General features: G+C 48.8%; 2 long non-coding RNA genes across 9 annotated transcripts; one reads left to right on the top strand and one right to left on the bottom strand.

The window, feature by feature from the left end:
• Window positions 1-80,963: 80,963 nt before the first annotated feature.
• LOC144306345 (uncharacterized) lies at window positions 80,964-94,502 on the bottom strand. 4 transcript variants are annotated; one of them, XR_013373416.1, is made up of 4 exons: window positions 94,431-94,501; window positions 90,784-90,998; window positions 82,606-82,824; window positions 80,964-81,196 (listed from the first exon to the last, which is right to left on the bottom strand). It is a non-coding gene; the product is annotated as an uncharacterized LOC144306345 (long non-coding RNA). The 4 variants fall into 4 exon arrangements; XR_013373422.1 differs by having other exon boundaries at window positions 94,310-94,495; XR_013373424.1 differs by lacking the exon at window positions 90,784-90,998 and having other exon boundaries at window positions 94,431-94,502.
• Window positions 94,503-108,675: 14,173 nt separating this feature from the next.
• LOC144306329 (uncharacterized) lies at window positions 108,676-135,245 on the top strand. Of its 5 annotated transcripts, none has more exons than XR_013373401.1 (4): window positions 108,676-108,829; window positions 129,626-129,717; window positions 130,394-130,497; window positions 134,799-135,245. It is a non-coding gene; the product is annotated as an uncharacterized LOC144306329 (long non-coding RNA). The 5 variants fall into 5 exon arrangements; XR_013373399.1 differs by lacking the exon at window positions 108,676-108,829 and adding an exon at window positions 129,307-129,444; XR_013373402.1 differs by lacking the exon at window positions 108,676-108,829 and adding an exon at window positions 129,307-129,444 and having other exon boundaries at window positions 129,917-130,497.
• The last annotated feature ends 8,125 nt before the right edge of the window (window positions 135,246-143,370 follow it).

Genomic DNA, 143,370 nt, shown 5'->3' with positions numbered 1-143,370 from the left:
GCCACAGCCTCGCTGTGACCAGAGCAGCTCAAACCCCCTCCTTGGAAGCGTGAAAGTGGTCCTTGGTCAGAGTGCCCAGATTTCTCTCCGCTGAGAGCCTTTCTTCAGTATCACATTACTCTGGTAGAGTAGAAACTCTTGTCCTAATTCTGGAAATCACATGTAAGGGAAGTGAGGTTTTGACCTCTAGTCACACAGGAGTCAAACGTCGGTCATGAGAGCAAATCCTCATCCCTCATGCAGTCAGTGAACCCTTGATAATCATGCTGAAGGAATCCCTCTCATTAACGTAGCGACCTCTCCTATTTCCCAGGTGGAAGCTGAGACCCAGAGGGAGAGACAGAGAGGAGTCCAGGGTCCTGCTGCCCCCCCCCCTTTTTTTAAGGTTTTATTTATTTATTCATGAGAGACACAGAGAGAGGCAGAGACACTCGGTACCAGAGGGAGACGCAGGCTTCCCGTGGGGAGCCCGATGCGGGACTCGATCCTGGGACCCCGAGGTCATGACCTGAGCCAAAGGCAGATGCTCAACCACTGAGCCACCCTGGAGTCCCACTGTCCACTGTCTTTATCCTCAGTAGCTCCCTTGTAAATGGAATTCAATGGAAAGAAAGATGTCTACATCCTCAGGGGTCAGGGGAAAGGGGTCCCTCTTCCTCTGGCCTGTTGGTGTGGAACACTAAAACGGGGGTTTACCGAGCGGTGACCCGAACCGAGACAAGTGCTCACAAGGTGATGTTGGTCCGGTTAGGGGTGAGCTTCTCGTTGTCAAATACATCCCCGTCCCCACCTCTGTCCCTCCCAATCAGCGGTAACTTCCTGGAGGCTGGGGCTGCATACCTGGCCTTCCTCCTGCCAGGGAGACTGGCAGCTGCTGCTGGGGATGAGTGCAGGCTGGTGGGGACGGCACAGGCCCTGGGTGACACTCAGAGGCACTGGCCACTGGTGAGCTGGCCCAGGATTCAGGGCTGGGAGCCAGGCAGGAAGAGATAAGGCTTGCCCCGGTGACAGGACCTCCCACATGCTGTTTATGTGCCCAGCCCCCTGCCGTCTGGGTCCTGTCCCCATGCCTGGCCTCCATCCTGGGAAGCCAAGCTGTGTCACACCCTTCACTTTGATGCATTCCAGGCCCAAGTGTTTGGGCAGAAGTGGGAGATGGAGGGAAGGCTCAGCCCTGCTGCAGGATCTGAGAACCCGGAGAGCCTCAGCAGGGAACAGGCCCACGCTTCTCCAAGCCCACAGATGTCTTGGAAACTAATCCTGGGGGGCTCATTAGAGGCTGTACCCCTGGGGCTTGAGGGGTGGGGCCAGGCTCCCCAGCTCTGCACCCCCCACCCAGGGGAACGCAGTTAGGGAGCAGGATGGGCTGTTCCTGTTCTCCCCAGTGTCCCCGGTGGCCACAGCTCTCTGCTGATTGACAGCATTTCACATCCCTAAAAATTACATTTTTTTATCTAAAAAGAAACACCCTGGAATGTTACCAACAGTAAACGTCTTTGGGTGCTGAGTCTATGGATGATTTCTCTATCTCTAATTTTCTCTTCTTTACTCTGAACCTTTTCTCCACTGAGCCTATATTACTTTATAACAATAATATTTGAACAAAGTTCTTTTATTTTATTTATTTTTTTATTTTCTTCTGCCCAGAAGGCAAGATATGACTTCCACGGGGCAGGTTGTCTCCTTGAGCGAAGATGACCGTTGTAGCCACCACAAACCCACATCCCTAAACGCATCTGCTTTGTGCTCTATCTCTGCTTCTTCTCCCTGGGGTGGGGGGTGGGCGATGAAGGGGAGGGGGGATGTGTTCTCTTGAGCCAGGGGGCTTCACATACTTTATTTCAGTTAATAATCAAAAATAAAGCAAGAAAGAAGAGGCCAATGAAAGGGAAGAGGAGAATTCCTTGATCCCGAGTCTCTAGCCCCCACCAGCAATTCAGAAATCCCTGCCTGGTGTTGGTTCTACCGCCGTATTGCTTTCATCCCCCGCCATGCACGGTCACTGCCATTCCACTTCACCACTGTCCCCAGAGCCTCCCCTGGACACCCCTGTGCCTGTCGTCTGTCCTCCCCTCCTACAGCTTGTATTGGTCAGAATGCTCATGTATGTGGCGACACTGGAGCTGGGAATTCCAATCTCTGAGTTCCTCTTTTTTTTTTCTTTCTCCATTATGTCCAGTGACATTAGGAGCAACCGGCCAATCTCATTACCTTCACTCGTTTGCCAAAACCTTTCCAAAGTATCATATACCCGGCCACCCAGCCCTGTGCTCCTCCTAAGTGGTTCATGAGGAATATTCAAGGCTGCGGTGTTGCGTTCCTCTGCTGCCAGGTCAAGCTATGGACTGCCAGTCCTCTCTTTACTCCTGGAAATATTCTTGTCCTTAAATCTAATCAGATTGAGAGTCCATTCCAGAAACGCCGGAAAAAACTCAGAAAGCTCATCCTTAAAATTCTGTTCCTCTAGGACCACTCTTGGTACCAAAATCTGTATTAGTCAGTGTTCTTTAGAGCCAGTCTTTCTCTCTCTATCTCTCTATCTCTCTAACATTCTATCTCTCTATCTCTGTATGTGTTTATCTATTTATCAAGAGTTTATTATGAGGAATTGGTTCATGTGATTATGGAGTCCCAAGACCTCGGCTGGCATGCGGGAGACCCAGGAGGCTGCTGGTTAGTTCCAGTCCAAGTCCAACTAGCCTGACACCTAGGTGAGCTGATGTTAAGTCCCAGGCCAAGAGCAGGGGAAGACTCATGTCCCAGCCCAAGTAACACAGAGGCTAAGTTCCCTTCTTCAGCATCTTTGCTCTCTTCAGGTCTTCAATGATTGGATGAGGCCCACCCGCAGTAGAGACAACAATCGGCTTTACTCAGTCAACTGATTTCCCTCACTCTTTTGTGAAGTTGTCTATTCATTAAAAAGCATCTTTAGGGGTGCCTGGGTGGCTCAGTTGGGTGAGCATTTGCCTTTGGCTCAGGTCATGATCTCAGGGTCCTGGGATCCAGTCCCACATTGGGCTCTCTGCTCAGCGAGGAGCCTGCTTCTCCCTCTCCCCCTGCCTGCTCCGCCTGCTTGTGCTCTCTCTCTGGCAAATAAAGAAGAAGAAGAAAAAAAGAAAAGCATCTTTATTCTACATGTTTGATAATGAGAGGGTTTCTCAGGACATCTATTTGCCTAATTGGAGCAGAGGTCACCCAGGTATAACGTGTGTGTGTGTGTGTGTGTACACATTCATATATGAAATTTATAAATTTAATTGCATTAGTAAATTTTATATACTCAAAATGTGTCCTTGCATGATAATTATGATATTCAGGATAGAGTTTATCTCTGCAAACCAGAAAAGGAAATGGGATTTGAGAGGGAAACACAAGCTTCAAGTTTATCTGTAATATTTTATTTCTTAGAAAAATGTTAAGATTGTATCAAGCTGGTGGTTGTGAAACAGGTGTCTATCATATTATCTCACTATTTTATGGTATGTGGAAACTATTTTATAAGCAGGAAAAGGAAGGAATGAAGGAGCTAAGAAAGGTATAAGAATGGAAGGTGCCAGGTCATTCCTAGAGTGATGGCCAAAATCAAGGCCATGGAGCCTGTCGGGCGGGTCACCTGCCATCACCGGGTCGCTGGAGCCTAGGGTCCCCCTTTGCCACCGCTGTCCCTAGAGGCCCCACGTGGGCTCCAATACTGTGGCCACCCACTGCCGGAATAGAGTCTCTACAGCTCCGGATCTTTGAGTCACTACCTCCCAATTCCGTCCAGGCACATCCTTGGTTATGTACCTCACTCGAGGAGCAAGGGGACGGTGGGGGTGAGAAAAGAGGTATCTGCACCTTTGCCTTCTGTACTGAGGGGCTGTCCCTGTCTCATAAAGTGGAGAGTTTCTCAAGCACAAGAAGGGGGTGAAGGTTCAAATACCACAAAAATTAAGAGTCCAGTGCCAGCCATGCCTCGGAGGATTGAGCTTTCTCGGCACGATCGTGGGCCAGACCCTGGGTTGGGTCCTGTGCCCCCTTCCTTACCTCCATCCTGCTTCCCACCACCCGCTCCGCTCCAGGGCTCCTTACCCCAGTCTCAATGGACAACAAACCGTTGGACTCGCTCCATGTCACAGGGGAAGGCAGAGGCAAAGCAAAGATCAAGATTCTGGTCTCTTTGATTCCAAGTTCTTGTTTCTGACATTTTCAGGCAAAATTAAGAGAGACACTTTCCTTATAAGCTTCCGCCTCCTCCCTGTTGTTTTATCACTCTCAACAGATACGGCTCTTTCTTGTGTGTGCTTTATCCTCGCCGTGAGGGAAAGGTCAAAGGAAAGCCGATCTACAGCAAAATGATTCGATGGAGAATTTGATTTTGATAAAGTGGCAACAGACAGCCCCAGATCTTGCGTCGGCTACAGACCCACGGAGAGGCAGGCGTCTCCCGGAGCCAGCTGCGCGGTGGGTTTGCAGGAGCTGTGACAGTGAGGGGAAATGTCTTATTTGAGACGTCAGGGGCTCTTCAGATTCATTATGGGCAAACATCTGCCTCACCAAGCTACAGATAAGAAAGACTAAAGATCTCGAGTAGAAATATGAAGCCGAGTGGGGCCAGGGTGCAGATGTGCCGAAACAGAACGTGTTTTGGTGCTTTCGATGTGGATTGTATGCTGAGCACTGAGCCTTCTTCGAACCATCTGGCTGACCGTGTGTGCAAAACCCAGAAATTGGTCACATTTTCTCAAAATTAAAATTCAATAAGAGGCATCTTTCATTTCAATCTCCTGCCTTTGTGTTGCAAACACAATACCCTGGTGACAAATGCAGGTGAATTGAATTTTGTTTTTCCCCGTAATAGTCGCATCTAGCAGCAAACTAATGTATTAGTTATCAGAGACAAAAAAAATAAGCATAATGCCTGAATCTGAACTTGAAATTGCGTAACTGCAGCAAAATGGCTTTCGATTGAATAGAACATTTGTTTTCCTTTTCCTTTTTCCTTCTTCTTTTTGTTAAATCTCCATTTGTCTGCCATGATCATAGTTTATTGGAGGGTTGCTCTCGAGCTTTATATGAAAGGGCTCTCACTGAATTTCACAGGGCTGCCACCCTCAGCTCTTGCACACCCACCCAAAGCCATTAGCATTTGCTCCCCCACGCCTGGACTCCAGGACATACCCTTTTTCCAATCCATTTTGTAATGCACATATTTAGAGCCTGTGTGAACACTTAGGGGCACGGGGGCTTTTGTTCAGCGAATGGGGGCACAGTGATGAAAATAGATATCATCTGAGCAACTTTCTGAGTGCCTGGAGCTTTATGTATATCATATCTGATCCTCACATCATCTGAGGAAGAGAGGGACTATTTCTATTTAACTGGTTATGAAGCAACAGCTCAAAGAGGACGATGGACTGGTTGGAAGGGTGAGAGCAAGAGCAAGAGCAACATTAACCCTGGGATTGGGAGGGAGTGCAAGGCGGGTGGTGGTGCTCTTTAGTGTGTGGTCAGTGGGGTTTGCTGCCTGGGCAAGAACAAGGGGTCGGTATGGGAATCTTTGGAGAGAAATATTTGAAAGTCAAGCGGGAACATCAGTTACACAGTTGCTGAATATCATGGTGGAAGAGTTCGGAGAAAGAGAAATGTTAATGTTCATTAACATTGGGCTGCCTGGGAATCAGGGTCCTTCAGTACGTCACTGCTCAGCGGCTGGCTGGCAAAAGGCTGAGCCCAGATTACCACCTCAGCTCTGCCCCGTGCCTTGCTCCCCACTGCTGAGCCTGGGCCCAGGGTGACGTTCAGATCCCATCAGCCATGCTGGGACCTTTAGGATGCAGGATAACTATGGGTTTTTTAACTGAATTATAAATTCATTTATAATTTATTTTTTAATTGATTAATTAGTTAATTAATTAATTTAAATATTCTGTTTATTTATTCATGAGAGACACAGAGAGAGGCAGAGACACAGGCAGAGGGAGGGGCAGGCTCCATGCAGGGAGCCCGATGTGGGACTCGATCCTAGGACTCCAGGATCACACCCTGGGCTGAAGGTGGCGCTAAACCACTGAGCCACCCGGGCTGCCCTCATTTATAATTTATAAAGGCTAAATTCATCAAAGCAACTTACACACTTGTATGCCTCATTTTGTCCCCAGCTAAAGGCTGTAGAAGACAAGGAGTGGGAACTCCCCTGTGAGAGGCGGTCTCTGCCCCTTGCCTTAAATCAGAATTATTAAGAATCACCATCACATTGCACCCCCTAGAACTCTCCGATTCTTCTCAGTGTTCCCACAAACCTTCCCATTCTTCTGCCCATTGAATGGGACTCAGAAATTTGGTGCTCACAATGCTGTTTCATCCCCTCTCCATTGAATTCTGTCCAGACCAGCTCAATTTGGAAAACATTTATAAAAATGTACGTGTGTCCAGACTGATTGGGAGAAATGAGAGTGTATGCTTTATTTCCTAAAACCAAGATCAAGGCCTACGATCTGCCCAAGAACCTAATTTTGAGGTGTGATTTTAATTATATGAAAAGCCAAAGAAAGCCACATTAGATCATTTGCAGCTAGACATTAAAGAAATTACCTTTAAGGAAATCAGTGACATTTTGAGCGTGGCAGTAAATGTGGATTTTGGTCCTATCTGTGGTTTCTGGTTATCCTCAGTGTATGTTGTGGCCCATGAATGGTCATGGAACTCATTCTTAGGGGAGAGATGAGGTGTCCTACTGCGAGACAGTATAGGGGAATGGAATTAGGAGTGAAAAGAAGCTCAATCCTGAGTGTACAGCACTCAAAAAAGACCCATTTATTAAAAATATTTTCTGCAAAAGGCTCTGTTTAGGAAGTAGGAATAATAAGGTTACTAGTTGTTCACTAGCCATTCTCAGGCATAGCAGTGGACTGCTAACCAGCTCATCAGCAATTCTAATAGAATGCAGTCATTGGAGGGGCAGGGCAGCATGAGGGCCTGGAGGCGGGCGACCCCACCATTGACCCGGAGGATTGAGACAGACTTCCTGGGAGAGGTGTCATCTGAGCTGGGCCCAGGGTGCCAGAGTTTGGGTGTGAGGAGAGGTGGGTATGGAGGGAAAGGCTCACAGGCAGAGGGGATGGCAGGAAAAAAGGTCTGGAGATGGGAACCCAGGGCCACGTCATGGGAAGAGTGAGGAACACACTTTGACCACATGGGGTGGAGGCTCATGATCACCAAGACTGGAAAGGAAGCATGGGACCAAGTCAAGGGAACTTGTGGGTGTTTGGCCAGGTGGAGGCTGGAATTTATTCTTTAGGTGATGGAAAATGGAAGAGGCTCCTGGAGCAGGAGGAGAAATGGTGTGGTCAGAGCTGCCCTCCAGGGATCTTGGTCTGAGTGCTGCGTGTGGCATTCTAGGCCACCATCCAGCCCAGGGAACATTTGCCTGCATAAAGGTGACAGGGAATCCTAAGCATGTGGATGCATATAAACGTGTAAAAAAAAAAAAAAACCCTCAGATTTACACTTAGTAGTAACAATACTGGTCCCCCCAACACCTTCTCTGGCGTCCTTGCCCTGTCTTCAAAGTGAATAACTTGTCAGTTTGTCAAAAGAATCCAGCCATATCATCTTTGCGTGTGGCTATTGTCTTTAAAACAAAAGCCAGGTTTTACTGTGGGATGTCGGGTCCCTACCTGGCCTCTCCTCCCCGAGCTCAGGGCTCTCACCAAACCGTGCTGGCTGTCCCACAACACCTGACGTCCCTCCGTCCCCATCTCTACTTGCTCTGTCAGGGGCTTTTTGCTCTCAATTCTCTGCATGTCCAACTAAGGCCTCCCTCATTCTTCTATGCAACCTGCCCTGTGTTGCATTTGCTCAGCAGCCTCACAGCTCTGGAGTCAGGAACCTTATTTCTCATCGTGAACTGCCCGAGATCAGGACAATGACTGTGTAAGCAAATGACAGCCTTACCTCCAGCCCCAGAAGTGGTGGCTTCCCCAACAGGAGTCATACCTTCGCCCAGGCCATCACAAGAATATCCCAGACCTCTGGCTTCTCCTGAGACCACCGTGCAACTGGGCATGGGCTGGGCTGGTCTCTGGGGCTTTTCAGTTGAGTCTCTAGGAACAAGGGGTTTCAAAGAAACTTACTTTGAAGGATTGAGAAAATAGACAATTCTTGGCCAGTTCTAGTTGCGAAGGTGACCGTTGGTCAGATCTTTCAGGGGAAGGGTTTCATAAACATCAAGGATCTGGGTACTTGGACAACGTGTCTATGCAGGTAGAGGAAGCCAGCCAAGAGAGGTGAGTGAATCCAATGAAATACTAATCAAGCTCCAACCTCAGTTCCAGATCCTTCACTAAAAAGTCTTGGTAACCAGAGATGGAGCAGCCCAGCCAGCTGTCTTCTTAGAAACACAGCCTCACAGAAGTCCTTGGTTTGTTTGCGTCTTCATACCATGGGTGGCATATACCTTCCTAGCTGCTGTGCCTCGATACCTCCTTGCAACCATACATTGCACCACTGAGTCCTGAGTCTGCCCTGGACACAAGGTCCTTCCTGAGGACTGAAATATGATTCCATCGCCACCCCATAGGGCCCATAGGGCCGGGGATGGTGGCCACTGAGTGTCCCCGATGCCCAGGAAGGGAACGGAGGTTCAGATAGCAGACAGGCAACAGTTAAAAGCCCAATGCCCACTATGCCTACAAAGATTGAGCTCTTCTGCAAGATCCTTCTATAGCCAGATCAGACCCCGACCTGGAGCCTTTCTACATAAATATGCTTCCTTCATCTGCCCCGATCCCCACTACCACCTTGCAACCACTTTGAAAGGATGATGTCTTTATGCCCATTTACAGAGCAAGCAACTTGCCCCAGATTCCATGGTTAGTAAATGACAGAGCTGTCATTCAACCCTGAATCTGTCAGAATTCAAGTCCAGGCGCATGACAAGAAGGCTGCCTGTAGAGGCTGGGGGACCTGGGTCTCCTTCCTTGTCCTGTCCTCATAAATTACATGACCTTGCATGAGCTCCTTAACCCTCCCCCAGCCTTAGTCCTCAAATTCCAAAGGCGAATGGATTCCAGAGCCTTGCTCACAGCATTGTGGGTAGTCGGTGGGGACTCAGGCATTGCCCATGCTCAGCACACAGTAGGACCTCAAGGCAGCTGGTCTGCTATTATTACTGTTTTCATTTTAACAAGATTGTCCAAACTCTCACCCCTGGGCCTTGCTTAGATTCTGGGGTATAGGAGGAGCGGATTCCAATTTCTCCTCTTATCATGAGAAGATACCCGTGATATTGATTTTTTTTGATTCCTCATGAGCAGAGATGCGACACTGGCAACTCATTACCCACCATGCACTGCTGCCCAGTCAGCTGCTGGTGACTTCCAGGCCTCCCGGCTGGCTCAAGGCAGGTAGGTAACCACGGAAGCATCATCTGTGGAGTCTCCTCCGCTGTGCTTCCCAAAGGCTCCCGAGCATGGGAAGGCTCACATGCTCTGCCAAATTCCTACTAGATGATGAGTTAGGAGCCAGTTTCCACCAAAGATTGGGACACAGCTTCTAGTGCATATCTCTGGATTTTCTTTGTCTTCAGTGGCTAATGAATGCCACTCTGTGTACACAAATCATGTTTCATCCACATTTAACACTTGGGAAAATGAATTATTTTTTCTCTTGCTAAACGTGAACTGGGAAGATTTGATCAAAAAGACAGGATCCCACCAGAGGGTCTGTAACCATCTGGATGGACAAGCTTTCTCATCAGACTCCTTTTCTTCGAGGCACTTGACACTATCCCAGAGCCTTCTCCAGGAAGATGGTAGAGTTGACCTAATCCACACAGATGTCAACAGCATGGGGAATTGTAGGGTTGGAATCAGAAAGAGCAGGATTCCTTTGGACTTAATTATCTTAATTGATGTGTGGCTTTGGCAAATCATTACGTTCCTCTTCTGGAAATGGGGAGAATGATGCCTCCATCACAGGGCATTCACACATGCATAAATATTAGCTACACGGTGGTTGAACTGTTAATTGTTACCCCAGAAAAAATACTTCACTTAGTGTTTTCTATGGTGATAAGATATACTTGCTATAACTTTTGAGTGGCATTTTTAAAGCTCATTGGCATTAAGTACATCCACATTGTTGTGCAACCATTACCACCAGAACTTTCCCATCTTCCCAGACTATAACTCTGAATCCCTGAAACCTGAACTCCCCTCTTGGCGCCTGGTAACTGCTATTCTATTTTCCATCCTATAAATTGGAATCTTCTAGGTACCTTTTGTAAGTGGCATCATACAATCTTTGTCCTTCTGTTCCTGGGTCATTTCACTTAGGTTAATGTCCTCGCGGTTCATCTACGCTGTAGCACAGGTCAGAATGTCCTTCCTTCCTAGGGTTAAGTAATACTCCATGGTATGCTTACACCACATTTTGTTTATCTGTTTATCCATCAATGGATGTTTGGGTTGTTTCCACCTTTTGGCTATTGTGGATAATGCTGCTGTAAGTGGGTGTACAAATATCTGTTTGAGTCCCTGCTTTCAGTTACTTTGGGTATATACGGGGGAGTGGAGCTGCCGAATCCTAGGATAATTCTGTGTTTAATTTTTTGAGGAGCCACCATACGGTTTTCCATGGTGGCTGCACCAGTTTGCATTCCCAGCAGTAGTGCACAAGGGTTCCAATTTCTCCACATCCTAGCCAGCATTCATTCTTTTCTTTCTTTCTTTTTTTAATAGTAGCCATCCTAACGGATCCGAAGTAGTATCTCTTTGTAGTTTTGATTTGCATCTCCCTAATGATCAGTGTTGGTGAGCATCTTTTCAAGTGCTGATTGACCATTTGTATGTTTTCTTTGGAGAAGTGTCTGTTCAAATAGCCTCACTGGATCTCACAAAAGAGAGTATGTTCCCTCCACATAGCAGTCACAGATAGTAGTGTTTCCTGCTCCTGACATGTCATTGGCCCATTGATTTATTAAACAAATTCTTCTTGAGTGTTTGCTCTGCGACAGACCCTGAGTAGAGTGTTGGGAATACTGACTGGGGGATGATGTGGTGCCTATCCTCAGGGAGACCCAGGATGGTGGGGAAAGCAGGCAGGGAGAGTAAGTTCTATGAGGAAGATGTACGTGGTTCCAAAGGGCACATCTGATTGCCTTGAGTGTTCAGATCACCCAGGGGGAGATGCGGAGGCTGGATCTTAAAGCGTGAGGATAGTGAAAGAGAATAAGGTGGAGCAGGCAACTCCAGGCAGAAGAAGAGCATTTGCAAAAGGCTGGAGGCAAGGAAAACACATTTTACCACGAGAACTCATGCCCAGAGATGTACAGCAACTTTCCCACACGAGTGAATGTCATTGTTTGGCCTGAACTCAATACTCCTGAGACTTGGCTCCAAGTTGCGTTGAACACAGTGTGGATTTCTATGCCAGGAATACTCATTAGGAGAGTCACGTTCCCTGCCCAGTTGTACCTCCTCCGGCAGGATGGGCTTAGGCTTCCTGTTGTGGAGAGGCCCCTCAGCACAGGCCCCCAACCCATCCTGGAGATGCCAAAGTGAAGTGCTGTGTGCTCAGGTGTGCCTGTTACTGAAAGCCATGTGATGGGGCCATAGAGGCTCATGGGCTGCCTCCACACACAACCTTGCTCTGCATGGTGGCATCAAACTGTGAAATGGATTCCTCACAAGGTGTGGTTAAAGATGTGCTCGTCTCAGAAACCTGACTCTGGGGAAAGAAAGCCCAGACCAGATCCAGATGAGTGCCTCTGTCTATCCACTTCCAACTCCTAGGATCCTAATAGTCTGGGCAATTAAACAACAGAGTAGAGCTTCTGAGCACAGGCACGCACCTGATGGTAGAACTGAAATTTCGTGCTTTCTCAGGCACTGCTCTGGGCACAGGGTCAAGGGGAAATGGATGGCGGAGGATGCCATCCACCTGAGGGCACCTCGTATGGCACCAGCGGACTGGGCTTTGCAGCCTCCTGATAAGCCCAGGCATGCCTTGACCTAATCCAGGAATGGGTTCTTGAAAACCTGGTACAACCTAGACTTTGTATGTCCATGGGAGACTCTGTGATGTACCACCCAGAATTCCCTGCCCCAGGGAATTTCCTCAGCTGAAGAGACATCTCTTCCCAAGGTCTCGCCCTCTCTCTAGGATGGCCCGCCTCCTGTGGCTGACTGCTGTGGAGGTCTAAGGGACTGGCCCCCTCACCCAACTCAGGACAGCTCTGGAGGATCCTTCTATCTTTGGAATTTCTTGTGGAGTTGGCTGGGTCTCCCATGGAGACCTCTAGAAGGAGGGTGTGGGGACAGCATGCTGCCCTTCACTCCCGATGGCTGGTCTCCTGGAAGCAGCAGGAGCTCTGGTCACTGACATCTAAAAGCAAATGGCTATGGCACTTTCCTCTTCAGGCGACCTTTTTGATGACCTTGCCAATCTCTTTGTAATTCCCTTTTTGGAAACCTCCAAACCTCCTTTGCCTCTTCCCATTGTCTTTCTCTCTTGCTTGAGTCTAGCAGAGTCTTACTCCTCCTTTCCCTCAACCTCTAACTTAAGATGATGTGTGAGCCCACCCCGTGCCACCCCACCACCCCACCCAGTGCTGATCAGTGGTGCTCTCAGAAGCGGGGTTCCTGCTGTGTGGTTTTGGAACTCCATGACTCTTTTCTGCAAGTTTCCTCATCTTTGAAATGAATAATAGAAAAAAAGTGAACGTTCCATTTGATCCAAACACATTTACTCTTTTATTAAAAAGTCAATTCATTTTTATCAACCACCTACTATACGCCAGGCACTTTACCATTTCACTTGTGGCTTTTAAAGGAATTGGAAGTGGTTTATACCTGTCTGTTTATCTGGCTGTTTTATTTGTTGATGTCAACCCCAGATGTACTCAGACGCATCCCCCTTTCCGCTCGGTCAGACCATGGGAGTTGCAGCTGGAAAAACTTGGCTCGAGTTCCACTTTTGCCATTTGCTACCCGGTAACTTCGGGAAAGGTGCTTCAACTGTCTTTATATTATTCTTCAGATGCCACACGAGAATAATAATAATTAGCTATCCCCTAGGAAAGGAGTCAAATAATGAAATAAGGCTTGTGAAATTGCCTAATGAAATGCTGGACACCAGATAGATACTTGGTAAATGTTAAGAAGTACTAGTTTTAGTCCTTGTTATCCAGTTTTTTTTTTTAAGATTTTATTTATTTATCCATGAGAGACAGAGAGAGAGAGAGGCAGAGACACAGGCAGAGGGAGAAGCAGGATCCATGCAGGGAGCCCGATGTGGAACTCGATCCCAGGTCTCCAGGATCACGCCCTGGGCTGAAGACGGGCACTAAACCACTGAGCCACCCAGGTTGCCCTATTCCTTGTTATCCAGTTTTCTGTGACTCCCAGACCCAGGGCAACCAATGAGCCAACTTCCAGATGCCATGGCTCCTCGGGGACCTTTTAGCTCCTTGAGGTCACAGAGCTACATGGAAGGTGTCACCATGGGCAGAGAGTCTGGGAAACACAGCTCTGGGTGGAAGCTCTTGCTGCATAGATCATCCCACCAACTGGGACAGAAATCACTTGACTTCTTCTCACTGGAAGTTGTGAACACCATTCTCCTCCTTACCCACGTGTATTAGCTTCCACTTGCTGCTGTAACAACTTACCACAATCTCAGTGGCTTAAAACCACGCAAGTTTGTTATCTGACTGTTCCGGGGGTCAGTGGTCTGACATGGATCTCAGCGGGCTAACATCGTGGTGTGGGCGGACCTGTGTCCTTGTGAAGGCTCCAGGGGAGGGTCTCTTTCCTTGCCTCTTCCAGCTCCCCAGACAGCCCCCACTCTTTCACACATGGCTCCTTCCTCTGTTTCAAGCCAGCGGCTTTGGGCTGAGTCCTCATGCTGCCACCATCTATGAGGTTCTGTTTTCTGCTCCCTTGTGATTACACTGAACCCACTTCAAAGATACGAATTTAATCACATCTGCAGGATCTCTTTTGATCTGTAAAGTGTCATACTCACAGGTTTCGAGGACTGGGATGTGGACCTCTTTGGGAGACTTACGACACCAAGGGAGGAGGCAGGCTCAGAGAGGGCAGAGGTTTGACCACGTCCACACAGCAGCTGGTGGAAGTGTCAGAACTTGATGCTTGACTTTGATCTGGGGTGTGAGGTAGTAGAGGCGGGGAGCCACGGAATCAGAGAGGAAGACAATGCCGAACGGCCCAGCACACTCATTTCTAGAATAGAAGGTTGTGGCGTTCACTTCATTGGTAGAGACAAAAGAGGGAATAAGAGAAGAAGATGAAATGAGAACTCGAAAGGCAAATAAACCCACATTGCTTCCAGGTGTTCTGTTGAATGGAAGCTCAGTTTCCTTGGTCTTAGATCTGTGGACAAAATCCATTATCTGATAAGTCAGATTGAGCCCCAGGTCCCCACTCGGGTTCACCTGCAGGCCCCAGAGCCCAGGAGTGAGATGCCCCAGTGATACAACTAAGGAATGTCAAACCCACTGGCTTTGCCGGCTCCACCTGCCCCCAGGCCCGCCTGCTGTACTCAAATGCAGCTCAACTGGTGGCCAGACAGACAGTCGCTTTTTGAGTTCTGACTTTCTCCTACAGAGCCCCACTTTCTACACCCCACATTTTCTCTTCTCCTCAACTGTAGAGAAGCCACGAGCGTTTATCCTTGGGTCCCTCCATGTCATGGGGTTGAGACACTCACCGAAACGTGGCAGGTGTGGTTTAATTCCCAGCTCCTCCTGTGGGACCTTGGCAGGATTCCTACCCTCCCCGAGCTGGCTTGGTGTCCTCTTTTATAAAATGGCATTGATGGTAACTACCTTATATGGTTAACATGAAAGTGAATAAGGGGGATTCAATTAAAGAAGGCAGCACAGGGCGAGGTACGGGGTAGGCTGCCGTGAGTGTTGGTTCTCTAGGAGCATCTGAGCAGCTAGGAATAGACGGCCAAGGGGCCAGGTTGGACGACGCCGAGGCCTGTGCCACGTCGAGCACAGATGTGTGCACCTGCCCAGGATGGCCCCGTGCACAAGGCAGCTACGTTGCTTTATATCACAAGCTCTGCTCACCCTAAAACTCTCTGTGGATCCCCAGGGCAGCAAAGCTGTTCAGGGGCCTCTTAGAGAAAAGAGCAGGGCGGGCGCAGTATGGTGGCGTGAGCTTGACGGCACTGCACACCCTTTTCTCCTCTGCAGGGTCTTAGCACGTATCAGCGTCTCAGCCTCTCTGAAGCCCCACTGCCACAAATAAAGTGTGGCTGAGCCCTTTTCAAAGACTTCTGACCTCAGGGACTTTTTTCTATACTGCGCTGGTATTCGGAGGCTCTCGGAGCACAGGTTGGGGACACTGGGGCAGGCGTGCCACTGTCACAGCATCCTTGCTGGGCTGCAGGTGCCTTTTCCTGCAAAGGCTGAGGCAACACATCTTAGGACACGTTGAACAATGCGCACCTATATAAAAACCCATTCTCTGTGGCCCTGGCTTTTCCCTTTCTGTAAGTAGATAAAAATAGCACATGTTGCACAAAAATAGAATGTCTGATGTGTCGGGCTGACTGGCCGGCTCCCTCTCTGCTGGTGTTCTCTCGCCGGGTGTTGGGGGGCTGTGCTCATGGCCTCGGGCAGCTCTCGGAGCCTCCTTGTCCCGGCTTCTTTGTGTCTGGGTTTTGGGGTTCCTTTCCTCCTGGCTGGTTGCAGAGGGGGCACAGATGTTGGGGCTCTTCAATTCCCAGCTGACCTTGACGGTAAAATCTCCCTCAGGCCCCCCTTGCCCAGGAAGAGGGAGGAGAGAGACGAGTGCACCCGGAGCTGCCTGCCCCACCAGCACATACTCCCCACTTACCTCCAAAGGCTCAGGGGCAGGGCAGCTGGTTCGTCCCCACGTCCCATGCACGGATGCCCCTGCCCCCCCTGCCGTCCCTCTACCAGGCCCGCCTTTTCTCCCCTGCAGTGGTGCATCCCTGCCGTATCACATCACAGATGAAGATCCAACCCTCCCTCTATCCTGAAGTCTCCCCTCCTGCTCCTGCTGACCGTCTCCACCACCATGTGGTTCACTCCCTGTGGTCGCGAGTGTGGGGCAGGATGTTACCCTCCTACCAGGCTGCACACTTTTTCTAAGGCAGTGTCTTTAGAGGACCGACTGGGGCCCAGGGATTTACATCAGTGTTTTGTCCTCAAACTGCTCTGGAGGAGGGGAAGATGACTGTCCTCATTTTATTAATGAGGAACCTGGGTTTGGAGACATTGCGGGACACGTCCAAGGTAGTGATATTTCAGGGATGTCACGGCCTGAGTTGGATGCTCGATCTAACAGCAAGCTTCGTATCATCAGCTCCTCTTTTATAAAATATAGAACTGCCAAAAATCCTATCACTGGGTTTCCAAAATCTGTCCCTTTGCAGTAAGGAAAATTCATGTCCCATGTAAATGTGGTTGCCAGCTTCACTGCAATTGCTGTAGGTGCAGGAGAAATGTAACAGCACCCCATGTGGCCTGAGATCCTTGTGAGGTTATCCTTTAAATATTGGGGTTTTGTTATGCTAATTGATACCTGTGCAACCAACCTGCTCCGCTCAGATTCCTCTAACTGGAGGGACTTTCTGATCAGAAGCCTTCGCACTCCTAGAGAAGCGGGGCAGCCTGTGCCTGTTGGAGGGAGGATCGTACCAGCAGCACCAAGGGGTCCTTCCAAGCAAACCAGGGTTTGGAAAGCCACCGTCAGCTCACCGGGGGTGTTCTGAGACGTAAGTAGGCCTCAGGCCACACCCCACACTGGTCCCGGTGGGGCGTGAGCCGACCCTGAGCTCTGCATCAGAACTGGTTGCACACGGCTCGGCAGGCTTTGAAGGCAGCTGGAGTGGGCAGTCACCTCTGGCTGGGGAGGACCCAGGTGTGGCCACCTTGCCCAGGAGGGCAGTAGAGCCATGTGGGGAGGCTCACCCTGGGGTCCTCGATGGGCCCGGGAGACCCAGGGCAAATTAGCGTAGGGGCTGTTTCCAAGACTTACGGGGATTCTAGAGCCGGGGCAACTTCTTAGCTCCTGAGGCACTTTTGAAATTCCAAAACTCTAGGGCTGGGACACCTTTGCCCCAGTGTCCATGCACTATGGGAAGGAGGTTGTAAAAGAGTCAAGGCAACCTTTGCAAATACATTAAGCATCTGCTATTCACCAGGCTCTGCAAACGCGTGGTGTCAGGTGACAGATTGGTCCCTATGACGCTGGATCTGTTCGAAGTCTGGCCGACACAAAGCTCTAAGGGCTCACAGCGACAGGGAAAGGAGAGACAAAAGTCCCTTCCAGGTCTCAGAAGACCCGTGAGACCCTGGTCCCTCCCGCTGCCCTGGGGCTTTCCGTAACCTCATGAAGCGGTGCCCCCCCCTTCTGTTCCTTCTTCCCTGCTCCTCCCGAGGACCCTGTTCCTCATCTCGGATTCACTTGCAAAGGAAGTCCTGGGTTCCAACCCCCCGTCTCTTGCTCACAAACCATGTGTCCTGGAAGCAAGTACTTAACCTCTCTGACTTCCTTTATTTTCATGTGAAATGCTATTTATTTTTGGTTGTCATACAGAGAAAACTTTTATTTGCAGCAAATCAGGAGGTTATGAAGAATGGCTCCCTAAGCTGTGACTCTGAGAAAGAGGGGAAGGGAGGGAGAGAGAGACACAGAGAGAGAGAGAGAGAGAGAGACAGAGAGAGAAAATGGATTCCTTTTGTTTAGGGTGAAGAATATTTAAATAGGGAAGCCTTGGGGGCGCCTGGATGGCTCAGCCCTTGAGCTTCTGCCTGTGACACAGGGTGTGATCTCAGATTCCTGGGATCTCGCATGGGGAGGGCTCCCTGCATGGAGCCTGCTTCTCCCTCTGCCTGTGTCTCTGCCTCTCTCTGTGTCTCTCATGAATAAATAAAATCTGTAAAAAAAAAAAAAAAATAGGGAAGCCTTATCATCCTATACAGAGGCAGGCATGGGGTTGCTCGTGCACCTTACGGACCCTGCCATACATACGTGTGGTATGTGAATGAGGCTGAGGCTCCTCCTTGGGTGGAGACTTCAGTAGTATAATGCGGTGAAGGTAATTGTAGGTCGTTCTAGGGGTCACTCGATGGGCCTGTGTGCAGAAGCGAGTCGGGCTTAGCTCAAAGGTCCTGGTGAGATTTTGTCAGGGATTCCCATCCCTGGGGGTGGGGTGCGGTGGGTGGGGAGTCAGGGGGTGGTTTCAGGTATCCTTGGCCTGAGTTGAAAAGAAGGCAGGCGAAGAAGAGCTTAGGGGAAAATATAAGACCAGGGTGAGCAGTAGAAGCAGGTGGGCATCGAGGCCGGGTGGTGGGACCTCGCAGGCAGCGAATCCCTCCTCTGGCTTTATTCGGCTCCTCATCCTTGGGGTGGGGGGGGTGGAGGTCTGTCTCCTGCGGCTGCGTCCTGCTGGCCGCGGGCATAGGGATGTAGTTGTAGGGACCGATGGGGGCAGATTTCTCCCGCAGCTGGTTTTGGACACGTCTGGGGATAACCAGGTTTAAGCCCGAGCTGTTCACATCCTGGTGTTCCTGCCGTGTCTGGTTCACGCGTTGGGGTACAACTTGGACCAAACAGGTGTGTGAGGTCTGACCAGGAGTAAGAGCCGTCTTTGGGGTATTTCCCTCTGCTAGGGTCCTACTGGCATTTGCTAGGAGATTCAGTTTCCAAGGATGCTTTAGTGTGTTTGTGGCTTTTTGTATCTCTTGGGTAAAGGTGACCAGGACTAACATCAAGAAGGCGTTCATTTTAAAATCAGACCAAGGGGAGAAGGGGCTGGAACGTTATCTGTCTCACCATGTGCTGACAGTAAGCAGTGGCCTTAGTTCCTGAACAGCCACAGAGAGGATGATCTTTAGATTTGAGAACCGTTATTTAATGAGGCCCTACTTCCCTCGTGTCTCTGCAACCGAAGTTTCCAGGCAGCGAGTGGCTCCCAGGACTGCTGGTTCTGGGGCGGGAGGGTCCCCTCCTGGGCCTCTGGCGCATGGGCCTCGACTCCGGCCCCGTGGATCCAAGGCCTGACCGTGTCCATGGGTTTGGGGGAGCGCCTCTTCTCCAGCCCCCAAGCATCCCGAGGCTCCTGCAGCCATCCCTGGTGCAAGCTTCCCGTGACCCGGGAGCTGTCGCTCGGCCGTGCGTCCGGGAAGCACTTTTACAGCGGTCTCAGGGCCACGGCTCTGGAAGGGTGAGGCCAACCGCCAGCTGCCCTAACGAGCTCCGTGGTGCAGGGCCCCGCGGCGCCACCTCGTCCCTCAGCTGCCGCCGCAGGAGGGGCTGTGGCCACTGCGGCCCGGGCTTCCAGGCGCGGGGACAGGGCCGCGGGTTCAGCCCTCGGGCTGTCCCCTGCTAAAGCCCTGAGCTGCCGCGTGTCATGGTCTCTGCACAGGGCCTGGCCCCGGGAGGCCCCGGGGAAGCAGCCGGTCGGCAACCGTTGGTCTCAGGAGGGTCACTTTTCACTACGAGCCTTATTAAGGCGGAGCCGAGCGCGCATCCGGGTGCCCGGTGCACAGGGTAGGAGCAATGGGGCGGCCCCGGACGAGCACCACACGACACCGTAGGGCGATCTCATCTGCAGTCACTGGGCCAGACAGCGTTAGCACGCGGCAGGGCAAACCTGTGTGCATGTGTGTGCGTGTGCATGAGCATGTGCATGTGTGTGCATGTGTGTATGTGTGCACGTGTGATGGGAGAGCTTGAGAGGAGCTCTTTAATATTCTTTGGCAGGCAGATCTGTGTCCAGGTGTGATGGAACTCCCTCTGACCATTTGTCACCTACATCTTTTTACGTGCACCTGTAGGGGAGCCATCATCACGAGAAGGGCCCTAACTGGGAGCGCTGCCCTGAGATAATTGCTGTCCCTTTGGATTGAGCATCACTGGCATCCTTCCTGCCACCTCTCAAGACCCCAGGGGGGAGGGCAGGGGAACGCCTCTGTGACTGGCCCAGAGCGCAACTCCGGTCCTCTGGATTCCTCTTCCCCAAGCTCTAGAACATTCTCTGGGAACCAGGAATCTTGCTCCTTGGCTTTCAGATGCACCATCGGCTTGTTTGTACCAGAGCCCCAGAGCTGGCGTCTTCTACGCAGAGGAGCTTAGAGGTGCCTGCACGACAATGTCATTAGTGGGAAGTAAAGATGCTGCTGCCCTGGTCCAAGCTAGGGGCCTTCCCTGCAGGTTCTAAACAGAAGGCCCAGAGGAGGAAAACTAGAGCCTTTCCTGACGGCCGCAGATGCTGGTCGGTACACATAAAGCCCTGGGAAGGAACAAGACCATCCGACAGGAGCGCTGGAAAATTGCCCAGATATCCATGCCTGGCCGAGTAGACCCAGATTCTGTGAGAAGGATTGAGCCAGCTTCTTGAAGATTCTAAAGCACTCTGCTTATTTTCAACAGGGTCTGAACTTCTTTGCTTTGCAGCTACGGAGCCAGCTGTGCCCGGCGTCCCCTCCCAGGCCCAGACCGGGAACCCCCGGGGAGTCCTGTGCTGTGACGGTGGCTGCTCCCGGCCCCCGACGCATGACCTACGCGTGGCCCGGTGCCTCTCAGCGCTGGGTGGTGTCTATCTGTGCTCTTTACCACCGGACCCTCAGCCCTTAGACAAGGTCTCAGCACGTGAGGCTCTCAGGAAATACTCGCTGCGTAGATGAACATCCATAAAGGCAAGTCGTCCGGGGCTACGCAGCCAGTGGAATGGATGGGCCCGCCATCGTCGGAGAAGGTTCAGTGTCCGTGGCTTCAGAGTAGCCCAAGGGGAGAGCGCGACGTTGGGATATAACTCACAAAAGGTGTTCAAGGAATGAGTCTCAGGCAGGGTACGCGTAGCAGCAACCACTTTTGGTTGCGAGTGCTTGGTCTTGGAGGTGATCCAGGAAGCACCAGGAGGTAGGAGGAGAAGTGACACAGGGTGGGAAGGAGGACAATCCAGGGTCCGTGAAGATCCAGCAGGCTCTGAGCACGGGGACCTCACTCCCCTGGGGTCTCTGGGAGACCTGGGGCTTGTCCCATCCCGGGCGAGGAGCTCAAGTACCGATCTACCAATCCCCACCCACCGTGGGTGGAGAGCTGCACCCAGGGGTGCCGGCCCCAGTGCCCTGGGCTGCCCGGAGCAGAGAGCCACATTCCTGCAGCGTGAGAGCTCCGCTAGCGTGTCTGAGGTGGCGAGCGCTGACGGGGCTGCGGGTGGCCTCGGCAGGTAACTGCCATGCTCTCTCCCTCCTCCTTTTAAGAAGTTAAGAAACTGAGGCTCAAAGAAGCGGAGGCAACTTTCTGATAAGCAGCCGTGCAGGGGTGGATTTTTGCTGATACGTGGCCAAGCTGGGATTCACATGCAGGTTCGCGCGACGGCGGAGCAGGGCGCACAGCCCTCCTGGGGTCCTTTCCCCAAGGACAGCGCGGGCGCCAGGGTCCCTGCCGCAGTGTCCTCTTGGCAGTCTGCTAGGATATTACCGCACTGCTATCTTCCATTATAATAATATTCTCTCTTCTTCTGTTCAGAGCGGGTAACTTTGCCTCATTATTATTTCAGTGGGCTGAGCTGTAGTGAAACATAGCCTTTAATTTGTTTATTTACCATTCCTGGTCTGCACTTGCTGATAGAGTATAACTGATTAATTAACTAATTGTAGCCTGCCGTGGCTCATGCTGATCATGACAGTATTTTAGATCCCGATGGGAACTTGGGCAGAGGCAGGTGGTCCTGGACATGGGTCACGGGGCTCTGGCCTGAGTGCAAAGTGGGGCGAGGGCCAGGCTGGCTCCACTAGCCCTGCCTTGCCAAGTTCTGAGGCCACCCAGGCCGGGCTGGGGCAAGGAACAGGCCGGCAACCCAGAATCCACCATGCTTCTCTGTCCAGTCCTTTTGGTGGTTTCTGGGCGACATGGCATTGGCTTTGGATGTCTTTGTCTTTCTGCTAAATTGGTCCAGAAGGTCCGGAGCAATGGTTGCAAACATGGGACATGTCAGAAATGGTCCTGGTTCTGATGGGCTTGGCTGGCTCAGGGAGCAGTTCCAGGGAACCTCGTCCACTCATCCCAGTGGCCAGTCTTGCCAAGTCAAGTGCCCCATAGCTAGAGCTCAGGCATGTTCCTCTTGTTTAAGATCCAGCCTCTGCCTTCCTCCTGGGCTTGGTCTCAAAGGATGATGGGCTTCCTCTTGTTCTGTGGCTACATGTTAGCATTAGATCCGTTGTCTTAGAATTTAGGTTTTGCCCACTAGGGCCTCCATCATTGGCTTTTTCTCATATCACCATGGCAGTAACCAATTTTCCTTCGTCCTAAAATCAGAAAATAAAATTTTCTTTAAATTTGTCTTTTGTCCTCTGCTTCTAAGTTCACACATTTCAAAAAATGCCTATTTTATGCCAGACTGTGTTCCAGGTCCTGGGACGCAGATGTGGTGCCTGTGTTCATGGGGCTTATTCTCTGCCTGGGCACCCTGCTTTGTTTTGACTTCCTCTGCAATCTCCCTACATTGCCCTGCCAGCCCTGGCTGGATTTTTTTTTTTTTCCTTTCCTGTTTGTTTGAAGTGCCTCCTCTGTGTTACCTCCTTCGATCCCCACCCTGAGTCTGCAAGAAGGAATTCCTATTTGACTGTGTGGGAGATGGAGGCTCCAGGAGGTGACATGACATCTGCAAAGCTAGGAGGTGCCAAGGTTAGTGCTTGAACCAGGCATTGCCCTTGAAGCCCAGAGCGCAGCCAGCTCAGCTCAGCCGCTTGGGGCCAGCCATCTCCCTCTCTTGGGCCCTGCTCCTTGCTGGTGAAGTTGCTGTGGACCAGTGGGCTGTGCTGAGCCATTTCTCTCAAGCTTGGGGAAAAAAAGAAGCTCTTGTAAAACTGCATTTTGTGAGCCTGTAATTATCTTTGCCTTAGGAAGGAGGATAATGCCAAAGAAGATAGATTTTTCTAGGGCATAGGTTCCCCGTTGACCTGGCCCCAGCTCCTCAGCATGTCCTGCCTGTTAGGATATATACGAGGCCAGTTTGAGACTCAAGCCCAGCCCTGCAGGGACGCTGGCTTCTCCCGGTGGAGAGTTTCTCTGCAGATACTGGGCCCATAACTCTGTAATAAATACTTGTTTAAGAAGGAATCAAAATGAATGAGTAAACTGTATTCAGAATTTGGTTTTTGTCTCTTTTGCTACCTGGGTGGCCTGGGGCAAGTCATTTCACTTCCTTGAGTCTGAGATCTGTCAGCTATCGAATGGAATTTATAATGTACACAGGGTTGTTATGGAGATTAAGTGAAACAATATAGAAACTGAGTGTAGGGACGCCTGGGTGGCTCAGCGGTTGAGCATCTATCTGCCTTTGACTGGGGGCGTGATCCCGGGGTCCTGGGATCGAGTCCCGCATTGGGCTCCCTGCAGGGAGCCTGCTTCTCCTTTTGCCTGTGTCTCTGCTTCTCTGTGTCTCTCATGAATAAGTAAATAAAATCTTAAAAGAAAAGGAAAAGAAAAGAAACTGAGTGTAGCTCAGTTTTTGCTATGAAGTAGGTGCTTCCCCGAAGTCGGCCGCCCTCAGTAGGGTTCAGGCAAAATGGACACTCCCTCAGATTAGTTTCCTGCTCACCAGTCCACGGGCACCTTATCCCCTTTATTTAACCCTTCAAGCAATGGAGAGATGCAGCTTCAAAGAGACATTCCCACCATCCCAGCAATTCCAGAAACGTGTGTCTTGTTTAGTCTCAGCCTTCTAATCCACAGAATGGGGACACGGGTCCTTCATCTAGAGAGTCCCACGGGCAGCGTGGAAGCCTTGGGCCCACTTCTTTCGACTCTGGCAAGAATTTGTTTCCAGTGTGCAGGGCAGTAAGAGGATAGCAATTAGTAGGGATTAATTGTAATTACCTGTTATCTGGGAGCTCTGACCTAAAGCCTTTCTGTTCAGACAACGGTGTTAGCGATGCTCAGCTAGGCAAAAACCCACCATCTGCTTCTTGGGTTTCTGGGACAGAGCCTGGGGGAGGGGCCCTGCTCCCTCAGCCTCCCAAATGGACTTGGATTTCTTGTTACCTTCTTTCACCTTGTGGAAACTCCAAGGTGGCTCAAGGACCAATTAATTTGTCTTCTGCTTTTTGGGTGAAGAGGAGGGAGGCATTTCTTGCAAAGCATCTGTGGGCAGGGACTCATGCGGGGCCGCAGTAGGTCCTAAGAAAATGTTAAGGATTTTTTTTTTTTTTTTTCCCCTGGTACTGGAGAAAAGGTAGCTGATTTGCTTTGAGGCCAATCAAAAGGAAAGGGAAATATCTGTGGACTAGAATCACTTGAAAGCATCCACTTGTCTTTTAAGCAGCAAAGATTTAGAGATAGTCAGTGGTGGAGAGATACTATGGCAGGAGCAGAGGGGCTGTGGGGAACTAAAGAAACCCGAGGTCCGGTGAAGGTCATCTCGGACGTGACGTGGAAAGGCCGACGTGGACTGAGGAAGGCCTGGAAGCCAAATGGGTCCTTGGGTCGCGTGTTGGGAGGTTGCTCTCTGGAGGCAGCGTGGATTCTGATAGAAAGATATAACCATATAAGGGCAGAAAGAGGTTGTCCAGGCCTCAGGGGCACGAAGGGTGGTCTGGCCACGGGGACAGGCGGGGGAACAGGCTCACTCAGGGAGAGGCTGGCCGAAGTCCCCTGGCCCCGGTTCTGCCTTGTCACGTGGCCCTTGGGCCACCTGGGGCTAGTTGCCGTCCCTCTGAAGGCCCCAGTGGCCTGTACTGAAACCTTAGCCTCATGTCTGGTTGAAGACATGAGATGGAGAATGATTAAGAAGAGATAGGCCCTGGCTTCACAAATGGAAACTTCCCTCTCTCTCTTTTTCCTGACTTCTTGAAAATCAATCCCATGTGGCCAGTGGCCTCCGGGTAGAAAATAAGGGAAGCCGGTGACCCACCGTTGGGACTGGCCAGTGTTGTCCTCGTCCTCCCCCCAGAGGACCCCCTGGGCGTCCGCATCCCAAGGTGACAGCGTGAGACTGTGGGACACCAGCCACATCCCCGCCACCCTGCCAGGAAAATGAGCCAAATGGGCGTCGTCTCCCTGTAGTCTTTAAACTGAGATCGGACGTCCTGCCCCAGGGTCAGCTACAAGCTGCGGCTGCGTCTGTCGCAAACATCTTCCTGTAGACGAGGAGAAGTCCTCTGGAAAACCGACTGCGGAGGCAGCGGAGCGGTCCCCAAAGAGGCCCCATCCTCACCCTGGGACCCTGGGACGTGGCGAGGGGGACTTGAGGTTGTAGGTGGCAGTACGGTGGCGAGTCGCTGTCCGGAGCTGCGGGAGGTGGCGCTGGATCGCCTCGGTGGCCCGTGTAGTCACCGGCGTCCCTCAGGGCAGCAGGCGGGTCAGAGGCAGCGGCGTAGCCGCCTGAGGAGGCCTGACCCACTTCTGCTGGCTGCGAAGATGAAAGAAGGGAGCCGGGAGCCCAGGGATGTGTGTGGCTTCTAGAAGCTGGAAAAGGTAAAGAAACAGATCCTCCCCTGGAGCCTCCAGAAAGGAACACAGGCCCCCCGCCCCCCACCCGGCGAGACCCGGGTTAGACTCTACTCGGCGGAAGAGTGAGATGACAGATGTGTGTTGTTTGAAACTAGAAGATTTGTGACCACGTGCGGAAGCGGCAACAGAAGACTAGGATCACCCCCACCTCTAGAATGTTCCTCCCTGAAACCGACGGGGCCTGTCACTCATTCATTCGGGCGTTCATTCACTCCGGCCTGCACACACTTACTCCCATATGCCTGCACTTTCCTGATTTTGGTAAATGGATGTGAATAGTAGAAACTATTTCCTTGAGTCTTTTTGAAGATTAAATTAAACAAGTAAAAGACTTAGCACGCGGACAGGCGTGTGCGACAGCCGTAAACTTTTGTGGTCTCTGTTATTGTTCTTTCTCCTGTTCTTCAGTCACATGATGTATTGGGGGCAACGGGCTGAGCTCAGGCCCTGAATCCTGAGTGGGAGAAGGGGTTGGGCAAGGGTGGAAGGGGGTGGCCCCATTGCCTCCCTCCCACCCCGACTTCCGCCACCTGTCCCTGCAAGACAGGCTACTAAATGTGCTCCTTCAGGCAGGCTCAGGGCCGCCCTTGCCTGCGATTAGGGTTCTGTTTATTAGGGAGTTGGGAGATTGGATTTTAGCAGGAAATTACCCACAGTTGCTGAAGGCTTTGGAAACAAAGGAAGGAAGTCAAAGAGAAAAAGGAAATAATCATGGGGGAGTACCATAGGCACCGTACCTCGCATCTGTGCTCTTCCATGTACCCACCCCACCACCCCACAATGTCCCTATGCTTATCCTCATTTCACTTTGATCAAACAGAGACCCAAGAGTGCATCACTTCTAGGAGGCAAAGACAAAAGTGAACCGCTGGACCCTGGATTCCAAGTCTATGCTGTATCCATCATCCGCTGCCTCCTCTTCAGTCTGGAGGGGGTGGCGGGGCCGCAGACCAGAACGCAGCAGACTGAGAACTCCACTTCTCATCATGAGTTTGCTCTTTGGCTTGACTGGGGAATGAGGTGTCTCCCCCAGCAGAACCCTGGCGGTTTTGTCTGGTTTTTCCAGCACATCCCTTTCAGCTCTACGGGAACAGTGTTGCCTTCAGCCCTTACACCATCCTGGGCCCCAGGCAAGTGTTGCCAAAAGGAGGCATCATGTGCAGAGCCGATGCAAGCAAAGCAGTTGACGTTGGAGCAGATTTTCAAAAAAAATATCCTTCTTCATCTCTGGCCCTTGAGAAACTACGTGTCTTGCCAATCTTCCCTTTGCTGCAGGGGACTGTCCTCAGCACTGCCTAGCACAACCCATGTCCTCTCGCCAAAATGTTTCTGGCATCACTGATGCCCATTGAGCTTTTCTGCTCACACTTTAAGAACTTTTGGCTTCCTGGGTGCCCACTGGACAGCTAACCCCATCCTGTGCAAGTAAACTGTCATGGAAAAACCCTTGAGGGGGCTGAGATGTAGGCAAGGAGTCCTCCCTGGAAAGTCCATCTGTCTGAGCCAAAACCTGTCACCAGTTGACCTACCTGAAATTGAGGCCCATTAATAATAAGACAAACAATGGGCCAACACATAAAAGGGAGCCTTTAGTTATCACTTGGAAATAATTAGTCCAGTAAAAATGAGCTCAGTGATGAGGCTCAGTATCTGAAGCAAAATCTCTTAGAAACAGTTCGTGTTTAGGGGCACCGGGGTGGCTCGGCTGGTTAAGAGTAGACTCTTGATTTCAACTCAGGTCATGATCTTGGGGTAGTGGGATCGAGCCCCCAGGCAGCCTCTAGACTCAGGGCAGCGTTGGCCTGAGATCCTCTCCCTCTGCCCCTCCCCCTGCTCATGCTCTGTCTCTCTCTCTTTCAAATAAATAAATAAATAAAACATTTAAAAACCCAACCAAACCAACAGTTGTGCTTATAGATGCCTACGGGTGACTGACGGCAGGGGAAAGCCACCATGTGTCCTCAGGACCACATATGAAGGCACAGCAAGGGCCTGACACCCTCTCCCTTCCCAACTCACTGCAGGAAGGCTGACCCGTAGCACTGAACCCAAAGCCCTGGGAGAGACCTGTGACTTAACAACTGCAGGAACTCTCATCCAGAGGCTTCCCGGGCACGGGCTTCAGGCAGTTCAATCATAAGACAGAGTGGCATCCTGAACTGATGTCTCTAACCGGCCTTTGTTCACAGCCACAGGATGACAGTGATGATTAGACAAGATGTGTCGCGCCCCCCTGTGGAAGTGCAGATAGTCTTCCCGTGCCCTCCCCCTCCATCACCTGCCTGTCCACATCCCTCCATGAGGACAGTTAGGAGTTCTGTGGTTTTTCTCGGCTCTTTCTCTGCGTGTTTACTTCTCGTGTGGCTGAAATAGAATTCTAAGGAACAGGATGGACAAAATAAAGTTGACTGGACTAAGTACTTGCTACGACTGAGGCATTGTGCTAAGGGTTTTGTAGCCATTTGATGGTTTCCTTAAGGCGATGCTCTTGTATCATATTTACAGATAGAAAATTAAGTCTTGTGGAGATGACCCTGCTGGAGTCCAGGCAGCTGGTAAATCCAGAGCCAGGATTCAACCCCGATCAGTTTGACTGTGAAGCAAATCCATGTCATTTTCACTGTAGAAATGAGAAACCTCCAATAATCCACATTTTTACCCTTATAAATCTTAGAAAATGGATGTTTCCTATTATGCCCCAAAGGCAATACAAAATCCTGCTGTGCTTTACAAGCCCTTAGATGAATACTAAATTGCATTTGATTAAAACTTTGTTCAAAGAACCTGTTGCCACGTCCCAACATGGAAAGCCGGAATTCCTTGCTCGTAATAGCTGTGCCTTCTCACCAAATAAGAACATTTAAGGGAGAAGAGAATTAAGGTCCCGGGCGTTACAGACAAAAGAGTTTTTCTCTATCATGAGTGCAGTGATTACGCGGTTAAGAAGGACTCACAGACTGTGTTTTGAGAACCACCTGGGAGGTAGTGCTGACCGTCCCTGATGACGGATGACGGTTGACTTCTGGTCTTCTGCGCTTTCCTTCATCTCCAAGTTTCCATTTCCCGTCTGGTGGGGTGGGAGTAGAATGGAGGAGGAACATCATTCTTGCTTCATTTTTGCCTTTTACGTACCTGCTCCCTCTATGGATGGGAGGGGAGGTGGCCCAGGGTCCGTGAGTCATGGTGACGGCAGAGCGTGCCCTACCCGCTGCTGGCCCCCCTCCCACACTGGGCTTCCTGCCCGATAAGGAGGAGGCCTGAGTTAATCTGCCGTGAGTCCAAGTCTTCTCTTGCTTCTGTTCCAACCACTGCCATTGCCCTCCTGTCTCAGGAAGGGACAGTGAAGGGGTTATATGCTCGCCCATCACTTCCTTTTCTCAACCCAAATCCCCCGGGGGGTATTTTGCTCAATGTATAGATGAGGCAACTGATGCTCTGGAAACTCAAATAACTCATCAAAAACCAGGAAGCCTGCGAGCAGTGGGGCTAAGCCTTAAGTCCGGGCATCTCCTACCCTGCCAGAAGCTGGCGTTGGCAAAGGCTATAGTTCCCGGCACCGAGTACCCCTGAGGGGACTCTGCTTGATGGGAGGGCATCAGTGGCACGTCCTGGCGCTGCCTATGACCACCTCTGACTTCCGTATCTGCAGGAGAAGGAAGCTGTTATTAGTATCACTCAGAATTTTACTTTTTTTTTTTTTTTTTAAAAAGAGAGTTCTTTCCCTCCAACTTTATAAATAAGGCAAAGAGCATTGAATGATTGAATGTTAACAAAATAAACCCCTCAGAAATAAATGAACATTTCATATTGCGCTTCATTTCAGTTTCATGAGCTCCAAAATAGCACTTCAAGTGATTAATGTTTTCTTCATTAAGCGTAACTAAACCCAAGTAAAACCTCGCTCTTTCCTCGAAAATGTCTTCTTAGGAGATTGAAGGTAGTTCATTTCTAAAAGTAACCCTTTCAGGGGCACCCGGGTGGCTCAGTCGGGTTAGGGATCTGACTCTTGATCTCAGCTCAGGTCTTGACCTCAGAGTCGTGAGTTCAAGGCTGGGTGAAGAAGCTGCTTTAGAAAAAAATAAATAAAAATGAAAGTAACCCTTTGAAATCTGATGTAGGCAGCTTTAGGTTGTGGGGAAAGTGAGGGCTTTGGTGTCGAGTGGTCCTGGGCTTGGGTCTCAGTGCTGTGACTTTCTGTGTGTTTCTAAAAGAATGAGCCTTGGTTTCACATGAGAATATGAGGATATTAATGATCATAAAGAATTGTCCACCTCTAAATGTCAGTTGTGTGGAGGTTGGGAAACTCAAGTGGGAATTGGCCCTAAGTCTCCATATAATAAAAGCAGTTATCATGCTGCAAAGACCATGAGAAGAGGCTGCCTAGATGTGACATTGAGAAGAGCACAGTGAAAAGAAGCCTGAAAATCCCTGGAGAGAGCCAGAGGAGCCCCATCACCCTACCCCCAAACTGAGCTCACCCCCTAGCTCCCAACGAGCGGATCTCTTACGGAGAAATGCCCAGCTGAACCCAGCCCAGGCTACAAAACCCTGAGCAAAATTAACATCTTTTTGTTTGTTTTAGGCCCCTGCACTTTGGAATGGTTCACTATATATCCATAGCTAACTGAAATGTTAGAATTGGTTAGAGAACCTATATCCTCTCAGCCAGCATCAGATCAGCAGGGGATGCTGTGGTGCCTCTTTAGGAGGCACCTGGGAGCCTTGGTGGCTGACAGTCGGTGGCTGAGTGCCTCTCCAGAGTTTGCCTTCCCCCCGCAGGCAGTCGCCTCACCTGAACTCACACTTCCTTCCCCGGGGCAGCCCCCATTAGATGACCCGGTGCGCAGGGGAAGAAGGTCCTGGCGCCTTTGCCTTACAGCAGAACAGCAATGAAGGGTCATCCCAGGTCTAGAGGTCCCCAGGGCCACTGCTTAGACCACGCCTGTCACACGCATTCCTGTCAGCTCCAGCTTCCTTCACCCCCTCCCTCCAGACCTTAGCCTTGAGGACACCGCCCAAGAACCTCCTGCATGCCAATCCCAGTCTGAGAACTTGGCCTGGAACACCTCCCTTCCTCCCATCTAGAAGTTTTTGTCTTAAGACCTTCAGGACACAGGGTAATTTGGCCCCGAGCGCTATCCTTGGATGTGGGCTCAAGCCACGGGCTCCTGGTCTCTCTGAAGGCTCCGGTGCCTCGACAATAAAGAAAGAAGCAAAAAGCCTTACCCTGAACCCAAAGAGAGATTCAAAAGTTTAACTGTAACTCTGGGAAACTTATAAATAGCGAAGAAACACAGGGAAACATATTAATCTTTACCAGAAATGCGAGAAGTGCAAATTAAATCCACCTTGAGATACCATTTTACACTGACTAAATTAGCAGGACAAAGTAAAAATAAATTCAAATACACATTGCTGGTGACATTATGGTGAATATTGGGTCCTCTTAATCTGCCAATTTAAACAGAAATCTCTTAACACCGGGAGAAGGCAATATGGCAACACACACAGTCAAAGCTATAAATGTGTCTCTGCCCTCTGGCCTGTTAATATGGATGCATCTGCACGAATTTGTTTAAGAGAAGATTTGGGATTTAAACTCTGAGCTCCTAAATCTTACGGGGCTGAAAACACACTTGTGAGTAAACAAATACGCAGTGGCTAGCCAGCTAGCCTGCAGAGCTGGGGTGCTGGGGGCAACGGGGCCTATATTACAGGAGAAAAAGAGGGCCAGTGAACCTTTGCAATGTCCCTCCAAGCTGGCTACCAACATCCATATCGCCTGGGGCGTTACTCACGGGGGCAATCCTGAGCCTGACCCCAAATCTTGAGAAGCAGAGTCGATGTGAGCTGGGCCTGGGGATATATTTTAAGTAAATTCTCCAGGTATCCCTATGCCCCCCAAGTGGCCATCCTACCTGGAGACAGTTCCTGCATGCCTTTTTGAGGAGGATAGAACTAGGAGGGATATTATCTTTTTCCCGTTTGCTGTAGTAATTTTGTTATTATATTTTCATAATCTTTAGGTGAAAAAAATTGATAATTTTTCCTTGAGTACTCCAGAGAAAAGTCATTTCAATTATAGGTGTCTTAAACTTCCCCTATTAAGGTGAGCGGCCAGGCCTCACCCACGCAGGTAGATTAAGTATCAATAGAGAAAAGTCTTATGCTAAGAAAAGGTCATTCTTATCATGATTAATCGTTCTGGTAGTAGATATTTAGGATATATTTAAGAGTTGCCCATTATTAGCCATTCCTAGGTCCCCCCAGGCTCTGCGTCAAGTGCATTTCTGGTTCCCGGCTGGGGAAGGTGGGACGGCTGCAGGTAGCTGGAGGTCTGTCCCTGGGGTTAGGGACCGCTGTTCTGAAGGCCGAGGCTGGAAACTTCTGCAGCGAGGAAGCCCGCGTGCGAGGCAGGCCCACGTGGGAGCGAATGTGACCGCGTCACCCCCTCCCGCACACGCCTGCAATAGCTGTTGGAGCCGCAGACGTGTTTCTGCCTCAAAGCCTGTTTCGGTGACTGTTTGACTCACGGTTGCTAACCCAGGGACTCCGCAATCTATTAGAGAACAGGCCTCTCCGGCTGCGTGGGCCGGAGCTCTAGGTGGGAAGGGGGCTGGGGGGAGACTCCCAAGGTGAGCCCTCCGTGCCGCTCTGGGTCCGCCTCAGTTCCAGGGCAGTTGTTGGTTGGAAGGAGCGAGAGAAGATCAGAATGCGGGCACACGTGTGCGTGCCTGCCCACGCACGAGCACACACACACACACACACACACACACACACTCCACGCAAGAGCCTCCCAACAGCAAAGACCGAATCCAGTGCGGAAATATTACGAGGTTGCAGAAGGCCAGCATCGAGGGCACTGAAGTCAGATGCGGGAGGCAGACACTTCCCCTTCTGCCTCTGTTGCGTCTGAAGAAGATGAAACAAAAATCGGTCCTTGTTTTCGTGTCACCCGGGGCCAGGTCACAGGGGAGCCCGATGGCTACGTGGACCTTGAGTTCCAATGAAGTCATGCAAACGTGGAGTTCAGAGCAGTGTCAGAGGCTTTGGTTTTCCTAACAAAAGAAGTAGTGGTTATAAAAGGACACTCTGATTAAGATTCCTAAGATTGAGATCTCTCCGAGCGGATTAAGATAAGGACATGCAATAGACGGCAAAGGGCACTCGACTCCATCTCGGGCTTTATTTTCTTTAAATCTTGCCTTGTTTGTGTGAGCGTGTAAGCACTGCATCAAGGGCTGCTAGTTAAGATTGCTCTGATTAAACGTCATAAAACTCACAATTGTACTTTCCTATTAATATATTTGATTAAAAGAGTTCTCACGATTACTTTCAGAATTTCTGGTAAAATATCCATCTTGTAGTTTATTTATTTGTTGGTTAGTTTAAAGATTTTGTTTATTGATTCATGGGAGACAGGGAGAGGCAGAGACACAGGCAGAGGGAGGAGCAGGCTCCACGCAGGGAGCCCGATGTGGGACTCGATCCCTGGACCAGATGCTCAACCACTGGGCCACCCAGGGTCCCCCATCTTGTAATTTAGACTATGGATCTCATAGGCAAGACCCTGCTGCTCCTCTGGAAACCCCAAACTAGAATGGCAGCGACCATGTTAGAGTAGGGCTGAACTCTGTGAGTCACTTAGCTCTGTGTACACACACGTTTGGAAAGGAAAGGAAGGAAGGGAAAACCTCCTTCTTCTCAGAGGATTCAATATGATTTATAAATATAGATTGCTATGATACAGAATCCTGAAAAAAATTCTAACTGAATATTAACATCTGTTACAACTAGGGGGATATGAGGATCATTGATCGAATTTGTGTCTGTGCTTAGGTATACATTTGAAATATTTTCTTATGAAAAACACAGAGCAGAGAAATTATCTGGGCCAAGAAATACATAATGATATGGTTGTAGGAGTGTGTGTGTGTGTGTGTGTGTGTACAAGCATGTATCTCACAGGTAGTAGGCAAAGGGTGCACATACTGTTTTACAGGGATCAGCAAACTTTTTTGTAAAGAGCCAGTTAGGGACTCTTGGGTGGCTCAGTGGCTGGGCATCTGCCTTCAGCTCAGGGTGTGATCCCGGGATCCTGGATCGAGTCCCCATTGGGCTCCCTGCATGGAGCCTGCTTCTCCCTCTGCCTGTGTCTCTGCCCCTCTCTCTCTCTCTCTCTGTGTCTCTAATGAATAAATAAATAAAATCTTAAAAAAAAAAAGTAAAGGGCCACCTGCTAAATATTTTCAGGGTGGCAGGCCATACAGTGGTCTCTGTTTTATCTACACAACTCTGCCGTTATAGCAGAAAAGCATGATGACTGGATGTGACTGTGTTCCAATAAAACTTTATTTATAAAAACAGGTGGTGGGCCAGAATTGACCAGACTTTGCCAATCCCTAGAGAATAGACAGGAAGAGTTTCATTGAATTGTCCTTTCACACTCCTCATGTTACCAAAGGAGAAACTAAAAGCCAGAGAATTGATATGACTTATCCCAGACAAGCAGAAAAGCCAGATTTCTATGGTGTTCTCTCGATCCCCCCAACACAGAATGGAGGCCACAGTGGTGGCTCGGTCCACAGGCAGATTGGCAGGGGCTGGAGGGGAGGGAAGAAGCGTGGAACGGAGGGTGGCAATGCCCCAGTAATTCCCACCCCCCAATCTCTCCTTCCTGACAGTAATTGTAGCTTGTCCATGTTTTGACCATATTTTCATGTTTGGTTTTTAATGGTGGGAGAACCACCAGGCAGGAAGCTCTTGGACCTGCCACCCACTTAGCTCTGCAGCCTTGAAGCAGTCTCTGCCCCTCTCTGGGCTTCAGCCTCCTTCATCTGTAAAATGAGGGGTCTGGTTTCATGAATTTGAACTCCCACTTCATCCCCAAATGTTATGAGTCCCATTAATCCACTATGATTCATAAGTTGGCTAAAGCTTGCTCAAGCCTGGGATACAGAGAGGCCCTGAGTCCATAGCCCCACCAGGATGCCCCCAGCTACCTATTTCTGTGTCCACCAGGCCCACTCGCTTCCACGGGGCATCCCGGGAACCTGATGACCTCATTGCTTCTGGGGCGCAGAGTTGATTACCATAATAAAGGTACCCACCTGCTCACAAAGCCTTTCTGTTTTTGGCGCCGAACTGCTGAGCTGGGCATTTTACCAACTCAGTATCTTGCTTATAGATTTATCTATCCCTTTAGAACCTCTGCCCCTCACTGAACTTCTTCACAGTAAGCAGTTTTATAACAAACCGTGCCCTGATTTTGGCACACACAAGGCACGAGGAGGCCCTCCTGCGGGCTTGTTCTAGGTAAGCGTGTGATTGCCGCTCATTTACATATTCTTGCCAAGGACTCCGAGTGTCCTTTCTCCAGGACTCCCATCCATTTAAAATATTCATTTTAGCTAAAGTCTAATTATACTTTCTTCCTTGAAAACGTGGTATAAGAAACAGAGTACTGACTGGACTGAGTCTGGGGGCCCGGGTTTAAATCCCAGTGGCATCGCAACCTAGGCGTGTCACCTAGGGCAAGTCCTGTAAGTTCAATCCAAGCTCCCCAACTAAATGGTGGAGGAGGTAGCCTCTGCCTTATTTTTCACAGTTCACACCGTGGTTCTGAGCTCTGGTTCTGCATCGGAATCATCTGGAAAGTTAAAAAAAAAAAAAAAAAAAAGAAAATGTCCAAATTTTTGAGCCCTCCCTATTCTGCATCCTGCTGGATCGTGAATCAGAATCCTTGAGGCGGGTGCCCTAGCACTGAGAATGACTGGATACTCTCCAGGTCATTCTAATGAGCAACCAGGCCTGCGAGCCACTGGTTTGAATAGCCTAAATGATATGGATATGAACTCCCCTTCCAAAAGGGCCTTATCAGTGTGTGGTACTGTTATTTTTGTCATTATTTCATTTCAGAGAGAGATACCAACATTCTATACAAAGAAATCCCGAGTGAAATAAAATGAATAAGTGAATAAAATGAGGCACCGTGACTCTGTGATTTGTACTAAGAAATAGATATTTGGTCTTTGTCCTGTCTCTGGCTCACAGCTCCCCACACCCTTGGCATTTCCAAAGCCATAAGAGCAAAAGGGAGTATCTTTTGTTACATTTGGTCTCTTGTCCTTTTTTTCCTGGAATCTCCTCAGAGCCATAAAAATGAAAAGGGGGTGTCTTGTTATTCATAAGCCTTTTTCAACCACAACTGAGTTATGTTAATGAGGTGACTTCAGGAATCCCCTGAAGCTGGGGATGGGGGAGATGATTGGCCACCCCCAAGCTTGTTGCTGGGGAACCAGCCACGTGATGAGACAGTTGGACGTTCAGTCCCAAGCCCCTGGAGATTGAGTTCAAGTACCTATAGCCAATGATTTAGTCAATCATGTCTGTGAAACGAAGCCTCTGTAAAAATCCCCGGAGGACAGGATTCAGAGAGCTTCTGGGTTGGTGAACAAGTGGAGATTTGGGGGAGAAGGCCTGCTAGCGTGGGTGAGGAAGCTCTGTGTCCCTTCCCACACAGCTGCTCACGTACCTATGTTTCTCTTCTATCTAGCTGTCCCTAGGTTATATATCTTTTTATAATAAACAAGTAATCTGGTAAGTAAAATATTTCTCTGAGTTCTGTTGACCACTGTAGCACGTTACTCAAACCCTAGGAGGGCATCATCGGAACATCTCATCTACAGCTGCTAGGTCAGGAGCAGGTGACAAACTGGACTTGTGGCTGGCATCTCCAGGGGGCAAGGAGGAGTCCTCTAGGACTGGGCCCTTAGCCTGGGGGATCTGAAACTATCTCTAGGTGGATAGTGACAGCATTTAGTTAAATTGCAGGACACCCAGCTGGTGTCAGAGAATTGCTCGGTGTGGGGAAACCACACACATTGAAATTGCTCTCAGAGTCCTACTCGGTCTATCCTGCTATGTATTTTGGTTCTTGGAGGTTTCCCTTGAGATGTACAGCCTTTCTAGATTAAAATTAGGGTCAGGTAATTTAACCACCCAACAGCCCCACAGGACTGGATTAAATGTGCTGCCAATTTGTTTAATCCTATGGAAACCCTGAGAGATGAGGTTGGTGGCCCCATTTTTTAAGCGAAGCAATTAAAGCTTGGGAAGGCAAATCACTGTAGGGAAGTTCCCGTAACTGGGGAGGTGGAAATGTTGAGACCAAACATCAGAGTCATGGGTTCTTTACATTAGATTTTAGCTGCTTCCTCATCCTACCGTGGAGCTTAAAACCCCATCATTTCAAATCACAGATGACAAGTGAGTAACACTAATGATGGCAGTAATATCACATTATCATCTCATGTGCTACCTCTAAGATGCTTTCACATCTTTTGTATTTCAGAAAATCCTCTTATTGAAATAGCAACCTCAGGTGGCTATTATAAGGCCGTCCTCCACTTAAAGGTGGTTGCAGTTTCAAAAGTTTCAAAATCTCCCAGAGAAGCAATGCTACACACTCATCCTAGCTAGGTTCTCAGGCTGTCCCATTATGATCCTGCGTAATGCTGAGGAGGAGGCTGGGTCGGTGGCTGCTCAAGACCCCATCAGGGGGAAACAGAAGCTTACAAAGTGACCTAGCAGTTCCATCCTGGATACCTGCCCCCCAAGAAATGGAAACATGCATCCATCCAAAGACTTGTACGCAAAACTTCATATCTGTATTATTCTTCTTTTCTTTTTAAGATTTTATTTATTTATTCATGAAAGACACGGAGGTGGGGGGTGGTCAAAGACACACAGGCAGAGAGAGAAGCAGGCTCCATGCAGGGAGCCCGATTCAGGATTTGATCCCAGGACTCCAGGATCACGCCCTGAGCCAAAGGCAGATGCTAAACCGCTGAGCCCCCCAGAGATCCCATATCCGCATTATTCTATAGCTATAATGTGGAAACAACACAAGTGTCCTTCAGCGGATGAATAGCTAAACAAACTGTGGACTGTCCACACAGTAAAAACACTATTTAGCCTGAACAGAGAATGAAGCACTCGCTGCAGCATGCACAATCTCAAGGAACACTGTGCTAAGTGAAAGCAGCCAGGTGCAGAGAACTGCCTATCATTCTATTTATACGAGATGCCCATGAAAGGCCAACTCTGGAGGCTGCACATGGACCAGGGGGCGCTTGGGCTAGGAGGTGGGAATGGGTTAATTACAAATGAGTACAAGGAGGATCTCCGGGAGCTGTTAGTAATGTTCTGAAATGGAATCGTGGTCATGGTCGCAGCTCTACGAACATTTATTAGAAAAGAAATCATTTAATTGTTCACTTAAAATGGGTAAATGTTACGGTATATAAATTTTACCTCACTGACGTGTGTGTGTGTGTGTGTGTGTGTGTGTGTGTGTGTTAGGAGCCTGTCGGAAGAAACACAGCAAGGTCATTGGAGTTGAGACTATGACTTCTCCATCACTCACCAAAACTTTCTGGCAGAGCGTCAGACGTCTAGCCCATGGAGAATCCTACCAAAACTAGATTCAAGAGACATACGTAAACCGAATTCCACTCTATAACTTTATATGAAGACACTGGCCTTCCGAGGAACAAGAAGGCTTACGTTGCCCTACCAGGGCTCGCAGCTTCTGCATGGAATATCTGGCAGGTTGTAGGTCATCAGGAGCCCACTCTCTGGGGATGAAATCAGAACATGGAGATGGACGGTGTCAAGAATGTTTCATACCAGCCGCCCAAGAGGCCCACGGACCAAACCAGCCACTTCCTGGAGATGCCCACTAATGGACCAGTTTGCTAGTGTTTCCCAGGTTCAGCGACTCTCAGCCGGGACATTGCAAGTGAATAGTTAGTTGTCAAGTCTCTTTCTTTTTTCTCCCCTTTACCCTGTTCCATTCAGAAAACTCACTTCTGTTCAAGCTGTCTTTCTCCAGCCGGGACACCATGCAATATTTTAGGTTCCTTTATCCATACGTATGATGACATTACAGATTTATCTTCTTGAAACTGTGGTGTGATTATGCTGACCCACATTCTTGACAGAAAGATGTGACTGCAGGTGGCCAGCGCTCCCATTATCTCTCAAAGGCCCTGTTCTCCTACCTTCTGGAGATGCCTGGCCCTCCTGTAGATTGAATGCGGGGTGTAGACATTGGCCTGAACCTCATACACTTCTTATTCTCTTAAATACGCATTGAACCATTGTCTTTTCTCAAAGTGGATTTAATGTTGAAATGGTCCTAGCGTCTCCTCTTCACATGAAACCCCAATCCCTTCAGCTATGTCTGTTCCTTCCTTGTGCAATCGGATACAAAGACTGATAGAATTGGGTCATCCACATGCTCCAGATCATCTCAGTCCCATTGCCTGAGAAAGTGGGCAATTATGGAGTAGACCACCCTGACACATATAGGTCGCATCAGGTCTGCCCCTTCCCCTGGAACTGTCGGGACTCAGGATGCTTGGTGCTGGAGGGACTGTGGGCATATTAGCAGAATAATTGGTGAGCTTTGGCTGCTCCTTGACAAAGGTCCACCAGCTCTGACCCTGGTCTTCCTGGGACCCACAGGTCTAACACTAGTCCTAGCCCTAGACTTAAATGAATCCCACTCTTGAGTGTGATAAAAATACAAGGTACTCAGCATGATGGCTGGCATGTTTTCATTATTAACATCATTTCACCCTCAGAATCATCGGACCCTTTGTCCCAACCACAATGTTGTTAATCCCATCTTTGGATTTAGTGAAAACTTCTGTTTGTTGGATGCCTAGAGTGTTCCGTGTCAGAATATTTCTCATCATTCTATTAATTAATCTAATTATAGATTTATAGATGATCTAGAAATCCCTCAAATCAACTTCTCCACTAATTTTTATCTATCTATATCTTATCCAGGGATTTTTAGTATCAGCACTTTTGGCATTTTGGGACGGATAATTCTTGGGGGTCTATCCTGTGCTTGTAGGGTGTATAGCAGAATACTGAGCTTCTGTCCACTAGATTTTAGTGACACTCATTACCAAAGCCATGACAATCAAAAATCTCCCCAGACAATGCCACATGTCCCCTTGGAGGAGGGGGAAACAAAATGGATCTATTTTCTATTTACTTATTTCTACTGCTTCTTTCAAGAAGGTACGGAGTAGACATTATCATTCCCATTTTACAGATGAAAGAATTGAGGCTGAGAGTTTAGATGACTTTTACAAAAGTGCATAAGCAGGAAGGGGTGGAGCTGGGTTACAAAGTAAATTTACCTTATTAGAAAAAGCTATTTTTTTCTACAATAAGAAGCCTTTTATTTTATTTTTTAAAAGATTTTATTTATTTATTCATGAGAGACAGAGAGAAAGAGAGAGAGGCAGAGACACAGGCAGAGTGAGAAGCAGACTCCATACAGGGAGCCTGACGTGGGACTCGATCCCGGACTCCAAGATCACAACCTGGGCCGAAGGCGGCCCTAAACCTCTGAGCCACCCAGGGATCCCCAATGCGAGGCTATTTTAAGTGAAATGTAATGCTACACATCTTGTCCTCAATGCTGTTATTCTTCTTTGTCTCAACCAAAAATCATTTTCAGAGTTAATTCTGACTCTCAAGCCAACATATAGGTCTTCCAGCCAAAACCTATGTGAGTCTATTTATGCCCCAAATCTTCATTCTAATCCTGTCTACAACTCAAGATGTAAACTTATTTCCAACCCCAGTTCTCCATCCGAGTGCTTTCTAAATTCTATTTCCTAGCATCCTACACAGTGAGGGCTGGGTCCCAGACAGGAAGAGAGCCCTCCAGTGCCAGCTAACCCAGCAATGGAAGTGGATAGGCCCATTTACAGTCCGGGACATGCATATTGTCCCATCCCACAGAAGAATGGTTAAAATTCCTTCTCTGGTGACCCACTGAGGAAGTGGGCATATGGCTCTAGGGCTGCCACAAACTCCTGAAGTTGGGATATTTGGAAATTCCAATAATAGAAAGCTGCTCTCTGTGCTTTGTGATGACAGGCTGGAGCTTCTAAACGTGGCTTCTGCAAAACTGAGCAAATGAACGGAAAGGGTTTTTAACTCCTCATTTGACTTCTCAGGGCCCGATGTTTTGGCTCAGTTTTTAAACGGTGGTTTTGATTTCTGCCACGATCCTCTGATGCCCATTAGATGGCCGACAGCTTCTGGCCCCCATGTCCGGAATTCAACAGGGAGAGACATTGTTTTATAGCAATTAACAGTGATGCTTGGAAAAGATGGCAACAAGCTGAAAAAAAATTAATTGAAAATTTAACCTTCAAATAAAAATACTTAGACCTCAGGCTTCCATTTGTAAGCAGCTTATGCTGTCTGTGCACATTCTGTTCTATTATTGAAGTATTTTCTACACCATTTCTGATTAATACAGCAGTGCTATTTTTTCCAGTCCAGTCTCCCTAATAAATATATGTGTCAAATATCTATTTCCTCCCCTGAATGCAAAGACTTTTAATTTCCCTTGTTTGCATGTGCTAACTGGTTGTGTAACGAGATTAACAGCTCTGTCTTTTTTTTTTTTTTTTTCTTCTTCTGCAGATTTTATAAGAAAAGCCAGTGGGCTCCCAGACAAAGTAAAAAAGGTACCTTCTTTAATTTTGCATATTGTTAGCTACAATCCGGTTGCTAATGTTTGTTTTATTTCCATCTGTCAAAAGCAATGCCAAAATACGTTGTGTTTGTCTTGAGTTGGCTCAATTAATCCTCTGCTGGAAACGGTTCTGTCATTTTGTGTTTGGTGAAGGCCCTGATTCACTAGCGCTCAAACCAGGGCCCATCTCTGCCAAAGGCAGCCACTGCATGTTTAATACATCTTTCTGGGAAATGTCAGCTTGACAGAGACAAAAGAGAAAGGTGGGGTAAGACCCTAGCAGAAATGTTGATTTGCAGCCAGCCCTAGCTCTGCGGCGGGTATAAAGAGGGGTGTCTTGGCCTTGATCCCGTAGACCTGTTCCCGGGGGGGCTAGCAGAGCCCATTTAATAGGTCACACTGGGAGAACGGCTTTGCTGGTCTCGGCGTGGGGCAGCCCCCCAGATGTGCAGCCTCCATGTGAGCCCGATGGCGCGTCCCTCTCCTAGGGTGTCATAACACCATACCACGGGCCAGGTGCCTCCAAGAACAGAAACTTCTTTTCTCATGGTTCTGGAGGCTAGGAGTCCAGGATCATGGTGTCGTCTAGCTCAGTTTCTTCTGAGGCCTGTCTCTGTGGCTCGCAGATGCCTGGTGATCATCTTCTCCTTGTGTCTTCCCGAGGTCTTCCCTCTGTGCCTGTATCTTACCTGTCTCAGAATTTCTTCTTTTTTACAAAATTCCTGGTCATATTGGATTGAGGCCCACCATAATGACCTCATCTTAACTTCGTGATCTCTTTAAGACCCCATGTCCAAATACAGTCATGTCCTGGGGTACTTGGGGGAGGGCTTCAGCATATGAATTTTGGTTAAAAGAACATTTTAAAAATAAATATGCTGAGATGGGATGCCTGGGTAGCTCAGCAGTTGAGCATCTGCTTTCAGCTCAGGCTGTGATCCCGGGTCCAGGGATCGAGTCCTGCATTGGACTCCCTGCGAAGAGCCTGCTTCTCCCTCTGCTTATGTCTCTGCCTCTCTTTGTGTCTCTCATGAATAAATAACTAAAATCTTAAAAAATATTATGAGGTAAGAAGATAAGGTGTTAGGCCCCAAACTATAAAAGTGGCCACTCTCTAACTTTCTATGTCTGTCTTTCTCCTTCCCCTCTTACTCTTCTTGCTTTTCTTCTTTCTCTCTCTGCGAATAAAAGCTCCATCCAGGGAGGCCTGGATGGCTCAGAGGTTTAGCGTCTGCCTTTGGCCCATGGTGTGATCCTGGAGTCCCAGGATCGAGTCCCACATCGGGCTCCCTGCATGGAGCCTGTTTCTCTCTCTGCCTCTCTCTCTCTCTCTCTGACTCATGAATAAATAAATAAAATCTTAAAAAAAAAAAGCTCCATCTGCCATCTCTATGCAGTCAGCATGTTTTGCAGATTATAAGCTTTTGCATCCTTATGCACAGAGTTCAAATCCTGAGCTGGCCTCTTATTCACCATACAGCTAAGGGCAGGTTGCTTAAGTTCTCTGTGTCTTAGGTTCCTGGTCTTTAAAGTGGAATTAATAATCCCTACCCCACTGATTTTGTTTTATAAGGGAGAGAAGGCATATAAGGAAGAGTCAGTGGCATCCCGGGGCTGACAAATGGGAATGTTCTGTCCTGAGTGCAGGCAATAGAGAGAAAACTAAAAATAAATGAAGTATTTATTTATAAAAAGAAGTAATAACACAACTGACTTTTTAAACAATGTCACTGGCAAAATACTCCTCATTGGGGCAGATGGCTTCCACTGCCAACCCATCCGCCCTTGTATGGAACAGAGGAGCATTATCTTTATTTCTACCTATTGCGTATTAAATTTAGTCTCTCTCTCTCTCTCTCTCACTCACACACACACACACTCACATTTGTATCTTGAATTCAATCATTCTCAGGAGAGGTTAACCAAAGGTATTTCACATGACTTCACGTCTTATTTTGTGTTCATTTTACTCAGAAATTACCAAACCTTACCGCTAAATTATATATGATGGAGAAGAGTCATCATTTGTCATTACTTTAAAAAGAGAAGACCTAGTGGGCTCTGGGTTCAGCCTTCCTCCTCCTTCCCAAATAACCTCAAATCCTTCAGCCAGCTTTCAGGCCTGGGCCCTGCCAAAATACCTCCTGCTGGGAATTAGGAATCGAAATATGCAACAACTGACCCCAGAAGAGGTGTGTGTGGCTTGGCTCATAGTTATTACTATTCCATGCCCCTTTCTGAAGTGGTACCCAATGCCCTAGCATCTTTACATAAAGGAGCTACTTATATAATAGCTGTATTACATAAATAGCTGTTTTCTATAAACAGAGAGTTGGTTAGTTGTGCTGAAAAGAAAACAGAAGCCACAACAAAACACAGAACTCTGAATGGTGCATTTCCTTTTTCAGTGGGAGACATCTGTCTTCATACAATATCAAAAAGTCTAAGCCCATGATGTAAATCATTAAACTTTTCTAGTGAATATTCCACATTGGGAATTTACAAAGCAACTTCTTCGGTCTAGATCTCCAACAATGGAGGACAGAGATGGTGGTGTGGACAGGGTGTGTACTGCCTGGGGTATCATGTAGTTACTAAAATGGTTATGAACGGCCATTTAATAAAATAAAGAGATTCGATTATACCATGTTAGAGCAAAAAAAAAAAGAAGCATATATTAAAATGCTTAATGGCAAAAAAGGAAACAATACATCTTTTTTTAAAAAAGATTTTATTTATTTGGGAGGGAGAGAGAGAGAGAGCATGTAAGAGCACATGAGCAGGGGGGAGGGCCATAGAGAGAGGGAGAAGCAGACTCCCCACTGAGCAGGAAGTGGATGCAGGGCTCATCCCAGGACCCTGGGATCATGACCTGAGCCCTAGGCAAATGCTTAACTAACTGAGCCACCCAGGTGCCCCAGAAACACACCTGATAATGTCTAATAATGCCTGAAACTTAGCACATCATGCAGGAATGCATTTGGAAAGAGCCCTTTTCTGTGAGGTGGGGGGCAGGTCTTTCATCTGCTCTGTCCACATTGAGTATCAGAATCTGTATCCCATTAGTCTGGGCCTGATTTGTATCTCTGTGATGGACAGAACAGGTCACATGAACTTGGAGGGCGAAGGCTGTCACAAAGGTGGTCAGAGGATGGGTTGGCATAGTTGAAACCAATCTGAAATGGAAACTTCATATGTTTAGACAGTTGGCATGCCCATAATTCATGTAACCTTTGACTATCCAAAGCAGGGCCTTAACAAAAAGCTCTGATTTCCTCTTACTAAGACATGGTAAAATATCTAGCTTGTATTTACTATGAGAACTGTCTGTTCTTGCTCAGATTGTTCGTTTTCACCATCCAAGCTCTCTTTTCCCACGCCATTCTGGACACAGGGAGACTTACCCCAAGATGACATTTCCATTCATCAGGCCCATGGTTATGGGTTGCAGGATTTTTTAGGTTTCTGTAACGAAATAGTTAAATTCATAGAATGTGAATAACAAAAGTTGTTCTAAGTCACTTTTTAAGGGAATTCTGCTTTCCTGAAACAAGCCTCACGGCATCCAGCCACTTCCCTGGTCTATCTATGCAGCTCCCCAATTTCCACACCCTGAGATGGTTCAATTCCTTTGACTGCCGTGGGGTGTCGTGCTGTAGAGGGTTTTTGGTGGCAGCAATTACTGTTCAAAAAGGGAAAATACAAACAATAAAAGGAATGGCTCAGCTGCATGAATATAGATTCTGTGCCTCTTTCTAAATACCACAAATTCCACCCTCCCACTAGCATTTGGCTGGTCATCCCTTCCCACCCACGGCCTCGAGGCTCAACACTGAGAAAGGAGCCTGGGAGGAAACATGTGGAGATGTCATACAGTGATTGCATTTCAATCTTGGGATTTGGGGGCTGTTTTGTTCGCTCATTTTCCAAATATCCTTTAATGACTTTGACCCCCTCCCCCCAAAACAAAGAGTTTTTAAAAAAACTCTATAACAATCATGGTACTTTTTAATGTGCATACCAAACCTCTTGACATTGCATGAGCTAATTCTGTTCATTTCAACACTTCTTACACATGAGAAACTGAAATATTGAAATTTATAAAAAGGACCAACAAGAAATTCCCATAACAATCATTACCAGATGAGGATGCTGGCAGGAATAATTTTCTAACTTAATAACTCGAAAAACATATTTGCAAACCAATATAAATAGAATAAATAGAAAGATATGGAGAAGATCGTCCATAATAAAAAAAAAATGTGGGTCCATTTCAGTCCATCCCAACCTTCATTTAATCCCCGACTTATTCATTCTATCATATATATGGGCTAGGCCATGGGATTAGCTGGGGAGCTAAGTACATAGTCCCTGTCCTCAGGGAGTTTGTAGTCTAGCTTAATTTCCTATTGGAATAAATATATTCTAAGATTTAACAAATATGAAAGTAAAAGTGAGTGGAGAAGAAGAAAAACAGTAGATTGCAGCACTGTATTTTGCATGCATAAAGTATGGAGGATGAATTCTTCTCCAGTTCACCCAAAACACACGCATACACCCCCCACACACACACACAATACCCCCCCACACACACACACTTTCACACTCTCTCTATTGGGCTCAAAGACTCAGGATTTATACGAATCATAAAAATAGTCATTTATTTAAAGCACTTTTCTTGAAAGGTGCAGTGGGCACCCCCACATCTTGCTCTGTTCCAACAATGCGTACTCATAGGAAATTAAGATGAGCAATGAGGGCGAACAGGCCCCCTTACATGTTAGGGGCCATAACTCCTACAGGGAAAGAGCTATGTTGGGGTAGAGACAGGAGAGTCCCTGGCAGCAGCGCTAACGACAAAGATGACTTGTGTGTTTCGTTTAGTCATTGGTGTCAAGTGTCAGAGAACCAACCAGATGCACTAGGAGAGAGGATCGCACGTTGGTCCCTCAGCACCCGGATGGAAGAACACTGAACAGGCTAGCAAATCCATGTGGTACCTTTCAAGAATGTTCATCACAAAACAAGTCAGTGGTGTGACCGGGAAATACTGTGGTGCAAGGAAGAAATAATATCACCCTGAAAATTATTTGTTGTATAAGTTGGGTGTGGAGGGAGCATAGAGAATTTCAGTAAAATACAGGAAGATGGGATTTTGAAAATAACTACACAAACTGAAAAAAATACGTGAGGTCAGTGACACAAGGAAAGGTTGCAAGGAAGCTACTAGGAGGTAAACAGCTACTTACCCACACTTAGGACAGACATGATCAGAAAGTCAAATCCGAGTTGGTAAGGATAAATTCAAAACATGTCCCCTAAGTCGGTCCCTCCTTCTTTCTTCTTCCTTGCTTTCTTTCTTTCTTACAAATTTGCTGAGCACTCAGTATGTCTCAGAGGAATACAAAGAAAAAGATGAGAAAAGGATAGAGAATGGAAATAATACACATAAATTTTAGATATTTCTGAAGATTAAAAGAGCAATGGAAAGAAAACAATCATCAAGGGTATAATTAGATACAATTTTCTGAAGCTGAAAAGATCTAAATACGGAGATCAAACATCCCCACTGTATTATAAGAAGGGATAATGAAAAGAAGATTTACACCTAGAAGAGCATAGCAAATGCCAGGAAATGGGGCAACATGTATAGTGTTTTCAGAGAAAAGTGTGTGACCCAACAATGTGATCACCTGCCAAATGGCCATTCGTGGGTAAAGGTTAAAAGCAAAACACAAAACAAAAATCTCCAAGAAACCTACACAAATGCAAAACAAGCCAAAAAGTATATTGAAAACCTTGTCAAATAAATTTCTCCTAAAATCTTATTTGAGGGAAAAAGAACGTGAGTGTGAGTTACACACAGTGATGCTGACTCGAAATTAGAGCCTTAAGAAGGAGAAACCATGGCATAAGAAGGATGATTACAAGCAAAGAAAGTAATTAATACAAAATCAAAACCTGTAAATATCCTTCTCATTTGAATGCAAATACGATTCTCCAAAGAGATGGCTCTCAATCTTTCAGTACTAATCTAAAGAAAATGGGCTTATAAAAGGGAGATGAAAAACATGAACTCACTGCATTGCTCATCCTACGAGGGGCGTGAGAGTTGATGTTAAATCTTGTGAATCAGAGAAAAAAAAAGATTCAAATATATCAAAGCAAAGCAAAATTTAAAAAACAGTGTGTTCCTTTCAAACTGCTGAGAAAAAAAATATAGGCACAAACAAAATGTAGACCAAAAAAATAAAAATATGGTCAAGAGAGGAAACGGGCAAGCAGTCTGAAAAGCTGATTTAGAACAAGATGGTCAAGTCAGTAAGACTAGCTAAGTCTTGGCTGTCGCTTACTGTCTGCCAAGAATCTGCTCTCAGGGCTTTACACGCACGTCATTGCCTCGTTACACCCTCTTGAACAGTAAACTGAGGCACGGGGGTCTGCAGTACCTCCACAGTGCTTTGAGCAGATCTCCCAGCAGATGGTATTGACCCTGACGTCTCCTGGTGTTGCGGGCAGGCGCCGTCCTTAGCTAAGCCTGCAGGACAGGGAGGATGCCATCTGGAAGCTATAAAGTGCTTTTCTCCCTGCAATCTGATGTGGGTGCCAGCAGCACAGTGTGGCCCCGGCTCCCTTGTCCTGTGAGGGTGGAGGGTGGCAGGGGGAGAAGAGTCACACACGAGGGCCCGATGAGGTTGCTGCCTTCAACGCTGAGATTTTACCTTGGAGGCCCGTCTTACCTGGCTCATTGCACCTGTTCTGAGCTCCTGTAGCCTTGAGGCAGCCTTGCCTAACCGGCAGGTTACAGCCGCAGTCAGGGGTGCAGTGATGCCACCGGCTGGCAGGTCACAGCTCGGCCTCCCCGAGGACACCGCACAGGGCTGTCCGGGAGGGGCTGCTGTCGACGTTTCTGAGGTCCTTTTAAAAGAGTCTCTATAACTAATGACATTGCCCCCAAATTGAGAAGACCAAACTTCTCTCATTGTGTTCAACGGCAGATTACATTCCCACTTTTTTAGGTGTTACATACACCTAAATGACAGAGGAAGTTGAAAAAATTGGATAAAATCCATTATTGAGGAAATGCAAAAACAGTGAGCGGGACTGACAGCATTTGTTTCTAGCAAACTTTATTCCAGGCCGAATAATATTAAAGGAGACAAAGAATGTCACTTTACAATCCACAGGAAAGATAAAATAGTCATGAAAATTTATTTGCTGAATTACAGAGCATCAAAATATATAAAGCTAAAAATGTTAGAAATAAAATGGGAAATTTACAGAAACACGTTTGTTTGGAGAGACTGCGACATACCTCTCTTACTACCCTTGGCAGGTAAGAGATTAAAAATACGTAAGTACATAGACAAACTAAAATAAAAGAATAACATTCATATATTAAAATATAAATGTTTTTTAGTCTTCTGTGGAAGATTGATAACATTTTATCTTCTGCTAAGTCACAAGAATAAGCATGATAAATTCTGGAAAGTGGGTATTTCATAAGATCAGCTCTCCACATCTAATGTCAGATAAATACAAATTAAAAATGAAAGTCATAACAAATGATAACAACTAAATTTCCTCTCTAAATAATTTTTGGTTAAAGAATAATATGATCTAAGTTACTAATTATTTAGAAATAAAAGTAAGAATATTTTGTTGTAAACACATGTTGTATTTATTTCCAAAGCTCTACTCCAAGGCAAATTCATAACAGAAGTCAATTCCTTATTCAGTAAGAAGTAATAAAAGTAAACTAATCAGTCTCTTTCAGATATTAGACTGAGAACCCAAAACCCACGTGAGGAAACCAGGCAAATACAAATGATGAAGATAAGAATAATAATTAGAAAATAATTAGAAAATAAAAGAGCTAAATTATTCCAATGTCTGTCTACCTTTCTCTTTCTCTCCCCTCTATCAAAAATAAACAAATTGATCAACTGGATCAATTTCATAGAATCTTGTTAAAAAATGGATTCACCATTATTCTTAAGGAAAATTAAAGAGAGACTAGAACATTCCAAATATAGAGAAGATTCAAAAATAAGAGGATACAAGGAAAATGTACAACTCCAGGTCAATACATCGATGAAATTATTAATAAAATGTATTATTTAGGGAAGAAATAGAAATAACTGAAATTGGCTAAAAAACCCACAACCCACTAATTAATTGAGTTGACCAATTGCCGTGGAAGAAAATGAAAGCACACTGTCTAACGTGGCAGGCAATTCCGTTGATGGGTTCTGTTCTACTATTGAAGATTGGATCATTTCTGTGAGTCATAAATTACTCTAGAGCATTAGGCAAATATGAATATGTGCTTCCAAGTTAGTAATGTCACAGACTGTGTATATTTAATATACCTTTCTATCAAAATACAAAAAGACAAACTAGCAAAACAGCATAAAATTAAGAGTATAGGACCATATGTTGCTGGTTTTATGGAATAGATTGAAAAGCACATTCTTTTTTTTTTTTGAAAAGCACATTCTTAAAACCAGACAGGCTCTATTGCTCAAAGAATCTATGGGAAAAACATCTCCGAATCTATTATCTATCAATTCAATCTATCAATCTCTCTCTCTTGCTCTTTTCCACATATGCATCCCTATGCACACACCATATATACATGTACTTGCTCTCACATAAACACACACACAACTTTGAGACTGACCCTCAATGTCTAAGTCCCGGGAGTTTCATGATGAGAATGACAGGGGGCCATCCACAAACATGAGAAAGCCGTGATTAATCTGATCATTCTAGAACTTTGCTCCTTGCTTGGGCTTCAAGTAACTATTACTGCTTGCTTTAAAAAAATGTGCAAATAATAACCCAAAGAGATGCAGAAAAAATAGGGGTGGCAAGTGAAGTGTCTCATTCTAGATTACTTATTTGCAAGAGAAAAAGTTGCGTAAATAATGGCAAAGAACTCAGTCATTGGAGCAAGAGAAAATTAAATCTAAGCCCAATGAGTGAATGCATGAATGTGGCCAGTATTCCAGGGAAGCTGGATGGTGACTTTGGACACTGTTTATCCTAGCTCTTAGAAAACACAGGGCTTGGTTTTGCCCAAATTGGGATGAGCAAAATAAACAATTTAAAAAATATACCAAAGTGAAAACCATGCCTAAGAGAAAAGAAGCATTGCCCTAGGGACTCAAAGAAAAAGTACATATCTGAAAATAATATTCTCCAAGATAAGTTAAAAATCTAAGAAGTCTAAGGCATGTCCTGGAAACAATGAGCCTCTCTGAAACAGAATCAGAGTGGTGCAAGCGCTTCACTTGAAGGCAGAGACACAGAGCTAGTAGGAATAAGACGAGGAGATAAATCTCAAAACATCGTGGTGGAATTCAAAAATCTGCATTGGAGGCAACCAAGAACAGAACTGACATCACAGAAAGTGGACTCAGTCATGTGGAGAGCAAGCGTGAGAGAGACATTATAATCTCCCATGCCTTCTTACGGGAGGATTTGAAGCATGCTTCTATTTTATTGGTTAATAATCTAGAATTTTCCTTTTAACATCCCAGGTGTTCAGTCTGCTCTAATATAATGATTATTTCAGAAATTCCTGGGTATATGTGGCTTTCTGCTTCTGTGCAAAGCTGTCCCAGACTGCCGCACGGTGCTTGAGTCCTTAGAGCATGCCTTCTTCAGCATCCCCTGAGCAGGTGCTCCAGCCCCTGTCATTTATTTCTGAGCTACGTATTCATTTCTTTCTTCCATTCCCTCCAAACATTACTTTGTAAGTGGACGTCTTCTAGGCCGCTATGCACCAGAAGAGCAACCGATTTTATTACAAGCATGTGAAAAATAATCACCCGTAGACATCAACATTTTTAAATGGTGCTGCATTAGACCGTGAAGAATTTTTTGCGAGTCTGTTAAGAGATGTTAATGATCATTATTTTAAGCCGTCATATTTCTTTCCTGGTCCCTCTATCATTATTCACTCTCATTATGCATAGTAGATCGATTTAGTTACTTAAGTGTGTAGTTATCCTGACGAGTGTTGACTGAAGTGCACATTTACACAACAGGCTTGGAGGTATCTGCAGAATACAGGTGTGCTAAGGTCACTGGTTTTCTCCTGGATTAGTTCACAAAGATGGGGTCACTGTTTTCGTAACAGGCCTAGTGACTCTTGTCTCAGTTGTAGGAATAGATGGAAGGACTAGAGATGAGGATCAACATGGAACATTTCCTCTGAGATTCCTAGGACCTGGGATGACCCCTCCACCCCCACCTGTAGTTGTTCTTGAATTCAGTGAACACCTGGGCTTGTACTTTCTTTGAAGCTTCCTTCCTGGAGCCAAACATATCTTCAGGGATGCTGATGGCATGAAGTCTCTCTTCAGTTGTTTCCATGTCTTGAAATTTAATTCGTACAGTCATGGCGCAAGGAGAGACAGACTGTTTCTGCATAGGTGGTGTGGGTTAGTGCAGGGGCACCCCCTCCTCCAGCCAGGTGCTGGACTCTGTTGGCTTGAGGGGCGGGGGCGGTTCCTAATTGTACATTCCAACCATCCCATGCTCTAAAACTCCGCAGACGGGCTGGGAATCTGCTTGTAGGACAATCAGTTATTTGTTCTCTGAGCACCCAAAAGACAAGAAGATACCCTTATGGATGGTTTTTATAGTTTTTTTAAAAGATTTTATTTATTTATTCATGAGAGACACACAGAGAGAGAGGCTGAGACACAGCCAGAGGGAGAAGGCTCCCCGTGGGGAGACTGATGCAGGACTCGATCTCAGGATCCCAGGATCATGACCTGAGCTGAAGGCAGACACTCAACCACTGAGCCACCCAGGTGCCCCAATGGGGTTTTTTTGTTTTTTGAGATATATAAACATCATAGTACTAGAAGTCCTAGCCTCAGCAATCAGACAACAAAAGAAATAAAAGCCATTCAAATTGGCAAAGAAGAAGTCATACTCTTCCTCTTCGCCGATGACATGATACTCTACATAGAAAATCCAAAAGACTCCACCCCAAGATTGCTAGAACTCATACAGCAATTTGGCAGTGCAGCGGGATACAAAAGCAATGCCCAGAAGTCAGTGGCATTTCTATACATTAACAATGAGACTGAAGAAAGAGAAATTAAGGAGTCAATCCCATTTACAATTACACCCAAAAGCATAAGATACCTAGGAATAAACCTAACCAAAGAGGTAAAGGATCTATACCCTCAAAACTATAGAACACTTCTGAAAGGAATTGAGGAAGACACAAAGAGATGGAAAAATATTCCATGCTCATGGATTGGCAGAATTAATATTGTGAAAATGTCAATGTTACCCAGGGCAATGTACACGTTTAATGCAATCCCTATCAAAATGCCATGGACTTTCTTCAGAGAATTGGAACAAATTATTTTAAGATTTGTGTGGAATCAGAAAAGACCCCGAATAGCCAGGGGAATTTTAAAAAAGAAAACCATATCTGGGGGCATCACAATGCCAGATTTCAGGTTGTACTACAAAGCTGTGGTCATCAAGACAGTGTGGTACTGGCACAAAAACAGACACATAGATCAGTGGAACAGAATAGAGAATCCAGAAGTGGACCCTGAACTTTATGGGCAACTAATATTTGACAAAGCAGGAAAGACTATCCACTGGAAGAAAGACAGTCTCTTCAATAAAGGTGCTGGGAAATTGGACAACCACGTTCAGAAGAATGAAACTAGACCACTCTCTTGCACCAGACACAAAGATAAACTCAAAATGGATGAAAGATCTAAATGTGAGACAAGATTCCATCAAACTCCTAGAGGAGAACACAGGCAACACCCTTTTTGAACTCGGCTACAGCAACTTCTTGCAAGATACATCTAGAAAGGCAAAGGAAACAAACAAAAGCAAAAATGAACTATTGAGACTTCATCAAGATAAGAAGCTTTTGCACAGCAAAGGATACAGTCAACAAAACTCAAAGACAACCTACAGAATGGGAGAAGATATTTGCAAATGACGTATCAGATAAAGGGCTAGTTTCCAAGATCTATAAAGAACTTATTAAACTCAGCAGCAAAGAAACAAACAATTCAATCAGGAAATGGGCAAAAGACATGAACAGAAATCTCACAGAGGAAGACATAGACATGGCCAACACGCACATGAGAAAATGCTCTGCATCACTGGCCATCAGGGAAATACAAATCAAAACCACGATGAGATCCCACCTCACACCAGTGAGAATGGGGAAAATTAACAAGGCAGGAAACCACAAATGTTGGAGAGGATGCGGAGCAAGGGGAACCCTCCTGCACTGTTGGTGGGAATGTGAACTGGTGCAGCCACTCTGGGAAACTGTGTGGAGGTTCCTCAAAGAGTTAAAAATAGACCTGCCCTACGACCCAGCAATAGCACTGCTGGGGATTTACCCCAAAGATACAGATGCAGTGAAACGCCGGGACACCTGCACCCTGATGTTTCTAGCAGCAATGGCCACAATAGCCAAACTAGAAGGAGCCTCGGTGTCCATCGACAAATGATGGATAAAGAAGATGTGGTTTATGTATCAGTGGAATGTTCCTCAGCCATTAGAGATGACAAATACCCACCATTTGCTTCAACGTGGATGGAACTGGAGGGTATTATGCTGAGTGAAGTAAGTCATTCGGAGAAGGACAAACATTGTATGGTCTCATTCATTTGAGGAATATAAATAATAGTAAAAGAGAATAGAAGGGAAGGGAGAAGAAATGGGTAGAAAATATCAGAAAGGGAGACAGAACATAAAGACTCCTAACTCTGGGAAACGAACTAGGGGTGGTGGAAGGGGAGGAGGGCGGGGGGTGGGGGTGAATGGGTGACGGGCACTGAGGGGGGCACTTGACGGGATGAGCACTGGGTGTTATGCTGTATGTTGGCAAATTGAACTCCAATAAAAAATAAATTTATAAAAAAATGAACATCCTAAGTTTTGAATAAAATAGCCTGACCTGATGGATGTCAGAAGGGCTCAATCTGTTCTAGGAGCCATGTGTCTTAGCTCTTCCGTTTAGGGGTGTACTGGGTGTCATCATTGGGGTGGTATTATTGACTTTCTTTGCCAAATGAAGAAAAAAAGAAAAGGAAGAAGAAGTAAGGGTGGGGGATCAGGAGAAGGACCAGGACCAAAATATGTGCATTTCTTTTCCCTTGAGGGAAGTTTGGATAAAAGAATCCACCTCAATTCTGCATCCAGCCTGAGTAAGAGCGAAGGAACTTTTGTTTTCATGCTCCAGCCAAAGACTGAAGAGAAAATAGAACAGAAGAGCCAGGCAAACCAATTGAACTAGTTCATCTCTCTCCCTCAGGACTGTGAGGGGTGGAAAGTCAACCGAAGCCCCCGCTGCGCATCCTGGCTCAAGGGATATGATGCATGAAGAGAGGGTTTTGGAAAACTTCGAGTTCAACTCTCCACTTGAGAGAAAGACACATCGGAACCGTCCATCGGCAGCTCTGGCTCCCCTGCCCCGAGTCGGCACCCACTGCCTTCCTGTGACCCTGGGGGCTTCTCTACCCTCCACCCCGAGATGAGCAGAGCGGTTGTGTTCTAGCTTCGGGTTCTCCGGCCTCCTGGCCCGGGGGCCTGTGACGGACTTCACGAGAGCAGCTGGGGTGGGAAGGCCCATGAAGGGAAGTTGCCTGCAAGGCACTAGAAGATTATGGCGAAGCAAATGCCCCAGGTCAGGATAAGCGACCCGAGATCAGCCCAGCGGAGCAGGAGCGGAGGACAAACCCGGATCGCACCCCTGGAGGAGAGTGGAACGGGGTGCAGGGAAACCCCGACGGGTAGTGGTTGTCCGGGGCCTAGTAGGACAGTGGTTGTCCTGGGGTGGACCCTGAGCCTATGGGGGTGAGCGAGGGAAGGTGGGCAGCACCTGCAAGGACAGGCCGGCAAGGCCTGGGGCCCGGCCAGGAGCCCAGGGCCAGCCTCAGGGAGCGCTGGGGGGGTTGGGGGGAGCAGCAGAAGCCCTGACCTCGCTGGCCTCCCTCTGCCCGGCCTCCCCAGCAGGCTCCCCGCTGGCCACATCCGAAAGAGATTGCCAGAAGGGAGTGAGCCCTGCAGGCGGTCCCAAGGGGCCCTCCCGGAGGGCGGTGGTGCCCGGCTCAGGAGCAGGCGCGTGCGATGACCTGCACAAGGCGTGGACGGCGCCCTCGCTGCCCTGCGACCCCCAGTGCGACAGGGAAGGGGTTCCTGGTTCTGCTGCGCACGGTAGACAGATGAGGACAGACAGCCGCGGCCCCGGCACCTGCTGCCGCCCGGGGACCAGACCCAGTTTCCACGAGCGAGTCCCCTGGGACACAGCAGTCCAGGGGCTGACAGGTCCGTCGCTGGGCCCGAAGCATCACAGAGCTCGCGGGAGGCCCTGTGCTGAGGTGCACGTTCCCGAAACCGTGGCGATCTCTTCCATCATTTGGTTTTAGTGGAGACTCTTCTCAAAGGGACGCGATCCGTCTTCCTCATGTCTGGGCAGCGCGGTCACTAACTAGCAGGAAACCGTCTCCAACAGCAGGTCAATTAGTGACTGCATTTTAAAGCTGCTTTGTGAAAAACAGCAATTAATTTCCCTGCGTTTCTGGGTTGTTCTTCTGCAAACCCGATCCATTTGAAACCACTGTTATCAGGGGTGGATGCGGAGACCTGATTATTTCTGAGAGCTTTACAGGGGATCATATTCTGGGTTGTACTTTTGTTTTTCTAAGGAACGCGGGGATGGAATTAGGTTTTAATTATCACTGGCACCTTTTTCACAATTGGAAACAGACTTAAAAAGAAAATGGGAAGGATTTTCACCCAACGGAGAGTTGATGAAAACTCTGAAGGACTATTTATCCGAACACATCTTCAAGTCGAAATGCTATCTGATAAGAAGAAAAGAATCTAAACACAAAATGGGACATTTCTGTTTACTTATTAATATTCTTTGCACTTTTGCGGTCCACTGGGTCAGGACTTCCATAAGCTTTTTTTTTTTTTTTTTTTTTTTTTTTTCTGGGTGAGAAATATCAAAGGGACTATTTTCACCTGTTCCTTGACCTTTTACCTCAACTTCAGCTGCATTATCTTTAACTGGGCCGGACCCTGCTGCCCTCCCATTTGGTCTCGCAAGAAGCTACAGAGAACTTGGCTGGCTTTTGTCCAAAGGGCAGTGAGCAATAGTTTTTCATTGCCGTGTATTATCTGGCTGTGGAAACTGGCCAAATCTGGGTTTAGGGACTAAATAGACCTTGCCAGACCTTTCTGAGGGTTTCTGATTTCAAGCAGTTCTTATAGGTAGAGACCGGGGTTTGCACATCTGGGGCTGGGTGATTCTTTATGGTGAGGCCTGTCTTGCACATTGTACGATGTCTAACGGCGTCCCGGGCCTCTACCCACTAGATGCCAGTAGCAGCCCTCTCCCCTCAGTTGGTGATGATCAAAGATGTCTCCAGATATTGCTAAATGTCCCCTGAGGGGCAAAAAGCCTCCTTGATTGAGAACTACTTGTACAGATACAACTATTTACGGTCATAGAGATGCAGTGATAGACTATAGGTGAGGGTACACGGACAGACCTATACACGGCTCTGCAGTAAGGTCATGGCTTTTGGGAAGACTGCGTATTACTGTTCTCCTGGGGAACAGAACCAGCAGGAGCCACACACACACACACACACACACACACACACACACACACGCAGTTGCCCTCTGAACAACACAGGAGTTAGGAGTCCTGTCCCCCCTGCCCAGTTGAAAATCCTCATATACTTTTGCCCCCCCCCCCCAAAAAAAAAACTGAGCCGGCAATGCCTACTGTCGAGTAGAAGCCTTACTGTTGACATGAACAGTCGAGTAACACATAGTTTGCATGTTGTATGTCTTGATGATAAAGTGAGAATAAAGTGAGTCTGGAGGCCTGAGAACCATGGGCGCCAGAGTCGAGGGCAGGAGAAGAGGGACGTCCCAGCTCCAGCCCAGAGAGCACATTCACCCTTCCTCCACTTTTTTCGGTTTATTCAAACCCTTAGCAGGTGAAATGAAATCCGCCTGCCTCTGCGAGGAGGTCTTCCTAGCTCAGTCTGCGGATGCAAGTGCTAATCCCTTTTGGAAACCTCGGGAATAACGTCTTGCCGACTGGCCGGGCATCCCCGAGCCCAGTGAAGGACATGGAAGGTGAAGCATCACGCCCCGGGATGTGTCTTCAAACACACCCAGCTTTCAGGCCAGGCTTTGTGAGCTCCCGATGTTGGCCTCCTGAGGTCTGGGGGAAGAACAGGTGAGTGAGTGCTCGCCGAGTGCTCCCCCAGCCCGACATCCAGTCGTGCTCCGGGAAGGGCGGTGTCCTGCCCCCGTGCAGAAAGGACCCCTAGCTGGGCCGGGAGCAGAAGAGTCTCTCTGTCTATTTGAAAATGTTTCAACCCTCTTCATTCTCTGTTCCCTGCAAGAGATGTCTGTCCTGCTTGCGTGTCACATACTAGTTTGTCATTTCACATAAAATGGCTTTTCTTTACCAAGTAGGTAGGTAAGCACCACACAGACACATGGTCACTGCAAAACCTCAAACAGCGTAGATAAAGCTTCAGGCCTCGCTGGCCGCCTCCTGCGAGGCTACCGTCATCCCAGAGACCGCCGCTGGCATCAGACTGAGCTGTGTCCTTCCAGGCTGGTTCTTGGGTTTTTCTATCACCATTATCTTGTGCGTCTGTGAACTTAGGGATTTTATCTCACACACACCGATGTGTTACCTTTTCCGACCACGTTAGTGAGTTCAGACCTGGCTCATTCATTGCAATCGCTGCTTTTTGCACTGCATGGCGTGAGGCCTTGGGTTAGTGCAAGTTTGCCCTCTCGCTAACGACGCTGCAGCGAGCGCGCTCACATCTCCTTGTACCTTTATTTACAGTAGATGCTAAGAAGGGAAACTGTTGAGACAGAGTGTGCACGCTCTAAATTTTAATAGAAAACGCTGGGTTGTGCCCTCCCACATGGCCAGACCATTTCGCGTTACCAGCATTCACAGGAGCAGCAAATCTGATGGAAAAAAACAAAAAACAAAAAACAAAACAAAAAAACAAAAAAAAAACAAAAAAAACAAACAGATGTCTTATTTTAATTTGCATTTCACTGATTACTGTCAAGATGAATTTTCTTAAGTTCGTTGGCCTTTTTTTTTCCCGTTGATAACTTGTGTCTTCCTTTCTTGCGCCTCCTTCTGTATCGGTTTGTCTTTTTCTTATTGATTTGTATGATTGTTTCTTTATATGCCCCGCATGGTAATTCTTTGTCTGTTATACACATGGCACAAGAAGAGACGAAGATGCTGCACCGCAAGTGTTCCGAAGGGCGTCGGGCTAAACGGCTGCTACCTGAGATAATGAGTGAGTTTTTCTCGCAGCGAAGTCTCCCCAGCTCCCGTGCCTGCTTTCCCAGCGGAGGACCTGGGCGTCCACCGTCAATCACACTTCTCATGTTGTCTCTCCTCGGCTGGAAGTGTCCCCCATGAACTTCTGGGTCTCCGGCATCCCTCACCTCGGTGCCTCTGAGGTCAGAGGCCACTGCCTGTACCTGTTCCAGCAAGTAGGACTTCCCCTTGCAGGCCTCCCTTCCTCAGAGCAGCGTTCCCAGGCACACGCGGCCAGACACTGTCCCTGGGACATTAATTAATGTTGTGGGCAAACAAGATTCACAGTAGAAGCTTGCAAAACACTTGGCTGAACTTTCTTACTGCAGGCTTTTTGTTCCCCGCTCAGAGTCTTTGCTCTGTCACCGTGCATGGTGACCCTACAAGAGAGGTTGAGTTAAGCAGCATTTCCCAAATGTACCTGGCAAGACAGGCCCTTTATCCTAGAGCCTCTATTAAGATCTTCTCACCTAGGAAGATGCTTGTGGGTGTTTGGTTGCGGTGCATGCAACAAGGAGGAGGTTTGACAGCTGTCACATGCTCTTCTAGGAAATTAGGGTTTTCAGACCGTTCCGTGTCTCATTTCCCTCTGCTCTGCGTGTATCCATCACATGCGGGGCATCGCATGCAGTCGAAGTTCCATGGCCACTGCTATCAGGACACGGGTGTGAGACTGAGGTGGGGCCTCCCAGGAGAGTGTTTGCGAGTTTTCAGGCCTAGGTTCGATGAGCCGTGTGACTCTGGAGAATCTACTCAGCTTCCCTGGGTGGCAGCTGGCCTCCGCTGCAGCGGGCATGGTGATACCGGATTTCCAGGAGCGTGGAGGACAATTGCACGGGAGAGCAGATGCACCAGCCTAGAGCAGCTGCCAGGTGTGCTAGAACAATAGTTGGTATATTTTGAATCTTGGCAGAGTGGGAGAAGTCTGGGAAACCCCAAATCCCAAGTGTTCTCTGATGCCCCAAATCCATTCATCTTTCTGAGAGCCAGACAGCAGGGAATATGGAAGTGCTTTTGGGGGCAGGGATACGGTGGCTCCCGTCTTCCCTCCTGCTTGTTCCCACGGACGGCACCTCGGCTTGCTGACCCTGTGGTGGCACCTCAGCCTTGCTTCTGCACCTGGGCAGGAGCAGAGCCTTCCTGGACCACACCTTGCAGGTTTTGCAAGAGTTGCAGAACCAGTCCCGCTGCGCCCCTTGGCGATCCCTGCCTCAGCCTGCGTGCATCACCCTGCAGGGGTCACTCCCCATCCCTGCTCCCTTGGGCTTCCTAATGCTCATTCACTTTGTTTTCCTAGCCCGAGAGGTGGTGGCTCTCTCCTGCAGTTGGCTGAACTGTGATGCCCTAGAGTTTTCTTCTTACCCTTCAGTTACCTAGTTATCAGCTTTATTCCCAGTGAGCAGTTCTTCGGATTGAAGGGTCTCCATTCACATAACTCGGCTGACTTCTGTCTCCTGACTGGCCCCTGGCTGAGCGTGGACAGAAGGAAGAATGGCAGGAAGGGAGGGAGGGAGGGAGGGAGGGAGGGGCGAGAAGGAAGGACAGGAGCTGTCTGTCTTCTAAATCCATGTCTTTCGTTCATCCCCAGAACCCTCAGCTGCTGGTCAAGCCCTGGACTGGCTGGCTCGCACCCTGCCCCTGGTAGAAATCCGAATCCTCAGTGTGTGGGGCTGCCCCCCAAGCCCAAGATCCCATTTGCGATAGATTAGCTGATTAATCATGATGTGTCTCTTGTCTTCTTGTGGAAATGGCTGCTCAAATGTATTTTTCTTTAAGGTGATGGGAACTCATCAGTGATTCATTAAAGTGTTTGGCGATGTTGATTGCTGTTCTAATGATTATTACATTGTTGTATTAGGTTATAGCTATTAATGCTGTCTCTTTTATGGGGAACTGTTAATGAACCAGTCACAAGAACAGAAGATACTAAGCCCTTGAACTTGGTGTTTGGGGCCTGCTTGTTTCATGAGCTCGAATGGAGACTGGAGACTTTTCTAGTGTTGGGCTCGAGAGTGTGTTCTTTGGAATCAGACAGCTTGGCTCTGCCTTTTATTCACTGTGGATTCACTCAACTTGTCTGTTCTCAGAGTTCCCAGTTCTGATCTAGGGAGAATAATAATTAATAACGATACCTCCTCCTAGACTGTTGGCAGATGAGATGAGACCACAGAGCTTGCACATTATCTCAGGGCGCTCAATATCCATCTCTCCTTCTATAAACAGCGACAGACCCAACAATTTTAAATTTTTTAAAAAAATATTTATTTATTTATTCATGAGAGACACAGAGAAAGAGAGGCAGAGACACAGGCAGAGGGAGAAGCAGGCTCCATGAAGGGAGCCCGATGCGGAACTCGATCCCGGGACCCTGGGATCATGGCCTGAGCTGAAGGCAGCCCCCCAACCGCTGAGCCACCCAGGTGTCCCCAACAATTTTTTTAGTCCTGAAACCCTTTTTCTGCCCCAACCCAAGCTTTTTTTTTTTTTTTTTTAATTTTATTTCTTTATTCATGAGAGACACAGAGAGAGAGGCAGAGGGAGAAGCAGGCTCCATGCAGGGAGCCCGACGTGGGACTCGATCCCGGGTCTCCAGGATCACGCCCTGGGCTGAAGGCGGCATTAAACGTCTGAGCCACCCGGGCTGCCCCCCAGCCCAAGCTTTTAAACTTATTCCTGCCATCAAGTACCCAGTAAAACAAAGAAGTGGATAGATGTTATCTTTGTGTGTCAGTGTGATCTGCAAGTGGCCAGCCTTCCGTCCGAGCTTCGTATGTGCTCACCGAATGGTCTATTCACAGGCCCCAGGCTTTAAGGCTCATAAGGTGTAGGGCCTGGAGCCACCATCTAACACTACATAAACCTGACAAGATCCTGATTCTCTGATCCTCCTCTTCCTCCTCTGGAACTGATCTTACTATACCGGTTCCCCAGTGGTCTCCCTGTACCGGTTCCCCAGTAAGAATCCCTGGGAAGCTCATTAAATAAGACACATATCCTTAGCCCCGTCCGCAGAGATGCTGGTAGGTCTGAGATGGGATCTAAGGCTTATACTGTGACAAGCTCCTAGGACACTGGGGTGCCGTGTGGGTGCCCCGAGGACTACACTCTGAGCGATGTTGCCTTGTGAGGGCACCTGGAGGCCTAGATGCGGCTAGGAATGAATCGCACCTGGCGGGTGTTCAGTCCACTCCAACATCCTCTCCCTTGGTTGATGGGGAGATCTTGGTGGTGGGGTGTCTGCTGGATTTCATGTTAAGACGTTTGGGCTTAAACTTCAGACCTGCCAAAAAAAATAAGCCGTGAGAGATAAGACCAGCTGCCAACTTTGGGGGCAGGAGGGCGTCACTTTTTTCCTCACCTGCACGTACAGATTGGAAGGGAGCTTTTCAAGAGTATCGCATGCGATACTGTATGAGGAAAGTGTAAACCAGAAAGTATCTTTCAAATGTTATTTTTTAAGTTGATGGGTTCATTTTCTTTTACGATGAGCCTCCAAATCCACGTTCTAAATACCACACACGAAACTAGTTTTTTTTTTTTTTTTTGAATAAAGAATCGTTTATTAGGTGAATTGGAATTAAGTCACCTCAGAGGACGACCTGCAATCCACAGAGGCAGTGCTGAAAGGGGACACGGCTATCAGGGCCCTGCCCAATCCCTCAGGTGCAGGCACCGAGGACAGAGCCGTGTGACCTGCCATGTCCCCGGAGCAAGCTTGGCCAAACTGAGGTCCGGCTTGGGACAGTCCCAGGGCTCCTTCTCCCACCCCTGCTGAAGATCCCAGTCTGGTCCCCTCGCCTGCTCCCCACATTCTACTCTCCATCCACACATCCCTCCTGTCCCGTCCTGTGCTCCATGGGGTGGTGTTGAGGGCACGTCGCCTGTTGCCAGCTGCACGTATCTCATTGCAATGAGAAAAATCCACATTTCAGGAACTGTGACCCTGGCTCCTGTGTGTGACTTGCCGAGAGCCGGAGAGGGGAAAGGCAACAGGTTGCGAGTCAGGCCCACCGAAGCTTGCCATGGGCCCCGGAGCTTCTGTCCTGGATGCGTCTTACAGCTCTGGGCCTCACTTTCACCTTCGTCTGGGAGATGGTGCTGAGGATAAGGTCCTGTCTTTAGCGACGTGATCAATAAATGGGAATAAGGAGTGGAGGAAACGGGCATCAATTAAGCACCTACTGTGTGCCTGGTCCTTGGGCCTTGTGCTTCCATATAGTCTTCTCCAGGCCAGTGCTGTTGGGTTATGACTGTCCTCCCCGACTTGAGCCAAGAGTCATGAATGCCGGAGTGTCTGACCCTTGTGTCCGCTAGTACCTAGGATGTGGCCGAGCTGCGGTCGTGCTTTCTCCCTCCAGAAGGGAGTACATTCTACCAGAAGCGAGAATATCAGCCATCGGCCAGAGGCCACGTGGCCTGGAAACGGCACAGCAAGAGCAGGACCCAGCCTGGCTGCTTCGGAGGCCCAGGCTCTTCCGTGCTCATCCACGTGGGTGACCAAGCTCGGATGCCAGGGACAGGCTGGGTGTCGCCTCCATACTCTGGACCTGTGGCGACCCGTGGGGACCTGTGTGCTCGGGGCCGGCTCCTGCCTCTCCCCCTTGGTTCTTGTCTTCTCCTTCCCCTTCTCTCAGACTTTGCAGTCGCCTCATTAAAATGCAATTGTGCGATTCATCAACATTATAGGAGAAAGCAGTTAGATAAAATACAGGGGAAAAATGAGTATTTGCAAAGACAAGTCGTATTGAGCTTTCCACCTCATCAAGGGGCTAAATGCACACATGTTAGCCCTGTCACCCTGATGGCCAGAAATCCCCTGAGTACGGAGGATTTTCTTCTTCTTCTTTTTTTTTTTCTCTTCAGTCTCTTATATGATCCACGATCTTTACATTTTGCCCACAGTCGTGAAAGCTAATGGCATCATTTTCATGCACGGACACGGGCCTGCCAGCTGACAGTGGTTAGCAATTCTTATTACAAATATATCTTCTAATTCCCGAGCTAGAATTGTAAAGCTTTTCTATAGTGACACTGAACCAAAATATCGAAATTGCTCAAGCCTTTAAAGAAAGCAGCAGCAAAAGGTTGCGGAACGCCTTTTAAGTAATGCTGCAGCGAGGCGCTCTGGAATACAGATAGATGCCGGCCGAGCTTTGCTGTCACCTCAGATCACCCTGGAACTCAGACTCCAGACTTCCAGTGCCTCTGGCAGGGATCGAGGAGAGGGAGACGGAGGGAGGGAGATGGAGGGAGGCAGGGGGGAGGCGGAGAGAGAGGGGTTTATTTGAAAAGTAACTTCTGCACAGCGTTGATCACCGCCGAGAAGCCTCTTTGCAGGCTGCAACAGGAACGATGAAACAGGACGTGTGCGTCAGCTCCAACCTGTAGGCCTATGGTTCGAAGGCGGTCCTCTCCTGTTCCGGGGCCTCATCCACTTTGGCTGTTTCTTTTTCATTTTTTAAAAATATTTAATTTATTTATTCATGAGACAGAGAGAGAGAGAGAGAGAGAGGTAGAGAGGTAGAGACCAGGCAGAGGGAGAAGCAGGCTCCATGCGGGGAGCCCGACGCGGGACTCGATCCCAGGACCCTGGGGTCACACCCTGGGCCGAAGGCAGATGCTCCACCGCCGAGCCCCCCAGGTGACCCTGGATGTTTCTTTAAGACGTAATTCGCCGTCCATAGTCCGGAGGAGGGCGCCCCTTGGCTTCTTCCCTCCAGCCCAGGCTGGTGAATGTGCCCCCCACCCTGGGGTCCCGCCACCCTCTCTACTTCTCACCGCCACAGAGGAGCAGTGGGGCCAAGGGAGGCACCTGTGAGGGTAGTCTGGACTCCCGCTTGGATTAGGATTTAGGCCAAGGCAGCTAACTCCTCAAAGCCTCACGTATTTCAGCGAACGTGCTTGAAGGTATTTGCTTCATGGAATTGCTTTGTTGAAGGATATGACATTAGCCTCAGCGTGAAAGACGCGTGCTATTTCTATGGCTTTTGCACGTGTGGCTTTGGGTGGCTCTCCTTCCTCTGGGGCTCCTGGGGAGCCAGGAGCCCGAGGCTCCCGCCCCACCGTGCGGCTCAGCCGGCCTCTGTGTGTCCGCTTGTCTCCGCAGGCCGGCCGCCTCCCTCTGGGGTGAAGACCATGGAAGGCGACAGCCCCGAAGCAGAATCACACCCTCACAGCTTCGCGTCCCGAGGAGGCCTGGCCGCAGCTCGGGTCACACTTGCACCCACGGATCACGTGCGGGGGATGGGCCCCCCGGACTCCTGCCCTCGCAGCCGGCCCGGGGCTGGGCAGTACAGGCGCAGCCCCCTCGGGACCGTGCGACAAGGGGCAAGGACAGCTATCCAGCAGAAATGACTCCTGGCACCAGGGAAAGGGAGGATCCTGGGAGAGGTAAAACCAACAGGTGTGCATTGCAAGGCCAAAGACTGCTTAATGAATGAGTCGATCGACAAACGAATGACGGTGGGTTTTGTACAGAGAGCCCCCAGCTTGGGAATAGGGCAAGCGGCGTGCAGGTCCCCACGCCTCAGTGAATTTGAGTGGCTGGGAGCGTGTAGACGTGCTTCCCTGGGCCTGGTGTCCTGGGCTATAGAATGTTCTGGTTGGATTGGGAGATCTCCAAGGCTCCTTCCAACTGTGCGTCTATTATTTCATGCTGCTCATTAAGAAAGAATTTTAAGTTAATTGAAACAGGGCTCTCTTGGCAGGCTCTGGAGAAAACCATATAGACATCTATAGGTTAAGTAGAAGAGAGGGTAATGACTCACTCTCCCTGGCTTAGGGGGAAGAGTAATTCAGAAGATGAAAAATAAGTAAGACTAGCCACCGTATTTGGGACGGGGCCGTGCTCCTTCGGGGAGGAGCGTGGGGAGAAGTGACTGTCCTGCACGTTGACCCCAGGAGGGTCAGCCTGTCCGCAGGGGGAGGAGCTGAACCCCGGGACACGGAAAGCGCACGGTTGTTACGGTTCGTGGTTCTAGACGCAGTCTGTGGGCGATCACTTAGGGTTCCACTGATAGGTGGGGAAACGGGCTCAGGAGAGTGAAGGAACTTGACCCTGTCACCCAGCGGGGGCTGGCGTCACAGGGCCCCTGGCCTCCACTCCTTGGGCCCCGGGGCATGGTCCGAGCAGTAGCGTCAGGTGGCGGCCTGAGGTCACAGATGGGGTGACCCCGACGTGGAGGCCTGGTATCAGCCCGTCCTGTTCAAGGCCAGGCAGCCTGTCCCCACGGGCCCGTGTTGCTCAGAGCACTGGAGTCCCACCTCCCTTTCCTGCACCCCTCTTCCCCCACCACCTCCCAGCGCACCTGACAGCACCCAGGCTGCCACAGGGGAGCCAGGCCGTGGACGGGGGAGCTGAGCCCCAGAGACAGCTGGCTGTGGCCCAGGCTGGAGCAGGCGGCCGGGGCCTGCAGGCCTGGAGCCACCGCTAGGCTTCCTGGCCTTCGGGACCCCTGTCGTGGTCTTCTTGGGTCTTTGGCTCTGGCCCTCTTCAAGTCCTTGTCTGCCGCCAGCATCTTCCCCTTTGTTCACTTGTCCTCTGGGATTGCGTTCCATTTCACTTTGCTTGCCGCCTCTCTGCTCCCTCTTCCTACCTGCCCCACCCCGTTTCCCGTTTCTTCTCTCTGTTCCTCCCCACCTCCCCGGTTCTCTCCCTCTCTCTGCTGCCAGCCCTGGCTCCTGCCCCCCAGTGTCCTCCCTTGCATATCTTGGCCACTCCCTGCAGACCTGCACACCCTTCTTCGTTCATGCACACCCCCATGTCGAGGCACCAGGGGGCTTCTGCTGAGGCCCAGGCCTGGCTCCGATGGAGAACCACCACTTCAGGCCCTCTCAGCCTGGAGATGCCCCCAGACAGGGGCCTGGATCTCTGGAGATCGACGGGGCCGGAGGTCAGCCCCACGCTGCTGTCCGCCTGCGCCAGCAGCCCCCCTCCAGAGCGCTGCACCCGTCCTCCTCACCTGTCCTCACCTCCCACAGTGTGTGTGAGGGGCCTCGGGAGGCCAGGGATCTGCATGGTGAGTCCTCAGGGGGGGCTGCCCCCCACCCCCGTGCCTCCAGCTAGCTCTGGAGACCAGCCGCCCACTCCGCATGCGGTAAGCATTTCTTGAGCACCTACTATGTGCCTGGTATTGGGCAGGTACTATTCTAGCACCTGTAAAATGGGGGAACAGCCTCGGCACGACCCCCTCCATCACATGGGCATGTCAGACAGGCAAACAAAAACTGCCGGTGCCTGGGGTGAGCGCTCTGATGGGGGATGTGCGTGGCCTGAGGGCCCTGGGGTGCGGGTGTGGCACCCACCCAGATCAGTAGGGTTAGGGAAGCCTGCCCTGAGCCGATGGTCCCTCAAGCTGAGACTGAAGCAGGCGTTAGATTTCCCTGGTGGCAGGGGTTGGGGGCCAGCAGTTATTCAGGTGGAAGGAACAGCGGCTGTGAGGGCTCAGATGTCAAGGAGAACTTTGCTCGCCTGGCTTTGTTCCCCAGGAGAATTCACCTTATCCTTGAGAATTCAGCCCAAACTAGAACCTCCTTCCTCTCAGTTCCTGTAGCTCCTTCCCTGGCCCTTCGGGACACCCCACATCACGGCCCAGCAGTGAGCCTGGTGCCCTCAAGGGACAGATGTCTCCTCTGACGTCCCAGACCCTGGTACCAAACCTGAAAGAGAGTGAATCCTCAGCGTTGTCGCCGTCTGCTATATGAATGGATACGTGCGTAGATGAATTTAAAAAAAAAAAAAAAAGAATGGAAGAGCCTGATCTGAACTCTGGGACTGCCAAGCTTCCTCCATCTGCCCAGGCTCTCTCAAGAAACACCATTTCCTTCCAGTGTCCTGGGAATTTTGAAAAGGCTGATCCGTCATTATCTCTGGCTGCCAAGAACTCCTTTTTTTTCCTCCAAGAAATCAAACTAACCCCCAAATGTTGGGTGTGTTTGTGTGTGTTTCCTGCAAGCTGAGACCTGGCTTTCGAGAAGTAATCAATTCCAATTGATTGGCAAAATCTGACTTGTGTTCTCTCGGCCAGTTTTGGATGCTAAAGTTCATTAAAAGCAGGCCTCTGGCAAGCCTGCACCCCTCAGTGCTACGGTAATAAGCGCTTATGATGCCAAGCAGCAGGATCTGCCCTAAAGAGTCCCTGGCATGGTTTCGTGGGGACTTGCCCATCTGCAGCAGGGTGTTTTGTAAATGAGTAATTTGACCATGATAAAGATCCACGAGGAGTTTTTCCAAGCTCGGCCGGGGAGGGACTCGGAGAGAACCCTCTGGAGAAGAGCGGGAGCTTGCCCGGGCGGGGGTGGAGACCCGGTCAGCCCTCCTCCTCCTCCCTGCTCTGACCTCGCCCCTCCCGGGCAGACGGCTCTTGGCACAACTGTCAGGAGGCAAAGGCACTGCTTTCCAGCCCTGTGCCCCTTGGAGAGGTGGGGCGCACGGCTCTCCTGCAGTTGTTTGCTTTCCGAGGCTCCGGGGCCTGGAGCTGGGAAGGTCTACATTTCTTCCTGAATATGCACAGGGCAGCAGCCTCTGGAAGGCATCAAGTCTGACGGCACCTGGCACGGGGTCCCCTGAGCGAGTCTTCCAATCCACAAGTCGGAGTCTGCCTTCAGCTAATATTTACGGCGTGCCCGTCGCGTGCCAAGCTCTGTGCTGGGCTCATGCCTGCGCAGAGCCACCTTCGCGTGTGTCATAGCGACGACCGGAGCTGGAGGTCATGGACACTCCGGGTTGAAAGTAAAGCATACTGTTTCCTTTTCCATTTTAAAATGTTCACGTGGAGGTTCTAAAAGGTCGTGCGAAACAAGCGTTAATTTTTTTTTTTTTTTTTTTAGTTACGGGGGACGGACGAGGGGGCTGGGGGAAGGCCTTGAATTTTCACCTTGCATCCTAATCAGATTATTCATAAGTTTAAGAAGTAGTTACTAAAATGCTTACTATGAAAAATATAGAAATGTAGGAAAGAAAAATACGCCACCTGTTAGATACGGTTCACATTTCCATTTTCATGCAAGAACATTAAGCATTACATCTACCCAAGCTCACACGAATAAATGAAGAGCCAGGCTTCGGCTCCAACTTGGTAGTGGTTCCCACCTGACTGGGGTTTCTGAAAGTGCTTCCTATCTGACCCTTGGTCCTGGGAGAGAATCTGCCAGAGGAAAGAAAAGGCTCCATGCTCAGGTGAGACTGGGCTATGTTGGGTTCTGCGTCTTAGAACTGGTGGCTCACAGTCAATTTGCTTATTAAAGGTTCTGAGAAGTCCTGCAAACGTATGGACAAGGGACCCTCACCCCTTCCAAGCCCTGTGAACCTCCCATAGAATCTACAGGTCAGCAGACTGGTTTTGGACAAATGCATGCTCCTGCTTGCCAGTGGCCATCCAGTCTCCTCCTCCCACGCAAGTGTTTGGAGTTCGTGTGGGCAGATGGGGACCCACTGCGGCCTCAAGGGAGAAGTGACCCCCTCCAGTCGCTGCTGGGAGGAGCAGTGAGTATCTTAGTGTCTGACCCGCTTATCTTTTAACAAAAGAGGAAGCCCACGAAGAGAAAGGGGAGCACCTCACCCAGTGTAAAGGGGGGGTCTGGGACGGGGCCGGCGTTTGAACCTGGGCCCCTCGAGCAGGACCTGGCTGCGCGTGGATGCAGCTGCTGCCGAGGCTGGGCCTGACCCGTCGGGCTGTGGTGCGGCGAGCGTCTCTGGCAGAGCGTGGCCATGACTCTAACTTCAGCCCCAGAGGCGCACCTCGTTGCCGACGGGATCGGTGGGTGCTGCCCCGGCTCCACGTTCTCAGTGGCGCCCACTTCCTCCACGGCACAGCCAGTTGGGCCCCAGCAGAGACTGGGCTTGTTCTGGGGCTTCCTGGGGGCCTGGCTCTGTGCCCAATACTTTATTGCCCCCCCTCCCAGTCTGCCTGATGATCCCGGGGGTGGGGGCACCCTCCAGGGAGACCAGGCTTGTATTTTCACTACACGAGAGAAAGCCGGGGCCCCAAAACCCACTGCCCATCTTCCGTGAAACCAGCCCTAAGCCCTGACTTTGGATTCCCAACCCTTACTGCTGCCCACAGGGATTAGAAATCCCCAAGCCACACTGAGCTTGACCCTGAGGCCAGGAGCCATCCAGACAGCAATCCAAACACCGGAGCACACCGAGCCGGGCCGGCGTAGAAGCGGCTCAGGGCACTGATAATGCTGAGTTCCAGGTGCCAGGCGGCTGGGATGGGTATTGAAGGACGAGACGGGCTTCCTGCCACGGGAGGAAGGAGTCGACACAGCCTGAGTGGTGGGCAGGGGTCCTCAGAGATCAGACCAGTGGGAGGACAGTAGTGATGCACATTCAGAGGAGGCCACTTGTGCGGTGCGGGCGGACGTGGAGGGGGCCCCCGGGGATGAGTGAGAGCCACATAGAAGGTCAGCGCCCAGCCCCAGTGCAGGTGACGCCCGGACCACGGAGTGGTCCAGAGCCTGCCACTGTAGGGAGGGGGGGCTGCTCCCATGGGCGGCTGAGGAAGGAGGGCCCGGGCCGACCTCCGTGTGTCACCAGCCTGGCTGCAGAATGCAGACCACGGTCCCACGCCCTCGTGGTTTTACCCTTTCCCCTAGGATCGAGAGGTCGATTACATAACTAACTATGGGTTGATGGCCTGACCTGCCAAGTCTTTCCCACGTAATAAGCCCCGGATCAGTATTTGCTTTAGGGCAGGTCTCAGGCAGTAGCACACCAAGGGCAGGTCTCTGGGCCAGTCCACACTGGGTGGAGGCGACGAGGGAGGGCCTCTCACCACCTTGCCCGGGAATTCGGAACCACGTCAGGGAGAAGATACACCTGTCTGCCCAGCGGACTTCTCCCGGCACTGACCGGCCTTAGTTTGGGGGTTCGAACATTCAGCCGCCAAACTTAGTGGCTAAGCTAATGCCATTTCAAAGGCCTCATGCTTTACTAGTGGAAGCCCTGGAAACGGTTCCATTTGGCAGGCTACTGAGTCTGGATTTGAGGACTTTTGAGCTCCTTCCTCAATATATTTTTTAAGATTTTATTTATTTATTCCTGAGAGACACAGAGAGAGAGGCAGAGACACAGGCAGAGGGAGAAGCAGGCTCCACGCAGGGAATGCGGTGTGGGACTCGATCCCGGGACCCTGGGATCACAACCTGAGCCAAAGGCAGATGCTCAACCACTGAGCCACCCAGGTGTCCCAATATTTTTAAAGTCTTGCCTAGTTCCTCGTAACACTCCCCCTCTCCAATCATGAGACTCCAGAACAAATTGCCTGGCAGCGTGAGGAGAGCTTCACAGCTTCTTGCCAGCAAATCTTCGGGCGTATTACTGACCAGGGCCTCCAGCCAGGAGCAGGCCCAGCCCGCTCTTCCTCTGGGAAGGCACTCCCAAGGCCCCAAATAAACCTCGTAAGTCATGCAAATGCTCCCCAAAGGAGCCTGAAATGGTTGGCCTTTCTCTGGGGGCAGCAACAATGGTTCACGGGGAACATACAAAATATTACTCACGGGGGGTGCTGCATCAGGGCCCCTTGGTATTAAGGCTCTAAATAAAGCTTTGTAGTGAGTGGAGTGGGACCAGGGGAGGAACTGTAGGTGGTCCCTGTAGAAGGGACCTTCAGAGGCACCTCCTGGGAGGGCAGAGCTGGCAGCTGGCCCAGAGGGGTGCAGGGATCCAGGCCCTTCTCAGGCAGGGCTCTAAGGCCCGGCTGCAAGTCGTCCAAGCTCAGGACAGTCCGCGGGAGCCGCCAGCAGCGTTCCCAGGGGTTCTTGCCACTGTAGGTCCCTGGCCGTTCTGCCTTCAGTCTCATGAGCCGATTTTGGGGATCTGAGTTTGGGGGAGGATGGGCCAGGGACACCTGGATATAGCACCCAACACAGGGCCACAGCCCCCACCTGGACCAACATTATTGTCCCAAGGCCAAGTTCCTACTTTGACACTAGGCCCTGGTGCACGGCCTGGAGCCCGCAGTCCTGGTTCCCACGCAGCTCCCAGATGTAGGGCTCCGGTCTCAGCCGCCCAGGCCCGGGTTGGATGTTGGAAGCGGTGACCTCAAGGCTTGTTACCGCGGGGGTGGGTGCTGCACTAAGTGGTTCACGACAGTGGGTAAGGCTGCCCGCAGCCGTACGGCTCCAGCAGCTCGGCTCATGCAAGGCTGGCTGTCCTGCCCTCACCCAGACTCCCGTGGTGACACACATACCCCGTGGGAACCTTTGGGTGACAGTGACATCCTGCTGCTCCCATGTTTGCTTCCTGATCCCTGGGGAGGGCAGACCTTTGATGCGCTTTGAGGGTTTGTAATTTCATTTCTGTGCCTTGCCAATCCGCAGAACGTAGGTCGCTTTCTGTCGCTGTGTTTAATCTTTTACCTATTGATTTGTAGACATTTGTATATCTTCCCATCTTAAATTTCCTTCTCCTCTTTAATATTTTGTTATATATTTTGTCATATATTTAATGCAACATTTCGTTTTTGGCCTTCGCGGTGTTTGTGTTCAAAAGGCCTGACTCACCCCAATAGGATAAATATATTTCTCTGTTTTCTTCTAGTTATTTGATATTTTTCCTTGTTCGACATTTGACCCTCTAATAATTCTGGAACTTAATTTTGCAAATGATATTTGGTAAGGAGTAGGTAGGAATCTACTTACACATCTATCTACTTACGAACATCCAAAATTAAATGAATAGCAAATGGCTCCTACACCATTTTTCAATGGATTTGAAATATGCCTTGTGTGGAGCACGTTCTCATGCATATGTGTTTCTCTATAGGTACATGTGGGTGTGCATAGCATATGTACAGACATAGATCTGTAGATCTGAATTCTTTACATTCCTATTTTTCATGGTAATAAGGGGGGGGGCGTGAAGGAGGCACTGTGGTCCTAGGGCCATTTTTGAGGTCTTGGCATCGATCAACAGCCAGTATAACAAATCTTTCTTAAGTCCACATTGCTTAGTACACATTTAAAAATGCATGTCTTGTGGCTGCACACGAAGAGGTACATATCCTGGGGCCTCTGCCTTCTGGAACTCCATGGCCTAGTGGGTGGGCAGATATTGGACATGTTTTCAAGGCTGAGAGACTTATAAATAATTAAATTGGCATTTAAAATCCTGGATTGGCTCCTGGAGCTGAAAAAGACATTAGTAAAAAAAAAACAAAAACAAAAACCTGTTGATATCCAAAGGAAGACTGTAGTTTAGTTATAATATGTGCAAATGTTAAGCTCCTCGTGTTGACAAATGGACCACGATTACAGAGGAGGATAACATTAGGGGAAGATGGATAAAGGGGATATGGGAATTCCCCAAATCACCTTTGTAACTTTCCAGTAAGCCTAAAATTATTGAAGGCTAAAAAGTTTATTCAAACTTTAAAAAAAAAAAAAAAAGTCAGTCATGCAGAGTTAATGCAACAAAGGATATGCAATTCTGAGCTCCTCTCTGGCAGTCGGTGAACGTGGCCCCAAACGGGGAGGCTTTGATGTGTGTGGCTCCACTGGTTTCAGAGTTGGGTCTCATTGTCGCCGGCTGTGAAACAGGAGAGAGGTGCGAGGTGATCTCTGAAGCCCCTTCCACATTCTGGAGGTAGGGTTATTTGCCCCATATGGAAGTCTCCTCGCTCACAAGCCTTCACACATCCACAGATTTCACACTCCGTAGATGCCTAATGGGATTTGCCTCCAAGTGGGCCGAAGTCATGCTCAAAGAAGCAAGAAGCTTGGGTGAGAAGAAAATCATTTGAATTGCTGGTCAACAAACTGGCCGGCTCTTGTCCTTTGGCATGGCAGTTAAAACCTTGGGGTCTTGGTTTGCTCATCTGTAAAATGGGAATTAAAACAACACTCCCTGCCAGGCCTCCCCAAGGACTGCTTGTGGTAATGCCTGTGGGAAACATACCTTGCGGTACCCCGTGTGCCCTGGGCGCTCCTTGAATGCAGCTCCCTTGCCTCCTTCTCTCGCCCTTAGAGCATTTCCCTCTCCCTTCGGGTGACACAGCTGCGGAGGGCCCCTGCTTCACAGCCGAAGTCCCATTAAGAGATCCTCAGCTTCCTCTTCTAAATTGTCGTATCTCTCGGTGGTGGCATTTCTTTCCGGGTGCTGGGGATAGTCAAGCAGGAGAGACGCTTTCTCCGTAACGCAAAATGTGATTTTTCCGGGATGATATTGCATGGGGAGGACATCTGAGTTGAAAAGGATTTTTAGTAGGCTCACTGTCACAGATCGGATAACGGGAAATAAAACCACTAAGACTCGAGGCAGTAGTACACCTCCAGTGTCCGGTATCCTGAAAAGCAGGCACGTTGTCTTGGCAAAGGGTTGAATGTCAGCCCCATCCTGGGCAGAAAGCAAAGAGATAAAAGCAGGAACTTTGGCGCGGCCCCATGACACCCCTCCCCGGGGGGTGACGGAGGGGACCATTCCCAGACCCTGCCAGCAAGCGGTGCCTCCTGGAGTTGTGCAGCGTGCCGCCTCCACGGAGCGCTAGGCAGCCCCAGGGCCACATCCTGGCTCCCCAGGCACCTGCTGAAATGACATGACCAAATCCCTCTGGGCTGCACATCTGTCTATGAAACGGGGTCAGGATTAAATGAATCGCTAGGGGGCACCTGGGTGGCTCAGTAGGTTAAGCTCATTCAGGTCATAATCTCAGGGTCTTGGGCTCGAGCCCCAGGTGAGGCTTTCAGCTCAGCAGGGGGATCTGCTTGTCTCTCCCCCTCACCCCTGCTGGAGTTCTCTCTTTTTCTCTCTCGGCTAAATAAAAAATAAATGAATCACTAGGATCTATAACACCCGCTGCAACACCATCTTTTTTTTTTTTTTCCCCATGAATTCTCATTAAAGTTCTGCATAGAATTTCCTGCTAGGTCAAATTCCCCCTTTACTGAGACTATCTGAAAAACGGGATATAAAGTGAGAAAAGAGGAATGCAGGTGTCCACGCCCTGCGATGCTATTTTTGTAAAGCTCCCAAACGAAAAGACCTGAGCAACATACCACGAAGGGACACGTGTGTACGTGATGTGCAGGCGTACGAAACACGCCTGTGAGCCTACACCAGCCATCTGACCGTGATGACCGCACGGTTCAGACTAAAGCTTGCCTCTGGCCGGCAGATGGTGGAAACAGAATGAGAGAAGGACCCTCGGAAAGTCTCAGTGCTTTAGTGACTTTATTTCTCAGGCTGGGCGTGGTCAGTCCGTGGGAATGGGTTTTGTGATTTCGCTCTATATCTTGCTCATACCTGATGCGTATTTCATTATGCATCAAATAGTACGTGACTTAAAGAAACCCGGGGCCACCATTCTGAAAGGGAGTTTATGTGAAGAGGTTTATCAGGTGGAAGAAGGAAATCCAAAACCTATTCTCGGTCGCCAGAGGTAGAGACAGCAGCACAAGGACACAAACTCCGTGGGACTGCGAGCTTCCATCCCCACCTGCTTACCCTCAGCAGGCGCGGCTTTCTTTTATCCTCAGGCCCGGCAGGCCCCGGGCTGGAACTTCCGTGTCCCCTGCTCCCTGCTTTGCACAGGCTACCATTCTGCTTTCTGCCCTGTTCCCTGTGGTTCCCCCGAAACTCTTGCCCCGGGGCCGGAGGTGCAAGTACCCTGCTTGCTTTTTTGGTCTCACTTTTCCATCCTGTCCTTGAGGGTCGTTCTGCACTTGGGACTCCCATGCCATCCCTCTATCACCCGGTCCTGTTTCCTATGGCCTTGTAACACCCCCAGCATGAGGCACGCAACAGATGCACATTTCCTTCTCTCATTCCCGGATATGCCCATTCTCCGTTTCTCCATCCCTAAAATGGGGACGGCGATGCCTGCTTTGGGTGGACATTGTGCCAGCGCTAGGAGAAAGCCCATGTGCTTGACCGCCCAGCACGGGAACCCGAACAGAGGACACAGTTCGGAAACAGGTTCTTTCCCAAGCTACGTGGCTCTCTTGCCGCAGCGGACCACTTGGCCTTTTGATGCCTCAGTATTCCTATCTGTCAAATGGGGCTGTCGGTCTCTGGCCGTTCGTGGGGCTCAGAGGCAGGGAGGGAAGGGAAAGCACTTAGCTAGAGCCTCCGGAAGTTCCAGTAGAGCAGTGTCAGTGTCCCCAGAGAGCTGGTGCATCTGTCCACGCAGCTTTCTGATGGCCCAGTGGAGACACTTACTGAACTGGCAGCAGTTCCCGCAGCTCCCTCACAGCCCAGCCACGTTCACTCGCCTTCCCTCCTGCTCAGCTGCTTGGCTCCAAGGTGAAGGCCACGCTCACAGGCATGCACTCTGACAAGGTGAAGTCACCGCAGGAATCTGTCATCCGTGGGCCATGGGTCCCGGGGAGGTCATGGCTCTTTCTCCCGTGTCCCCTGAGAGCCAAGGCAGCTCCTCGGCCTCCCACTGCCTCACACCACGGCTGTGACACCGGACACGATCGGCAACATGCGGCAATCAGCCTCCCTCGGCCTGCGCAGTGGGTTTTAGTTTCCAGGCTCCGGCCAGGAGGTGTTGGGATGCAGGGCGGTCTCTCTCCTGCCCCAGGGAGCAGATGGTGTTCACAAAACAGGTTTTGAATAACTTGTCAAATTAGAAAAAGGAAGATAGCAAGGAGCCACACAGGGGCCTGTGCTCTCGGAACTCAGGGATCCGCAGTGTGCATTAACCTCCGGGGTGAGAGAGTCGGGCACCCCCCCCCCACTACTGGGCATAGGACACCTCGCTAATTAGGCCGCCGTCCCTATGGCCTGTCATAGTCCTTTTCCCTTTTCATCCCACCTTGGCTACATTTTACCTGCATGATCTTGGACAAGTGACCTGAACACCCCGAACCACAGTGTCATCATCTGTGAAAAAGGAGAAATGATACTCTTCTGGGTTACCACGAAGGTTAAAGCTAACGCAGGTGGAATTCCCATCAGCCCGCCGAAGGCCCAGAACGTTCTAGTTGCTCCTGATGTTCTTGTCCGTCTGTCCGTCAGTCCGTCCGTAGCATCTGTTGTCACCAGCACGTAAAGCCTGCCTCTGGGGGCTCAGTGTGGGTATTCGATGACTGTTTGCTTATTCTTTGTATTCTAATTCTAAAATCTTAAGAAGGGAAGCTGGAAGGAGTAGAAATTTTGAGCTAAAATCTTGTTCTTCTCTCAATTTGAGAGACATTTTCTCATTTTAAGATTTGTGGCATAAGTTACTTCTTACCTCTCTTCTCATTGCAGTAATACCACATCTGTTTGCTAAGTGGGCTCTTCTCGAAGGCCCCTTCCTAGTCCTCCTCCTTGGGGGCGGGGGAAGGTTGTTGCAAACTCACCCGCTGGCTCCACAGGCCCCAGTTCTTTGGACAAGCTGGAGCAGAAAGCCTAATAACCAGTCCACGCCGTGTTCTTGCCTCTGATAGATGAGGTCGGGCCCCACTTGGCATATTTAAAATGCATTTTTCTTTACTTGCTACCTCATAAGAAAGAAAGAGCCAAATCACACCCTCATTAGCTTCAAAGAGAAATACTGATGTTTGTTTTTTTTTTTTTTTTTTTTTTTTGCCTTTTTCTTACATTGGCAAGAGATTTAGTTTTGCTTAAAGGAAACACAGATGACGCTAATGAGACCGCAGTGTCTTAATTTGCATATTAGATGAGATAAATATTGAGCTAATTAACACCTAGGATAAATTTTCATTGCCTGGGACAATGGTTGTAGGGTGATAGTTCTCTGCTGCTTACCCAGGAGCAAAACAATTTGAAGGGAGACACACTTCCCCACAAATACTTCAGACCCACCAAAAATCCTCCCAGGAAATGCCATCCGGGATTCTTATTTTAATTTGTAATACATCGTGGATCCTCTTTCAAATCAACCCTGATCCTATTGGCAAGGGACTCCAATGGGTCTGGCGACAAACCTGCGAAGAGCAGGGGGCTGGGAAGGCCCGGGGCCTGTCCCAGCTGGGGTTCTGGAAAAGGGTTTGGAAAGAACAATTGTGGTGGGACTGGTCATTTATTCTAGCAGCAGAACTGGCTGCATAATTTGGGGGGAGCCCAGTGCAAAATGAAGACGCAGGATCCCTTGTTTGGAAATAATGTCCATTTAAGATGATGACAGTACGACATTAAACCAAGTGTGGCCCCTCGAAGCAAGGGGGGGGGGGCTGTTCTGCTGTGCAGCCGCTGTGCTCACGAAGCCTGCTGCCCCTGTCTGCTGCAAGTGACCTTCGTAGAGAAAAAGGAAGGGGACATTTTTTTTTTTTATTTGCCTTTTTTTTTATTTGCCCTTTTTTTTAAAAAAAGAAAATAGCTGGGTGTTACACTACATGTTGGCAAATTGAAGTTAAATTAAAAAAAAAAGAAATAATATTTCATGCCCAGCTCATTTCAGTGAATTAAATGAATTTAAATGGATATAAATTAAATGGAAGAAGAGGAAAGGCATGCTCGGCACCAGGCCTGCCCCCGTCCACTCTCCGCTTTGCCTCTGTCCGCCTGGCGGATTCTCGGCCTCGGCCCTCCAGCCTCTCTCCGGCTCCCACCCCCCGAATCGGCCTCCCCTCCTTCCCACAAGGCTTTGCTCAACTTGCAACTTCCAAGGGCTAAGCTCTGCTCGGCTTTTTGTATTTTAATTGCTTTCTCTCTCTAGCTTTTAATGAGCAATCCGGCCTGTTCCTTCTTGGAGGACGCGTGGAGGCCACTGCACAGGTGACAGGACCAGGTGAAGCCTGCTTGGGGCTGGGGCCTGGGGCTCAGGGCTGGGGCTCGGGGCTGGGGCTGGGGTTCGGGGCCTGCTCGGGGCTGGGCTGGGGCCTGGGGCTGGAACTTGGGGCTGGGGCCTGGGGCTTACTTGGGGCTGGGGCTTGGGGCCTGCCCGGGCCTGGGGTTTAGGGCTGGGGCTGGGACTCGGTGCTGGGACTCGGGGCTGGGGCTGGGGCTTGGGGCCTGCTTGGGGCTGGGGCTTGGGCTTGGGGCTGGGGCCCGGGTCTGGGGCTCAGGGCTTGGGGCTTGCTCTGGCAGGGCGCTCGGGGCTGGGGCTCGGGGCCTGCTTGGGGCTGGGGCTCAGGGCTGGGGCTCAGGACCCACTTGGGGCTGGGGCTCAGGGCTGGGGCTTGGGGCCTGCTTGGGGCTGGAGCTCGGGGCTGCCACAGACCAGGGTGGTCCCGCAGCAGACGTACACTTTCTCCCGGTTCTGGAGGCTGGAAGGCTGGGGTCAGAGTGCCAGCAGGGTCAATCTCTGAGGCCTCTCCCCTTGGTTTGCAGACGGCTGCCTTCTCGCTGTGTCCTCGCATGGTCATTTCTCCATGCGTGTGCATCCCTGGTGTCTCTCCCGTGTCCTCATCCCCTCTTCTTGTGAGAACACCAGTCATATGGGATCAGGGCCCACCCAAGTGGCCTTCTTTTGACCTAATGGCTTCTTTGAAAGCCCTATGTAGAGATGAGAGCTTCGACGTCTACGTTTTGGGGACATAATTCAGCTCATAACAGTTGTCCTGTCCCCTACCCCCACATTACCAAGAGCCAAGTGTTTGAGGCTGAAGGTTAAGTGAAGACCTGTGAAGAGTCTGGGGCAGAGATGCTCTTGGGGAGACTCATGGAGACAGAGACAGGATCCTTCCTTCACGCGGGCTTCAGGCCCCCTCCACGTGGTTCCAGCCCTGCACCCCTTCTTCTGTCCAGGAGGTGACAAGGCTTTTCCTGCCCCCCTCCTGCCAGGACACGTCCTCACATACCACAGAGGGGGCCCGTCTCTCTTGCTGAATTTTACTGTTCGGTTGATATTGTGAACAAGGTTTTACTAGTGATGATAGATATTTGGGGATGGAGGTGAAAAAATACAGAGACCCTGGGGGGAGGTTAGAGCTCAGCCCTTTGTTTTGCAGTTTCGGTCCTTGATCCATCACAGCCCTCCGCCTTCTCCTGTCCCCTCCCCTAACGGTGCAGCTGTTGGAGGCTGCACGGCCTCTGACCAGCAGATGCAAGTAAGAGGGCAGGAGGGCAGCAGGGCTGTGGCCTGGCCCCAGGTGCCTCGCTCCGGGCAGCTCGGCTTGGCACAGCACCTGGCTGCTGGAAGGCAGCTTAGGATTCACGGCCTCCGGGCAGGAAGGAAGGGCCGGGACCACCAGGTCCACCGGCCACATCCCCTGCCCACTCCGGGCCCCTGCCTGAGCCTGTCCTGGCTCCTGTCTGCTGGGGAGGCCTGGGGACGGCTACCTCACGGGGAGCCCGCTTCCCCAGCACCCCAAGACCCGTCTGCCTGCAGCTGTGCTCTGCCCAGGATTAAGCAAGCAATGCCCTGCAGCTGAAGGCCACTCAGCTCGTTGCTCCTTGCCCTTGGAAGCCCAAAATAGCTGTTCTTGAGGGGTCATTGCCCTCTCTGGTTCTATTCTTTTTCTTTTCTTTCTTTTCTTTTTTTTTTTTTTTTTAGATTTTATTTATTGATTCATGAGAGACACAGAATGAGAGAGAGGCAGAGATGCAGGCAGAGGGAGAAGCAGGCTCCCTGCGGGGAGCCCGATGCAGGTGCATCCCAGGACCTCGGGATCTCGCCCTGAGCCAAAAGCAGACACTCAACCGCTGAGCCCCCAGGGGCCCCTTTTGTTCTATTCTTCCCCAGAGGCGATAGCTCATTTTTGAAGTCATGTCTAAGAGAAAAACTCTAGGCCAAGAGAAGTAGAAAATGCAACCAACCTGCCCGTGTGTCTCAATGTTCTCCCCTGGCTTCAATGTTGCTCTCCCCTCCAGATCCACATTCCCTCTTCCAAGGCCTCCCTGACTACGGTAGGCACACGGCTTTCCGAGTGCTCTGGGACAGCCCTGCTTATGCTGTGGAGAAACTTTTGGGGACAGAGCCTCTGACTCTGAGCCTGGCCTTCAGAACCTAGTGCGGAGCTGGGCACACACAGCCCCTCAACGAGCACTGGAGTGATGTGGACACCCAGTAACAAAGCTCCTCCCTCACTCCCTCAGCCATACCTGCTCAGGTGTGACTGCCTTGGCGAGGCCATCTCTAACTTGAGAGTTCACCCCTTCCTTTGTCGAGTCTTGCACGTTTGTCAACTTTACGTGCGTATCATGTGGTAATTATACTGAGCTGTCTACATCTCCTAGGTATTCCCCGAACCTTGAGCTAAGTGTGGCCCCGTGAAGGCACCATGACGTGACATGATGGTTGAACTGAACTGCACTTCACTAGGCAGAGAAATGATCGTATTACTTAAAGTAAGCTGGATTTGGCTCTGGCTAATTTAGAAGCAATTACTTACTTTATTCTCTCATTATTTATGGAACCAGTGTTATATGTCAAGGCCTGGTCCTGGGCATTATAAATGAAACAACTGTATATTTGTTGGGTTGAGTAACTTCCACAGACTAGCTGCCTCTAAAGAGGCTATCTCTCGATGCCTCCTTGAATAGGACCAGGACTCAGGTCTATTTTGTTCACTGCTCAATCCCCAGTGCCTAGATCCGTGACTGGCAAATAAGGTACTCCATAGTATTTGGAGAAAAAAAAAATGAATGAATAGACTATGAGGTAGATAGTATTGTACCATTTTATGGAGAAGTTGAATCATTTGTCAAAGTCCATTGAGCTACATTATGTGGCAGAGCCATGATTCTCGTCTGGTCTGTTCGACTCCAGTGGACATGGCGTCTCCATGTCCGCATCCTCTCCCAGTCTTGCGCGATGACTCATTGTCCTCAAGTAAGGGCACAGATGCTGTCATCTGAACCGGGCCATGGGTGTGAACCAGGAGTTCTAGGTGGGCTGGAGGAAGTGTGCGTCATTATTGTAATTACTGTTATGTTTTTCTGCAAAATACCAGAGGAGAGCTCAAAGAGAAGGTGGCAAGTAGGTGGGCCCAGTGGAATTAGAGCTTTGCAACCTTTATGTGATGGTCAGTGACAGACCTTGAGCAGCAGGTGGGTGCCAGGCCTGCGGGAGAGGCAAAATTTGGCTTGACCACCACTGGCTCGCCTGAGGAAATTAAACAAACGTGGTTGGGTCTCAATCCTGCCGTAGACGGAGCGTGTCCTGTACCTTCCAATAACCTGTGATCTACTCAGGGAAACGGAAGCGGCTTCACACCTTGGCCACGTGGTGGCAAGATGGTCACTATCCAGCCCTGTTCTGAGGGGGTCATTTTGCAGGTCTGTGGTATGGTCTATTTTCTGGATCTTTCTCTGGGAGAGAGCCCCAAGTTCAGGGGTGTTTATTGGCCAAGGTCTGATGAAAGGAGCCTTTGTTTTTCACCAAAGTAATCATCTCTAAGTGAGTGGGAACTCAGCTCCTGCTGCCAACCCAGTGCTAAGGAGAAATTAAAGCTCTTGATCTGCAATTGATCAGCTATTAAAGTCCCAGCATGGGGTGTTTCTGCGCTTTGTCTGTTTTTTGTTTTGTTTACTATTTGCTTTATTGGTTGGAATGGCACTCCTTCATTTAAGGCACATGGGAAGTGCTTCTTGATGATTTATGCCATGGAAGGCCCAATTTGTGGGATAGATAACAGGTGCTCTTTTGGGAGCATTAAAATGACATTGTTGTGGAATATTTATGCTAATGAATAGCTCAAGTGATCACTCCTGCGCTGATGGCTCAGGAGTAGCTGTCACTGCCCGAGGAGCAGGTTATGATGTCAGCCTCCTCCGTGTCCATGTTCCCTGACCTTTTATGAAAAGGCAAGAGAGACGACAGGCTCTCACTTGTTTATCCCCAATTACGAATCTGCTGTTTTCGATGTTTAAACACATTTATTTAATCCCACTGCAACCTCTACAAGGAGCCGTGGCTACCTCCACTCTCCAGATGAGGAAATGGAAGCTCAGAGAGCTCAAGTGATTTGCCTGAGGTCACACAGCTTGTCTGGCTTGGGTTTGTCTGGTTGGAAAATCAGTGTCTCTTTCCTCTATAATACATTTCCCCTCCTCGGCCTTAGAATCCCACTTACTGATTTTCAAGACGGCTCTGACTCTTGTGTGTTTTCTGTGGCACTTGGGAAAGATACAGGATTAAGAAAGAGTCGCATCTGATCTCACAGATGAGGGGAGGTGGGCTCCCATAAGCCTCTTCTCCTCCGCTCTAGGCCTGATTTATAGAGATGCCTCTGGACCCCAGGCGGCAGGGCCTGGTGGATAGTTTGGGAGCAGATACGGTGCCCTGACCTTTATCCTATGTACCTGATACGGGCTCAGTTTTTACTTTGCAGAACATGTGGTATATACTATTCTTTCCATCGTTCAGAGGACGAAGTAGAGAGACATAGAGGTGATGAGCGAGTTACCCAGTATCATTTGACAAGCAGGAGACAGGAAGAGACTTTAAGCCACTGGCATCTAACTTCAAAATCCATGGGTCACCATGTCTCCCTTTGGGGGAGGGGGGTGGGTGATGAGTGTCTGTGAATAAGCGAAGGTGATAGTAAGTTAGCAGCTGTGTTTGGGGAGGGAGTGGCACACGGAGGAGGCCAGCTTCTGGGAGAGGAGTTGGCACAGGAGGTGGCCTTCAGGGAGGGCAGGGCTGCGGCTGAGCCCATCTGTGCTCAAGCAAACCCTTGTCCTGGCTCAGTGTGCGGCAGGCCAACTCCAGACTCGGAGAGAAAGTAGGGAGGGCCTCTCACCCTCCATATGTGACATTAGAAAAGATGGAATTAAAGGTAATGAGCATCTCCTTGGAGATTCTCATGCACCCCCTATGTGAAAACTAAAAAAAAAAAGAAACAATCTTCATATTTGCCCTAAACATTCTCCTTATTTCACATTCCCTGCCTCCCTTTCAATATCTTGAGAAAGGTGATGATGGTGGGACAGACACCGGGTCTGGGTCTCTGGATCATGAGATCGAGCCCTGCACTGGGCTCTGTGCTTAGCATGGAGTCAGCTTGAGATGATGTCTCCCTCTGCCTCTCCTGCTCATGCTCTCTCTGTTTCTCTGAAATAAATAAGTGAATTTAAAAAAAAAAATCACAGAGCTGAAGTAAAAATAGAAGTTTTGCCCCAGGGGTCACATTGGAGCTCTGGTTGCTGCACAATGCTGCTTGCTCATCCTGAGGTTAGCCTGCAAACACCAGGACCCCACAGGTTGGGCTGAGAATAAGCCAGCAACTAGTAAGCAAACTTCAAAAGTTAGGAGCGTGGTTCCTGAAGCCAGAAGTGGGCAGTCCAGTGCATACAGAGCACAGAGGAGAAGAGTCATTCATTCAAAGCCTATTTGTTGAGGGCCTCCTAGAGAACGGGAGATGAACCCACTGCCCTTGGAGCCCACATTTTTTTTTAAGAATTTATTTATTTACTCATGAGAGACACATACAGAGAGAGAGAGAGGCAGAGGGAGACGCAGGCTCCGTGCAGGGAGCCAGATGTGGGACTCGATCCCGGGACCCGGGGATCACAACCTGAACCAAAGGCAGGCGCTCAACCGCTGAGCCACCCAGGTGCCCCTAGAGTGCACTTTCTAAATGCTGGTGATGCGGACTGGAAATAACTGCAGCCTCCCCTACACGGGTTGCAGATGATCAGAGACTTCTTAGGGCAGCACATTCCAAATGGGGGTCTTGTTGGAATGCAGATTCTGATTCAGAATGTCTGGGCTGGGGCCCAGGAATCTGCATTTCCCCCAAGTCCCGGCCGCCACCGCCACTGCTGGTGTTTTCCCATCCTCGATGTTAATGGTGAAGCTTGGGCTCAAAGCCCACCGTATTTTCTATGTGGTCTATTTACTTCAGTGTGTGGACTCCCATGAATCAAGTTCTCCTTCCGGAGCCTGGACTTCAGCATACTCAATAAACCCATTTATCATCTCGAGGAAGAGGCCGGAGATAAAGATCCCCTCTGGGCGCAGATAGAGACCTCGAGGAGGTACAGTCATCTGAGTCTTGGAGTCACGACTCTTGCCTGCAGTGGAGCAGATCGCAGGAACAGGCCTCACTGCTGCTGGATATCCTGCCGGTGCTAGATTTTGAGGGCCGCCCCGCATGGTGTAGAACTTGAACTCGGTCCAAATTTATGACGCTTTTATCACTTTGTGCTTTTAGGAGAAGCCGTCAATCCACAATCCACTTTTCGTCTCAATTAAAAAAACAAAACAAAAACAAAAACAAACAAACCCTCCACCCCCCAGGTCGGGAGTGACTGTGTTATCACAGACAGGCACCTGCATTCTTCATCTTTTCTGGTCAAAATTTTCAGATCGGTTCACATCTCGGCAACACTTGGGCCTCCCTTAGTTCCCAGCCCCCCTCCCCGACTCCCATGTAGATGCTGCGGCCGTGAGCAATGTCCAGACGCCCGGCTCAGGTTAGCTCTGGCAGCCGCGTGCTCCGCGGTCACCTCGTTGTAATCCACTCGCAGAAGCTTCGAGAATGCGGGCGTCAGAGTGGGGAGCCGAATGGCAAAGCGCCTCTGGAAGTCAGAAACCCCTTGAAAAGGGGAGGCTGGCTGGTGGGCACGTTGGTACATATTAGGGAGAGGAGGTGAACCCCTGAATGAGCGGGCGGAGAGCAGCGAGGGGCGCCCCGCGCTTGGGAGTCAGAGCTGATGTGCGAGGGACCAGGAGCGGGAGGGCGGCCTTTTCCGTCGGCCCCGATCAGCAGCCTCTGGCCACCGAGCTGTCCCGGGCGGGATCTCATTTCGTTGGGGACAAACGGGACGCACGCACAGCCCGCAGAGGCAGAGTTTCCGAGACAGAAAAAAAAAATGCAGTCGAGGGTAAATGCTGTTTACTCTAAAATATGAACTACAAAGAGAGTAATTGTTTAATCATCTGGGGCCTTTACACAATTTACTTTTTGCTCTTCTCATCATTCTAACACCATTACCTCTGTGCTGCGCACCTGTTCCCCTGCCAAATGGGCACGTAACCGAGTTAATAATGCCATTATCCAGAGCTCACTGCAAAAAGAGGGCAAATCCAGCCTGGGACAAGGGAGCAAATAAATATATAAACAAATAAAGATTAATCTTTAAAAAAGTACCGTTCCTTGGATTTTTTTTTTTTTGCTCAAAATTTTGGGGAAAATGGAGTCGACCCAAACACGGGGCCACAGGGCGCGAAGCACAGGGTCCTGCTTTTCCCTAACGGGTGCAGTCGCGGTGGTGAGCGCCTGTCGGAAACCACTGGACGCTTCATTGCAGGGTCGTACGTCTTTAGCTCTCTGCATAATGAAGGATTAATAATTGCCACGTGTTATGCCGCCAGCACAAAGCAGTACCTCGCTTACTGTCTGCGTGGTTTCTTTTTAAAACGCACCCAACACTTCTCCTTTCTGCCTTTTGCTCTTTGTGGTTGCTGGAAACCTTAAATGCAAAACCAGTTTTTTGTTTCTTTTCTTTCTTTTTTTTTTTTTTAAAGAGCAAACCTGATAAAATTAGTCGCCGTTTCAGGACGCCTGCACCATCTATTTCAGTGGTTTATAGATTAAGGGAAGGTTCCATGGCCCCGTCCCCCAAATGGGGTAAATAGTGGCGGCCGTCATCAACCTGCTAAACTTCAGGAAGAGGGAATGGTCTCCGGGAGAGGCATCTGGTCGGTCATCGAGCCTGGGATCACTTTTCTCCGAATGATAGCGGCATGATGGGGAGGGAGGGGTGCCCAGCACCACGGAGCTCGTGCCCATTCATTTGTCCAGGCATTTGGCCTATGTCAAGACCTACGCTGAGAGGCCATGATGAGGACAAAAAGTGGCGGGCACAGAAGCCCGCTTGGGGTTCTCATCCTCGCGTGTGAGCCAATACTATCTAGAGAGTCAAATGGAGAAATGTGAGACGACAACATGGTAAGTGTTTTGAGGGAGGGGGATGGGGTACCATGAGAGCTAATGCTGAAAATTGATTGGGTCGGGGAGGACCTGAGAAGCTTCCAGAAGAAACGATACTAGAACTGTCCTCTGCTGAGGGTGATTCCAAGTCCTTCAGTACGTAAGGGTTAATCTTTTCTGGATCCTCCTCTACGCTGGTCCTCACGATAGAGAAGCCCGGCAGAGTTACGGTCCCCATGTGGCAGATGGGGCCCGCGAGGCACTGAGGGGGCCGGAGCAGATCTCCCCCTCCCTAGAGCCTGGTGTGCCCCAGGGGCGCGCGCCGTCCCCCGTGTCCGCCAGCCTGGCGAGGAGAGTGTTTCTATCTGCCAGTTTCTGGGTTATGCTTTATGGATTAAGTCTGATCAGACTTAGCTGTGACTGGTCTCTCAGAAGTGGTAAGACTCTGAGTCACTGAAATGAAATATTTTGCAGCTGCTCCCATCGGCTGGCCTCTTCAAATGTGGCCGTTCCCAGGTCTGTGGCCAAGTGTCTGTTCCAGCTCCTGCCGTCTCCTCCCAAATCCTTATCCCCTCCTGCCTGAGGCCTCCTGTGCTGGTTCCCCGTCTTTGCACAGACAGCTGCACACCGACCGTAGCACGATCTTCAGAGGAAGCCGCCCCGGTTCTCGGTGTGTCTTCTGCTTGGTCCTTTGTCTTCCGGAGCAAGACGTAACGGAGACGAGGTGGAGGAGCGTGGACGTGCAAAGGCCCACCTCTCCTCGGGCCCTCGGTGGGGGCGGGGGCGGCCCCGGGGCCCTCCTGAGAGCCCACACGGTAATAGCACCGACACGGAAGATCCGCTCCCACCCGGGCCTCGTTAGTTGGCTCATTCAGAGCTACAGTAGCATTGTCCCCTGGCCTCCACCGGGACTAGAATCATGAACAAAGCGATGGGTGCCATCCTGGGTGGCCTCCCAACAAGTGAAACAGGTGTGCCCCCGGACGGTGTCGGCACATTCCTACCCTTGATGTTTCTGCATGAACCTCACAGAAAGTGGGCTGTGAATGAGGTGAAGGAGGCCCACAGGCTGGCTCTATGGCCCTGATGCCGTCGGACTCGCCTCAGTGGCAGGAGGTGACTGACGTCCTGCCCACGGTCTGAGCCACCAGCCCCCTCTGACGTGCTCCTGCTGGAATCGCTGTGTGTCTTGGAAATTATGTTCACGAGTCCGAAGAGCCGTGAGTCTCTTTGTTTTTTAAGGATGTTGTTCTTGTAAACCCTGCCGGCCCTCAGAACACACTGGATCAAGCAGCTAGAGTTGGGGCGCACACCTGGCAGGTAGCCTAGCGTTGGTCACGGGTGGCAGGCTCATCCTCAGGAGGGCGGTTGGATCAGGAGGGCGGGGAATCCATGCTCCCAGACCTTGCTGAGGGAAGGAGAACCCCTTTGGCCTTGTGTGGGGAGAGCAATGAAATGGAAAGAGATCTTAGAAGAAAATGGGCTCCTCCAAATATACACCTTGAAGCCTGTTGACTTTCTCCCCTACCTGGCAGTATGCTTGGCTCTCGAGGATTAGGAAACAAGAACCATTCCATTCAGGAGAGGTTGATTTAGCAGTCGACTTACTGGGCTTTTACTAAGCTCTGCAGGAGAGGAGAAAAAAATGGAATTTTATGGCCGACACGCAACGTGTTACATCCAGTGTCTCAGATGCTCAAGGGGAGCCTGATACTTGGGTTTGGTTGGGCCCATTTTGCAAATGAGCAAAGCCAGACAGGAAGAAGCCCTCTAATTAGGACTCTGGATCTGCCTGCCTGGGAAGCCCTCTCCTCGTCTACAGATCAAGTCTGTCCTTAGGAGGCAATGCTTCGGGCTCCGACCCAGGGTCGGCTGGAAGAGGCGGCCGTGCCCAACGAGAAAGCCTCATGCTGCTGTGGACGCGCAGGACAGGAGGGCAGACAGGTGGGGGCTCCTGGATGCGCGGATCTGAGCTTAGACGTGAACGAAGGCCCTTGCTTCGTGGAAGCAGGTGGAAGACGGATGCTAGAGACTGACTGCCCCGCCCCACCCACTTCAGATGTTGAGACCTAATTTCCAAGCTGATGGTGTCGGAGGCGAGGCCTTTGGGAGGTGGTTGCTTCATGAAGCCGGAGCCCTCGTGATGGGGCTCGTGCCCTTATGACAGAGACCCCAGAGAGCTCCCCCACCCCTTCCACCTTGGGAGGACGCCCCGAAAAGGCGGCCGTCCGCCTACCAGACACGGATCTGTCCATGCATTGCTCTTGGACTTACCATCTTCCAGAACTTTGAGAAATAGTGTTTGGGCCTGAGCCTCCAGCCCCGGGGCCCCCGTCCCCCGTCTTGGGCACTCTCCCACAGCGGCCCAGACAGCCGAAGACAACAGGTATTCCCGGAGGAGGAGCTCTCAGGGAGCACTCGGACAAAGCTGAGCAGACCCCTCGCGGGTGTCCTCAGGGGGCCCCAGTCACAGAGAAGGGGGGCGATGAGTACCTGTTGTACGGCTGCCACCTCGCGGACTCGGTACTGACCCTCGGTACTGCTGACACGTGAGCTGAGTTGATCCTTTGCGTGGGGGCTGTCTTGTGCTCTGTGGGGTGTTTAACAGTCCCGCTCAGGGCTCTCCCTATTATGACAGCCAGAAACGTCTTCGGACATTTGACCAATGTCCCCTGAGGGGCAAAGTCACCCTTGGCTGAAACACTGCTCTAACTCGCTGTTCACAGCCACGCGAGCCCAGGCTACTCCCTTTAACCCTGACGTAGAAAAACGGAGGCTAGCGGTTACAAAACTTGAGCCTGGGAGTGTGGGGTCGTGAAAGCACGTTTGTTCCGATGTGTTTCAAGCCTGTGCCTGACTGCCGAGGGGAAGGAGGGTCAGGGCCAACTCTTGGACCTGGTCGCCGTGAGCTTTGATCTGCTTTTTCATGCTTTGGTACTTGCCCCCGGCCTAGTTTTGCTTCTCCAGTTGGGTAGAAGCGCCCTGTGCAGCATGAGAGCAAATTGTCGGATTTTAATCCCCTTAGATACGCCTTATTAATGCTCTTGCACAACACGCCGTGAGCCGGTTCGTTCATTCCCGAACCTTTAGCGAGTTCTGGCCACGTCCTAGGCATGATGTTGGGTGCCGAGGGGAGAAGGGTGAGCAGGTCCGGCCCGGTGCTGCTATCACAGGCTCTCATGACAGCTGGAGACGGACCCCCGGGTGCTAAGCACGCCGGCAACAGCAGAACGGGACGGCCTGCTCGGATGGGAAATACGGGGATGGGAGCGCCAACCGGGTACCCTGAGGTCTGAAGGGTGGGCAGGCAGCAGCCTTGACGACGCGGGGCGGACGGTGCTGGAGGCAGAGAACGGCCAATGCCAAGACTCGCCAGGGAGAAAGAGCGTCATCTGCGGAGTGGATGGGGGGGCTGCGTCTGCAGCGAGACCCACCCTCCATGACGAGCGCTTGGCCACCGGAGCTTCCAGTGAATCGCCCCACGGACAAGAGTTCCAGAACAATGAAGGCTTGGGTGTGGGAAAGAAAGTGGACCTGGGGGTGGCCCGAGCGCCTCAGGAACTCCTGCCTGACGGACGCTCCGGAGACACATCCATGTCTCCTTGTGTCTGTTTCTTCCCAGAACTTTCTAACTCATTTGGGTCGTGTCCATGAGCTGGGGTGGTGGGTCCTCCTTGAGCTGAAAGCCCTGCCTTTTCTCCCTGCAGCCTGGACTTGGAGTCTCGGCCTCTGCCCGGCCCGTGGCAGGGACACACCTGTGCCTGTGGCGCTCCTTCACACCCCCTCCTGCTCTCGGGCCTCTGCCATTGGCCTGCTCAGTGCCCTGAGTGTGTGTTGGTCTTAGGGGAACCCCTGTGCTGTGCCCACCTACCCCGATCACCGGGGGCCAGGCCCTGGGTACCCCCACCACCCTTCTGTGCGAACTCTGACCATCCTGGGATGAATTCTCCTCTTGCCTCTTTTTTTTTTTTTTTAAATTTTTATTTATTTATGATAGTCACACAGAGATAGAGAGAGAGAGAGGCAGAGACATAGTCAGAGGGAGAAGCAGACTCCATGCACCGGGAGCCCGACGTGGGATTCGATCCTGGGTCTCCAGGATCGCGCCCCGGGCCAAAGGCAGGCGCTAAACCGCTGCGCCACCCAGGGATCCCCTCCTCTTGCCTCTTGCCGCCCAGTTTGCCTGGAGCCGGGCCTCTCTGTCATGCTGGATACATTTAAAGTGTGTGTGGGAGCCCGCCCTCGGAGCTTGCCTGGAGCCACGCCAGCCCTGGGGATCCGGGGAAAATTAAGCCACAATTCCCGCCTCCAGGAATCCATTCCCTCCTGGCTCAGGGGCTCGATCAAAGGGGCCAGCATTTCACAGACTGGGAGGCAGCCAGTGGCGTGTGACACAGAGCTGGGATCTGTGGTGCTGGAGATCTGAGCTGGTGCAATGTTGGTTCCAGAGGGCAGGAGCTGTAGGGTGTCGGCAAGTTCCCCAACCTCCCAAGATGTGTGCCTGTCTCAATGTGGCACCCAGATGCCTGACCCGCTTCCCAGCCCTTCTTTTTCAGGATTTCCTGTGTCTTCTTCACCCAGTGGCCGCTTATGTGCCGCTCACCCCATGTCCCATGTCCCTCGATGGCCTGCAGAAGGAGAGTCCTCCTTGGCTTCACTTCTTTGTAGCCTGGTGTTGGAGAAGAGTAGAAGCTTGACCATGTCACGGTGGATTCAAACCCCATTTCACAACTCAGAGGCAACATGATTTGAGAGCAGTGGCTCCGCCTTGCTGGGCCTCCATTTCCTCATACGTCAGATGGAGATGACAGCTCCTTTCTAGGAGTAAGGGAGGAACGACGGGAGAAGCCCTCGCCTATGCTGGCACTCAGGAGGCCTCTCCCAACATCAGTTTCTGCCCCCTTCTTTCCCTCCTTCCCTGTTCCTTCCTCCTTCGCTCCTTCTCATCCTTCCCTCCTCGCCCCCACCCTCCTGAATGAATTCAGGACAAGATCACTCGAGGACATATATCCTTTGTCTCCTGTGAGAACCCCCCCCCCCCCATGTAATTGTCAGCAGCAAAGTTGGAAAATTAGGATGTCTGAAGCAGCTCTCAGCCCGGCAACATCTGCACCAGACAAACTCGAAAAGCCCTCAATCCCCAGTCATGAATGCACTATAAAAACAATGTGGCAGAAATGAAAATTGTTCCATCATAATATTTCACAGTTCTTTTTGACAAAAGCCAAGCCGCCCTCATGAATACACATTTCCCAGCATCTTATGCATTATGCATCAGCCTATAGCAGGGGACCTGGGAATTGCCAGTCCCTAGTAAAGGGCCTTTGAAAGTGCCTATTTTGTAAACAAATGGAGCCCAGGCCCAGCACTCGGGCTCTTTAGGTAATTTAGGGCTGACTCCAGCTGCCCAAGTGGGGACCAGCCCTTCTTGGGGCCTTAAATGGCAGAAGCATCTCCGACGCTCAGTGGATGGAGTGGGCTGCTGCAGTGTTCGGTATCTAATCTTTAATTTCGTAGTATCCAAGGTGGCCATTTGGAGGGACAAGGCCGATTCCTGCTGGAGCCAGCGCCAAATGTCACTGGGATGCCAAATGAGCCCGCCAAGGCCGGCTTGCTGGCCGAGCAGACAAATTAGTCAGGGCTGGGGCCTCCCAAGAACCTCAAATGGGATTAAGCCTCGTGACAGGAAGCTGCGGAAGGGTGCAGGGGACGAGGACACCCAGGCACAGATGACCCGGGTGGCCCGCCTCGCCGGGCTCAAGGCGGGTATTTTTGTCGGTCCCAAGCAGGCAAATTGGAAATGTGTGTGAAGTGTGTGTCATTGTCAGTGAGAAGGCCTTTGAGCATTAACTAACCCCTGGGTTTCAGAGACGGGGAGACTGAGGCCAGACATTTTCAGCGACTCGCTCAAGGTCACGCTGATTGGCGAGCAGCAGGCCTGGGACTGCTGGAAGCCTGTCGTCTGCCCCCCGCACTTCCCACTGCCTCAATCATGAGTTGGCAGCGGCTGAAAGCACCAGGGGCAGAATGGCTCCTGATTGCTCTGATTTGAGCAAAGGGCAGACTGGGATCCAGCACGAGAGGCCTAGGCAAGAGGGCGATTCAGGGCTGTTTTGTATAATTTGCAATCTGTCCTCCACGGTGGCCGTGTTTTAAATGGTGACCGGTGTGTGAGACATAACTACTCGTGTACATTATATCTGTTGCAATAACAAGGGGATGATTGATTCATTGCTACGTGTATTTATTTTGTAAAAATCCCGTCTCCCGTTAGGATGCGCACGGATTTCAGCCAAGGGACACAATTTGAAAGCCCTTGTTGGGTATATCCTGTCCTTTCTCCTCTGCACCTCGAATTCTCACCTGTACAGTGAGGGACTCGGGAGGGACGATCTCAGAGTCGTGTCCCAGCTGAAAGATCCCACCTGCCGCAGGGGGGGCGGGGACACCGTGCTGAAGTCCGGGAGGAGAGAGCCCCCCCCGCCCCCCGCACAGCATCTGCAAGGCCGGGCTCCCTGACTGGGGGGCAGGCGGAGGCCTCGACCCGGTGAGGGGAAGTCCCTCCTTCCTGCCTCCGTGCCTGGTGTTCTCCAGCTGCAGGACCCGCTCGCCGATGGGTGAGGCCTGATGCGTGAAAGCGGCTGCAGCCGAAGGCTGACCAAGACGATGAGGCCGTTTGTTCCTCCTCACAGACACCTGAAGGATCTGCTTAGGCCTTGGCCTCTTCCCCGTCCCCCGCTGACCCAAGGAGCAGGCACGCTGCTGGGGTGGTGAGGTGGTTGGAAGGAGGTTGTCGGGGTCAAGTCACCTTCAATGCTGACAGCCCGCCCATGACTCCCTGAACCTTGAATAAGTGCTGCTCAAACTACTGTTTGCTTTTGGTAAAACACTCCCTGTTCTCAGAGCTTCTGGTTCGATGGAGATGTATGTGTGAGTGGTGGTGGGAGTTTCGCATTTCTAAATTCCCAGGTGATGCTGCTGGTTAGGAACCACACTTTGAGAACCAGTGACACAGGGAGGAGGAGGAGGAAGAAGAGGAAGAAGAAGGAGAAGGACGAGGGAGGAGGGAGGAGGGGGAGGGGGGAGGAGGAAGAAGAAGGAGGAAGGAGGAGAATATCTACTGGTCCTCTGATTCCTTAGCCCAGCATCTTCAATCGCCTCAAAAATGCCCCCAAATAGTTGTAAAAATAAACAATTTCAAGTTGTACAACTGGCAGAGCAGTAAGTAAAAAGTGTCCCTGGGTACCATAAATAGTTATTTACTTGATTTCAAGCCAAGAAATAATTTCCCCTGCATTTTGAAAGTAAGATATTCAGTTTGGAAGCCTTTGAAACTCAAAAAGTATAAAAATAAAAACACAATTAGATGGAAGTGCATCACATAGCCATAACAGCTGTGAACAGGCTAGCCTCCCGTCATTTTTGCCCAGTGACTGTGTTTCCTTAGGTCTTTGCACTGGTCAGACGCAGGTTTCCTAAATTGGCATCCTTGGGATGTTAAGTAGCATTATGAGCAATACAACAAAAACAAACCCAATGAAACCCAAAGTGACAACAACAACGCAAAAGGTGTAGTGGAGGTGGATCCAAGGTCACCATCTTTGGAAAATGCTAATAGTGACCAAAATAAAAACTTGAACAGTTTTCAACTGGAGGATTCACACTCGTGGACGCTCAATGTACTCAAGGCTCCTGGGGGAAGGGCTGTCTGCCAAGTAGGCTGCCTTATGGAATCCCTCCTCTTCTCCAAATGTCCCCCACCCACCAACCAAACTTTTTAAGGGATCAAAGTTCTTACTTAGCCTTCCTAAAAGAAATGCCTGGAAGATTGTGAGAAATTCACTCTGGGTATAAAACACCTAGTTTTAATCTCCTATCACATCCTTTTCTATCATTGGTCATCTTGGGTTTTCTGAAAAGAGCTGCCTTATTTTGTTGAAGATTCAATAAACAAGAAATGGTCATTCCACCTCTTTTATCCCTCTCTAGCTCGTCAAGAGTTAGGATTCACCACAGGTACTTGCTACGGCCCGTGACCTGAACTTACAAACAGCTCTCTTCTTCTCAAATGGAGGACACTAATTCCATCACAAGGGTCCCGCCTCATGACCTCATCAAAACCTAATTACCTCCCACAGCCTGCACCGAAAATACCGTTGCGTTGAGGTTTATTGCTTCAACGTCTGAATCTGGAAGGGCACAAATATTCAGCCCAGAACAGCTTCTTCACTTGTTAGCAAAGCAACTAACCTTGTGGAGATTGTTCACATTTCTAAAAGAAGCATGGGGGTTCCTGTGTGATCCACAGTCTCTATTCTGGCCATTGTGACATAGGTATGGCCTGTGAGACACGGATTGCTGCTTGCCTCCGTGCTCCGGCACATTCCATTCCCTCTGCCTACAGAGCCTTTACCTACTCTCTATTCTCCCATCTAATTCCAAGCGACCTTTCGAGACTCAGTGTTGTTTCTTTCTGGCAACCTGCCTCCACCAGAGCTCTTTCTATGATGTGTTCACCTGTCTCCCCCTCTCCCATGTTGCCCTGAGAGGCTCTCTGAGGATGGAGGCCACATGTCCCATCTCACTTTTATTCTTTAGAGCCTAGCAGTTTCCCTGGCACACTATAGGCGCTCAATAAGTGTTTGGATCAATGAACATAATGATGTACACTGCACAGAAGGAAAGAGAGACAGTGGATGTATTCCTACAACCACAGGTGAAAAAGAAACATACCAGTAGAGAATATCAGGAAGCAATTAAAACAGCAATAAGATCCCCCACAGATGTCTCGACAAAAATTCCCACTGGAACGGCCTAATGGACCAAACGAAGGGAGGAGCACCCTGCCAGATGACCAGCACCAAGACCAATCCTCAGAAACCAGCCAGGCTTTCTGCAAGGGTCGTGTGTTGGCTTGAACGTTCCACATACACAGCTTAATCCCAGGGGGGCAACGTGTCTGATAGAAGCAAACTCTTCTACCTACAAATCATGAAGCGAAGAGTGAGCTCGAGCAACTAATGATCGTCTTAATTAACCCACGAAACTTTATGCATGGCCAGTATTCAACCAACCTTTTGATCCTAGACAGAAATCTATTAAAGCCTGTTGAGAGAATGAAAAGACAAAATCTGATGAACGTTTTTTACCTTGGTGGTTATAAAAGTTGGCAGTTCGATGACTCTAAGAGTGATCTATTTGCCAATAGCAATATTACATTAAGTTGAGGAAACATCATTCCCTTAAATGCAAGCTGAACGAGCGCCCTGAATAATGGCTTAAAATCACACACGTCCAGGGCCTGTTGAGGCTGGAAAGGATTGAATTAACATTTCTGCTGGAGGAGCAACCCATTTTCTCCAAAGGAGTGCATTCTAAGCTTTTTTGAGTCAGGAACTAGTTTGAGAATCTGGTAAAAATGACCGAGGCTATCCTAGAATAATGCATGTGGTACCTGCACACACCACTTTATGTTTCTCAGGGGCTCATAGATTTCTGAGATTACCTTCTGTGAATTCTAGTCATGAATCCCTGCTCCTAAGGGGCCCTATGGTCTAGCGCACAGGTTTCCAACTGCAAATATGAGGCATCTTAGCAGAATTGCCTATGAAACTTCATGATACACATTTCCCCCGTGTCATATGAGAGTGGATTTTCACAACCTTCCAGGAAGAGAAACCTGAAGGTGTCAAGGGATGAGACGTGGACATTTTGAAAAGTACCCCAGTGGTTCTCTTGTCCCCCACCCCCCACTCCATCATGAGCAGGGGTGAAGAGGCCAAGAGGAAAGAGAGCAGCGGGTTTAGATCTAAAGTTTGGGCTCAAATCATGGCTCTTTCCTTATTAGCCTTGTGGCCTTGTTTAAAGAACTGCCCCTCTCTCGGAAGACAACCCGTAAAAGACTCCTAACTCTGGGAAACAGAGGGTTGCGGAAGGAGAGGAGGTGGGGCGATGGGGTAACTGGGTGACGGGCACTAAGGAGGGCACTTGATGAGATGAGCACTGGGTGTTATACTAGATGTTGGCAAATTGAATTTAAATAAAATATTAAAAAAAAAACGAGCTGCTCCTCTCCCAAATGCCATTTCATCATCTGTAAACGGTTGTTGGAAAGGCTGAGCTGAAGGGCATGCGGTTTGTGACACAGCTTTAGGTTCCCTTTCTTTCTTTATAGGAAAACTAAAGGTACAAACAAAGAGATTCATTGCAGGAGCTGCTCAAGAAGGAAGTCCCAGACACTAGATGCTCTGTGTTGCATTTAATGCCTGGTACAGAGCAGAGTTGATGATGGGAATTCTCTGTGTTCCTAAGGGTCTGAGGTGTTGGAAAAGTGTTACATTGCTCAAAGTCTGCTGTAACGGAATATATCACTTACAAAGGCCTCAAGGAGATTTTTCACATTGAAGGTTATAAGCCAGCAAATATTGCCGGTATAGATGGGACTATTTCACCCTATGGTGGTTTTCCCTGGTTTAGCTTCCAAGGGCATTCTGAATCGTCACAGAAACATACAAATGTGGGTGCTGTGAAATGCTCCCCACCTTTTTTTTAAAATTGGAGTGGGAGGATGATCTAGCTGGGCAGGTGCTACAGGACTCCAAAGTCTGCCATTACGGGGAGCATCCTACTTGCGAGCAGATCTGGAGGTGAGTCTCTTGGACTCACCAATGTCCAATGTCCCTGAGTCTCAATTTCCGATCTCTACCACGGGAAGAATTCTTATGTCACAGATATGAAGATTCATTCCATACATTGTGCAAAGTACCTACCCACCGGGTATAAGGTGTCCAATGAATGGCAGTTATCTTAATGCCAGTGGCAGTCGTGCCAGCAGTGTTCAAATAAGACTCAGAGACTTCAGTTGGGTAAACCAGTTCACGGCACATGGCGAAGCCTCGAGAAGTAAAATGGGACAGAGCTGAGGTGGAGCATGGTGAAACAGGACAAGCAGGAAGGGCATCCAAGTAGGAGTGAACAGAGTCCAGGCTGGCTTCAGGCTTGCGATTTCCTCTGCTCCAGCCCCCCTCAGCTGCAAAAGACAGCATCTCCTCTCTAGGGACTTTACCTCTCATCCAGTTTACCAAGGACTTTCCCAAACAAAGGGAAAATCCATTGTGCCTAGAAACCCTTCAATTCCTGGAGAACTAGGATGGTTGGTTCTCCTGCCTGAATTCTCCAGCCCAGGGACACGAGGCCAGTCCTGCCTGGGTGGCCATGGATTGATTCTTACTGCCCCCTTAATTGTTACCATGACATCAGCCTCGCTCTCACTCCTTTCCTTGCTCCCACCACTATCTATGGGTACGTCCAAAGCGGCCACAGCTTTAGCTTTGGCTTAATACGTGGGTTCCTGCTGAGCATGTAAGAGAAATGGTCTAGTTCACTGTTTATCTACATCATGGAGAAAATCCCTGTACACAGCAAGATGCTGTTCATATTGAATGGAGATCTTGCCTGGAGTTCGAGAAGCTCGGTTAGGGCCCTGTGGTTCTGCTTAAATCTAACTAGCTTCCTCTTCACAAAACCAAGTCACACTGCCCAGGTCGTACCCTGATATGAGTGGGGCCATTCACAACTGCATCGTCTTCAAGCTCATTTCTTCTGCTTCTTTGAAACTCTTTCAGGATGCTCAGTCCGTGTTGTTGGGGAGTAGCGCACAATGCTAGAAATGCCATTTTCCCCTCTGAATAATTAGAGATTCCACTGCAAGTTCAGCAACCTCGAGCTAGAGCCCATTTCCTATCATGAACAGTGGTCGATGAACCAATATCATGTTTTAAGTATTCTCCACTGTGGTCCCCATGCATCTTTATTAACTGAGGTGTTCCAATATGTCCAATATGCAGGCATCCACACTCCATCTTCTACCTTGAACCTCATACTTGTACGGGGCACACACATTCTTTGCTGTGCCGGGGGCAGCAAACCATGATTTATTCTTTGGAATATAGGGTCACTGCAGCCTTATTTCATTTCAGAACTGCTGAAAGAGGACAAGACGACACCCCCTTTGCTTCTATGTCCCATTTTTAGAGAGATCTCTTACCTTAATGGCTCATCCATTAAGGCACCCCCATGTTGCAGATTGCAGGAAAAAGAGGAAATAAGTTGGCCATGGTTGCTGTCCCTCTAGCCAGGACTGATGGGCAGACATGTATTCTACCAAGATCTACCAGAGGCTGTCATCGTGGTGGCAAGGGACAGGGTTTTGACGCAGACACGCCTGGATTTAGCTCTCAGTCATATACAATTGATTCGATCTGTGATTTTATTATTGTCTTTTTATTATTGTCATCATCATCGCAGCTGGTGCAACTCAAAGGGGAAACGATTGCTAAGTTAGTCGAGACAGCTCTTCACCGAACAACGGAGGGCATTTTGCATCCTTGTCTTCCACCCTAGAGACCGATCACGTCTCCCAATCAGAGCAGTGATCCAAGTGCTCTGCATACATTTCCAGCTGCTCTGTTGCTGGGTACTGTCCTCAATTCAAAACTCCTTAAGGTAATTCTGAGAGGAGAGATACGGAAGGTAGAGGTGTGACAGAAACTTGAGGATTCTGTGCCCTGGGAGTTCTGAGCCGGTTAAGAGGAGGTCTAGCTCATCCCCTTTCACGTAAATACACTCACACTGGTGTTTCGAACAACCTCACAGTCCACTGGGTCGTGTCTAAGCTCTTAAAGACTCAATCTGTTTTACTCCCTCTCCCCTGGGACCAAAGTTGAATTTCTCTTTTTGTAAACTTCCTCTTTTTGCTCAAAATATTCTTCTCTACTTGGAATGTGTTTTCTGCCCTTCCCAACTCAACTGCTCTTTCAAGGTTTAGCGCACAAGTCCTCTCTCCGGGGATCCTTTCATTGTGCGCTCATCACATGGTCTTTCTTTTCAGTATATTTGTCATCTCTCTTTCCAGACTGTAAGGTATCTGTGGACTGTGACTGTAGTTAGTACCTGCTCGGGCCCCTTTCCGGCACTGAGCCTGGAGTGACGTTTGCTTCTGATCTGCAGGCACTTTTGCTGGTTCGCTAGATGGAAAGACCCACTCCCTGGTGTGGGCGTGTCTTGCCTTTCTACATAGCTTGGTTGAAATTTCTGACACATATCAGATCCCGAGAACAGGTACTTGTTTTAACACAGCTGCTGGGCAGAGGTCGTTGCTTCAGATGAGGTTTCTTTTCTTTCATTTTTTAATGAACTTAATCATTTTTAATATCTTTTCCAGAGCAGAATACATTAAATGACCCTGACTTGGCTGAAAGCCTTCTCTTGAGTGCTTTGGGAGGATTAGAAGAAGTTCTTTTACAGCCTCTTAGCATGAGTGGCTGCCTTTTCCTTTCTCTGGGTTATCGGAGAGTGAGATTTGATAATAATTAACAAAGGGGGAGCCATGAGCCTTGCAGTTTCTGTCCACTGGGATTTAGGCAAGGAGTGGACTCTTTGGAGGAGTGAAGTTGGTATTTTCAGTGATTTCAGCTGGTGTCCGAACGTGGAGGCTGATACAGATATGGCTAAGGCTGCTCTGGGAAAGCAGAGCAGACCCCAGAGAAAGGGAGGAAGCATAAAGGGCAGGAGTGAGAGCAGCTGTCTTCAGAAGAGAGTCAACCCTGGCTCTGAGTGGAGACCATCTCAGGAATCATGCCAGACGGTACAAATGAAAGCCCAGTGCCAGTATTTTTTTATTGCACAAAAATCATAAAGGAACAAGAAGTATGACAAACGAATCAGCAGTGTGATGAGAATGGAAAATAGAATAGAATAAGTTGTTCTCTACTTGGTGTTCAGATTCCTGGCTTGTTATTTTCTGGGGCCGGGAGGAATTGGTTTCCACTTGGAGAAGGTCATGCAGTAAGAAGGAACCATTTTAGATGGTCTCCACTGGGTTGGACAGAGATACCCTTTGGCTTCTAGTTGTTTCCTTGTTAGTTTCGTGCGTGGCCTGTGATTTAATCTCCCCCCGAAGTACAAGGAACAAGTAGGGGACATATTCTTGCTCTCCCTCTCTCTCTCTTTTCCCCCCCTCTCCATTGCATCTAAATACATGCCAGCCATGCAATAGTTTGAGAACTTGAGAGGAGGAAGCATCCATCAGAGACACACCTATTAATATCAGAATTAACTGACTGAGAGGCTGAGGATGGTTGAGATTACCTCGATGTTGGGTGTTTGGTACATTCTTTTAACCAGACTATGCAGACTCAGAAACAGGCAAGCCCCTATGACCCTACGCGTGGTCTCAGGCAGGGGTGGTGCGCCCTTCAGAGACCTCGGGGAAGTAAGAAGAGGGAGCGTTTGTGCAAATATCATAGGCAACTGTATTCTCTCGTTTGCCAATTGCATCACGGGTACAAACCCGCATCTTTCTCGGAATGTGGCATTAAAATATTCTGCTCAGCTGCTCTGTGCTCCAGAAATACAATAAATAGCAGCACTATTTTTAAAGGATCATTGGGCTTCATTAAGTAAAGAGAGGCTTCTCTTTAACATGGTTTTGAGGCTTCACTGTCTAAACAGCGGGCTGGAGTGTTGACATTTTGGCACAAGTTTTTCAAGTGTGTATTAATAGGCTTGGCTATTTCTGGTGTTGCCATTCCCTTCCTGGGCCTTCTTCAGCCAGTTATTCCAATCTCTGGTCCTCGCTTTCTCCTGTGTACATACAATGGTGCTAAAAACTGTTCCAGTGTTTATTGTGAGGATGAAACGCAATGAGAGAGCTGCGCAGCCACAGCAAGGTGCGTGTCGTCGTTCCTTGGGCTCATGGAGGCACGCCGCCAGCAGGCGTACGCTGCGTGGATGTGGTCATCCGAATCCCCCACTGGGTTTCTCTATTTCATTCGGGTCTCACAAGAGGTTTAATAATTAAAAATCAATCGGGCTGAGGTTAAAGCACTTTGGTTCACCTCCACCCGCACCCTATCGTGACCGTGCCACTCTTAACAAAGATGAGGAAGTAGGTGGAAATACCTTTCCACAGAGCAGAGGAACAGGGCCTGGGGCCGTGGACGGTTCTTGTGATCAGACCTACTGACTCAGATTCCAGGTCTGCTGCTGGCGGCTACAGGTAGGCAAGTAGCTTATTCGCTTAAAGACTTGTGTCTGCCATGTGTAAGGAGGGGCCCTAAAGCCCATCTTAGAAAGTTCCTGTGGGACCCAGTAAAGTGAGGCCTAGGCTCTGCTTGCGGCGACGGGCACGCAATGGACAGGCACACAGGAGGGCCTCGCTCACTGGGAACGGACGTGATTGAGATAGGGGTCTCAGGTTGCCGGCCTATCTTTCCGTTCTTTTCTTCTCTTTCAGTCGCTCGCTTCCTGCAGTCCCAAACCCCAAGATTGTCTCCTTCCATGTGTGTCATCCAGAATGTCTCAGGAGGGCCGTGGATATGTCCCTTGTCTGTCTTAGTGGGTTGGACTAGGAGGGGGCTCCCTCTTCCCAGGTGGGTATGCCTTGTACCTCTTTTGGCTTTGTGGGATCAAGGACTTTGTTCTCTGTAAGAGGAGTTTTAAAGTGCTGGAGTACTTAAACTTTTGTAATTGGAATATATAGAAAACTGCATATAGTGTCAGTCAGTGTATATAGCCTGTTGCATTTTTGTAAAATTAACAAATCTATGTCACTAGCACCCAGATTACCAAACAGATCATCCTCTGTGCCCTAGAAACCTCCTTCCCCATTACCCCTTCTAGTCACTGCCCCTCCCACACACCCCAAGGCTAATCTCTGTAGGCTACTTTTGCCTGCCTATGTTCTCTACATAAATGGGATCCCACAACGGATGCTCTTTGGCTCCTTTCACTTGACTTTACGTTTGTGAGAACCATCATTCTATTGTGTGTAGTTGTAGATTGTGTATTCTCATTTGCTGTAGAATACTCCATTGACCTTGTGAATATGCTACAAATTGCCTGTCCTTTCTGCTGGGGATGGACATTTGGATTGTTTCCTTTACAATCCAGTAGTGTCAACTGTTTTGATAGTCAGGGAGCCTCTGCTCTAAAAGCCACCTGCTTCACCTCCCTGGAAGCTCAGGGCAGCCATTAGGTGGGGCTTCGGGGCAATTGCAAAAGTGAGACTTTTTGCATGAACTTTAATTCAGGACTGCAGATCTCCCCGCCCCGCCCTCCACAATGACAACCCTGTAAGGTAGGTAAGAGTCTCCCAATTGTACGCATGATCAAACCATGGCTGAGGCTTTGATATTTGCCCAAGGCAGCAGATCTAACAAATGCCAAAGCCGAGATCCTAATCCTGCTTTCTAGCTTCTCTAAAGATTCGGCTCCTTTCACAAAAATCACACCACCTCCTCGCAAGATTTGATGAAAAGCTCACATTGACTGGGGGTTAAGGGAAAATAATTTTATTCCAAAGCTGGGCCAGATCACTACCTTCCTGGGCTAGCCACCATCTCCTCCCCTTTACAAATAAAGCCATAGCATCCATTGGCCATGGGGAGAGCACACAGCAGGGGGTCAGCCTTAGCCAGACCCTAAGGTTAGAATCGCCAGGCCTCTACTGGCTAGCTGTGTGACCTTGGCCAAGTTACCTGCCCTTTCCGTGCATCAGCTTGCCCATCTGTCCAATGAGAGTAATAAAAGTTGCTAGCTCACAGAGCTGCTGTGGGGATTAACTAGAAAATGAATGTGAAGCACTTTGCATGGTCCCGGGCACCGAGCTGATATTTCTTGGGCACTTACTGTTATAATAAAATTCAAACCCTCTGGCAGGTCTGACATTCTAAGAGCTGGGTCCTGTCATTTCAGCCAGCACTTTGAATCAAAGATCTTCACCGGCTCCTAAATAAACATAACATGGCTGCTACCACCGCTTCCCTTTTTGGAGATGTCTATTAAAATTATGATTCAATTGTCAGAAACAAAATATTCTTAAGATGTCTTCGACCATACCCTCAAATTATATGACAGTGCCTGGCTTTAATACCCATCTAAATAGTTCTACTGTTGACAGGTTTCAGGAGCAGCATTTGCTCTTCCATTCCTCTCATTAACTTATGTAGCAACATCATAACTCTCTGGAAGGATTAGAAAAAAAAAAGGATGCTGGCATATTCCATCTGAATTCATTTCATAGAGCTTCTGTGTCAGAGCATTTGCATATGAATGAGATGCCTTGACGTTTGCTCATTAACATGGGAGCTCTGCAGTGACACGTTTTTAGAGCCCAGGTTCAAGAGTTTGAGGCGAGAGAGGGAAGAAAGGTTGGAGAATCAGACCATTGGAGATTTTCCTGTGGAGCCTGCCCTGTACTCTCCATCCCAGTCAGGCTGGGGGCTGAACCGCCTTTCCCTCTCTCACCTTTGGGACCATGAGCCCATCACCCCACGCATCCTCCCCATAAACCAATGTTCTGGCCACAGGGCCATGCTTCTTCATTAGCACCTTCAAGTCTTTGTATCAATAAGCTGCTCTCCCCGCCCTGCTGGGCAAGTCTCAGCGATTCCACTGAATGTCGGGGTTTTTCTGAACATTTCCCGGCACCTCCAGGCATTCCGAGCTGCTTCCTCTCTGGACCCCCAGCATCACATCCTCGTGCCCGGAAGGGCCTGTCCCACATTGCATGTCTCTTTGATGCTGGACTCCGAGCTTTGAGAAGGCAGAGAGTGGACTAGCTCCTTCCTTCCTCCAGCCCCGGTGATCAGGAGAGAAGAGGATGGGCTCAAAAATATCCTCCATATGGATGACTGTAGAAAGCCAGAGTAAGACATGGTGGGGCATGTTCTGAGCCGCTCTCCCCAGGGACCTGAATGTTTAAACTGCTGCTAAATGTCAGCAACAGACAGCCAGTAACTTTTCACCAGAAAATGTCAGCTCCGGTTGACAATACTCAGGCTCGGGGCAGGCCCTGGGATGCCATCCCAACTGTGTCTTCCCAAGTCACAAGCTTTGGAAGGGGGCTGTGCATGCCCCCACACCAGCTGGCAGTCCGTGGCCCCTTAGGTGATCTCCTAGTGGAACATGGAGCCTGGGAAGCGATCAGCATCAGTCTTGAGCTGTGGCTCCTGTTAATGTCTCTTGAATCAGGAAGACATGGGTGTCACCAGGTGAAAGCACAGCAGACGGTCTGGCCATCAGCATCACTGTGCTCCCTGGGGCCTATGATGACCTTGTGGTCATCCTACACCTACATCACTGTGTTGGCCGGAGGTGGTTAAAGTCACAGACTCTCTGAAGCCAGACTTCATAGGTTTCCCCCCTTCCCTGACTTGCCTTCTCCACAGCTCTGTGACCCTGTGCAAGTTCCCTAACCTTTCTAAAACTCACTTTTCTCATCTGTGAAATGGGCGCAGTGAGAGTGGCGATGGCATTGGGCTGTTGTGTGCTCCCTCCGGGAGGGACCCTTACATGTGCCGTAGAGTCTGTGACACACGGAAAAGTTGACTCCAAGAGTCAATAACCCTTGCTAGTTATTAATACAAATAATTCACACGTAAAATTCCATTCGATTCTCCCGAAGTCCTGTAAAGTTATTGTCATCCTGTTGAGAAAATGGAAAAGTACCTGCAGTTTAAAATAGAAAGGTCAAGTAAAATCTATTCAGATCTTGTAGTCTGCACCCAGAGTGATTAAACATCCTGGCCAAGGCCATAGAGCTCTTGTCTGCCATGCTTTGGATACTTCTAGGCAGCTCAACACCACCTCCACATGGTCTACAAGGGTGGGCTGCAGGCAATGGCCCAAGACCCTGTCCCCTTTTTGCTGTCCCCACCCCCTCATTCTCATCTCTGGCTCTGTTGTACTAGGTTCCTTAACCCTGACCTTATTTCCAGACTTTTCGAACTATGGCTTCTCCTAGACTTAGTAAGTTCTGTCATCTCTGGCTCTGTTTTATGCCTTACGCATCTTCTTAAAGGAAGCTCGCTCTCTCCCTTTTGGGAAGGTGCAGGTCATGGGCTCTGAATTCCAGCAGGCCTGAATTTGCATCCTGTATCTCTCCTACTATGCCCACCAGTCCTGTGCATGGCAGCCAGTGCCTCTCTCTGTTCAGCTGAGAAACCTGCTCACTCTACAGGGGCTTGATCACCTACTGGGTACCAGGTCCTCTTGTCTGCCCTGGGTTAAAAACATGAACAAAAACAGACAAAAATCCCTGCTCTTATGGAGTTCACCTTCCAGTAATGGAGAGAGATGGATAATACACAAGATAAATAAGTGAATTAATAGTATGTCAGAAGTGATCGATGTTATAAGGAAAAATAAAGCCTGGTGAAGGGAGCGATGCTGTCCTCCTCGTAAGATCTTTATGGGTTTTGTGAGAATTGGTTACTGCCCATTGTAAGTGCTCAATAAGTGGGAGCCATGATGGTAGAGAGCAAGAGGAAGGGCGGAGAGGCTAATGGGAGCTTCTCCTTGACCTCTTCTAGAATGGCCAGCCCCAGCACTTTCTCTTTTCCTGCTGCATGTTGTGGAAGGATCCAGGCTGCTGGATGTGCTGTTTCCAATACTCTGTATTTAGACCTTCCCCATCCCACCCCATTCCAGCTACTCACCGTGACGCTGAAGGTCTAGAGTTCCTTGCCCATGGCCTGATCCGAACATCTACATTCACAGTAGACATTTGTCTTTTTTGGCTTCCCAGCATCTGAATATCCATCTACCTGAGTTAGGTAGGTGGCAGGCAGAGCTTTGCCGTCCTGTAGCTTCTTGCTTCGGTGACCACATGGGCCTTCCTCTTCTGTCTATGCCATTACATCTCCTCTGCCCTCCTCTTAGAAGGACACTTGTGACTGCTTTGAGGGCCCACCTGGAAAATCCAAGACAGTCTCCGTATATCAAGATCTTCCATTTAATCACAACTGTAGTGCCCTTTTGCCACTTAAGGTAATACTTGCAAGTTCCAGGGACAAGGGCCTGGATATCTTTAGGGGCCACTGTTCAGCCTATGACACCAGCCAAGCAGCTGTAGCCAGAGTCTGAGGAGCTCTGACCCACTGGTGTGCTTGGGCCCCTGGGTTGACCCTCCTCTACCATGATCCTCAGCTTGGCCCCTGCTCTGATTTTGAGGTTCATCGGGGGACCTTTTAGACAATATAAGAGGATATGGACATAACAGAAAGGTCATGCAGAGGAGAACACTGGTGTGTGTGTGTGTGTGTGTGTGTGTGTGTGTGTGTGTGGTGATTGTGCCTCTGAAGGTAAATGGACAGATTGACACTTAGTCTATGAGTTTGGAGCCTGAAATGTGGGAGTCTGACCCAGAGAGATGGATCCCCCCCTCCGGATGCTGGCAAAACCTCTTTGTCCCAAACCCCAGAGCTGAGAAACTAAAACAGCACCGGCGTGGATTCACCAAGGAAAAGACCCCGACGCTGTCTGGAGACACCTTGACGCAACGACATACTTTCTTAGAAATACCATTGGAAAGGCCATTTATTTTACTGGTATTTGAAAGTGTGATTGGGGCCCGTAGTGGCTTTGCACTATTTTGCTCTACAGTTCTCACTCGGGGGCTGGGGTGCCTATCGACCTCTCCTACTTCAGCCCTGACACAGCACCCCCTCCTTCAATCCTCTGAGCCTTGAGGGGGCCAGGGTCTGCCTTTCTTGCCTTGCTCAGGATCACGGAGACTGTGAGCCCGGCTGACAGCCTGCGGGAGGCGCCTTGTTCCTCACAGGCGCTTCAGCTGTGTGACATCAGAGGTATCTGGTCATCGCTTTAATTTTTTTGGAGGCCACACAGAAGTCTGCACTGGCTCACAGAGAGGTTCAGACACTGAGCCCGTGGACAGGAAGTGCTTGCAGCTAAACTCAAGCCAATGTTCTTCCTTTTTGATGCTTCCCCTGAGCAGAGTCCTCGGGGAGCCAGGCCTGATGCATCTACTATGAATGTTCACAAGATGAGGAAGGTCACCACGTTGCTTTACTTTTATTTTTTTCTGTTTCAAATAGAAAATGTTTGGGAATCTACTTGTTCTCCCAACGTGAGTTGGTTGTTCCTCTTGAGGTTTTCTTTGGAGAATCCCTCAGAAATCCCACCAGCCTCAGCTCTTATCTACAAAACTGATGAGGCCCTTTCTGAAGTACGGTCTTGCCATGAAAGGAGAGTTCTTGGGCAGCGCGGGCTGAAATATAAATGTCAGCAGCCTCGGTGTGGCCAAGGTGACCAGTGCCACCTGGTGCCCTTGCCACGGGGGTTGGACATGGCATGACGTGATCCATGACGTGGATCATGGGCATGCACATCTTGGCCTCTATGTTTCATTATTATTATTATTATTATTATTATTATTATTATTATTATTTAAACTCAATTTGCCAACGTATAGTGTAACACCTAGTGCTCATCCCATCCAGTGCCCTCCTCAGTGCCCGTCACCCAGTCACCCCATCCCACCACCCACCTCCCCTTCTGCAACCCTTTCCCAGAGTCAGGAGTCTCTTACGGTTTGTCTTCCTCTCTAATTTTTCCCCAGTTTCCCCCTTCCCTTAGGGGCCCTTTCACCATTTCTTACATTCCACATATGAGTGAAGCCACACGATGATTGTCTTTCTCCGACTGGGTGTCCCTGTTTCTTGCCCTCAGGACTTGAGGCAGGAAGGCGTTCACTTGGCTCCTTGAGCTTAAATTCCTTCCTTCCACAGCTACCGGTTGCAGGCAAAGGCTGAACTCCTGGAAAGGACAGGCCGGGCCTAGGTAGGAGAGGCCGGTTAGGCAGGATGTCTGTTCCGGAGCTCGAAATGAGGCTGCGAATGGGTTCTGGTATTGCCAACCGCTCCGAGGAGCAGTCTGCTTTCCTCATTCCCAGGGAGGAGGGAGAGGCTAGTGGAGTTTAGGGGACTCATCCCTGGTCACCCAACTATGAAGCCCATTCGCAGGACCCAGATTCCACCCAGCAACCTCCTCTCTCCCTGCTCTGCCGCCGCGCTCGCCAGTTTGCTTTCCACAGTATTGGTGTATTTACGTGAAGGGATTTTTTTAGAGCAGGACACATAGGTGTCCACACTACCCCAGGGCACACACGAGAGACAGAGACAGAGAGAGAGAGGCTCAAGGTGGGCGATAACCATGCACTCTGGTTGCTTGGTGGCCTCTGGGGTCTCCAGATCCTTAGGGAGAAGCACCCAGAAACCGTGATCAGAGACCCTAGCAGTGCCCATATGCTTTACTGAGGATGAGCCCAGGAGTAAGGTGTTCGGAGCTGCCGCTCCCCTAGGATGCTCCCTGAACCAGCAGCAGCTGGGGCCTGTTAGAAATGCAGATTCTCATGCCCTACCCAGACCTACTGAATAAAAAACTCGGAGCCCGGGGCCCAGCGATCTATATTTTAACAAGCCCTCGAGGTGGTTCTGATTCCCGCTAAACAGCTCTCCTCCTGGAGTTTGGGCTCCGTCATTCTCAGCAAGCCCTTTGCCAGTGTAGCCCAGACTGAGCCGCACCTGCGGGTGCCCTGGCGTAGGAGGGGCGGGGGGGGGGCCTGCCTGACTGCTGGGGGGCTGGGAGCGCCCGCAATCCCGGGAGGGGAGCCACACTTGTGCCCCCAGCTGCTCTGCATTCCAAGGGGCGAGTCCAGAGGTCTTGGCTCCTGGCTCCTCCCTGTGGCTCCTCCCCCTCCAGGAAGCCTTCGGATTTGGGAAAACCAGTCCAGACTTGGAGGCGTGTGATTCGGATCATTAGCACCTTGTAGTTGGGATCCTTGCCTTGTAAGTCTCTTTGTTCTCTGGAAGTTCCGGGGAAGGGAGGGGCGGGCAGCCCGGAGGAGTCTCCTTTCAGCCTCTGCCTCTGCTCCAAGCAGAACAAAGCCGCGCGGGGAAGGCGCTTTGATCCCAGACAATGAGAGCCGCTGGATTAAGTGCTGGAGAGACCAGACAGCTCCGGCACAAAACAGATCAGTTACTTTTCTTTTTTTTTTTTTTTTTTCCCGTTTTTCTCTTCTATTTTTTTTAAGACCTAATTCATGTACTGGAAACAAAAAAAAAAGTAAAATGTTTTGAAGGATGGTATTTCCGTAGCAATACGAGTCCCAGGCATAACTTGCAACATGTGTGTCTGGGGTGCCCAGCACAGGCTTGGCCGCTCTGGCCCCGGGCCGGCTGCACCCCTGATGAGGTGGGGGTCACGGGGTCTTCCCCGGGCTGTGCTCGGCCCTAAAGCTGGTAAGTGGTAGCCCGACCTGGAGGAACTTTGGAAGATTTGCTCATGTGTTCAGCACAGTTGCTAGATGCAGGGAACGCCGAGTTGTAAAATAAACGCAATAAAATCACCTCGTCTGTGCCAAGCCCCAGGGAGGCTACACGTTCCAACTCCCCAAACCTGCTCCACCCCGATCTCTAGGGCCTCGGTTTCCTTCTGAGAACCTGGGCGATTTTATTTTATTTTATTTATTTATTTATTTATTTATTTATTTATTTATTTATTTATTTATTTATTTATTTATTTTTTTATTTATTATTTTTTTAAACCTGGGCGATTTTAGTAAGACCTGTGAGCCGGGTGTTCTGGTCCCCTCCCCCCCCCGCCCCCAGATGCACACGGAGGCACACGGAGCCTGGCCACCCCCGAGTCCACGCAGCGGGACAGGTGGCAGGACGGAGGTGCAAGCCCAGGCCGGCTCCAGGGCTGTGGTGGCCCCCAGCGCCTCCTGGCCCACACGACCCTCGTGACTCACACCCGCAGCCTGAGCCCGGTGGGGCCAGGGTGGGTGCAGGGGCGCCGGGAGCCCCGAGAGGCAGCGGCGGAGCTGGGGGTGTAGAGCAGCCCCAGGTAGAGGAGGGAGAAAGGCCGTGAGACAAGGGGTGCGAGGCTCGCAATTAGACTCGAAGAATTTGAGAGATCGAAGGATGCTTCTGCTTGCTAGCCTCTCCGTACCTCCCCCCGCCTCCGCCTTAGCGAAACCCCAAGGTTTCCACTGTTTCCGGAATGGTGTTAGAAATGATCAGCGCCGGGGCACCCGGGGGGCTCAGAGGTCGAGCATCTGCCTTCGGGGTCCTGGGATCGAGTCCCACGTCGGGCTCCCTGCATGGAGCCTGCTTCTCCCTCTGCCTGTGTCTCTGCCTCTCTCTCTCTCTGTGTCTCTCATGAATAAATAAATAAAATCTTAAAAAAAAAAGAGAGAGAGAGAGAAATGATCAGTGCTGGGAGGGGCCTCCTCATATGCCGGTTAATGAGCAAACTTACAGCCAGATAGCAGAGGCCCATTACCGGGCTGGGACCACTTTGCCAGCCGTGGCTCCACGCACCTTTAACTCAGGGCAGCCTGAACTTGTAAGTATGTCCCTTGTCCAGCCAGAGCCCCCGTCACGCATCCTCTTAACTTCTGCTAAGACTCTCCCATCTCCGAGGCCCAGGTGTCCCCTATACTCAAGGCCTGACTTTGCTGTCACTTCCTCCAGGAAGCATTCCATAGGCCACCTAGCTCCAGCCGTGAAGAATTCCTTCCTCCTTTCGATTTCCTTGTGGCAGGGATGGTTTCCTAATCTCCCTGATTGCGTGGCAAGCCTTTGCAGCTGAGATCCCTGTTGAATTCTGGTCGCCAGCACCTAGCAGACCTGACCTATGTTGTTAGCCAATAGGCCTAAGATGAAAATACAGGAACGGTCATGTTTGGAGTTATTTATTTGCGCCCCTGTTATGACTTTTTCGTTGATCTGGCAATCGGGCCCAGGAAAATGAAGCCCTGGGAAGAAGCCCCTCGGGGAGTTCATAGAAACTTTAATTCTGGGGCATCAGAGGGGTCCCACATCCTGGGGCATCAGAGAAACCATTTCCGGTCTCTCTGCCTCAGGCATGATGGACAGAGAAAAGATCTCCAATTCTTCTCTCATGTTGACAGCTCAGTACTGTTTGAATGAGTACATTCCTCTGTACCTGATGAGGCAAGATGTAGGATATGATCCTAAGACAACGAAAAAGGGCCTAGATTCAGCTGTATTCTTGAATTCCAAAGGCCTGATATGCCGATGACTTTTTTCCCTCCTGGTGCCAAATCAGCTCTGCTTATCGACTGCTATTTTAATGAAACCTCCTGGTACCAGCTCAGGAAGGATATTTTTATTAGATACGACTGGGCGGATTCTCATGTTGAAAGCATTTGGTGTAAAACATGAACGCATCCAGTCCTCAGATATCTTTCCAAATATTTCCTTTGAAATCCGAGCATTACCAAAGAACTTGAGATAAGAAGATGAAAAAAGGAATTAAAAAGCAAGGATGACGAGCTTGTCTCCCCCACCCCCACCCCCAATCCTGCATGGGTGCGGCTTTGGGCATTTGCAAATCAATGCAAGTAAATGAGATGGGGCCAAGCCTGGACAATCCAGGCCCTGGCTCTTACCCAGGGGGGCTCGGTCAGGTGGCCAGTGTCCTGGTCTCCGGTCTTCTCTTCCCCTCTAACCTCTCCTTAGGGACCGGAATCATATGGAGGAGAAGATAAGAATAGGTCTGACTCACGTGTAATCAACTCTGCTAACTCAGTTCCCCTGCACGATGGTGTCTAAATCTCAGCATCAAGGAGAACACTGTGACCAGGGTTTACAGAAATCAACCCTTCCCTTCTCCACTGAAACTCTCAAAGTCATTCACCTCCCCCAACTCCCAGTATGGTATACACAGAGCCTTAGAGCTTCGGCTCTGGGGTCACTGCCTAAATCCAGATACAGATGTTCCTCCACTTAAGGGGGGGGGTGGCATCCCGATAAACCCACTGTAAAGTTGGAAATACCGTACGTTGAAAATGCATTTGATACACCCCACCTACCAAGCATCATAGCTTAGCCTAGCCTGCCTTACACCTATGTGCTCAGAACACTTACCGTGGGCCTACTGTTGTGTAGAATCATCTCACACGAAGCCTTTTTTTTATAACGAAGTGCTGAACATCTGTAATTTATTGGATACTGTACTGAAAGCGAGAAACAGAATGGCTGTGGGGGTGCAGAATGGTTGCGTGTCGCTCGTTTACCTTTGTGATCCCGTCCGTGGCTGCCTGGTAGCTCTGGCTCCTGCTGCCGCCCAGCATCATGGTTGAGGGTCATCCCACATGCTGTTAGCCCAGAAGAAGATCAAAATTAAAAGTATGGTTTCTACTGAATGCAAACCACTTTCACACCATTGTACAGTTAAAAAAAAAAAAATCCTAAGTTGTAAACATTCTAAGTCAGGGACCGTCTGAACTGGCTTTACCACTTTATAGCTGGGTGACCTTGGGCAAGTTACGCTACTGCCATCTCTCAGTGGCCTTGTTAAAAGACAATAAGCGGTTGTAGTCATTGGTAGGGTTGTTAAAAGGAGGTAATTTATCTAATACTCTTGGCCATGCCTACCATGTAGTCAACACTCAAGTCCAAGAGGGGCCTCAGATCATGGGTGGCCTTATTTCCTAGATAAGTCTGTTTCAGAGCTGAATTTCACAGATCCTGAAATCGGGGCCAAAATAAACGAGTCCAATTTAACTCCAGAATTCAGAGTTGCTTAACCAGACAGCCGGGATGGTTCACTATTCCAGCTGAAATTCCATCTCAACATTGTTCTCACCACTTGATAGATAGAAGACTGAAGCTCAGAAAGCTCAATGTCAGCCAGAGGGTTTCAGAAACATTCTAGGGAAGAGATATTGGTGTATTTTAGAAAGGGGAAAGGTAGCCTCTGTGCTCGCATTGGACTCATTCAGTAGTGTTTGCAGGAATTTGTGGCTCATCAGCTGCATTTTCACCAACAGGAAGAGCAAAGTGGCTTCTATGCACTTGACTTGGAAGTATGGCTTTTGCTTGTCCTTGGGTTGTTCCTGGAGAGACACACAATTGAAGACACTCTTTGGGGTGCATGGATGGCTCAGTAGGTTAGACATCTGCCTTCGGCTCAGGTCATGATCCTCCCTCTCCCTCTGCCTCTGTTCTTCCCCTTCCGCCTCCCCCTCCCTCCGCTTGTGCATGCTCTCTCTCTCAAAAAAATAAATAAAATCTTTAAAATAAACAAATAAATTTTTTTTTTTTTTTTAAAGACATTCTAGGGACGCCTGGGTGGCTCAGCAGTTTAACACCTGCCTTCAGCCCAGGGTAAATAAAAAAGACATTCTATGAGAAGGAAAAGTCCTTTAGGGTACAGCTATTCTATGAGTCACTCAGGCCCTCACCCCTGGGCGGGCCCCCAGTGCTGGCTGTTCATGCCTGTGGCTCCTTCACAGGTGTCCAGACCATCATCTTCCCTTTACCTCTCCAGCTCTGGGCAGCTTCCTCTCAACCCCCTTCCCGGGCTAGGGCCTCAAGACCTGAGAAATGTTGCATGGCATGGCCTGGTCGCATGCCCCTGCTGGGCCCCTTCTGGGCTCACTGCTCTGTCTTGGCTCCCTGTCTGTGTCCCATTGGTTCCTCCTGACCTGACCTGTTCCTTGGTTCTGTTGTCTCTTTGCCTTGTTGTCAGCTCCTTTCTTGGACATCAACTCAAGTGGTCCTTATCTCTCCTGACTCCATGCTAAACCTCTGACTTGCGTGGTCTGGACAGGTTTTTCCATACAAATCTCCCAGCCCAGTGACCCGCAGTATTTTCCTCTTCCCACTAGCAGGGAGGGACATTCAGAGTGGTCACCCTCTGCCAAGAAACCCAGGAAGTCCCTCTTCTACTGAAACACGTGAATAATGGGAAATTTGTTTAATCTCTCACACCAACTTCAGTTTCCTAGCCACGTGGAGTTCTGGAGTGCTGGGCGGCTCTGTCTTTGGCAGTGTCTTCCCGGGCCATGGGTAGGGCAACTGTGTGCCACACGCTTTATGTCCCATTTGTAGATATGCTCTTCCTCCCAGGCTTCCAGACAAGTGACTGGAGCCCACCATTAGGTACAGAGTAAAAACTGTTTTCTTTGCTCATGGGCTGTAGAGATTTGGTACTCCTATAATAAGATAGGGAACTTCCTGGTATTTAAACAAACTGGGATGTTATAGTATAGAAATAATGCCTCTACAAGAGAAAGAAATGTTTCTTGAGCATTTATTGTATATAAAGCTCTGAGATCGTTTCTATTCTGTCTGTATAATCTAGAGGCTTCCTTCATTCCTAAATTCTGGATGAGACAAACTTAATCACTTCCTCTATCCATGCCTTATGGAAGTCCTCAAGATTTTTGTGATTTTCAAGGGATTTTGGTCTCATGACAGAAAGATTTTACTTTTTTTTTTTTTTTTAGATTTTACTTTTTTAAATTAGGAGCAAACAGATATAAAACACAGCTTTCATTTTAAAAAAGGATTGTAAAGATTTTTTTTCTCCAATGCAAATACATTTTTGATTCTAATTCTCAATTAAAAGAAAAAAAAAAAAAACCCCTGAGAGTAGACATTTTTAATCCCACTTTACAGATGAAAAGATCAGTAATGTTTTAGGGATTGTAACTGTGTTTTTTCCTCTCAAGTAGCAAATAGGTGGCAGATTTGTTATTCAATCCAGATCTGTGTGCCTCCAAACCCATGCTCTTCCCACTAATTTCAAATGGAGCTGGGCTTTCAGATTGAAAGACCGGTTTAATTGTGTAACTGTCGTAGGTTTTATAATGTCATCTTTATATCACTGCTATAGATGAAGCAAGTCATTTTCTGGGAGGTAGTTCAATTTGCACAAGGCAGCTAGAATTTCCACCCCTTTAGTCTAAATTTTGACCCTGAAATTTTTACACCACAGGAGTGATGGGACAAATAACTAAGCAGCACATTGAGGCTTTTCGCAAAACTGGAATGAATCAATGTTAACAGAAGGGTCTGCAAGAAACCTCACCTCCTGGAAATAGATGGTCTGGTATCCCAGTTAAAAATTGCTGGATTCCAGAACTTATTAGGAATCTGCTTGAAATTCTGTACTGTCCCAATTTTATCTTCAGAATTGAATTAATTAGCCAAAAAACATTTGCATGTGTAATTTGTTTTTTCTTCAGATGCTTGGTGATAACAAGCTATTCTTTTAACATCATTAAGATGGAAACGTATTATATTTTCATGCAAAGCAGGGTCTGTTATTTTTGAAGTGCCTAATCCCCTTGTCTTTAAAATATTCAGAAAGTGAGTGTGTGTCAGACAGTGGGTGCCCTGGGCCTTTGGAAGTCAGACTTCAGCTCCTGCGGTGGTGGATGGTTTCATCTGTAACACAAGGAAGTTGTTGCAAAGAAAGAATTCACGGGAGTTACAACCACACTAATAGGCTCACAGAAGGCCAGTTCCTAATTTGGAATGGTGTTGGGGCCAAAGAACCGAAGGAAGAAAACCTGGAAATTTGTAACTGGTGTTGGCGTTTATGGTGCCATTTAAAACCAAAATTTTATAGTTGGTATCTGTCTCTTGACCTTGGAGGCTTGCAAACTCCTAGCCATTTGTGCAAACATATCCACCTTGATTAATCTCATTGTCTGTAAAGTTATGGTCCATGAAACTGCCTCTTCTGACACTTTTTATTAGAGGAGATTATCAGGAAAATACATCTTAAGGATGTTATTGATTTTAAAATGACAAAGGGAAGAAGTTTATCTAATTGTGAGGTATATATTCCCAACTGTTTGACAAATGTAAGGAAATACGATTTTATGGACTCTTCACGGGAAACTGGTGAATTTCTTACCTGGATTTACAGAGACACGTACCACTGATTGTATTTTCAACATCAGACGCAACCTCAGAAGTTATTTTACAAGAAGATATTCTTCAGCTGGTCAGATGTCTTTCTTAAATAGCTCTGACTCAATTCTACTCGTCACCTACTTTCTCTCTTCCATGTCAATATAATGAAAAAAAAAAAAAACAGATAAAAATATGCCCACTTACACTTTTCTACTTCTTAAAGTCCGTAGTGAAATTATCATAATGCTGAGAGGGTTCAAAATCCTGGTGTCAGGAGGTACGTGGAATTCAAAGAATGACCTGTGTTGGAAATCTGTGTCTTGTACTCCCTGGTGATGTTATCATGGGGAACTTCCTTCTGGAGTCTGAGCCTCTGTTTTCTCTCCGATAAAATAGAGATAGTCATGAATACCTCTTAGGGATATAACATTTAAGCTTCCGGTGAGGCATCTATACATGGAAGGCATCTAGTCTACATAGAAGGCATCTGTAAGTGGTGATTTTTATGTTTACTTCGGGAGGACAGTCCTAAGGGTACCTGTTGTCTTTGTATACTTTAAGAAATTTTACTCGAGACGGTAGTTTCATGTGTCCTGATCATCTCCTCGGGGGATAATTGGAATCGATTGGTTTAAGTCACAGGGAAATTATAGGTCTTACTTGAGCTGCCTGGGCTGTGGGGTTTAGGTTTCCTGCCACTAGAGATAATCAAGTAGGGTCTGGGCATCCCTGCTGATGGGTGTTGTAGGGAGGTGTCAGGATGAAAGACCAGACCAGATGACCCATAACTCCGTTCTTTGCCTGATGTTTTAAAATTCCCTGATTAATCACATGAGGTCACATGTGATGAGAGATTACATCACAAATGAGATCCTCAACGTCAGATGTGTTGCTCTTTTGTTGCCTTGTGTACTTGGCCTCCATGGATGGACCTCACTCGGTCTCTCTTGGGTCTCCTCTGAGATTTGATTGGTTCCCAAGGTCTCCCAGTCTAGAGAGACTCCACTTAAAAAAATTTTCCCCTCCATTTCCGTTCCCTTCCCTCCTTCCCTCCTCAGCCCCTTTCTCTGCTACACTCCTCTTTTCTCTCATCTTCAGATTTCTCACTACCATCAGGACCAGAAATGTCTACCTTTGGTCGCTTTCTGTTCACTCAAGTTTACTTCATCTCTAAGAAAGCTAATCCTGAGAAATCCTGAGAAAATGTGAACATTACAGGTATGGATCAATTCTGAGAGTTACTTCTTTGCAGGCTGGCTTCATTTTAAAAAATGGTACATGGGAAACCGAATGGGCTTTGCATCCAGACCCAAATTCAAATCCTGTCTTGTAAACTATGAGATCCTGGGTGAGTCCCTTCACATTTGAGGGTTCCTTCTTCCCTCATCTCAAAAAATTACACTCCTTTTGAAGGGTTGTACACATTGGAAGAACTCGTGAATGTCTTCTCCTAACACTGTCCCCTTACTTTAGCATCACCTTTCTGAAGGGTTGACGGTCTTCACAATTATTTTTCACCTCCTCTCATTTCCTCCAGAAGCTTTTTGAGAAACTTACATGACCTGTGGTATGAAAACCTTCTATCAAATTCTACCTCTTCCAGGAAGTCTTCCTTGATAGACACAGTAATGAAAGATATTAAAATTCTTACTAAGTGCTATTAAACTAATATCCATTCTGGCTTCCTCTGTGCAAGACAGAAGAGGCGAAACCCACTGTGAGGCGAAGGGTAAAGAAGAACCTAAATCTCTATTTTTCAAATGCCTTCCGAGCAGGTACATCCTTACCGCTGCCTGTAGTTTGCTACAGGAAGTCTTTCTGGTTTGTTTGGAGGTAGGTGAGTATGTTTTTGGATGAGAACGTTCTGAGGGGCCACCTGAACTGGTCTGTCCTTCATGAGGTGGACACTGTGAGCAAGATAGCAGTAATAGGGAAGAAAGACAGACGATCTGGAGTCACCCAGAACAGAACAGAATAGGGTGTTTACCAAACATAATCACCTACCATCTGTGACCAGGGCAGTTGACTCCAGTAGAGGTTAGCAAACCTTTTCTGTAAAGAGTCAGAGAGTAAATATTTTAGGCTTTGTGGGCTGAATGATCTTGGTTGCAACCACTCAACTCTGCCATTATAGCTTCGGGAGCCACAGACAATACATAAACGAATGAATGAATGAATGAATGAATGAATGAATATGGTTGCATTCCAAGAAAACTTGACTTACACAAGCAGAAGGTGGGCTTGATTCCAGCCCCAGGCAGTAGTTTGTCAGCCTGTGGTCTAATTCTCCAAGCCTCGATGTTACTCATCTTCGACATGGGGGTAAGAAAGTGTCGTGAAGATAAAGTAGGCTAATATAATAAGTGAAGCCTCTGAGCACACTGCCTCACCTGGGAAAGATCTCAAAAAAAGTTACTTCTTTCTGTCTCTTTTTTTCTCCCAAGTGCTTCTGTACTGTGAGGAGTTAGGAAAAAATGCACATAAAGGTCCTTCCCAGCCCTGTGATTTTATGAAATTGCCCGTCAAAAAAAGAGCAAGAAAGAGCTCATGCCAGAGAGAGAAATTGTATGCGTGTTCTTTTTCCCTGCAAAGTCTGACCACAAGAAGCATTAAATCAATCAGATGACAAAGCAGAATGTGAAAAATTGAGTTGGTTTGGTCCCAAGTATGCAGGAGGCCTGTGCCGTTGGGATCAGAAGCAGAAAAAAAAAAAAAAAAAGGAAATGTTTTCTTCACGTTGTGTGCATTGGCTATTCTGTGACTCCCACATAATTCATCATAGGGAAACTTTGAGTGCAATAAACATTTTCCCTAAGTTTAGTAGCTACTCTGATCAAGAACAAAGCTATTAACATAAATGCAGATAAATACAAGGCAAATAATGATATTCCCAATTGCTTCTGTGTCAAACCAGCTCAGCCCATCAATCTTGCCTGACTGGGTAAGAAGGAACCTAGAGAATTTATAACTGTAGATTTCTTTCTGAAGCATTTCTACCTCACAGAGGAGGGGAAGGACGAACTATCCAGAAAATCCCAGGGAACGCAGTGCATACTCCCCAGAGCCGTCCATCTTGGGCATGCTCTTGGTCGCTGCGAATCCCCTGCCTTTCTGGGGCTGGGACTCCTCCAATGTGGCATTTCTTCTGGCAGAGCCAGTGGCCGCTTTTGTAACGTAGGGTCCCTCTCTCTCCACCCCTGGAGAGGGCTGTGTCCCAGGGAGCTACTGGGGTGCCCACCCTGCCCATTGTGGGGGAGGGGAGGGGACGCGGCATGGTTCTCTGTCCTTGGTCCTGATGCCAACGCTGACTCACATCTGCTGGACCAGTTCAGTTCCAGAGAACTCGGTCTCCAGCTCTGCGTCCTCCTCTGTATTCACTTCCTTGGCTTTACTTCCACGTTTGAGATTGAACAGCAACGTTCCTGTGCTTCTTCCCTCAATGGCCTCCTCCCGCTCTGCTACCTACCCCGCAGTCATCTCATTTACTCTCACGGCCACAGATACTTCCCCCATTCCAATGACTCCCACATCTGGAAGCCCAGACTTCCATGACGTGCAGAGGCTTCTATGTGGCTCCAGCTGCTATCACCCCCGACTGTCCATCAGACATACCGAATTGAACAAAGCAGCAGCTCACACTTCTGCCTCCCTCCTAGTGAGCGTTTCTAGGTAACACTGTTCTCTACCCTGTAGCCCAGATCAGAAACTGGACAATGCTGGGGCTTCCTTTTTCTCAGCCCTGATATCTCAACATGACCTACAGATAAGGAACTTCCTAAAATTCTTCCCAAAGCCATTCCTCCTACTCTACTAGATCACACTTGGGCTAATGGGGAGTGTACTCATTGTCTCTGACTGGAGATACACTTTATTTTGGGTCCCTGCCTCTACTTCCCCCCTTCCTTTATCCCTCTCTTCTACAGTTAATGATTTGGGGTTTCCTATGTGCCATGATGGTATAAACTAAGGAGTATTTCCAAATAGTGCAGATGTCCACAGTATGTAGGAGCTGCTGTGTGGACATAATTATAACCGAAAGCGGGCATGTGGGGTTTACAGTTTGATATAGCAACTTGGCCCTGGGGCAGAGAGAAATCTCAACTAGGGAACAGAAACTTCTATTTTCATTGTCTATGCATCAGGCTAGATGATGTGAGTATATTCAAATGAACTCTCCTAAAATCCCTGCAAGGAAAGATCATTGTCACCAGTGTTACAAGGGAGAAAAAAAAGAAAAAACAAAAAAAAAAACAAAAACAAAAAACCTTGCAACTTTCTGATTTTAGGGGATCTCTTAGTTAGGATGTGATAATCTGGAACTTAAATTGAAAGCTTCCCGTGTATAAAAACCCTACTCTTGATCCCTATCACCCGCTTCTCTGAGGTGGGAGGTACAAGGACAATTCTGATAGACTCATAGAGAAGAAATGTGGCAAGACTGGATGTAGACAGAATATACTTTCCCAGAATACAACCAATACCAGAGACTTTATCGTCTGTTGTGCTCACTTATCTACCATCGAGCCTACAGTGGCCTGTCCTTAGGGAGCCACTCAATAGATGTTTATTGACTTAATGAATTAATTCTCAAAGTCCTACAAATTTGGTCTTGGAAGCACATTTCCCCAAAAAGAGCATAATTGTATGACCTTGTCTTCCCATATGTCTGTCCTCCTCTTGGAGCCTGACAGCTGTGTGGACAGGACTTCCTCCCACAGGCTTTTGTAGGCCGGCATGAGGGCAGCTGATGCGACACTCAGCAATGTTTGTTGAGTGAATCCTGGGTCACCGAGTCCTTTGCCATTTTTGCCTCGCTTAGCACAGTATATCAGAGATGCCCGTGCTCCTCTACATAAACGATACTACCTTCCCAGTGACACTTGGAAGTCTGCTCCGGGACCCTGGTTCTGCCACAAACAAGGCCTCCCTCTCAGCCTCCATGTGATCTATCGTGGCTTCAGGGCGGAGTACAAACCCAGTGCAGAAACGATACTCCTTTCTCTTCTTGCTCCTTTTGCCTACCATCGTATTCTCCATCGGCCTCATGAATTATTTCCCTTGTAATTGCAGAATGGCAACAGCAATATGCAGAAAGACGTTTTTAAAATTGCTTTACCTCTGCTTCTTTGCCTTGGAAAACGTTTCGCCTCACGTATCTCTGTGCCTCTCGGTGCCGATGTCAAAAGCAGAGAGTTAGTAGAAAGAACAAGACTTCCATGGCTCAGGCAATCCCGATTTGATCCTGGGTCTATCTCTTATCACCCGTGTGAATTTTTAAAGACTATTGACTTTATCAGAGCCCGAGGTCCTTTATCAGTAAAACAGAGCTGATCACCCCTACTTGAGTTGTGCTGACTGTTCCACAAGCTGGTGTTAAGCCCTGGGTGGAAAGTAGGAGGTCTCCACCCATTAATTTCCTTTCCGTGGGCCCCCACGCCTTTATCACCTCATATACACCAACACAGATACGTCTCCTGGTTAAATGAACTGGCCGCCGGCAGTGAATTTCCAACCACCACTCAGGGTGGTTGCGTTGGTCTGACCGTCACCTCACCCGTCTGAGTGGCCCGAGCCAGCCTGCCAGGTGCTCTGGCCTTTGGCCGGTGACATTTGGACCTGTCTGCCTGAATGTCAGTCTTCTCGTAGGTGCTAGGCTCGCAGATGCCAATCACTGCTCGCTGTGACTGATCGGCATGCTGCAATGTGTGCCCGCAGAGTTTCCTGACAGGAGGCGAAGGGTTGAGTTGACCCAACATCATCTGTCTGGCTGGATGCTCATTTTTCTTCTCCTGCCTGTCTTGCTCCTGCTCACTACTTAAGATGTGTCTCAGGGCGCTTTGCCCTGGCGTGCTCTTTCCACCCTCTCTGCCTCCTCAAGGCGACTCTAAATGTCAATCCTGACCTTAACTTCTCTCCCAGTGATGCATTCCCTCCATCTGTTCATCCACTCATTCCTCCTTTTCTCTTTTTCCCTCTGTAAACAATTGTCAAGCATCGACCACGCGCCTTGTTCTTGGGGACTTTTAGGTACAGCTCTCCATAATCAGTGGAGAATTTCCACTCTCAGAGAGAGATGATAACAGGGTCACAGTGTTCACAGATTTCCTTTGTGATCTTGTGCGTCCTGCTCCAGTGGTGGGCGTGGTTAAGGGCTTGGAGCTGGGGGGCCGGGGGGCTGGCCATTGCTGTGTGTTTGTCCAGACCGGGCACCTCATTTTGTTTCCAGGTTCCTAACCACCTCTGCATCTTTGGCAGCTTAGTTACATCCTTGCTTTTGTGGTTCTTGCTGCTTCTGCAGCCGGGCGTCAGCAGGTGCTCTCTGCCAGCTGTTGATCCAGGCTTCTTTTGCTCAGCTTTTCCCATCAGAGCTCCATTTTGTGCAACCTGGGACGGTCCAGCCATTAAAGGTTGCACCAGGGGTACTCCCTCCCCTCTCCCAGGTCCTAGCCTTCTCCAGGGAGCTCTCAAAGGTCGGGCTGAGGCAATGCTTTGCCACGTAGAACTCAACAGCATTATGTTCCAGCTGTGGTTTGCCATGAGTCTGATGCCTTCAAACTACCTCAGAGGGACTTGCTTCCTTCCTGGCGCTGCTCTAAAGAAACAGTCAACCTTCTGCTCCCTTCTTTGCCTGGTAGCTGTGATTCCTTGTGCAGAAGGTTCCAGGGGCTTTCTCAGGATTCTTCCCGTGAGACACCAGGATCCTTTTGCAAAAGGGGCTCCTGCAACCCTCCTGGGACATCCCAGGATTCCAGAGATGCTTATGCAAATGAGACTCCCTCTGAGGCCCGCTTCTCTGTGCTGTTGGGGAGTTTTTCTCCACAGTAATCAACAGCTCATCTTAATTGCTTTTGTTTATGGTTCAATAAGTGCATCATTTTTTTGGCAACACCAGCTCACAGCAGTATCTTAAATTACCCAAGCCTGCCCACTTTCATTTATGAACTCTGGCTTGTGTCTGATGAGCACTTAGATTTTTAACCATTTATTTCCTCCGCATGACAGGGAATGAGGAACATAAAGCTGATGGGAACCGTAAAGAAGGGGGAACACCAGAGACCAGGGAACCATAAACGTAGCGTAGAGTGTGCGAGGCCAATATAAAAGCAATGAGTTTTTAATATACAGCATGTGTAATACATTCATATTCCTAATAAAGTCAATTATTGTTGAATCTGTTATTTCTCAATTTTCCACCTCAGCTCAGACAAAAACAAATCTGGAGCCATTCAGAAGAAAAAAAAATCATACCACAGTAATTGCAAAGGCAGCAGCTGTCAAAAAAAAAATTGTCTAATAAGTGCCTGTTTCACACATTTACCCTCCCAGGAACTAGGGGTGAATGTTGGGAACAGAGCTTGCCATGAATCTAATCGAAGGCAAAACTGAATCTTTGCCCTTGATTTGAGCAATTATCTTGCTCTTTGCTACTCCCCTTCCCCACCTTTTATTCCAGTTGTTCTGCAGGCAGCAGCAAGATGGAGCATGTAGCGTCCATGGGGACCAGTGTGCCTCAGTGATATTTCAGTTTTTTTATTTTTAATTTTCAATTTTTTTTTGACATTTCCGTTAATGACCCGGGTGAACCTGTCCATGCTTCTCCACCTCTCTGTGGCTTGGTTTCCTTATTTGTTTCATGAGGGAGCTGTCCCCAAAGCCAACTGATCATCAAAATAATTTGTCTTAATGTTTAACGATAGCAAGCTTCGGAGTCTTAGTATTATTACTCTTCTTATTTATAGGCGAATATTAGTTATCTATTGCTGCGTGACAATTTTACACAACTCTAGTGGCTTAAAACTACAGGCCTTTATTATCTTTATTTTACCAGGTGCTGTGGGTCAGGGGTTTACACACAGCTTGGCTGAGTCAGGGTCCCACAGGGCAATGGTGGAGGGTTCGGAGGGGTGGCGTCTCTGCTGCGACTCGGACGGCGAAGGCCATGGTTCCAAGCTCGTGTCGCTGTTGGCAGAGTTCAGTTCCCTTCAGCCCATTGGACTGGGGACCTCAGTGTCTTGCTGGTTGTGAGTCAGAGAACATTCTCAGCGCCGAGGTAGTTGTTGGCTGGAGATTTGCCTCTGTTCCCTATGTGGGTCTCCTCGACCCGACCATCTGCTTCGTCAAAGCCAGGGAGGGAGAGGATCTGTAAGACTGACATGACAGTCTTAAATAATTCTATCATGGAAGTGACATCTTGTATGTGGGATATTCCAGTGGTTAGAAGCCAGTCACAGGTTCCACTGAGATCAAAAGGAGGGAGTTACACAATCATGTGAACCCAGAAGGATGCGTCATGAGATCCCCCTATGAGTCTGCCTACCGCAGAGAGTAGCACATGATAGATGTTTAGAAAGCAAAAAGTAAAGAAAGCTGTAGGGTCCAATTCTCCCTTTTTCCAATGATCTTGACCATTTCTATTCTAAGGCTTTGGGTAGTTGTCTCAGTCTCCCAAGGCTGCTGTCACAAATTACCACAAACCAGGTGGCCATGAAACAACAGAAATGTACTTTTTCACAGTTCCGAGGGTTGTCAGTATGAAGTCGAGGTGCTGGCAAGGCCCCGCTCCCTCCAAGGCTCTAGGGAAGAACCCCTAGTGCCTCCTCTTAGCTTCGGGTGGCTCCCGGCAATCTCTGTTCCTTGGTTTGTAGCTGTGCCTCTCCGACGCCTGCCTCTGTTGTCCCATGGGCTTCTTCCCTGTGAGTCTCCCTGTTTTCTCCTCCCCATTTTTTTTTTAAATCAAATCACCTCACATTCCTTTTAATTTTTATTTATATATTTATTTAAAAGATTTCGTTTATTTATTCTCGAGAGACAGAGAGGGAGAGAGGCAGAGACACAAGCAGAGGGAGAAGCAGGGTTCTCACAAGGAGCCTGATGTGGGACTCGATCCCGGGTCTCCAGGATCAGGCCCTGAACAGAAGGCAGATGCTCAACCGCTGAGCTACCCAGGCATGCCTATTTTATTTATTTTTAAAGACTTTATTTATTTGTGAGAGAGAGTGAGCACAAGCCGAAGGGGAGAGAGAGAGAGAGGGAGAAACAGACTCCCCGCTGAGCAGGGAGCCCAAAGCTGGGCTCTCTCCTAGGACCCTGGGATCATGACCTGAGCCGAAGGCCGACCTTTAAGCGACTGAGCCACCCAGGGGCCCCTTCTTTTCCTGTTCTTATGAGGACCCCAGGCCTTGGCCTTAGGACCAACCCATCTCTAGTATGACCTCATCTCAATTACATCTGCAGAGACCTTACTTCCAAATAACATCACTTTTGGAGGTCCTGGGTAGACGTGACATTTTGTGGGACACTCTTCATGCCACGATAGTGGTTGATTTTTCCTCTGCCTCCCTAACGCTAGGTGCTATCTGTAAACCGCTCTCGCTACCTTCCCACTCTGGAGGATGCGTTCTCGTAGAGGTGCCAGAAAGCAGAGGCTGGGACTGCCCTTCTCTGACTCGTCTGGGGATCCAGGCGACCTACCTAGTCTCTCTCTGCCTCAAATTCCTGGGAAGCGGGCATCATCATAGCAAAGGTATTGAACTTATAGGGCTGTTATAGGATTAATTGAGATAATATATGTAGAGCGATTAGCACATTGCCTGGCCCATGATAAGCATCCTGCAAAGGTCAACAGTCATTACCTCCCACTTCACCTTCCTTCTCCACCACCTGCTTTTCTGACTTTATAAATATCATGTTTAGTGTTTGCTTTATTACTTTAAATTACATTTAAATTAATGGATTAATTATTCATTATAATTATAATTAACCATAAGTAGGATATAAATTATATAGAAGTATATGTAATATGTAGATAAAATATATAATTATAATCAATGAAAAATTAATAAACTTAAAAGGATTAAAATTAATTTATTAATTAAATCATTTCAGATTATATATTTAGGGTTAAAACTCTTTATTGCTTCATCTGTTTAGTCTGTACAGAATTTAGATACTTCCGTCTTAGGTGAAGGAATTAGCAACTCCCTTCCTCTTCCTGTAGTGTCTCTCTCCTGCCTCTCGTCGTGTCAACTGTGTCTTTATTTTTCGCTTCTCAATTTTTATGTTGATTTTATGATATTTAATTCTGTTTTTGTCTTCCAAGTTTTGTCGAGGCTAATTTTAAGAATGGCCTTTACTTCACAACCCAACCACTCTTTCTATATTTTAATATTGCGACAATAATAACAGCTACTCTTTGCGTGCTTATGTGGAGTGAATTGCCATTCGAAATACATTACCTATATTGGATTCTTCTATCTGTGTATCAGTCCTGTGAGGTAGGTGACAGTCCTGTGAGGAGGAGAGAGCGGAGGCACAGAGAGGTTAAGTAACTCTCCAAGGTCATGAAGCCAGTAAGCGGCAGAGGCAAGAGTTTGGGCCCAGCCTGTGACCTCAGACCTCTTGCTCAGAGCCAGTATGTTCTGTGGCCTCTCAGTGCCCCCCCACCCCCACCCCCTGGCACCCACCTGGCCACCTGGTCGGGCTGGACTCGAGGAAGCAAGCGCAAGGCTGTGCCTTCAAACTCACACCACTTGAAGGAAGGTGGGAAAACCTAACAACTTCCTTCCTTTACCTACACCCACTGAACACCTGCGTTTGTTTTTCACACTCAGTCCATGCCTTTCACGTGCACCTGGCCCTTGAATACCGTGAGTTTGGACTGTGCGGTCCACTGGTATGCAGAGTTTTTTCTGTAAGCATGGAACAGTGCTATAAACATATTCTCCTTTCCTTAGGATTTTCTTAATAACATTTTTTTGCTCTATCTTACTTTGTTAAGAGCACAACACATGATACATACAACATACAAGATGTGAGTTAATATACTTATGTTACTGGTAAGGCTTCTCGGCAACAGAACGCCATTAGAGGTTAAGATTTTGGGGAGTCCAATTAGAAACGACCAATACCCACCATTTGCTTCATGTGGTTGGAACTGGAGGGGATGATGCTGAGTGAAGTAAGTCAATCAGAGAAGGACAAACATTATATGGTCTCATTCATTTGGGGAATATAAGAATTAGTGAAAGGGAATAAAGGGGAAAGGAGAGAAAATGAGTGAAAATATCAGTGAGGGTGACAGAGCATGAGAGTCTCCTAACTCTGGGAAACGAACAAGGGGGTGGAAGGGGGGGTGGGCGGGGGGACGGGGGGGACAGGGGTATGGGGTGACGGACACTGATGGGGGCACTTGACAGGATGAGCACTGGGTATGCTATATGTTGGCAAATTGAACTCCAATAAAAAAAAAAAAGAAAAAAAAAAGAAAAGGAAAAGACTTAACTATTTAAAAAAAGATTTGGGGGAGTCCAAAGTTATACGTGGATTTTCAACTGCACGGGTGGTTGGCGCCCCCAAGCCCCATGTTGTTCAAGGCCAACTGTATGTGTTTGTCTCTTCCAAGGGGTTCCTTTAGTTTTTCTCACTGACACAGAAAATTCTGCCTTCGTGGTCCCATGAGGGACTTGCAGCTTCTTTGCTGTTACCACTGAAAGGACGGAATCTACTTCCCTCTCACACATGTTATTTCCGGCACCTGCCGACTTCCTGTTTCCATTTGCGCTGATTGATTTTGGCTGCACACTTGTCATCCTGAGGTTTCATTTTGCTCCCCTCTGGGATTCGTTTCTATTTTTCCTTGGATTTCCCGGACTCCTTTCTATTTCTCTTGGATTTCTTTTTCATTTGGCTGAAGCATATTCTCAATTTCATTTCTTGTTTTGCAGAAAATATTCTTTGCAGAAGTGTTAGTATCTTTACACGTACGCTGTCTGGGTGTATAATTGAAATACATTTTCCCTCAAAGGGTGAGAACTGATGTGAATCTGATTACTGCCCCATTGAAGAGAATACCTTTCTTCTCTCTGAGCTTTTGGGATATTCTCTTCATCGTTGCTAGTTTGGATACTCGCCGGGATGCCAGGTGAGAGTTTTTGATTTATTTGTCTTCTGCAACACTCCAAAGACTCTATCGTTCTGAAGACCCAAGTTCTTTTGTTTCTATGACGAGTTCTTTGGGGAGTTTTATTCTTTGAATTATACGTTCTTGGGTTCCCCTCAGTCCTGGAATGAGGCTCAGGAGTCTTAAACCATCACAAAATTCTCCCACAGCTTTCTTAGTCAGTGATGGCTGTGAACCACCTGACGAGATGGCCCCTGGGGTCACCTCCCGTAGTAGCGTGGCCAGGGTGGCTTTCTGTGATGTTGTCCTGTGATGCTTTGCTCCCGAATTTTAGTGCTTTCACCAGCACGGTAGGGGTGGAGATGTGAAGTTAGCCTGCCCCTGTCTACCCCACAGCGTTCTTGCAAAGGTCACACGCATCTGTGTCTGTAGAATATGTTGAAAACTCTCCAGGGTCATGACATGTCGGAAGTGAATTCGTCAAGGTGCTACGGCTTTTGGCCAGGCTCTGTGAGTTCTGGCAGATCGCATCTCTTGAGGTGGTGACCTCGTGGAGAAAAATGTCCCTGGGCTCCATTTTTGTAGACTTTTTCCTTCATATCACCTGCTTCTTGGTCCCTGTAGGTAGATGTCTGAAGATAGAGCCGTCTATTTTAATTTCTCCTCTTGCCTCTTCTCCTCCTATTCCATTTGCTGGCTTAAGTATCAAATCAGGCTTGGTGTTCCTAGTTTCTAAATAGCACTGCCTCTTCCAACTGCTCTATAAATCATTATTATTAATAACAGGGATAATAACGATAATACTAAATAGCACTCGGCTAAAATCTTCCATTACAAAATGCTTTCAGAAATAGTACCTCTGGGCTGCTGGTTTATATAGGAAACACAAAAACTGATTAAAAAAGATGACTGTTCTATCCAAAATGTGTTTGCTTTTCTGGGTTGAATTCATTTGTTTGATTGAAAACTTCATAAGGAAGGTGTTTGCTGGAGAGGTCTGGAATTGTGGAAATAAGCATGATGTGAAGCCCTGAAATAGTTCATTGATAACCTGAATGTTTGGAAGTACGAGGGGGGACAGATCCAGCTTATGCTGGAAAAGTAGGATCGTGTGGACACAGCAGATTCAATGCCTACAGTAGAATAATTGCAGTCACGTTTCTTGGAACACTTGTGGAATCCTGACACAAGGTAAGGGGCTGTTTCAGAAGAAAGATGGTGGATTTAGGCATTATTTAAATATCTCAGAACCTCTGTTTCCTTGTTTTTAGCTAGGGGTTTAAAAATGATCTCATGTGGGATTCCTGGGTAGCTCAGTGGTGGAGCATCTGCCTTTGGCTCAGGTTGTGATCCTGGGGTCCTGGGTTCGAGTTCTGCATCAAGCTCCCCGTGGGGAGCCTGCTTCTCCCTCTGCCCGTGTCTCTGCCTCTCTCTCTCTGTCTCTCATGACTAAATAAATAAAATCTTAAAAAAATAAAATAAAATAAAACTGTTCTCATGAGGTTGCAGTCAGCACCTACCAGTTTCTAGCACATAGGGATTAATATTCCAAAATAAAAGGTGTTGTTGTTGTTACTGACATTGCTTTAGTGCTGTACATACAGGAGGCACTGCAAATAAAAGATGATTTTATTTTTTGTAGGTTTTTAACTTTAAGTATCTTGTATTTGCATAAAAGTGCACACAGATAATACAAATACAGTCGGATGGATTTTCACATGGTGAACATACCTGAGTAACCAGAACTTGGAAATGGAACACCGGAACTTACCCCATGGTTACCTGCGTTCTCTCTCGTCAGGACCTGCCATGATTCCCCACCAAAGTATGATCTGTCTTATAACTTTGGACACCATAAATTCATTTTGCTTGGTTTTGAACTTATGGCAAATGGAATGATACAGTATATACTCTGCTTCTTCTGTTGGTTTGGTGAGTGTTTGGACAGGCTGGTTTGTGCCTTCACTCATGTTGATCATTCCATTGGAGATCTTTCCTTCTTACAGCTGCATGGTATGCTGTTGTGTCCTGGATGCTGGGGAACTTCCACGTGGCCATCATGGAGAGCGATGCCGTGAGTCCCAGGACATTCCTTTAGGTGAATATGAGGGGCTAACAGTCTTCATTCTAATACCCTAGCAGGCCGGGGTGTTTTTCCTGTCCCTCTTCCTCTTCATCCAGTTGACCTCCAAGGCCCAGCCATCCACCTTCTCAGTCTCTGAGATCTGACCCTGTCACCCATTGCCTGAACTCTTGCAATAACTGTCTTTCCTTCCCACATTCCTCATTTCTTCCAGCCGAACCTCGGTACCACCAGAATAGTCTTCCTGAGACATACAACCGATTGTATCACTGTTTTGCTCAAAACTTTCATCCTCAATACAATTGAAACAAAGCAAAGCAAAACAACACGACTCTGAGCTCCTTGTATAATCAGGCTCCACCTTAAACGAGCTCCTGCCAACATCTCCCTCTTCATTACCGAGTTCATGTCTGCGTACTGGTGCCACATTAGATTAGCTCCTTTGCTACTCCAGCGCTGGCCAAGGCTGGTATGGCCTTCCTCTCTTTCTGCCAATATTGAATTTCTTCTCATGGTTGAAGACCAACCGAGGGCTGTCATGTTCCAACAACACTTCCTGCTCCAGGCTCTGTGAAGCCTAGTCTGACCTCCCAGCACTCATCATGTCCATCTGGTCAGTCCAACCTTGACCTATTGAGGGCTGGGCTTATGGTTTTCTTCTTCACTCAGTTCCTTTTGTTTCCTTGTTTAGATACTGTGGCTGCTTCCTGGGCACTGTAAAGAATCATCCTCATCCTCATTAAAGAAGAGGACACCCCCAACAAGCTCTTGTCCAACAAGTTCCTCATGATTGGGGTAAGTGGACCCAATTTCTTGTTTAGGTTAATTATTTGAGAATTACTGTTTCATGATAAGTTAAAAGTAGCTTGTATTTGTGTAATTACCTGCCCCGTCACTTGCAAGGCAACTGAGTGAATGAACTTTGCTTCCTCTCAATGAGAAACCATTTCATTTTTGATAAGCCCCTACAGTATCTCTTGGAGTCTGACAGGTCCCCTGACACAGGATTTGGTTTATGCAGCCGGGAATCATCTGAAGGAGCTGGAGTGACACAAAATCAGAGACCCCTCTACTTCCAGTCAGTCTGATGGGACTGACATTCTCTCCTCCTTAAGATCATTCCTGCTCCTTACCTTGGGGCCCTACAGCCCTGAGCCAGTGCTTCTTTCTGCCTGACATAGGACAATGGTGTGTGTATCCCGGTGTCTCCTGCATTTGTCTTCCTTATCCTAGACTATTCTAGACTGCTTCTCCACCCCAGCACCTGGCACACCCAACACATAGTAGGCCCTCCTTAAACTGATTGTTGATGAATCGTTTATTTTATTTATTTTTTATTTTTTTTAAATTTCTGAATGTGTAGTAAAAGTCATTTGCACTGGGGAGATTACCTCAGTGTTTATTTTTCTTGTTTGCAAATTAAAAGGACACATTTTAGTTGATTCCATAAATAGATCTTTATTAATGTCTAGTGCATATCTACAGAAACTAAGGACATTCAAACCGGCAGCATATTTTAAGCTGATGAGGACCAATACCCTACCATTGTTTTGTGTGGAATTTCGAGTGTGATTTATGACTGCTACCTCTGTGTCAGTGGTTGTGGCAGATGCTCTGCACTTGTCTGCTTTCACCCTCATTCCTTGTGCATAGAGTTCAAGGAAAATACCAGTTTTCAACAAATACACATTCAGACAAACAAACCTTTCTCCCAAGGCTGGGGAGGAACTAAGTGGAAGGGATTTTGGAGGATATGAAGAAGTTTCATCATATGAAACAATGCCAACATTAGTGGCATCTTAATCAGTAGCCCCCTCATATTAGTGCTTTCTTTTTAAAGATTTTATTTATTTATTCTTGAGAGACACACACAGAGAGAGGCAGAGACACAGGGAGAGGGAGAAGCAGGCTCCATGCAGGGAGCCCGACGTGCGACTCGATCCCGGGTCTCCAGGATCAGGCCCTGGGCTGAAGGCGGCGCTAAACTGCTGAGCCACCTGGGCTGCCCTTAAAGTAATGTTAAATCATCTTATCCCACAAATATTTTGTTGACACTTGTACTAGGCACTGGGAGCACAGTGTTGAAAGGAAGACCTAGTTCTTTATTCTCATGGAACTTCATGTCTCCTGGGGGAAAGCCAGACAAAACAGGAAAAAGGCAAGTAAACAAGCAAATGACTTAGAATGGTTCCAAAATGTGACAATAATAAGACCACATTTCATTGATTTTTAAGACACATTTCTTTTCACCTTTTAATATTGTTGAAATTGTGATGTCTTAAAATGGGAATGTGTGTTTAATATATTGTTTTTCCCCCTGAGATGTTATTAAATTGATGCTTTGACTTCCGATCGATGGTGTCTCAGAATGGAGGAAATATGGTAATAATAAAAGCTCACATTTATTGAACACTAACTATGAGTCAGGTGCAGAGCGGTACATGTTGTAGCACTGTCTCTTTTCTTCTGGATATCAACCAGAGGAAGCATGCAGACGCCTCTCTGCTTTACAGATGAGAGAAGTGCTTCTCAGGGAGGTGAGGCACCTGGTTGAATGCTGAACACCTGCAGGGGCCAGTATTTGAACCATGGCCTGTCTGACTCTGCTCTCTTAGTTGCCAGAGTTACTTCCTCCCTAACACTGACACCTTCTCAAAATAGCTGGTATGAAGCAATCAATGCTGCTAGGATTCCCGGAGGTTCTCATAGGTTGGCTGCATAGTTTTTACATAATTAGGACGTACACTCTGAAAGGTAATTGAACCGCAAATGGGCTGCACAGAAATGGGACTACAGAGACCACGTCCACAGGGGTGTCTGGGTGGAGCAGTCGGTAAACAGCTGATTCTTGGTTTCAGCTCAGGTCATGATCTCAGGGTCATGAGATGCAGCCCCGCGTCAGGCTCCCCGCTCAGTGTGGAGTCTACTTGGATTCTCTCTCCCTGTGTCCTGCGCCCCAGCACCTGCGCACATGCAGGCACCCTTTCTATCAGACAAATAAATCTTTAAAAAGAAAAGAAAAAGACTATGCCCACAGAGCAGCTCACTCCCCCAGTGAGTCTGGAAGCAAGGGCTATGGATCTATCTTGCAGTCTGTGAGTGCAAAGCAACCTCTGTGCTCCTTGGGCATCCTTCTAGAAAGATCTTCTGGTATGAAGGAGATAATTCTGGAATTTACTGTAGAGAGGATAGGGTTTTCAGCAAGAAGATGCCAGAGATACCTCCTAACCCATGCCAACCCCAGAGACGTTTAGCGGCTTGCTCAGGATGCCCAAGACAGTTTGGAGAATCAGAAACAGGTCCCTGATCCTCCAGTCCCATGGGTTTATCTTTCTAATTTGTTCATCTCCCGTTGTCCTCTCTTTGTTCTCCCTTTCCTCCCCCTTTCTTTCTCTCCCTCCTTCCTTCTCTGTTCCTTTTCATCTAAAGAAAGGCCTGGTAGATTGAAAAGGCATGAAATAACTTTGGTGGCAAAAGGGTGAAGTTTGGTAGCTGAGGTAGAAAGTTCTGGAACTTGGGAAAGTGTGAGGGACCACTAAGATTAGCTGACGATTGATTTATGTGGCTAAATAGTTAATATGCTTAAAGAGGTTTTAAAATATGAAGCTTGTGATTAATATTTATAGGACTAAGTGATGAGAAATGACCAGAAAAGAAGCCTGTTGGGTTGACTTAAAGATTCTAAAATCTCCTGAGATCGTCTGGGCAGGAAGGGGGAAGGCGGCGGTGCTGTGCGCTGGAAGAAGCCGCCTTCGGTTGCTAATGCAAGAGGAATCCAAAACAGGAGCTCTGGGAGAGCCTGTGTGTGTACTAGAGGCAATTTCCATGCTCATTGACTTCATCCCGCACAGGCTGGCCTGATTTGGGTTACTCTGAGCTGGTAAATCGAAGAGAGCACGAAAATCCAGTGCATGAACTAGTAACCTATTTAGAGAATTTGTGAAAGAGTTGGAGATGTAAGGCTTCTGAATCCAGCCAGCAAGGCAGCTGGGAGAGACCCAGAGGGAGACAAAGATGTCTGGGAAGATGGGTGCTTCTCCGCCAGGCCCGGGCAGGGCCCAGGGGGCCGTGGCCACACGGAGTCAGCTCACTGTCAGTCCCCGAGAAGAAACGTTTGTGCTCCCAAATCTGTACCCACAGATTTAGTATTCCCGGACAGGTCCTCTCCCTTTGGCGGGCAGGCAATTTATATATATTTGGCTAAGCTGAATTCTTCTAACCAGAACATAGCACACTGTCTTGGAACTTTCTCATCACTAAATGAATGTTTAAGAGCCTGTCATTAGTTGATAAACACAGATACGGAAGAAGAAGCTCATTTTAAGAAACTCTGGCATTCTGGCCTTAAAAAGAATAAATTACAGAATGATTAGTCACTTCAGAAAGGGTTTCTTCATTTGAAAAGAGACCGGCTTCACCATGAGTATCTTTGAAAAAAACAAAAAAAACCCGAAAAATCCAAACCCCAAATCAAGAAAACAAAAGAGAGGTTTTCAAATTTACATCCTGCATTTATAAATGCAGTTCGTATATAAATGTAGGCTACTCCACTTTAATATATGCACAGTGAGCTTTGCACTACTTCTAGCTCCTTCCTTCCTTCATTCAATAATAGGAAAGAGGTTTAGGCAGATCCCAGGAGGAAGATCGAGAAGTAAGATAGTGTCCCGGTCTTCAAGTAGAGGGACTTGCCACCTCCTGTTTTTTGTAATGTTTACTACGTTATGAAAATAAAGTGTTTGCTGGAGAAGACTGAGAATATGCAAAAGGAATCCCAAGGAAGGAAAAAGGATGCCTGAAGTCACCGTGCTCAGAAGAACTCAGTGGGGGGATGTTGACACATTCCCTTGGAGCGGTGCGGGTGGGTGTGGGTGGGTACGGGTGGGTGCGGGTGGGTGTGCAGGGATGGCTGTGACCCGGCTTTGAGGGGAGATGGGGACGGAGGCGACGAGCTGTGCATAAGCAGGGCAAGAGCTTTGCAAATCATAATGGGTTTGGACTTTTCCCTTCGGTGGTGGGACAGCAGAGGAGTTAATGGCAAGGGGGTGGTGTGTTTGAATGCCTGCAGCCTCTTCTTTCCTGCCTCCTGTACATAGGGAAGGGGAGCTCTTCCTCGTTGGAAGGATGTGTCAAAGGGCATACAGACGGCATCAGCTGATGCCTTCGGATCATTCGGCGTCCCTAGCCAGGCACTGTGCAAAGCACTTGACGTGGATTTCACTTCACCCCTTAAAGACCGTTTGGGTGTGGATCCCACCAGGCAAGTACTGATGCTTCAGGGAAATGCGCACGCGGGAGGTCAGTCAACTAGCGAACAAACGGTAGGATCAGGATTTGAACCCAGACCATCTGGCTGCAGAGTCCCATGGCAGTTACCCCACTGTTGCTTGACAAACTACCCTGAAATTTAGCAGCTGAAAGCAACCCCCATTTTATTACAGTCGGAGATCCAGGCAGGGCTCGCCCGTCGCAGCTCGGCGGGCCTGGGTGTTTCTGCTCCCTGTGGCATGGGCTAAGGTTGCTTGGTGGCATTTGCCAGGTGGCTGGGCTTGTTTGGGGTTGGAGGGGAGAGGGGGGTCAGGCCTGACTTCATTCACTGACTCGGGGCCTTGTCGGGATGGCTGGGAGGGCGGGTGCAGCTGGGCCTATTGACGGACGTGCACTTGCTGGCGGCCTCTCCTGGGTGGCGGTCGCTCAGGGCACCCAGACTACTTACACGGAGCTCAGGGCTCCCCAGGGACCCGAGGCAGGAGAAGCTGCCGGGGTCTTAAGGGTTGGAAAGGGGCCACCACTGACATCCCTCTATTGACCAAACAGTCGCAGAATCCACTTGGAATCAAGGGGAGGGACCCAGACTGTCACGCGTCAACTCTGCTTGGGGCCGTCTCTAGCCTCCACACATCCAGGGCTTAATCACTGAGGACACAGGGGGAGCCCGTCTTTGAATTGCTCGACGGGCTGGCCGGCCGATTGATTAATTAGATGCACAGCGGGCAAGTGTCCTGTGGTGGACGCCAGGAGATAGTGGCACAGCGGACAAGGTTTCCACCCTCAGGTACCTACACTCTAGCAAAGGGGGGGGGGGTGATCGCTGAGTAACACACAGGGAGGGTCGTGGGGCATCAGGTGCCAGGAGGGACGCAAGCCAGCTGAGGAGCCAGAGGGCTTCCAGGGAGGTGACTGGACAGCTTCTTCGGGCGCGTCTTGTGGAGAAAGTGGCGCTCCACCTCCCAGCTGAGAGAGGAACGGGGGGGCTCATCCTCTCCAAGGAAGAAGCAGCGAGTCCCCCAACTGCCAAGGGGGGAAGGACTTCACGAGCCTGCAGAACCGAGAAGACACTAACATGCCAGGAGGGCTGTGCGGTCCGAGCAGACGGCAGCGGGTGGCAGCCAGGTCACCCCGGCCTCCTAGACCAGAGAAGGTTCGTCTCGTCTTAGTGGCCAGCGTAAGCCATTGGGTTTGGCAGGGGCGTGGCAGGATCTGAGGAGCTTACCCTTCAGGTGCGTTGCTGCCAGGTGCTGGGGGCCTCGGAGCTGGACGTTAGCCTCTCTGGGCCCATTTTCATGCGTGTAATGAGGTGGTTTGAATGATCTGCGATGATCTTTCCAGCTTGGGGCTCTGACTGTGCAGGTCCCTGGGGTGCAGCTATGCCTGGGGTGGGCCGGGCGCCCCGAGCCCCTGAGCCTGCACCAGCCCGGACCCACGCTCGTGCACAGGCCTCGCGGCACAGGAAGAGGCGGCGGTCGCAAAGGCACAGCTCGCACATTCCGACCGGCTGAGCTTGATTTAAACTTTTGACCTGTAATGCTTCCCAGCTGTTTTGAAGTCACACATCCCGTCTGGATTAGACTCGCCCCCCAGAGTGATGGGAGCGGAGGGCTTGCTCCGGGGACCCGCACCCTGCCTGCTGGGGCCCGCACAGGACTCGCACTCGGGCCCTCGGGCTCTGCGCACGGAGGCCGCCTCTTTAACGATCCGTTTGCAGGACGTGGGGAAAGAGGTGGGAGCGGGGGCCGAGCCCAAGTCCCTGCCCAGCACCCCCCCTAATGCACCCCAGGTGGCAGGAGTTCACCGGGAAAGCTCGAGGCTCCGATTCCAAAGTACACATCGCAGTAAATGAAAACCAAGTGGAGCTGAGTTGGGCCGAGGCACGAGAAGAAATTTCATCTTCGAGGTTATTTTTTCTTTTCTTTTTTTCTTTTTATACAGAATGCTAATCACGGGGTGAACTCAGAAGGAATGTGCTTTCTCAAGAGGAATTTCCTGACATGGTAGAAAATGGAGAGAATCCAGGAGGCAGCTCCGCCTGCTGCCTGGGCCCGGATGTCTGCGTGCTGGCCACGGCGGGCGACCCGTGCGTCCCCGGCCCTCGAGAGTCAGGGAGGGAGCGCCGCGTCCTCAATCTCCTCCCGATGTGGGACCCAGAAACTCAGAGCCCTGGGTGCCCCGTTGGGTTTCTCTGAAAGTCAGCGTTCAGGTGGTGGTTTTCCCACCTGAGCAGAACATGTCCCAGGAACTCACGGTTGTGGGCTGCGCGTCTCCTAGCATCTGCTCAACTGAAGCACCTCCAGGTACTTCGGTCAGTCTGTGCCCATGTGCTGGCAAGGATTTCCTAGTATTTCCTGGGCTCCGTTCACTCGGTCACCCTGGACACGTGCTGAGTCCCTACTGGGCACCGGGTCACACGACTGTTGGAAGGCAGCGTGTGCGGAGGGCGACGGAAACCGAACGTCCGGTCGGAGCACCCGCCTTCTCCACTTGGAAGCGCTGACCTGCTCCCAGCTCAGCCTGTGCTCCCATCTGGGTCACCGCCAATTCTCTCCTCGCAGTGTCCACCCCAGCCCCTCTGATTCTGCGCTCTCCCCCGGGCGTGCCGGGCCAGTGCTCCCTTCCTTCCTTTGCCGGCTCTGTTCCCTCTGGCTGCAGGTTTCTCCCCACCGTCCTCAGGTGCCTCACTCCAGTGGCTCTGCAAAGTGCACGCTCCCCCGAAGGCCCTCTCTGCTGCTCCAGGGACAGTTGTGTCCACTTCAGCTTTGTTTTCACTTAAAATCGAGCAGTACGCCCGCTGTGAGAGGGCTTCACTTTGTGTCCCGTTTTCTGCACCAGACTGTGAGCCTTTGGAGGGCAGCGCTCCGGTTCATTTGTTTCTCACAGTTCTTACCCAGCGCCTGCGCGAAGCAAATGCAAAATAAATGTTTTCTGATTGAGTTGGAGTATTTAATAAATGTAAAACTTTATATAAAGATCCAGTTTACACGTAACAGCAATTTCTACTGAACTGTACGAGCCTTCACGGGGTGTCTGCAAGTCCAGGCCCGGAGCGACAGCCTCCGATGTCAGGGCACAGTGCGGGGCGATGTTTTGTGTCATCATAGTGCAGTTGCAGATTGTCTCTCTGATTGTGACACAGCAGTTCCTCTCTTGTCCCTGACATGTTTCTCAGCTCATTCCTGACTCTTGGGCATGCCCAAGGAGCCGCCTCAAGGAAATACCTCGTAGGGTGGGGAGTATCAGCCCGGGAGCAAGGTGGCCCGTGCTTTATTACACAATTACCACGCCTTCATCGTCTCATTTTCTTATGCCTCATGCCATTCCAGAAAGGACGAAAGAGGGTGTCCCGTTTTACAGGTGAAGACACTGAGGCTTAGAGAAGTTGTCATTGTCTCAAGGTCATTCATGTACGGATTGTATGTCTAGAAATCGCTACAGACCAACCCAGGACTCTGCCTTGAAGCCTAGACTTCTTTCGCTGATCCCCATCACCTTGTGTCCACCCCTCCCACCCCTGCCTCAAGCAAAGGGCCTTCACAACTGTACTTAACTGAGCCGGCAGGTGCACAACTGTGCATTTCTTGTCGTCACTGAAAGGACATCATCAGGTTCAACTCTAGTTTTTATACCTTCCTCTTTTTTTTTTTTTTTTAATCATGCAATCTAGGACTCCCAGATGTATCCAGAGCTGCCCAAAGTGCTCACTCATAAGCCAAATTCTACCTGCAGAGGAGGGTCCAAGGGACACAGAGGTGTTGGCATCAGACTCTGGTCCTCCAAGGAAAAGCTTCTGCAAGGAGAACCGGAAGCTGCTTGATGCTGTGGATGTGAAACACTCACCATCAAGAGGGAAGCCAAGGATTCAGCCAACATGTGCAGGACTCTTGGGACCTCATACCCGTCACCCCTCTCTTCCATCTTCTGGATTCCTCTGCGCGTGGAGGGAGCTGTATATTTTTTTGCTTTTCATTTAGATGTGACCCATCTTGTCAGCCCATCCTTTTCTGCCCATGCATACAAATTAATTCGGTGGTAATTTTGATAGAAAATTTGATGAGTTGGCCAGAGAAACTTCAGTAAGAGAAATTAAATTAAAACTAGTAATTTTAAGAGAGGAGAAAAAAAATAAAATGACAGTTCTGATCATTTCGGGCCCAGGGCATTGGCTGGAGATGACACTTCAGAGTTCTAATTCATTTCCTCATTTTAATTCTTGATTTAAATTGCCGCTGCATCTGGAAGGAAGCTTCTCCGCCCACCTTGGAACTTGCAGGAGCTGGAGGAGGCTACGCTGTCCGGTTTGTTCACTAGAGGGTGCTGCTCAGACTGGCCGCGTTGCTCGGATTGAGCCTGGCTAAGGAAGTCCTCAGTGGACTCCCCTCAAATACCCACTGGCTTCTGTTAATTCCATTTGGGACAAACGGCACGGCCCTAAGAGCATCAGAAGAAGGGAGATTCTTTGGTTTGAAGCAGGAGCGCTTGCTGGAGAAGTGCCTGGTGCTGGATTAGGAAACGGTTCTTAGAGCCCACCAGTACCTTGTAGATCATCTTGTCCATCTGTGGTTTGCAGACTTGTTTGTAGAGTAAAACTCTTTCCTCAACAAAATGTGGTGCAGAACCAAATAATATGCAGCGCAGGAAACAGCCAAGCTCCTGTGGTTGCCTTCTGGAACACTTGAGATTCGAAAAACATCCACCTTGTCCCTTTTCTTTTCGTTCTTTTCTTTTCTTTTCTTTTCTTTTCTTTTCTTTTCTTTTCTTTTCTTTTCTTTTTTTCTTTTCTTTTCTTTCTTTCTTTTCTTTCTTTTTCTTTTCTTTCTTTTTCTTTTCTTTCCTTTTCTTTTCTTTTTTTTTCTTTTCTTTTCTTTTTTTCTTTTCTTTCTCCTGTCCCTCCTTCCTTCCTTGCTTGCTTCCTTCCTTCTTTCTCTTCCTTTTTTCTCCTTCCCATTTTCCAGAGTTGGAAATGTGGGACAAGAGAGAACAAGATGTTCATGGCAGATCTTGGCCCCAAACCAGTCACTGAATAATCTTTCCGCGAAGCCACTGCCTTGTTTATTTAAATCTACAAGTTCCCATTAAAGGGGTCTCCAAAGAAAATGGTTCTGAATTCCCTGGGAGACGCTGTTGCGGATGGAGACATGCATTTGCTGAATCAGTGTGTTGACACTGATCATAAATTCAAACAAGACGAGAGCGACAATGATGAGTGTGTGGATTCTGGGCCAGACGCTGGACAAACTCTTTCATGCCTTATCTTATTTTTCTCCATGAGAAAAATGTGAGGTTTGTTTTTCTATCCTGATCTTTACAGATGAGGAAAATTAGATTCAGAGGTGAAACTTCTTGTAGCCAGTATTATATGAGGGTGCAGGTAAAGTTGTTATGACAAAGAGACCCCAAAACACAAGGTTTTAAATACGTGGGGTTTGCTTCTTCCTCACATGGCAGTCCAGAGGAAAGGGATCCGGGACAAGCTGGTTATACCTGGGCTCCTTTCAGCCTGCGACTTCCACCTCTCCTTCTATTAGGGCCTCTCCAGTTCTGATCACCTCCAAGACAGCACAGGGGCCATGTGGCAAGTCAACGATGGGGCCCGGATCTGAACCAAAGCTTATGTGATTTGCAAGTCTGAGCACTGGACAGACTTCCCCCTTGGTCCCACCCTCAATCATTACAGACCAAATACAAGAACAAACTGCCATCATCGTAGGCTTCACGGTCAGTTGTGGTGGGCAGCCTCCAAGGTGGCTCCCAGTGACTCATCCCCTTGTGTGGCCCTCTCTCATACTGATTAGAGCTGTCTTGTGTGGTCACCAGAATATTATGGATATCATAGAGAATAAGTTCTAAGGAGGCTAAATCCCCCCAAGACATTGAGATTTCTGCTTAGCTCTCTTGGATCACCCAAGCAGCCTTATGGGGAGAGGTCCACATGGTAAGGAGCTGAGGCGTCCCACCAGCACCTAGCACCAACCCACCAGCACCCAGCAGCAACCCACCAGCCATGTGGGCGTGCCGCCTGGGAAGCAGATCCCGGAGTCTAGGTCAAGTCTTCGGAGAGCCGTAGCATCGGCCCAAATCCTTGTATAACTTCCTCAGAGTTCCTGAACCTGAATCAGTCAGCAAAGCTGCACCCAAATCCCTGCCTCGTGGAAACTATGTGAGATGATAAATGTTTATTTTTATTTTATGCCACTAAATTTCACGCTGATTTGTTATGCAGCTATAAATAACTAATCCGTTAGCATAGATACTAGGTTAAGAGGAGGCACTTTTTCTAGACCAAATGCCAGCCACCTCCTCAGGAAAGCCTTAGTTGATTCCATCAGGGAAGTAGCTGCTCCTCTTTCCCCTGTGTCAGGGCTTCTTCATCCTACCTTGCGTCACTCAAAGCCAAAATACATATTTTGACAAGTCCGTTTCCTCCTCCAGACCGCTCGCGCCTCGATGACGGTGTCTTGTGTTCAGATTCATCTTCCCTGTGGCCTAACAGGTGCCAAAGTAAATGTGTATTAAGCACAGGACGGACACCTACCTATCCTTCTGCTTGTTTGTTTTAGGATATTATACACACATTTGCTTCAGACACGGGCCCTGGAAATATTGTCTTGCCTTTTATACGAAGCCCCTCAGTTGCTTTTTTGTTATAGTAACAGGCTTTTAAAAATACTCTGTATAAATAAAAGATAAATCTCCTAAGGGCCAGAGATCATGCTGTTTTAGGAGCTTTTATAAATAGTTGGCACCTCCTTCTTGAAAATCAGGCCTGAAATCTCATCAAAACAAACATCCCCTGGAGATCCCCAGAGCTCCGTTTTGTTTTTGTTTTTGTTTTTTAAGTCGCACTCTCTCTTGTCCCATTTAGTAGAAGGGGAGAGAAGGAGGTCGTCCTGAGCTTGCTCATCTCATGTCTTCCCTGTGACCCTGGCCTGGGGCGATTCTACTTTCTGATGGACCCTCCCGGTGCATTGCTGAAGCCACCTCATTTCCAATCGTGCAGCCAGCTTTGTGGGTAACCTTTTGCAAATGCATCCAAGATGTCTCATCTAAATTTTCTTCCATTGCACTCAATTTAGAAGCACTTCAGAGGGAAATTGGAATGCATTCTGCATCCTTTTAAAACCTATATATTGTTCTCAGTCTTCAGACTCTAGGAAGTTTGGGCAATTTGTGTAAGTTACATGGAATTGAATTTTGGTTCAACAAAGGAAGAAGTTGAAATGTTTTCCAGTGTGGTTGTGGCTTAAAAAATTAAAAAAAAAAAAAAAAAACCAGGATATTTCATGATGGACCGCATTGTTCCCTCACTGAGGACACCATGGACACACTACTCGTGTGTATCCACATTCTCTTCCCGACTGAGTCTTTGGTCAGAGACTTGAGTCTGGACTGATCTATAACCTTCTTCTTCAAAGAATTGCATTTTCATATTAAATGACATTAAGGAACACATTTCCTTTTTTGCTTGTGTTTCACGGTGACCTTAATTAACTCACATGGGACAGTGATTAAGATCCTGTTTATTTTTTTTTTATTTTTTATTTTTAAAGATTTTATTTATTTATTTATAGAGACACAGAGAAAGAGAGAGAAAGGGGGGCAGAGAGAGGAGCAGGCTCCATGCAGAGAGCCTGACGTGGGACTCGATCCAGGGTCTCCAGGATCACACCCTGGGCTGCAGGCAGCGCTAAACCGCTGCGCCACCGGGGCTGCCCAAGATCCTGTTTATGAAACAGTCATGCGTCAGCGCACCGTCAGAGAGAGGGATATGAATTTTATCCCCCATAATGTCCCCCCACCCCAAACACACTGCACACAGTGCCTCCCAAATGAGAGGTATTCATATCTCGATTGTAAACATTTACCATGCTTACCCAGATTAAAGACTCTTATTGATCCACATCATTGATTGAATGACACTGTGTTCTTTTTTTTTTAAAGAAACAATCAACTGCATTAATTCCTGTATCAATTGTAATATGCCCCCAGATTTTTAAGACATAATGAAAATGGAAAAGAAAATTTATCATATGTTTAAGGATGTTTGATAAGTTTCTTAAGAGGTAAAAGCGCTGGATTCCTAGAAGTGATCAAGCAGAAACGTGAATGGAGGTTAATGGACTAGAAAAAGGGCTCTAAAGGACTGTCAATATGCCTGTTTCCAGTACAAGACTTTGAGGCAAAGGATGATGTCGTGTCCACTGCTGGGTCCCTAGCACCTGGGTCGATGCCTAGCACCCAGCGTCACCGGATGATTGTTTGTTGAATGAATCAAAGACCGGAAATCAGCAGACCTCCCCGATCCCACCCCTTGGCCCCATTATCTCCACACCTCACAAGGCTGTGGCAAGCATCGAATGAGATTGTGCACCTGGAAAGTCTGGGTACAAGTTCTCA

The sequence above is a fragment of the Canis aureus genome, chromosome 3, assembly GCF_053574225.1.
Source record: "Canis aureus isolate CA01 chromosome 3, VMU_Caureus_v.1.0, whole genome shotgun sequence".
In the NCBI taxonomy this organism is placed as follows: Eukaryota; Metazoa; Chordata; class Mammalia; order Carnivora; family Canidae; genus Canis; species Canis aureus.
Note: the sequence above shows the minus strand (reverse complement) of the source record. Positions and strands in the feature narration are given on the sequence as shown.